General features: G+C 42.8%; 5 protein-coding genes across 7 annotated transcripts in view; 2 read left to right on the top strand and 3 right to left on the bottom strand.

The window, feature by feature from the left end:
- The window catches only part of UBAP2 (ubiquitin associated protein 2), a 144589-nt gene extending 130156 nt beyond the window's left edge, over window positions 1-14433 (bottom strand). For all 3 annotated transcript variants that reach the window (XM_080362085.1, XM_080362086.1, XM_080362087.1), the window contains exons 1-2: window positions 14428-14433; window positions 11186-11251 (exon numbers count right to left, since the gene is read on the bottom strand). The gene's annotated coding sequence lies outside the window, so the exon portion shown is untranslated. The remainder of the gene's footprint in view (window positions 1-11185; window positions 11252-14427) is intronic.
- A 14375-nt stretch (window positions 14434-28808) lies between these two features.
- Window positions 28809-58115, bottom strand: DCAF12 (DDB1 and CUL4 associated factor 12). The gene is made up of 9 exons (XM_080363027.1): window positions 57485-58115; window positions 56542-56796; window positions 46004-46210; window positions 44710-44770; window positions 41502-41695; window positions 40350-40415; window positions 39482-39644; window positions 34260-34444; window positions 28809-33498 (listed from the first exon to the last, which is right to left on the bottom strand). The coding sequence occupies exons 1-9, from the start codon at window positions 57566-57568 to the stop codon at window positions 33340-33342; spliced, it is 1374 nt and encodes a 457-aa protein (XP_080219153.1). The 5' UTR covers window positions 57569-58115; the 3' UTR covers window positions 28809-33339.
- A 1589-nt stretch (window positions 58116-59704) lies between these two features.
- UBAP1 (ubiquitin associated protein 1) lies at window positions 59705-97620 on the top strand. The gene is made up of 8 exons (XM_080362800.1): window positions 59705-59849; window positions 79015-79055; window positions 83869-83993; window positions 87787-88716; window positions 91962-91997; window positions 92444-92641; window positions 93979-94080; window positions 95492-97620. The coding sequence occupies exons 2-8, from the start codon at window positions 79022-79024 to the stop codon at window positions 95630-95632; spliced, it is 1566 nt and encodes a 521-aa protein (XP_080218926.1). The 5' UTR covers window positions 59705-59849; window positions 79015-79021; the 3' UTR covers window positions 95633-97620.
- Window positions 97621-100705: 3085 nt separating this feature from the next.
- On the bottom strand, window positions 100706-125063 carry KIF24 (kinesin family member 24; the record flags this gene model as incomplete). Its single annotated transcript, XM_080363130.1, has 12 exons — window positions 100706-100846; window positions 103469-103562; window positions 104482-106917; window positions 107847-107956; window positions 108668-108739; window positions 110806-110911; window positions 112483-112604; window positions 114574-114661; window positions 116228-116443; window positions 118497-118594; window positions 120681-120870; window positions 124450-125063. The coding sequence occupies 12 exons, from the start codon at window positions 125061-125063 to the stop codon at window positions 100706-100708; spliced, it is 4287 nt and encodes a 1428-aa protein (XP_080219256.1).
- A 6021-nt stretch (window positions 125064-131084) lies between these two features.
- NUDT2 (nudix hydrolase 2) lies at window positions 131085-135826 on the top strand. Its single transcript, XM_080362905.1, has 3 exons — window positions 131085-131104; window positions 132458-132603; window positions 134975-135826. Exons 2-3 carry the CDS (start codon window positions 132483-132485, stop codon window positions 135286-135288), a joined length of 435 nt encoding a protein of 144 aa, XP_080219031.1. The 5' UTR covers window positions 131085-131104; window positions 132458-132482; the 3' UTR covers window positions 135289-135826.
- Window positions 135827-144179: the final 8353 nt, after the last annotated feature.

Raw genomic sequence — 144179 nt, 5'->3', positions numbered from 1 at the left:
ACACAGCCAGACAATACCCCTGAAGGGGTAATTTGATTTCAGTGGGGTTTTTGTAAACAAGGTGGCACATGGGAAGCAGCATTTGACATAGGGACAAACATGCTTGGTACTTGTGCTCTTCCTGCCCCCTCCGGCTCCTGCTCCCCGCCACGTCGCCGAACCCCACTCTCCTGGAACAGCTTCCAAAGGAATACTTTGAAACAGATACAAGCAACAGCACTAAAAATAGCCAAGCAAGAGCAGAGACATTTGTGATGTTCTCCCACCGGTGGAAACACACTTACCTGCATTAAAAAAAAAAGGGCACCTGGTTAATTCATACTAGAATTGACAATCAAGAGCAATGTAGAAAGTACCACCATTAAAAAAAGTTTTGGAGGGGAAGATTAGTACAGACTTGAAACACTCAGATCCCATTACAACACTCACAACAAAAAGCAATGGCTAACTTACAAGCCACAAGTGAATATAAAAGCAAACGCACTGAGTAATCAGTAAGGTCATATCTAAAAAGTGTGCTAAAAACCTTACCACATCAGTTTTAATTCTAGCATCAGAGTTTTGGTAGCAACACCAAAGAGTTCATGTATCACTCCCGCACCTGTACAGAGTCCTACTTCTTGAACCAGATGCTGAGAGAAGATCACAGATCACACTGCTTGTGATACACTCAGATATTCAGAAAACCACAGAAAAACAGGAGACTTGCTGAAAAAAACTCTCTTAAATAAAGCCAGATATTCCAGAACATCTTCCTATAATGTTCTCCCAGATGACAACATTTCTCAAGGTTCATATTAAGCAAGAAGAAAATCCACAAAAAACCACAAATTGATTTTTTGCAGAGACATACACAACCCTGAATATAAAGTTCCAGAAGGAAGAAACAATAGTTTCTAAGGCAGTACTAAAGATTTCCCTCCTTCACAATCTTATGCTTTTACTGTGCATAAAATCTTGATGAAAACCCACAGTCATTTCAGTCCATTTAGCTTTCCCAAGTGAAACATGGTGTCATGGTTTAACTCAAGCTAGAAATAAAACTATGATAGCTGCTCACTCATTCCCTCCCCCAGACCCCCAATAGTGGAGAGAATCAAAAGGGAAGGGAGAACCTCGGATCAAGATAAACACAGTTTAATAAAATAACAAAATACTAATACACTACTAGTAAATATATATATAAAATAGAAATAAAAGATACTCAAGGCAATTCCAAACTAACTCCATCCACAACTGAACAGCCAGTCTCAGTCCCTGGTCCTGAACAGCTGATCCCAAAGAGAGAAAAAAGGAAAAAAGCAGAAAAGCCCAAACGAAACGTCCTGCACCAAACTCCCCTGGCTGTGTCCAAGAGCCAGCAAGAGTGAGAGAGAGCGGAAGAGCAGAACCAGAACGTCCCAACTCTCCTTAAATCTGAAGCATGAGACTAATGGGCTGGAATACTCTCATCAATCAGTCTGGATGTCAGTCAAGCTCTGCCCCATCCATGCCACCCTTCCTCGCTGCCTCACACCTGTGGGCAGAGCACTCAGAGTGTCCTTGGCTCTCAGACCAGAGCAATTAAAACATTAACTCTGTGCCGGGGTGCTATCCCTTGTTCTCAAACTAAGTCAAAATAATGACCATGCTAGCTATGAAAAATAAAGGTTTCTAACTGCATGAAGAAAATTAACCCATTTTCAGTCAAATCAGCACACACTGCAAGAAGCTGAGTCCTTTTCCAAACTTACTGTCAGGTGCTCAGAGACGAGCAGCCACAAAAACAGCACTGAAAACTGAAAGCCAAAAAAGATCATTTTTATTTCTCTGCCACCTCTGCATTGCTCTTTATACAGTCATGACCACTGTTAGCATTTTGTCTAGCTTTAAACAAGGTTGGTTTTATTGGTTTCTTTTAATACTAATTCTCATCTTGATCTGCTTCAGTAAGAAAACTTGGGTTTACCCCAAACTTTTCCACTTGATTTTGAGCATTATTTTCCTCATGATCACAACTTCCCTATTTGATGTCTCATGTAAAATCATTTACACTTGTTCTACCACTCTAAAGGTCTACATGAGGTCAGGTCTACCTGATTTGCAACAAAACAACAACAAACTGTCCAGAGAGATGAAAGATTAACAACCTCTACAACCTGCAACATGCTAGAAAGGACAAGGTAAATAAAGTATCCTCTACACAGAACCCAGCTCTAAAAGGAGAAATAAAGTCATATAGGCTGTTCTTGTGTGTTTAATATTAAAAAGGCAAAATAAAATTCATCTCCCACTTCTAAGTTAGTTTTTCAACCTTTTTGAAGACACCAAAGAGACAAGCTGCTCACATATAATGTCAAATTGTCTGAAGTTCTATTGCTCTTAATTGAGTATTTATTTTCTCTCCAACATAAGGATGGGGGGAACCACCCATAGGTTTTTTTCTAATAACCACATTCACTGTTGCAGTCCCCCATCTGTACATTTTTCTACAAGTCTGGACTGACTTAAATGTTCTTCAGCTGCCACACATTTTCTGATCCTGGTAGGAAGATTTCACTCTGCCATTTCTTTCCAAGCCAGACTAGCTTATAATAAAATAGAAGAAAAGTGCAAAGAATTATTTTTTTTAAGTCTGCAAAATCTAAATAAACATCAAAAGTTTTCCTTCAAAACTTCCTATTGATAGACCACTAAGAAATTCCTTTTCAAATAAATTTATTCACTTATTTTCTTAAAGCTCACATTTCCTTTCAAACGTATTTTTGTATTCTGCTGGGTTATTCATTATTAACCTAACAGCCTGTGTTAACCTAAAAGCCACTGATTCCACAGAGGTATGCTAGGTTTATATACTGTGCAAGGCAATATTAAAATGCCCAAGCAGAAATCTGCTTTCTAAAACACCTCAAGATTATATTGGTCATCTGTTTATTTTACCACCAGTCTAGGAAGCACTCTGCTGCAAGATGAAGTTTCTCACTTTTGAAAGAAAAGGGATTTGCACTCTTCAAGTCTTGAGTGTCTAAACCAACTTATTTATATTAATTGCAGCACCTCACCCTCAGTACATATGTGAATTCTGAAACTGAGTCTGGAACACACATTTTGCTAACTACAGTATTAAACTCTAGCAGCAGCATTAAAATATTACAGGTTATCAGCTTTAGAGATGATACTGCACCTATAAAAACTTGACTGAACAAATGGTTTGGTGATGACAATCTTAGACTATTTCAGCAGAAGATGTGTTGTAAACAGCAATTTTCTCCAAGCAATCAAACTGCTGTATCTACACAGCTAGCTATATCTACATAAGCAACACATGAACAAGAGATAACCAATATAAAATATTACAAATTTAAAAAACGGCATTACAAACTTAAGTAACAGCTTTTTAATCACAATAATAATTTTTCAATCATTTACAGAATGTTATTTAAAAATTCTAGCACAACAGGGGACTGATAAGCACACTTGCTGTGAAAGCAAAGATGATACTGTAAATAAATGGAGAAACCAATGGTAGGAAAGTTTAAAATGCAGAACAGTATGATGCTTTAAATGTGTTCTCAATTTAAGACACAAAGATTGTTTCTCAGGTTGAATAAGTACACTGTCCAAAACATCGTTTTTTGAAAACTAGTAAGAACCTGAATCACTAGAATAAGGTGAAAATAAAAAACCTAAAAGGAAAAATGCAACTTGTTGATCTGCATGCCTCCTTTGATAACAGCAAAAAAGTCTAAGATACATATACAGTTCAGAGGGCACCCAAAGGTGTAATCAGCAGAAAGTAAACTGCTAAAAGGCTGCTCAGTGTCTTACCTTTAGGACCCTGAAGGGGTTTAGGGTGTTCTTATTGAAAAATATAAGTGTCATCTAAGTAGGTACCATCCTTTCGGTCCCTCCATCTTCCCATGGCTAAAATTTGAAAAACAATATTCACTAACCCTGTTTCCGTGCTCTTAAAACTCTTAAGGCAGGTGTTAGCGTGACCTTAGTTTTCATATCCCGAAAGAACCTCACGATGAAGTCTGAGTTTTTGAGGTTTGTTGTCATGAAATTACTGTGAGATCACAACTACATAACAGGAATTGCTTCGCAGGATCAAATGCAAGAGACCAACAGAATGGGATAAAACAGCTCTCAATACACTGCATTTAAACATTACCACGTACACATGCAACTGCTGAGAACAGCAACTTTAACAGGCAGAATTTTTACTTCCACTTATTCATGACAGTCTATTTGAAGAGTTACACATACATCCAAGAAAAACATTTTATGCTCTTTTCAGATATTTTTTTTTTGCTAGGGAAAGAAGAAAGAGAAGGAAGAAGCGTGTTTAAACAGATTACGTCATTTCCAAAGCCAGAGACGTAAGTTCCCTTGAAACTATTCTAAGTTTTCAAATGTTATATACACAGTGAATAAAACCCAGAAAGTTTCCAGAACGCAAAGCACTAGGAGTAAGGTCTTTCGTATGAGAGATGATTGGTTAGATTTCAATGTATATTCTAATATACAAGTATACTGGAGAACAAAAAACTTCATTCGTGTGACTTATTATCATTCCTATCAGATTTTTAAAAGGAATAAAACAAAGAGACCAAGGAACACAATAAGTGAGAAGAAAAACTAAGATTAAACCTGGTGGGTCAAAAAAAAAAAAAAAGAAGTCAACCTTACATACAAATGTGAATCCACAAAAGGCTATACTTTAATGTTCAGAGGCAACTAAAAATAAATGTTTTTCTGGAATTTGCCTGTCAGTAGAGATTTTAACATGACTGAATGCATATTGCTGTTTAAGAGTTAGAAGTACACTGATGTCAGCCTATAATTCTCACACTGTAAACCAGTATATTTCTTTGGTCAAATTATTCCAGAGCTTTAATTAGATACCAAATTGCTGCAACAGACTTGAAAGCTGAAGTTCAAGAAACAAATGATAACGTTTTGGTTAACCTTGAGACTCTTGGAGCTGTGATGTTTTGGACTTAAATACAATTGGAAAATATTCACTACATCTTCTTTAAGATTAGCTTTAAGGGAGCTTTTCTTTTTTAGCCTGTCTAAAGCTTAATAAAAACCTTAATTTTGTAAAGTTTTTGGAAAAGTGAATTGAGGGCATCTTTCCACTTTTTCTTTTTTGTTTTTAATTAGAAATTTGGGTCATTTTAAAAACACATACAGCTTCTGAAAGAGAAGGGTAGAAGCTAAATGCTGTAAGCCAGTACTTCAACGAGCTTTGATACATCCCAGAAACTGATCTGCTTGGCAGGCTAATTCACAACAAGTCCTGGAAGAGCTAAGTGTACCACTTCTTCCAAGCAGGTCTTTAAGATTTCAAGAAAGCAGAGCTCCACACCTCTCTAGCCATAAATACCATACTAGTATAAAATACGATAGTCACAATACCAAGACATACATATGGACAAACCAACCCAGTGTAAAGGTCTATTTTCAGTCTCTTGCATGTTGTCTTCAGCTGAATGCTTTCAGGCTTTAACTATAATAAAATAAGTAGATACAGATTTTAGCGAAGTTTAGCACAGTGTTTAAGCTATGCTTATGTGGATCGCTTTATCTGGCAAAGAAACTGTGAAGTCTGAAGCCAAGATTTTTCAAGAAATGTAAGAGAAGGTAGCAGTTTCATTTTATTCAATAGCACTAAATGAATCTCTAAACAGAGCTAACTTTCTCCACCATCAGAGTGCCAGAAGAGATAGCTTATCCTCTTCCAACATTTCTCCCTTAAAAACGAACACAGATTATCTTAAAAAAAAAAAAAAAAAAAACCACAACACAACTGTGGTATTTCAAAGCATGTCTGTTCATATATAAACTCACAGGGAAAAAAAGGCAATTCATCAATGCTGCACTACACGTACCCATAAACACAGAACAAAAACCCATTTATAGGAATACTAGGAGAAGATACAAAACAATCTTGCAACTTTCCAGCTGGCATTACTGAAACCCCAGCCACTACACACTTAACACCAAAGTATGAAACACAGTCACAGCATCAGCTAATTCACCATACAGATCTATCCACCAAAAGTGATGCAGGGACCAGAGACCTCTTCCTCCTTCCCGAGTATTCCACCAGGACTCATCGTTCCTGGTGTTGATTCATTACTCACTTTCAGTGCAGTTCTTCAAAGCAGGAATTTTGTTTGTTTGTCTAGAAAGACACACCTAAGGTTCCCTAGCATTAACTACTTGATTTCTGCTGCTATGTGCCAGATCCTGGATGATTTGAACAAACAAATCAAAGTAGCAACGCATTATATCAGTGATCAAGAATAGCAAACTCTTTCTCCCTCTTTCCCCCATCCCAAACCTGTCTTGTAACTACCTGAAAGCCACATCCTCCTCCTGCTCCTCCACAGGTAACTCATTCTTTCACTCTCCACACTGCATCAGGACCAGTCTTTTGAGTCAAGTAGAGAACATACCATCAAAAAGACATGCTAACAACTGATCCTAACTTTTCTCCAATACCCTGCAAGGGGAAGAAGAGTTGCATGACAGCTTTTCAATCAGGATAAAGGAGACCCACAACCATAAAACAAATTCCTGACCACTCACCATTACTTAAAGTCCTAGTGAGGAAAATTATGCTGACTCCAGTCGCTGCACTCTTTTCACTTGTTCTCTCCTACATTCAGCTCCAATCTCAAACAGCTAATTGTTTTTTGCTAAGTGAAAAAGGTTTTAGCTACCACAGTCTGACTCAGTGTTTCAAACCTGCTTGTTCTGTCCTGTGAGGTAAGATGTATCATTCAATATGTTTTTATGGTCATTTTTTAGATATTAAAATCAACTGAAAAAAGATGGTTCTATGTTTTCTTGCCCTATGTTTTAGCATATTTTGTAACAAATAGGTCATTTCATAACTAGAGAAACATTCAGGATGTCTTCTGTTGATCAGCTATTTTAATGGATTTGTTTATTGGGAAGAAATATAAAAGTTATACATTTTAGCTTGCCTCTCTCCAATGACTGAAGCACTCAAAAGCACTCCCTAGCAATCAACAGAATCAGCAAGGGAGATAAGTAAGTCATATAAATATTTGAGGTAGGTTTCCTAGCAGAAACTAAATCTCACCGATGTTTCATTTCGGAGGACTGTACTAAAAGAGCTGGTCCAGCACTTCACAGATGCAATATCCCTAACTATGAAGTAATTTTAACCACCTAATTTTATTCTAACCTTTGTCTACAGTTGTGAGGGTCCAGGGGATTAAGGGGCAGGAGACTGGATTTGCAAAAACAGGAAAAATAGGCTGATCCAGTTCACTTCTAATTTATCACGACTTGTGTAATTCTGCAAAGTTTTGACTTTACTCTCACTAAAGAGTACTTGAAAAATAATTTTGATGCACATCGTTTCATAAAATGAACTGCTCAATATGCAGGAGTACAATAAGAACTCAGCTGAACCTCTCCTAAATGCTGTATGTACATTAAACCATCATTTACAATCCACACAATTCCTATACAGAACATACACAGGGCAACTTCATCCCTGTTAGACAATCAAATGTTGGACCTGTTTCTTCCCTCACAGAACTGCTGAATTAGAGTCTTCAGTTCAGCTGGAGCCGAGACAGTTAATTACTCTTCATTTACAAGCACAGAAATAATTTGGATTTGCAATATGCATCTTATGGCATTTTCACAGGACTTTCTCTAAACACACATCCCAAACCCACCCACCTCTCCACCTATTAGGAGTCATGAATTGCTGTTAACAACACCCCTACTAAATTCAATCCTTAATCCACCTTCTTCTCAAAAGCATGTAAGAACATACAGCCTTGAGTCTGCCTGAAGGACTTCAGATCTGACTGCGTCAAGTAGTTTAACCTGGAGAAGAGGACAGCTTTGAGGACAATGTCTCATCAATGTACATAAATACCTGAAGGAAAGGTGCACAGAGAAAGTCCAGCTCTTTACACAGTGCCCAGTGAGAGGACCAGAGGTAATGGGCAAAAACAAACACAGAAGGCTCCATCTGAACATCAGTTACAGCTTTTTTACTATGAAGGTGACAAAGCACTGGGACACATTGTCTAATGAGGTGGTGGAGTCTCCATCCTTGGAGTTACTCAAAAGATGTCTAGACATGGTCCTTGTCAACCCATTCCAGGTGGTCCTGTTTGAACAGGGGGGAGACAAGATCACAGAATCACAGAATCGACTGGGTTGGAAAAGACCTCAGAGATCATCGAGTCCAACCCTTGGTCCAACTCTAGTCTGTTTACTAGATCATGGCACTAAGTGCCATGTCCAACCTCACTTTAAAAACCTCCAGGGATGGCGAGTCCACCACCTCCCTGGGCAGGCCGTTCCAATGCCTGACCACTCTCTCTGTAAAGAATTTCTTTCTAATATCCAGCCTAAATTTCCCCTGGCAGAGTTTAAGCCCATGCCCCCTTGTCCTATTGCTGACTGCCTGGGAGAAGAGACCAATCCCCACCTGGCTAGAACTTCTCTTCAGGTAGTTATAGAGAGTGACTAGTTAAGATGACCTCCAGAGGTCCCTTGCCAGCCTCAGCCAGTCTGTGATTAAGTGAAATCAAAGGGGAAGGAAGCCTTGTAACAGAAAAGCTATTACAGACATGTCTTAAGCTTTAGCATTTCTGCTCGGTCACATGAAGAAAATCAAGTGTCTATCCTTAAGTAAATCAGGTAGGGTAAAAGTCAGTGGGACTTGAAATCCAGCAATATATGCTGCTCTGTCAAGAGATAAAATGGTAAACAATGAAAACTGGAATATGGGTACAAGGTTGTGAGGAATTTTATACTTTCAGTCATAACAGAGAACTATTCAAGAAAAATAATAAGCATCTTTTTGTAAGAAAAGTTCCTGGGTATGGCTGCTATCTGGTCATCAAGAAGTAGCAAAGAAACCCAATGGGTTGAGGACATGTGTCAGAAGCCATAAAGGTTTCTCAAATACTAAAAAAAAAAATTGCATTATCATTAACTTGCCTTCACCAAGCCCACAACACTATTTTCAGTCTTTCTCTAAACTGAATTTCAGACAGCTATCCCTTGGCATTTACCCCATGTTCAAAACACTTAGAAATTCATTAAATGGCTAACAAAAGAAAGTGAAGCACAAGACTGGGAAGTGCCATACTGCTCCCCCCCCATCACACTTAGTCACCCAAAGTTAATATCAGTAACTTAGGTCCCTCTTATGTCAGTCTCAAAATGGATCACAAGTCAGTGATCTGAAGAACGCGTGACTGAAAGATGAAATAAACGCCCAGTAACAGAAGACATCTGTCCCTTGGTGAAAAGCCCATCAAAAGCAAGGACCACAACTTCTCAAGTACAATATATTATGTACAGCCTGACAACAGAGCTGGGTTTGGCACAGGAATTCCTTTCAGATTCATGTTGCTAAAACTGCATCTAAGACAATGACAAGCATGTTGAAAATCAAGGAAGAATGTAAATGCAGAAAGAAAATAAACCAAAACAAAATAAAATAAAATCAAGAGCAATAGCCTTCAAATACAGCGAACCATGGACAACATGATAATACGAGATAATGGTCAAGTGTTTACCATAAAACACCCATGATTCAGTTGACATTTAAAACCAAACAGAAAGAGGAAACAAAAAACTTTGGGAAGCCATATGCTTCATTCTATATTATTATATCTACCATCCTCAAACCACTTAACAAAACAAATACAGTAGGAGAAAAAAAAAAGGTTTTTGCTGAAAAGCAATCTCAATATGGTCTGTAAAGCATCGTCCTACTTCCAGGAACAGTATTTTAGTCATACAAAAAACAACTGAAATGTTCTAGATTAAATCTACACCACACAGAGTAAAACTGCAAAAAGTCTTCTTTTCTCTACAGCTGACCATTAAAAATATTTAGGAATACAATCATAGTGACTGCATTCGAATTTTACAACTTCAAACACAAGGCTATTTTTCTTCCCATTATACTAGCTTAAAAAAAAGTGCAACCTGATGATTCAAACCTTGAGGTTAAGAAAGAATCTGTGTTTTCTTCATTTAATTTTGGATTCAAATACTAAATGATTCTGTAAAACAAATTCTATTGAAACAGCATCTTCTGCAGATATGGAATAAACTGTGCTTCCTGTATGATAAAGCAAAAGAACAAAACCATAAAGTTCACCATAGGAGTACTACTATGGGCAAACCTTAAGTCTCAAGAAAGATCAAAGCTCTCTCAATATGGAAAACGTTTCATTGTTTTTAATGCAAAACACTACATACAGCCAGGTCAAGGACTCCCCCAAGCTCAGCTGTTGGAAGACTGATTTAAAAAGCTGAGGACAGAATAGAAAAAAGCTTGACAAGTTTTAACTTCAAAAGAAGCCACAGTATCTTGCAGCTTTCACAAAGACAGCTGGACAACAACAACAAACCCACAAAAACAAGAAAAAAAAATTCAAGAGAACTGAGAGTAGAAACAATTTAATGCAAGAGAATTGCACAAAGTTGCTCCCATAACCTATCTCACAAGTTTTACAATTTAGAGAGAACATAAATAAAACAATATGCTCAGCAAAATAATTATGATGCTGTAAAAGCAAGCTCAGCAAGCCATGAGATCTTAGGCATCAGACTGCACCAGCTCTAATCTGTCTCCAGTCACTGTTTACTCTTCGCAGTTTTGAAAAGAAGCGGAGGGGAAAGGGCTGAAGGTACCACACCTGTGAAATGATTTGCAGGAGCCGCAGGTGGGCAGGGAGTTTCAACAAACTGCCAGTTTAGACAGCCAGGATCAAGCAGCATGCACTTTTATGTTATAGCAAAAAGGAGAAGCCCTCTGTACAATTTCTGTAAAATATGAACCTTAAGTAATTGCAAAGGAGCTACTTTACAACCTTTCATCCCAGCTCTCACTTTAACAAAAGTAACCTGTTTAGGGAAGTCATATGAAAAACAGTACAAGTCCAAACTAGGTCTTCTCTGAAAAGTAAAGAGGATGAAATGGGCTAAAAATGAGCAAATTGTACGAGGGAAAAAAAAAAAATCAATAAAAAGCTCCAGCAGAATAGCAACACTGAAGTGGGTATTACTTGCATTTCCTCTAGCACCTTCCATTCAACAGATCTGAAGTATACAAATACAACATTGAGTTATTTAATCTGTCATCTTATAAACGGGACAAGTCACTTGGCTTCTCTTTTACCGAGGTCATACAAGGCTGTTGCAAACCAGAGCGCAGAACACAGGTCTTTGGAGTCCCACTCATGTGCTTTAACCAAATAAGAGACAAAGATAAATAAGAAGATTAATAAAATATAATATTTGTACCCCTGTTCTTTCTTTATAAAGAACCTATCTGAGTATTGGTACTGGGAATTACTGGCATTTGAGGTAAACATTACTATTGGTAGTAATACTATCAATACTAATTATTAACAGAGTATTAACAGTCTATGATACATTTTTCAAGCACTATTAATCAGCATACTCTTCTGCTATGATCAATATCACTAAAGAGACACCAGCAACAAATATACCAAAAACCAGCATTCTATAAGGAAAGCAATACATTAAATGAAAGTCCATGAAAGAAATATAAAATACCAAAAATCTGCTTCTAAGTTCTAAAATGGTAGCTTAAAAATTGGAAGGACTAAAAAAAAAGCAAAATAACAGCTTCTGGCAACAGACAAGGTTTTTTGTTGGGTTTTCCCTTAGCTTCCTTAGATTTTAGTGGTGAGGCTGTAACTCCAAAGTCCTTGGTCAAATGGTCAAATCCTTTGACACCAGGAATTTTTTTTGAAGAGCAGCCAAAACAATGCAAGTGAAAGAGCCTAAATGTCTGAATTTCCCTGACTTTATTTTTAATGTATTTAAACTCTTTTTTTTTTTTTTTTTTTTTTAACAATACACTGATAAGACTGCAACTAGACCAAAGCAGAAGAGAGCTTGCCCCTTTCCTGCTCCTCCCTCCACGCTTTAAGTTATCAACACTGTTGAGGTTATAAACACAAAAGCTGGATCATTTTCCAGACTATGTATCAAAATTGGTTTACACCAGTTAATCCAGGTTCTCCATGTAACCGTCCAGAAGTCCCAAACATCATTAATGCTGCAAAGTGATCTAGCCTTGCTTGCTTTCAAGTTACCTAGTATAAGGTTAAAAACAAATTCTTTAAACAAGTTAGGTCAAACCACCACAGAGAGATCAGGCCCAGGTATAAATACTGAGTCAGTCAGGTAGGAATCCAAACCCAGATTCCACTAGAGAACGTGACATAACCAAGGGAACTGCTAAAAAGGCCTGGTAAATATTAAAAAAGCAAAGCCTGCTGTTTGTTGTGAAGGGCTCTGTTTCAATGGCAAGCACTGCTCCTCCAGGCCTGCACATCCTCCCCCTCCCTTCCCTTCAGACACATCCAGCTCCAATTTCTCTTCTTGAAAAAAACAGCTGCTCTCACGTCAGGACAGCCCCTCCATTTCACGAGCCACCACGGCCCCAGAGGCTATAGCCTTGATCTGCTGCTGTATTACAAGTATTCAGCATTTACTCATAGAATGGCTTGGGTTGAAAGGGACCTTAAGGATCATCGAGTTCCAACTCCAACTGAGATTACTAGGGACCAACTGGTGCTTGGTAGCTGGAGATGAAGTGGGCTGGCCCTCATGAGCTTCCCGTTACGCAGCTCTACACCAAACCCAACGTTTCTGTTCCACAAGACTGTGTGTTCCTTTGAACGCAACCAAGAGAGCTCTGCACATCCATGCTCCTGACGTTAACACACCTACAAGAGAGAAGCTTCAAACAAGGTTCACCCTGAGCGACTCCCAGGTGGTATTCAACAGCACTGTGCACATTTCAGCACGTATTTTAAAATCTATTTCACATCACAGAGTTCAGATTCTTGCCATCAGGCTCAAAGGTGCACCAGGTCCCTTTCTACATCCAGTTTCTCACAGAAGGGTTTCTACCAGTTCGCTGTCCTGCTGTAATTTCTTCAGCAACAACACCAAACACAGAAGAGCTTTTTTTTTCTGTTTTTAAACAAAACATAAGACAGCCCAGTTGCAAAGCCCTGCCATGACTTCCAATTCTCAGACAGCACACATCATCAGGAGTGAAGAAAGACTAGGCAGAGGTTAGCAGAGAAAATGGTTCATTCATCACCATGTCCTCAAGTAACCTGCTGTTACTGCTAAGATGTTATTGTTAGTGAATTCTGTAGCTGTGACCATGACACGGCTGCCCTACCCCACCCCACCAGCGAGGGAGCACCCGGCAAGGAGATGGGGAAAGACAACATGGAAGAAAAGACCTGCACAAGGCACAAATCAATAGTTATTCACCCACTTGTTTCCTCCCTGTGCTGCCAGCCCTTCTCTGGCCTGACTCGATAATCTCGGAAGGGGCTCAGAGGCACGCCCCCCTGCACCAGCCCCGCTTTTCCTCTGAGGGGTCCAGCTGCAGCCCCTTCCTTCACACTCCCCACCCACACAGCCAGGAGAAGCACGAACCCGCCAGGAGAGAAACCTCCAGCTGTAAGGAGATGAGAAACGAGGAGGATGTGGAGCAGGACCCCCTCTCCAGATCGGAAAAGGGTTGAAAGCCAACCCACCTCTCCCGGCAGCCACCGGGGGTCGGGTCGGCTCCCCCTCCCCACACAAGCCTGGACTGGAGCAAGGCGGGAGCTGCTCACAGCCGCGGCCTGCTCAGCGGCCCCCACCCGCGCCCCTGCGGAGGGGAAGGGGGCCGCAATCTAGGGCAGGGCGAAGCTTCCTCCAGGCAGCCGCCAGGAAAAGTAGGGCAGAGCTGCCCCCCCTCACGCCGCCACCCCCCAACCCCTCCGGGCTGGGAAGGGGCGGCAGGCCCGACGGGGAAGGACACACACCCGCATCGGACAAAAGCTCTCACCGGGACGGGGAACTGGCCACGGGATGGGCCCGTCGCCCCCGTGCCATGTCCTGGTCGGGGGGGAGGGGGCCCGTTCCGCGGCCTCGGGCCGCTGAGGGACCAACGGTCGCCGCGGGCCGTTGGGCATGAGCGGGGCGCGGGGCCTCCGCCGGCCGCGCGGGCCCACCAGCCCCCCACCGCCGCGCGCGGGCCGTGCTGTGACGGGGGGGCTCGCGCCCCCCGCACGCCGCAGGTGCCCCCCCCCCCCTCACCTCACCCCGCAGGTGCGCGCGGCCCCGGCCCCCCCGCGCCGTACCTGCCCAATGTGCTCACAAAGCAGCAGCGGCGCCCACCAGCGTCACGTGACCGCCGCGCGCCTCGCTCCCTCCCTCCTGCTCCCTCCCCCCGCTCCTCCACGCGCGCGCGAAGCCGCTCCCCCGCCACGTGACGCGGCGCCGCGCGCTCGCCTCCTCCCCCCCCACCCCCCGCCCAAAACCCGCACCCGCCTCCCGCGCGCCGCACCCCTCACACACCGACGGCGCGCGCCCACCTACCGGCCCTTCCGCCTCCCCCGGCACCACGTGAGCACGGCGGGGCGAGCCGGCCCTTCCCCCCACACGTGACCGGGGCTCCGCCCCCCGCCCGGGCGCGCGCGGCGGAAGGCGGCGGTTGGTCCCGCCCATGGCCGCGGCTCCGTGACGGGCCGCGGGGGCGCCGCGGTGTCGGTGCCGCTCGTCGCCGCGGGAGGCCCGGGCGGAGGGCACAGCAGCTCCAGGGGTCACTCCGTGGAAGGTCAATGGAACCCGACCGGGAAGGGCTTCAGCGGGGCCAGGTGACGGCGCCTCAGCGCTCCATGTGGCCGCGGGAGGCTGAGGCCCAGCGCCCGCGGGAGAGCCCTGGGCCCGGGCGGGTGGGTTTAGGGACAGAGCGACCGCTCGGAATCGCGGCTCCAGTGCCCGTCTCGCTGACCGAAATATCGGTGGACCCAGCTCTGGTGGATTTTTAGATTTTCTTATTTTAATGTGACTTCTATTTTTTGCCCTGCAGGGTTTTGGCAGGACGGATGATGAGTGGTTCATGCCACTGTTCAGGTTGCCAGGTTCATCACCTTTGGTGCCTCAGTCCCAGTCAGTGTTCAAGCTGAGGTGACACAAGTTCAGGGCTTTCTAGAGCTCACTTGTGTCATTATTAAACAATCTATGACCAGTGAATCAAAAGGCTCCTTCACCTTCTGTCTTCACAGTTGTTGAGACCATTGCCTGAGCGCTCAGGAAATTTGAACAAATTCTGCACTTACATTAATTTAAGTGTTACAGTCTTTTGGCAGGCTGGATGCAGGGAGGTAACACAGTGACAGGAGGCATCCCAGGACAGAGGAGACCTGCACTACAGGAGGAAAAGGATGAGAGTGTGTTGGGGACTAATAAAATGGCAAGGGGATGGAACAGCACAGGTATATCAGAGCACTTAGTGCAGCTTGTGGCAATGCAGACTGAACAGTGACAGTACAAATGGAAGAACTTTTTCCTGCTATACATTTCTCCCATTCTGTACAGCACCTCTAGCTGCCCAAAATGTAGCAGTTGTGCCATCTGTTCTCCCTTCTTCTTAAGGTCTGGCAGTTTAAAGCAGGGCTTGCTTAGCCTATGTGGAAATTAGTCCCTGCTTGGCGCTCTCCTGCGTGGGCAGAGTTGGTGAAGGTGATGGGAGCATCAGGTAGGAGACTCTTTGTTCAGCCCCTGGTACCTCCAGTGATAAAGCCCCATGGCTTTTGACCTTTTCTGTGGTCTTATTTCCTTTACTGCTGTTTGCTCATCAGATCTCATTTTACCCTAAGCATACCTGAAAATTAATCAGTGGTGTTCATGCTTCTGCCTAGCAGACAGATTTGAGTGGCCTGTGTCCTGGACTGACCTTGGTATTTATTACATAGATGGGCCAGAGCTATGACAGTTCCTACTGCTCAGAAGCAGCAAGACGTCACTATTCGCATCTTTTCCTGATAAGACAGAAGGTACTTTAGGGGTAAATGGAAATTCAGACCAAACAGTGCTCAGGTAATGTTGATTTTCTTGAGGCAGCCGTTGATATTTTGCTTCATTACTATTGAGGGGAGGGAATTAATTATAGCTCTAAACAAAGTTTCACAAGCTTTGTGACAAACATGTCTGGGGCTCCATAATCTGTGCAAATTTAATTAGTAGTATTAGCATTCTTTCATCATGACTTGGCAATCCTTTGCTAATCAAGATGGGTATTTGATGTGCAGCATGCAACAAAGGCTGAGAGCTCTTGGGATGCTGTAGTCAGATGGTGTGGTGCCAGCTGGAACGTGTTTGTGAATATCACACAGAATCCAGCCCAGGAGCGTTTGGAATAGGAGAAAATTCCACAAGGATACCGTAGCAAAAGCATTGTAGACTCCTCTCTGTTGTACATGGAGCAAATATAAATGAGAAAGTGGCGTATTTCACTGCCAAAGCTTCCAGGGGAGGGCTAGAGGAATAAGCTGATGGAAGCTCGGAGGCACAGACCCTCGCTGCAGATACGCAGTACGTCAGGCTTGTAGAGGAGACCCTGCACTAGACACAGCAGTTTGACCAGGCCTGGCAGGCAAATTCTACCTACTGCCTGAGTCAGGACCTTTTATCTACTGCTATAAGGATTTGCAACCTTTTCGATTTTTCAGCTACTGAAGAATAATCCAGTGCAGGTACAAATCCCACCAGACTGTATGTGTGAGCTTATTTCAGGCTTGCTTTTCTCAGTCACCTACTGCAGATTTCTTAAATAGCTTCTAGTGCATGTACCACACGCTGGAAACCACCATTCTGGTGCTTGGGCACTCTACTTACCAGTCACATTTGGGAGCCAGGGGGGAACAACTTGTGTTAAGAGTATCACCCTGTTCCTGTCTGCTCTACTTGTGCGTTACAGACATGAAACAAAACTCATCTGTTCTTCCTAGGCTTGGGCTGCAGTGTATCTGTGTATCTTCCCTCCTCTTTCTAACACTCTGTTCTACTTTCCAGACTGCCAACCCTTGCCCTGCAGACTCATCAGACAATCAGTGCAACTGAGCTGATGTTCTGAGCCATTCTTCACAATTTAACTTGAAGTTTATATTTAGTTTGCGCCTGTTTTTTCCCCCAGTTACACCACTTGGTCTAATAAAAATAACTGCTCTGGTGCGCAAACTGTTCTTACACCCTTAACCCATGACACCTGCATCAACAGCACTACCTTTTTCCCAAATACACTCCAGTAGCCTCAGAGACGTCATGTAATCCAGTTGTACTCAGGATTCTCTAAGGGAGAGACTCCACATGAAGAAACCAAGCTTGACTTTCAGGTTTCATTTGAGACCACAGGGAATTAGGAATTCCCTCTACTTACAGTGGAACAATTGAATATCTTGGATGCAAAGTGGGCTTGTCTCGAGTGATGTTATGCTGCATTTAGACGGGGTGAAACTCCTAAAGATGCTGTCTAGAAATGAGATCCAGCGCACTAGATTGTGTTAATATGCATGCAGAGGCAAGGCTTCAGCAACATTTGTACTTGAAAGGGTTGCCATCTCAGTTGTGGAAGCAAGCCCTTCTGGTATAGATGCCATTCATTGATTGAGGGCATTGAAGGCAGAAAGGTAATGATCTCATTGTGTCTAGACGTCATAACAGCCCAGGCTATTCAAATTCCTAACATCCACAGGCGGCATTAGTCTCCCATGTCTCAGCATCATCCTGGAAATTCATGTTGGACTGCTTGATCATCCTTGGGTGTTGGTGTGTGCCTGGAGACAGACCCTCTTCTGTAGGTGCCCCCTGCAGCCCTTCATCCAAGTTTTCTCACCTTATAATTTGTCTGTATGAGAAAGATGATGCATTTTCATGTGACCAGAATCTGAAATTGCTCTGTACAACCACCCATTGTTATTCCTCCAGCCTTTTTCACAAAACATCTTCTGCAGTGACTTTGTACTTATTTCCTTATTGCTGAGACAGTTCAACACATCTGAGCCTGATACTGATCCTATAGAACCTCGCTGTAAACACCTGCTTCGGGGAGCTTGTTGGCAGAGTGTGCTCTGCTAATGGTGAGGGCTGAGTTTGTTCTGTCATACTCCCCAATTTAATTCTGTGACATGCTGACTGTTAACTTTATCAGCCAGACAATCTCTAAGGATTAAATAGGCTTTTGTTAATCAGACTTATATTACCTGTTGCCTGGTAATAACTGTCTATCTAGCCTTGAATTCTCTATTAATCAAGTCCCTTACCAGTTTTCCATTATTGTGCCTGTGACATCAAGGTAAGTAGTCCTCAGGTATCTGGTCACCCCTCTGTGCCTTATTCAAACAGTGGCACGCTTCCAGCTTCTTAAAATTTCTGAAGATTAAAATTATCTCCATGAACCCAGAAGTTTCCCTTGACAGATCTTAACCTGGGGGAGGGGGGTGGACTAGATGATGGTTAAAGGTCCCTTCCATCCCACAGGTCCCTTCTGACTCAAACTGTTCTATGCTTCTATGAACTCTTGGGTCTAAACACCTCAGGGCTGGTGACAGAAAACCATTTCTGTCTGTCAGATGTTACTTTGCCCTTAGTCAAGTCTGTAAGCTAACAAACAGCTACTTTTTTAGTCCCACTGTGACACTACTAGAGCATCCTGCTTAATGGAACAAGAATCAAGTATTTTTGGAACACTCCTACTATTACAATCATCCGTTCGTGCTTCTAAAACTGTCTACAAGTGAGCCAATATGATTGCCAGGAATTGTCTTTTAAGAGGTTGGAAGTTCTTGGACGCAAAAAAATCCTTTTGCTGGTATAGCTTGTACCATCTTATACCAGAATAAATGTAGAGGAATTTGTTTATTTGTTATGGGCAACTCAAAGTTTATCAGCCAGAAACACCAGTTGTTTACATGCAGAGCTAGTTCATTGTGGGATGGCTGATTAGCTCAGCTGCAGGGTCCCATAAATCCAAAGCTAATTCGGTTACTGGGCCACGTCGACATCCTTGTGCACTATTAGGGCCTAGTGGAATCTCAGCCTTCCTTCCCCTTAGATAATGTTAATGTTCCTTTAATTATTTGGTAATAAACTAATAGTCTTAAAGTGGAAGCTGGATGTTGCAGCATTTGCTGTTTTCCCCCAAATTTCATCTTAGGATAAATTACAAGTGCTTTTATCCTGTAATATATTTTAGGAGAATGTTTTCAATAGCATGCCCGAGGATATATGCCAACTCTGGTTAAATGTCAGTCATCTGCTTCAAGTTATAAAATGGCCGTTCGTAGATGCAGCGACTGGCAATGGCAGGAATAAATCAGCGAGCCTGAGAGACCTTGGGGAAGTGCAGGCTGGTCGGCGTCCTCTCTGTCCCTGTGAAGGTCATAGAGCAAACTGCTGAAAGCCATTTCCAAACGTACTGAGGACAAGAATGTGATTTGGAGTCATCACCATGGATGTACACCGGGGAAGTCCTGTCTGACCAACACCATCTTGTGTGATGAAAGGACTGCCTGGGAGAGAAGGACATGTCATTGGTTTTGACTTTAGTGAGGTTTTCAGGAGTCTTTCCTAAAACAGCCTCAGAGACAAGCTGATGATGTACAGACTAGGTATATGGACAGTGAGGTGGACTGAAGACTCGCTGAACTGCTGAGTTCAAGGGGTTGTGATCACTGGCACAAAGTACAGCTGAGGACCAGTCACTGATGGTGTCCTCTGGGGTTTGGCCCTGAGGCCAGTACTGTTGAGTATCTCCAACAATGACTTGGGCAGTGGGGCAGAGTGCTTCCCCAGAACGTTCACAGGTGGCACAAAACCAGGAAGAGCAGCTGATACACAAGATGGTTGTGGTGCCATTCAGAGGGACCTCAACAGGCTGGAAAAATGGCCCAACAGGAATCTCATGCAGTTCAACAAATGGAAATGCAAAGTGATGCGCCTGTGCAGGAATAACTGCATAAGCCAGTGTGGGCTCGGGCCAATCATCTGGAAAGCAGCTTAGCAGAGAGGGACCTGGAAGTCCTGGTGAGCAAGTGGAACACCAGCCAGCCATGTTCTCTTGTAGCAAAGACCACCATCCTGGGCTGCATTAGCAAGAGTGCTGCCAGGAGATCAAGGCAGGTGATTCTTCCCCTCCTTTCACTAGTTCAGCATTGGTGAGACACATCTGGAGTGCTGTGTCCACTTCTAGTCTCTATGATAAAAGAGAGATGTGGGCATAGTAGAGGGAGTCCAGAGAAGTGTGACAGAGATGGTTAAGGACAGAAGCATCTGACATACAGGTACAGGCTGAGAGAGCTGGGATTGTTTAGCCTGAAGAAGATAAGGCTCAGGGGATCGTATCAGTCCCTTATCTGAGGGTGAGGCTGACAGGTCAGTAGTCCCCAGAGTGCTTTCTACCCTTTTTAAAAATGGGTGTTATGTTTTCTTTTTTCCAGTCACCAAGGACTTCACCTGATGGCCATGACTTCTCAGATATCATGGAGAGTGGTTTGGCAAGTACATCAGCCAGTTCCCTCAGAACTCTGCGATATATTTGTCAGGTCCCATAGATTCATGTATGTTCAGGTTCTTCAAGTGGTCACGAACCTGATTTTCTCTTACAGTGGGAAGGACTTTGCTCCCCCAGTCGCCGTCTTGCAGTTCATCCAGTGGAGGGGTATGGAAGGAGAGCTTGCCAGTGAAGACTGAGTCAAAGGAGCTGTTGAATGCCTCAGCCTTCTCCTCATCTGTTGTTACCAGTTTGCCAGTCTTACTCCTTGGGGCTGGGGGTGGCACGCTTCCTTTGACCTTCCTTTTCTGGTTGACATACCTGTAGAAGCCCTTCTTATTACTCTTTGCATCCCTGGCCAAGTTCAGCTCCAGCTGTGCCTTGGCTTTCCTAACCCCACGGTCCTGGGCAGCTTGCCCTAGCTGACTGTGCTTTGAGCAAGGGGTTGGACTTGGTGGTCTCCAAAGGTCTCTTCTAACCTGAGCTATTCTGTCATTGGGAGAGTACAGGAACCCAGTATTTGGGGGAATGACTTGGCCTCTCTGACCATTTCTTATTCCAAGAGTATGTTCATAAACTGAGAAAGGTGACAAAGAAATCCATGTCACATGAGCCAGACTTTCCCTGTAGTCACTTCCTATTGCCCTGTGCAGAATGTTCGAGCTGTGGATGTTTCCTTTCTCCTAAGCGGAATGGAGCAGCCCAGAGTACATGACTAAAAGCTTTCCCCAAAACATAATGTTTTCCAAGTACAACAGCAGCAGCCTGTTGTATATGCACCAAGATAACAGGGTTGGCTGTTTTTGTTTTTGAGTCAAAGCCTGTTTATACAGGTAAAAAGCTAAAGTTGGCTGTCTGTGATGAACAGGAAAGAGATGCTCCTAGAAATACACATGGCAAGTCATCATTACACTCAGATTTTTTTTTTTTCCTTTATGAGAAGAAAGTCTCCATGAAATGGTTTTATCAGAGAGCAAGATCAGAAGTCATTAGAGTTTAATAGCTCTCTCCTGGCATCCTCGGTGGCCCAGCTGCTGGGTGGTGTCCAGCAGCCCCTAGCAGTAGGAATAAAGCTGCTACCATGGTAAATGAGGAACGGATCATGGATTGTGCATTCCCAGGTGTTTCAGTTAGTGCTGACCAACCATTTCTCAACCTCTTGGCTCCAAGACCTCTTCTAGGGCTCTTATCCATGGAGAAACTGTCCAGTATTGCTCCCTGGGTGAATACTTACCCAGAATTCAGTGGCTATATTGGCAAGAGTTTTTCCACAACAGTACTAGTCTGTGTCTCCCTAAAGGCAACCTTAAATCTAGTCACATCTTTTCCAGCCACGTAGAATCTGTGAAATTTCTATTGTAGATGAGTCTGTGTCCTTAACGATCAACACACACCAGACACTGCAGTGCGTCTGTGGAGAGAGGAAACCCCTGGAGCAGGGAGGCTTTTGACAACATGGGAAAAAGCCACAGGCACCAATGACAGTGGCTGCAAACCTTTCTGCTGAGAAAGCAGTATCCCCGGAACATGACCTACACTCCGTTTATGTCTTTGGCACAAGCAGTGCTAGCAGCTCTCCAGCTGACCTTCTGACTGCAGCTCTGCACTTGCAGCCTGTGGCTTCTACCTCTCCCGTCTCGTGATACACCTTAATGAAGAGGGAAAGGTAAAACCCACCATGCAGGGCAGCACTTTGGAGCAGCTGATCAGTAGCTCCCAAACGCCATGCTGGCCACATTGTCCCTTGAGCCTCGCAGGGGGCTGAAGCCACCCTGACATTTGCTGTTCCACAAAGTACAGGGGTTCTTGTTTTCTAATACACTGTGAACTTCCTCAGTTTCAAGCTCTGACAAAATGGGCTCCCCGTGCCCAAAGAACAGTCCAAGAACTGCGTTCCTGGCACCTCTTTATTTATAAACCCATTTACTGGACCTTGCACTGGAAAAGACTACTCCAATCGCCTATTCAAACACAGACAGGGTAAGTATAGCCATGGCTGGGAGGAACGAACAGAACCAGTATGAAACCATTCCCACAGTGCTGTCGTGATTCGGCTTCCTGGTTCTGCAGCAGAGGTGCCACCAGCTGGCAAGAGCTGAGATCCCGAGTCACCAAAACCAGAAGCAAAATATGGATAAGAGGGAAAGTGATGACAGCCAAGCAAAGCTGCAGCAGCTGAGCTGGGAGCTGGAATCAGGCAGGCGGCAGATTGAGTGTTGAAAGGGATAACGTGCAGTGCCACCGTGTTTGTAGTGTACAGTAAAAGCACGGCCAACAGCAGCGCAGACCTGCTGCAGGCTCCAGGCCAAGGAGCGCGATAGATCTCATCTTGGTTTCACAACCAGAAATGGTGGTGGCCACACACGCACATGCCAGGCACAGCCGGTGAGAAAGCGCTGGGGAAACCTGGACTGTTCAGTCTCAGTGAAGACCCTGGCCATGAAAGTTAAAAACCCCTTCCAAAAAAGAGGTGAGCTGCTCCACAGAAGCGAGCAAACTGCTTCATCTGCACAGTGAATGGGAAAGCAAGGGGACCTGCAAGACAGAGGATGGGACAAAACAGGTGAACGCTAGAGTTATTATAGTTGCTGGGCTCTTTATTGCTGAGATTTAAGCTGGACACACATCTAGGAGGAACTCGATAGGTACCAACTGTCTTGGTACCTCCTGAGGTCCTCAGCTGTCCCCGGTCCTTTTTGGTCCCGCACGTCAGCTGACAGGTCCCACACCATCTGGCTGCAGTACTCCATGGGGTATCTGATGCAGCTGGGCAGCCAGTAACCCTCATTGCCAAAGCCCTTCATACAGCTTAAAGTAACCGCCCTTTCACCCTCCTCTCATGTTCTTATGAGGCTTGGGGGCAGAAAAAAAAGCACCAGCATGGCAAGGGACCTGTTCTCTTTTAAGAAGGAGCAGCAGTGTGACCAGAGCACAGCTCACAAGCAGTTCAGCTTCTGCACTGAGAGGCTGGCACAAACTCATCCAAACACACAACTCTGACAGGAGGCAAGCCAAGAGCCTCATACTGGTGCCAACACCTTCTAGCCTCATCTCACCACACATCTAACCCATCATCTCCTGCATATCTCTGGGCCAGAGTTTCTTTTTTGCCATCTCTCAGCTCTCAGTTTGGTATTAGGCTCAATAGGATGACTGTGTAGTATTCACATACCTTTTAAACTCTGTTCTTCTGTTTGCATCCACGAGCATTGGTAACACTTGCTGCAGTACTACAGGGAGCAGAGATGGTGCAGCAGCAAACACAGTCTCCCATAGCTTGCATACAAAACTGCAGTTTGTCCATGAGCATGGAAAATAGCACCTTAGAGTGAGGCCAAGTATAAAGATGGGGATGCAGGAGCTGCTTTTAGGCACAATTTTAGCCTCCAGCATAAAGCTGAGATCCCTTGAGGACACTCTTCCTCTCCCAAAAATAACCTTCCCACTTTTAGGCAGGGAAATAGGACAGCTGGACACAGCCCTCACTGTCCTGTGCAACAATACTGTAGATCTAGTGCTACAGATGCAGTTTCGATATGCAAGGTCTTCCTGAGGTACCAAATTAAAACAGGAAGGAGACATGTGAAGAGCGTAACAGTCCCAACTCTGCCACTCTGTACGTTTCGTATATGAATAAGGAGTGTTACTGCAGCTGTACAGAGGACAGGACTGATGTTAAACCTGTGAAAGACAGGAATAAGCTGAGAACCTGCCCTTGGGGTACGAATCCACTCACTGGTGAAGGAAAAACAACAGTTCACTTTATTTTCCTTGAATAAGTCATGTCAATGCAGAGGCCAGACTGTTACAAGGGAAAGCCATGCCCACTTGCTCTCAAAGTGCCCTGGGTTTACTTGCAGTGAGATGATTAGCAAATAAAGGAAACCATCAGCCAAGCCAACACACTATCAAATACATTTTATTTAGAGATACCCATAGTAAGATGCACAAATACTTTTTGTTCACCAGTTTTCAGATCACACAACTTCAAGTAGTGGGAAAAAAACAAACTGCAGTTAATTACAATTATCTATGTAACAGGGCAGTAGTAAAAGATCAATTTGTCAGACTACAGCATGGTTAACGATACTGAGGTGAGAACGCACAGATCTAGGTATTTAAAAAGTGCATGGGTCATTGCCGCATACACTGACATGCTTTTTCAAAGAGCAACATCTTTCTGGCATGTGAAAACAGTAACCCAGTTAATGCAAGATGGAAATGTAGGCTCCTAATTTGATCTAGAAATGTATCTATTAACAGTTTTTGTCCAAGTGGCAAATTAAGAGTTTTGTTTTTTTGTGACTGACACATGAAAAGCAATCTGTAAAAATCACTGTTACATTGTCCATTGTCTATGTAGTCGAGCAACACACAGACGACCCAAAATTATCAGTTCCAGCCTACAGCTTCACAGCTCTTCTACCACAGTCTTCTTCAGAGGAGTCCAGAGTACTTGATTGCGTTTAGCAAGCTGGCAGAAGGGCTGTAATCTGGGATCCAAACTCTTGCACCCACACCGAGTTCTTTCACAAGAGAAATCTTAGTCCTCGAATTTCAAGAAGCCCATGTTCCACCTGCCAGCATGTCAACTGGATCACATATTGCCGAGTTTCCCGTCTAAATGGAGGGAAAGGTAGGAAATGGCTGATCTAAGAGAATAGTTGCATTCATTTGAAGGTGTATTTAAAACACATGGAACCTGGACTCTTCTCTTCAGTGTCTCTCTCAAACCAAGGAAGCTCAGCAGGTTCTACTGCTCAATGTGATCCCCATTTTGCTTTTAAATAGGGATAGTGCTTGGGAAAGACCAGCAAGGACTTGTGTGGATGATTACATGTAAGAGCGAGAAACAGGTTAAATCAGTCTTCAGTTAAACTACTTTCATTGCAAACAGAGACTGACTTTTGCATTATAGTTCAGAGGCACATTTTGCATTGTTGAATATAAACCCCCAGTTTACAATGCATTTAAAAAAAAAAAAAAAAGCCAAGAAACTGTTACTGTTCTTATATTTAAAATTCTTAGGCTGTTCCCTCACTTATTTGACCCAGAGATACCTTCCCACTTGTGTGCAGCTGCTTTTCCTCCTTAAAACTTGTTTGCATAAGAGATCCTTGTTTCTGTGCATTTTGGAAGTAGACAAATAAAGCTGATGCCTCATAGGGTGGGCCCCTGTACCACATTCAGGAGAGCAGAGCAGGTCAGTAGGATTTCATATATATGTAGTGAATCCCAGAATAAACAAGAAAAATAAATGCCACTAAACTGAAATAGCCAGCAATACATGAATCAGCTCCTTCATGGAGCACGAATGAGTTTGGAGCAAAGCCCTTCAGACTGGAAGGGGGACACCAGAGATACCCAGGGCTGAGCCAAATGAATAGAGAGCCCATCTGCAAGGCCCCAGTTCAGCAGGTTACTGCCTAAGCAAGCGTACAAGTCTTAGACTGCAGTGGGGCTTTAACAGGTGGCCCTGGCTTTGCAGAACTGGTAGCTGAAGTACTAAGCTGTGAGAAAACAGGGAACTCACTGGAGTCCTGAGGAGCAGGGCGTGGCGGGAAGGGGGTGAAGCTGGGACGAGAAGCTAGGAATGGAGACACAACATTTTGAACAAGAGCCACAGAACCCATTTGAAGTTACTTATCCAGACCTTTTCAGCCACTGAAGCTGTAAATCCCAGCTGCCCTGTTAGACCCTTGCGCACACAGCTCGTGTTGGCTCAACAACCAGCCAGGTGGAAGGAGCCGCAGATGAGGCCCTTCGGCTCCGCAGCACGTGGAGGTGGCTGGTGACAGCTGTAACGTACACTGGTCGTACTCAATCTCAAAAACTTCCTGATCTGCTGACATTCGCTGTCCAAGGCGGATGTGAGAGAATTTCAGCTTCTGTAGACTGCACGAGTGGAGACTCCAGTTCCCAGGTAGCCAGACAGCCAATGGAGTTCGTGGTAAAAGCACAGAGTGGGCTACAGGTTTTCTTTTTATTATGATTCAATATTTTTCAGACTAGGTAAGCAGCTTTGAACTGATTATTAAAGGTGAACTAGGAAGAAATTGGAGAAGAGGAAGGTGCTAAAGATTACAAAACAAAGTTAAGCTAATCTGTTCTGGTCTGAAAAGCGACTGTGATAAAAACAGAACCTCATTGAATTTGAAGGAACTTCAAAGTTAGCAAGAACTAAAAAGATCAGATTGAGTCTGCAGTGAGGTACAGGGAGAACAGTGAGCACAGGCAGTATACATACATGGGAGCTCCTTGATCATGTGTTAATATCAATACACTGCTAACTAATTGTGCTGATTCTAAAAACAAAGATAGCCTCATGGATCAACAGAATGCAGTACCATACTTCAGTTAATTATGGATACGTGAGCCCTTTGAAGGCCACAGCAAGTGAAGCAGCATTCCTGTTTCCGTGCTCTTATGATCGTTCCAGCTGCAAAGGGACATCTTGTATTTATCACACCATCCTCTATTGCCGGCATAGGAGATGGCAACTCAGCCCGAATTCCAGATGTCACTTTAAGAACAAAAGTATCCTTTGCCAATTCAGAAAATTAAGCCAAACATGTAAAGCCTTTGTATTGAAAAAAATGAAAACTTTTCAGAGAGGAGAAACAATTTACAAGGTAACTCTGATAACCAAGCTGCACATGCAGACAGGCTGGTTTTGCATACTATCTGCCATCTCCCACTGCTCCATTTGCAAGCTGCATCAATAATTTTGAACAGTTTTACCTTATAGTTAAAAATGTGCACTGTAATATTTGAAGAGAGCTGTTACTGCTTCACTTCACAGCTCCTGTGACCAGGTCAGGATCCAGTGCTGCTTCTGACACAGCTCACAACAGAAACAGCAAGCTGAGAATGGCTCTGTTAAATGTGTGGAATTGCAAGAGTTGTTAACAAACATCAGACCTTGGATCTAGAACAAAAGCCGGTAAGTATCAGCAAGTCCTGATATTTTTTCCCCCCCTCAAGGCTTTGGATCTTATAAAATATATTTGGGGAGAAAGAAAGAAAAAAAAAAGGGGGGGGGGGAGGGGAACAAAATAAAACAAAATTTAAAAAAAATAAAAATAGAAGAAAAAAACCCACCCAAACCACAACATTACACACAGTTAACTGTAGGACATCCTACCCTCAGGTAACAAGTTGCGATCACTGCACATTTTAAAACAACTTGTGTAGTTTGTGCATCATATACAAGTACATCATAGGCAATGGGGAAGATCCAGCATTTGTGTACACATTAAGATACAGGTGAGCACTGATAAATGTCACAGGTAAGACTGATCCCAAGACAAACCAGTGCATTGATTTGTGTCTACACCACATCCTAAAACCAATGGAACAGGTCACAAGTAATGGTACAAACCTGTTGCAACTTCAACATGTACATCTTAGAAAAAGACAATGGATGTACCCAGCCCTAAGACAGTGATGAGTTTGAGATAACTTTACAAAGATCAAGGTACCAGAACAGGAAGGCACATTAACCTCTGGTTGGTCCGTTTCAGTATTATTTGGATGAGTCATAGTGATTTATATACCCTGAGACTGTGGGAGGCCTTGAAAACGAAAGGAGACCAGGCGAATGGGCAAATAAAAAGTACAAGTTTAATGAGATTTTAAGATTCAGCACCTGAATTTTCCCTTTTAATAAGGGCATCTAGAAAAGCAGTTCCTAAGAAAACAATGTATTGACTCCTAGATTTTTGTTCTTAGGCCAAAGAATTAAAATCTAGGACTATAGAGATATCACATTATGTTGCAAGGTTTTTACATACCCTCTCGGTTTCACTCTAATGACCAGAATTTGTACACAATCAAGTGTTTTACTTGGTGGTTTTTTGTGTACAGAAACGGTGAGGCAGCCCATGTTTTTCTCAGCCCTGGCACCCTGTGTTAGATCTGCGTGCACTTCTCAGAGCGTCCAGCTCCCACCAGGGCGCTGGAGGGAAAGGCTGTTAGAAAACGGCACCCAATTTTTAGCTGCGAAGATTCCTTTCTGTCAACAGCGTTCTTTTGATTAGTCAAATACCACATGGTTACGATGAAGAAATGCAGCATCGCAAGCAAAAAGGTACTTCCTAATTTAAATCCTTGAAAATTAGCGTGGAGAAACAAGAATGACAGGGATATCTACTTGATCTCTCTGAAAATGTTTCTGATTAAGCCCTTTCACAAGTACCTCCTGAGCAATCAGGAGCTCTCCCCTCTATGTTTTTAAACTCCTCAGGAGTCCTGAGAGCAATACCAAACACCGTTGGGCTTTCACCTTTTCTCTTGTTCCCCCCTGCCCACCCTCACCGCACCCCAAAGTGCCGGCTTGCAGAGGCAAGGGAGAGATTCATTCAGACAAGATGTGCTGTCTTCTTTCCACTCCCCCTTGTCTGCAACCTGGACAAACTCCTGCTGTCTGTGCTTCAGAGACTTTAAAATAAGTTACTGAAGGCACCGCAACACTCAGAAATGCATTTTGAGTTGAGGTCGCACCGTGGGCTGTGGCTGTGGCGTGGCCGGTGGTGCGTACGGGGATTTTCGCTTGGCTTTAAGCTGGAGAGCATGTGCCTGGCCAGTGTGGGAGCCCAGGGCCAGCATGGGCTGGTGACAGAATCAGTGCTGCCTGCATCACATGCAGCTCTGCAACAGCGCTCCGGGAACGAGCCGCACCCCAGCGCAGACTGCTGCTGTTAGTCACAGCAGCAACTGAGACAGAAGCTAATTATGAACCTCTCAGACACCTTGGAAACGTGGGTTTATGGAAAATACGGGTATCAGACCACCACAAACAGATCTCAGAGCTCCCACCTGGCTGCTTGAAAGATGCTGCTGCTTTGCCCAGATGCAGTAATTCACAGCCCGTCTGCTCTTGGTTTCTTGCAAACAAACAAAACAGGTGACCTCCGTGAAGGGTCTAGGCAAGCCTGCTTTATTTCCCACCTGCACCAGGTGAGGGACATCAGTTCACATGTCAGTAAGCGCCTCTCAGCTGAGGGGCAGAAATTAAGACACCAAACCACCGCTCAGCATAGCTGGATCATAACTTTAATCTGTTAACTCTGCAGCTGCAAAATACATACAAAGCAAGTGCTCAGCTGAAGGAAGAAGATGAAATTCTGGAGAAGAACAAGTGATACATAAGTATCTTAATCCTTAAGATACAAAAAGCTGCCAAGGACTTGAAATGGAGGCAGCAAATATATCCCCATAACAAAGTTCAGGAGTCCCCCTCAATAAAGGGAGTCACAAGAGTCACCCACAACATGAACATAACCTTTGTGGACAGACTAAGTCCAGTAAGATCACTGGGGACTCTTGCAATTCATCTCAAAAACTAATCTATGTGGAAAATTAACAACTGAGACTAGGAACAAACACCTATTAACTATTCTTTGGTAATTTACTCACCCTGGACTAACACCAGCAGCACTGAGGAGGGAACCAAACAAGTGGACTCAGTTTACAACACGAGGAGTGCACCAGCGATTCTCACTGTCTGACTTGACTGTACAAGGGAGAAAACTGGAGGAATTACCAGGAATAAGGTGTTTGGTGAAGAGGGTGAGCACCACCCTCATTGCTGTACTCAAGCTAACACTGCAAAGAAGCTTCTGCTTCCTTAGCAATGTCCATCACATAATACCCAGTTGTTACTGAGGGGCTGCTACCCAGTAATTAACAAGCTGTGTATTACCAAACCCATAATTAAGTCACTAGTTTGATTACGAATACAGAAAATGTAATAACTAAAGATACCCAAATTAACATGGCAGTCTACTGAAAAGAGCTGAGCAGTAACATTAACTGCTTCCTACACTCACCAAAAGATCCCACAAACCTGAAATGTCAATAACAGCAAGAAAAGCCTCAAGGTCTGTTATGACTGAAGTTCTTTTCTCCCCTTCAAGTGCCCAAGGTGAGACAAAACAGAGTCTGTTGTCCCCAGGAACAGACTGTTACTGTGTAATCCCCTATCAGTCAAATATGTGCAAGGACAACTGCCCAGTTCCACAGCCTGAGCCAGTCTCTAAGGTCTACCCAGTTTTAAAATAAAGCAAATTGAAGGTCTCAAGCATGGCTTGACAAAATGCCAGACAGCCCATTTCTGCTTGACAGAGGTCACCTCTCCAAGTACAATAGTGCTGCAGTAAAGACTGGGATGATTTGGGGTGGAGGGGATAAACCCAAACAGAACATTCAGGAGGGCAGGAAAGAGCAAGGGAGAGAAATCAAGAAACATGGGAAAAGATAAAATGGTCTGAAAACATCCCTGCCACCGGGTCTCAGCAGAGCACACCGAGCTGTTCAAGCTACAGAAGTGTAGTCACCAGACCGAATTCCATCCACAATGGGGTTGTATCTCTTATTTGAACAATGGGGTGCACCCAGTTCACCCCTACAGCCCAGAGATTCCCTGCTGCACAGTCATTCCTACCCCTGCCTTTCTCACCCTGATCCTGGATTTCAATTCTGGTGTCTACCCCAGCAGGGCAACAAAGTCAAGTCAGAAAACACAGCTTCTCCTCTTATTTCTCCTATCACTTATATTTGGACAGTTGGAATATCGTGACCTTTCTCTGCCTCAATTTCTAACACTGACTGGACCAAACTGACGTATGACCAACCACAAAATATTCTGAAACTTAACATCTGTATCCCTACAAGTATTTAAAACCACTGGAATAAGCTAGAAATTAAACTCTCTCTGGCTGAATTTGCGTGCTTGCAGCGCTATCTAGTTTGTTCCCATTTTTTTGCAGGGCTTTTCATACAGCAACAAGGATGGCGCCCTCCCCAAGAGAAACTGTCTCTGCAAAAGGGCACCCTGAAAGCAGAACTGATGGAAGCACATGAGGCTTGAGGCATTTTACATCATTTCCCAGATTTTTCTGAAAGCTCTCTAAAGCTTCCTATACAGAAAATAAGGGAAGAAGAGGGGGCTCACACTACCAGGCTTTAGGGCCACACGCCGTGGTGCTCCAGGAGACAAGAATCAGGAGTGGGACACCCTTCCCAGGGGTGACAAGGTGACATCTTCAGTAACCTACAGGCTGCAGAAAAATCAGCCTCTGTGTTTGGAGGCTGAAGCTCAGTCCATAAAAATACCTTTCCTGCCCCCTCACCCAGACATGGAATATGCTTCAATTAATAGCTCAACATCAGGGCTAGGATTTCCAGACGAGGAGCCCTCCTTTGGCACTGGTGATGCTAAGTGTCTAACTAGCAACTGTTGTTTCAGCAGAATTGGAGGATACACGAGTAGACTCAAGTGTCTAGTTTCTTTAAAAAAAGAAGCAGCACCTCAAACCAAGCCTGAATTAAAAAGAACTAAGCTGAACATGTTCCCTGTGACAGGGTGATCTTACGCAGTGGCTGCAGGAGTCATCCTAGAAATACACAGCCTGCCATACTTCGCCTAGTGTTTTTCTTTATACCCTTTATGTCTCAAAACCCCTAGAATGACCAAAGCAGTATGTTGCCACCACAGAACAACACGGGCACCATTACAACATCTTTAAAAAACAATTAACAACTCTAAGATTTTGGAGCTCCTTTGCTAACCCATGGTTTATAACTAGCAGAGGGAGCTGCATTCCTTGCAGGATTTCCATCCAAGTCTCCGCTACCAACTGGAACTCAAGCCTGAGCCTCACTGCTCGGTGTTACTGATGAACGTACTGAGTCCTGGATGAGAGGGGCTGCAGGGACACACGCAGAGCAGGAACTGTGTGCGGGACCAGAGCTCCTCCGCAGTGCTGGTGATCTCCAGCACAGACCCCAGAACAGAGCATGTCCCAGCCTCGTCCTTCTCCTCAGCTTTGGCCAACTGCCCGTGTGGCACCAAAGCAGTGAGGTGCAGGCATGTGCTGCTCCACAGGTGACAGGAGCAGGGAAAGGCATCAATCCCAGCAGAGGACAGAGGCGGCAGTAACAAGCCCAGATTTTGGTGCGTGCCAGAAGGCACCCTGGAGTCCCGCATTTTAGCCTGGCACAAAGAAGGTCCTGGGTTTTAGGCAGTTTATGAAGAACCCGCGAGCTACCGCAGCAGCATACACAGGAACCTTGGCTCATCTGGAAAACAGATTATTTTCTTGTGAATGACAAGCATGCTCATGTCCCTAACCCCTATTTCCTCTCAGCACCCCTGCAGGCCTCAAATGCAATGTCACCCTGCAACAGCCATCCTGCAAAACAGCCTATGCAAAGTCCAGTTGTGCAAGCTGACACCTGGGACAGGCAGAGAAGGAACAGAAGACATATTTAGGTCCTGGCATTGCTGAAAACTACAGTTCAAATACAAATGCACTTCAGACACATCCCGCACTGCTGCAGTTTGGGCTTGATGGGCAATACCCCTGGGGAATCAACCCCTGGGCTCCAATGAGTGCAGCTTAAAATTACCATATTAATCTATGTATAAACTGTGTCATTAGACTTGTACTTTTAAAAAATAACATCAACCCAGGCCAGGGCCAGGCTCTGCAGATAAAGTAGTAGTTTATCTCTTATAAATATTTTTAATATTTTTTAATTACAAGTAGTCCTCACTCCAGGCAATGTAACTGACACAAAGTACCTGCACACACACAGCCCCATGGCTTTCACAGAAAGCCCAGGAGCAACTACTCTATAAGAAAGGAATCCCACCTCACAGCAAAGTAGGGGAGGGGGCACATGGCCAAAATAGCCTAAATGTGGGGGAAGAGTCATTTGGAGTAAGTACAATAAAAAGGTATTTCAAAAACCCTTCATATAGAGGATCAAGGAGGTTAAAGCAAAAAACTGGTTCAAAAAGATGTACAAAAATGTTGGAGACCAACAGAAAACTGCCAAAAAAACCCTTGCATTTAAATCAGAAATCAATGGCATTACACAATTTTGCTGTTACAAAAAAAGGAAAAAGAAAAGTGGAAATCTGTGCAGAGATCACCATTTATAAAGAGTTATCATTAGCTCCAGAGACCAGCATAATTCCCATGAAGTCCTGATGGAAGGGGTCCTCCTGCCACGAAGAGTTTTGTTCCAGACGAGTCGTAGCAGTGGGTGTAAACAGCATTCGGGAAGAAATTTATGTCAGAAAAATAATTCCTCCAGGTTTCATCATGATTCTGTTAAAGCAAAGTTGAAATTGTTACTGCTGCCAAACAAACCCAAAACCTTGTTTCACAACAGCAGAAGGTAACTTCCAGAGCCTAAAAAAGGGATCTTTTCTGCTAATGCTCCCTGAAGCTTCAGACAGATCAACCTGAAGATACCAGCATTGTCCTAAAGCTTTTTCTGAGGACATTTGGGCCAAACATGGGAGGGGGAAAGATGTCAAGTTTCATTAGTTTTTCAAGTTACATCACGATATAAAACATAATGTAGGAAAGTCAGACAAAGCCATTAACTGTCTTATGGTAACACACAGGAAATTGAACTCCAGTGCTTGTCCTGGCATTAGCTCAGGAAGCCACAGTTTCTAAAACAGTTCACAATTAAATTAAATCTTACTTTGAGCACCATGTCAGAGTAGCACAGTTTTAAAGGAAGACTATGTATTTTGTGTTTGAGGTTCTGGAAACTATTAGTTAGATTACATGTACAAAATATGAAGATATAAAATCTAGTTCACTTATCAATCAGTGCATAAGAACAACAGTCAGTATGCCTTACACTCAAGCAACCAACCATTCAATACCCTTTCATAAAGCTTTTGCAGAAAGCAATTCCGCAGCACTTCTTGCTTTTCATTACAGTTATTGGCTACATGATCACTGTTCTTACTAGGATACACCTCAAACTATAGCTCCCATTACCACAAAACGAATGGGTTCGAGCCCTATGGCACTCCTGTGTGAAGAGGCTCCTACAGCTACGAGCTACTCACCAGCCAGCCCTTCCCAGTAGTCAGCTTCAGTATTTCACTTCCTCCTAACTTCTGCTTCTGCCCACAGCAGGCACGTGGCGGCTTTTCATCCAGGAACCTCTGGGCTCTGATGTCGTAAAACAACAAGGAACCTTGCCCCGTCCCCACTGTGATGATGTGCTCGTAGAAGCTCACCGACCGAATACCTGTCAAACAGAGAAGGGACACACAATGTAGTGAGGAAGATGGATGCTTTGGCTCTGCCGTGATGCTGCTTGATGTCTAAAATTTTCTTTAAGAGGAACTACCTACTGGTATTCTCCACAACACATAAGTTTCCCCACTGCTGCGCAGCAATGCAGATAAATCCCATGAGTACTACTGAAACAGCAGCTTCAATTACATACGGTACTTCCCGCTCCTCTGAGGCCACCAGCTACACTGATGGTGCACAGTAAGAAGCTCCATTCTCAGCAGGCCTCAGCTCTGCCAGGTAAGCAAAGATCATAAGCCATTTAGGATCAAGAGCAGCTTTGTTCTGTCCTTCACAAGCCTCTATGTGAACGCACCATGAGTGAGTACACGGCAGCAAAGAACGTCACATTGGTTCCCTCCATGAGCGCACCCCTTATCCAGCTACCCGCCAAACTGCGATAAGTGACCACGTGAGAAAAAGTTACTGTCCCAGCTGCCATGAAATGCATTTTGCTGATCAAGAAGTGAGCTCTAAGAAAATATAACCATAATAATCACTCAGCATTTTGCTGCTAAGATAGATCAGGCTCTTAAATAATTTTCAATCTATCCGCACTCAAATGTCACCACACAAGAACACATTCTTCGTAGCTGGCACTTTCCACACTTCACCTAGCAATGAAAACAAACTAGGAATCCTACAACCTAAGCAATACCATGTGAGACCAGCACATGGGAGAAGCTCCAAGTTTCCAGTCCAAACAAAACATTCTAGCACAATTCAGTTACGCCATTAAATTGGGTAATAGGAATATATTTTGTTTCCACAAAATGTAAATCTAAAGCCTCAGCTAAACAACGATCCATTAAAAATAGTCTTGAGGAGATTCTGCATGTAGGAACTCACAATTTGTATGATGCCCTGTCATCTCATCTCTATTTGTTGTGCAAAAGGTTTGTTCTGTGTAAGCACTTCACTGCACACAACTCTTCTACTGAGCTTAAACCCCACCACATCTAAGCTTTTCCTTCCTGCACAACATGACACCAGGTTATAAACTCTAAGGCTTTTAAAGCCATCTCCAAAGTACCACTGAATTACAGCCTAAACAAGCATTCAAACAGGAGGGGAAAAGAGTGAGTTACGCCAGCTACATCCACATGCCAACTGCTGTCACTGTACCAAGTGGGACTGAACATCACGAAGCTTATACTAGAAAACACCCAGCAGGAAACACAACAGCGACATCAGAGAGGTGTGGATGCACCCAGGGAGCTTCCACGTCCCCTCTGTACAGAAACACAACCTTATCCTTCCGCCTCCACAACCTGACGTGACACCCACAGCCAGCAGTGCCTGTGACACGCACTTGGAACAGGCAAGGCCACATTGTGGTGCCCCAGATGCGAGGTGATGCCTTGGCCGCAGGCATTAACAGGTGAGAAAACACTGTCCCAAGTCTCACACCTGCTGAAGCAGATTTACCAGATCTGTGTAAGAATCTCCACTTTAACTCAGACAACTACAAATGCATCTGAGCAAGCTGGAGACATCTCCGTCACCACCAAGGGCCTGGGTTTGGCAAATACACGCAGAAAGCTTTAAGCTCTCTGCAATCAGCAAGAGCAGTCACGAGAAGGAAGGCACAAGAGGGGACCTCTTCTTGTTTTTGCTCCAAAAGTACTCTTGACAAGCAACCCAGCAGAACACTTATTTAACGGAAATGGGTGATGGAGTATGAAAGCAGGGGGCATATACTTTTCAATGCAATTTATTAATAAAAAGCTGTAAAATGCAGAATGGCTGTGGATCTTTCTCTAATCAAAAAAATTAACTGAAGCAATCCGTGATGTACACACTACTAAGAGGACGTTTAGAACAAGCTTTCAAGGGCAGCACTTCAATGGGTTCCTAAGGGCCTGAAGTACCTCAGATTAATCAATCCCATCAAACTAACAGCATGACCTGTGCCTACAACTGATCACAGTAAACTCTCCAACATATCCAGCGCTCTGCCACCCATGGACCTGGACCACTTGGGTCAGCAATTGAGACTCACTCCTGAGAGGCGAGGAGGCTCCACAAATCCCAGAAGGAAAGATGCAGCAGCGTGTCCTACACAAGGAGTGGAAGCAGATTCTGTGCAAGCTCTGTCCACTACATTAACGTTGCTGCCTTCGGGATGCAAGTCATGGGCACACAACGTTGCACTGTGCACCAGCTGAGAGGAAAGCAGATGTTCACGCAGAGCAAAGGCTGGAGTCCATGGCCTGCATGTCCCTGTGCAGCTGCTAAGAAGAGCAACACTTACAAGATGCACTAAAAAGCATCAGCTACTGTCTCGGGTAGAACAGACAGGGTGACACAGGGTGAAAAGCAGCCCCAGTTCCAGTCTTACTAAGCAAGAATGTTTCTCTCAGCTGGTTTTGTATACAACACTAATGACCTGAAGTTAATGTGGACTTGCCACATTTGGAAGCTGAAAGCACATTCAGGTAACGCTTCAAAGCACTTAAAATCAACCCAGATTTTAGTCTGCAAATCAATAAGCCGCCCACTTTCTAGAGGTGCTGCCTCAGTCCACATCCCAGCGAGATCAACAGAAAATTGAAAAACTCAGTATTTCCGAATTAATGTTATTAAGCGCCTCTACGATGATGGCAAAAAAAGATCTGCATCTGCCAACTGTGCAGAACAGGAAACAGGACTGAACACAGGCTTTCTCCAGACATGAAGTGGAGATGCCCCAGAGATGCCACCTACACATTGATCATCCCCCAGCAGGGACGATCACACACTCAAGGCAGAAGATTTCAGCCCCGACTTGGCACCACAATCCAGTGTCTTGGTGTTGCTGCCTGTTGTGGTTTATCCCCAGCCAGCAACTAAGTACCACGTTGCCACTCCCTCCTCCTCCTGCCCCAGTGGGATAGTGAGAATTGGGGAAAGAAAAAAAGGAAAACTCGTGGGTTGAGATAAAAAAAAAAGTTTAACAGGACAGCAAAATGTTAGAGAATAGACTACCTTAGTTTACTGAATTATTGGGTATTCCGCTTCTTAGGGAATTTGTTTAGAAACTGCTCATATTGAAATTGCTCAGCATTGGTTTGCCTAGCATAACTTTTGCAAGCTGTGAACCTTTGAACTTTCTGCTTTGTTAAGTAAAAAGGGCCTCAGAGTCTCCAAGCTAGAAGATAAGGGGAGCTGCATCCCTGGAGATAAGGAACAGAACTGTGTCTAACAGAAGACTCTTTTTGGCTATTGCCAATAACTTATTTTCTCCAGCTGTACGTGCAAAACAGCAACTAGAAGTCAGGGCTTTGATGGATGGCCCAACTCACAAAAATGAAGAGATAAAATGAAGAACAGGGAGACCTCAGACTCCAATTTTGCAGTTGATCCAGAGTAACATGCAAGAGGTGGGGACTTGGATTGGGGGGGTACAATTGTTCAACTTTTTTTCTGCTTAGGGTGCCTCTTTGGGAAGCACCAAGCTCAAGCTGCTCTATGCTGTACTTTATGAATCAATTATTTATTTTAGAAGAGCTTGTGGAATCCATGCCTGAGTCTTTGTTGCAGGAAACCTTGGGAAAAGGAACTCACCTAAGAGTTTGGCACCCCAGATGGGATCCATGGCCACCACCTTCAGAGCCTGTTGGCAACAGGTGGTTCACCTGGGACCTTGGGAGAGTGCAAGGCGCCAAAGGGTGAGTGTAAAAATTCCTGGAGCAGATTTAGTGAAAGTACTGCTGCAGCTTGTTGGAGAGATAAGCAGTAACAATAATGACAATAAAAGAAAATACAAAGTGAGTGATACACAATGCAGTCACTCACCTCCTGGAAAACTGATGTCTAGCCCTCTTCTGAGCAGTGATTCCCTCCCCTGGCCACCTTCCCCACTTTATATGCTGAGCGTGATGTCATAAGGTACAGAATATCCCTTTGGCTAGTTTGGGTTTAGCTGTGCTGGCTGTGCCTCCTCTCACCTTCCTATGAAAACTAACTGCATCCCAGCAGAACCCAGGACACTTCCCTACAATACTGAAAGGTGACAGTTTCAGGACCTCCACAGAGTCCTCACCAACAGTGGGGCAGGACAAGGGCTGTTGCTGGTAAGTTGTTAAGGTGACACCATGACCTGCTAAAGCACCTTTTCTTATATTATAGAAACTTCTCCCATATCTGAATGAAGCACATCCTGACATTTATCTAGATAATACCACTCAAACTTCAGTAACCACATAAATAAAACTTTCCTAATCCTTGCCTACTTGCATTCCCTTTTGATAAGTTACCCAAAGAAGAGATGGATGCCTAGAGCCAAGCTAAGTAGGACTGCAATTTATTAGTCTGGGATTGACATGGTTTAAAATGGGCAACACAGCACAGTGCCTTCTCATGCTTGAAAATAAAGGGTATAGGAAGAAGCTCATGGAACCATGTACCCTGCAAACCCTCACACTTGGTCCTGGTGTAAGATTCAATTGGACACACTGCATCTACATCATGAAAGGAAAACAGCACTCAACCTACAAACTCCTTCTAAAAAAAGAGTGGAGCTTTTGTATATTTAAATCAAATAAATATACATTGAAAATTAAGAGTCTCACTCATGGCTTTAAAATTACAGAACAAGCATTCACTGACAGGATGGACTCCCAATATAACAGCACAGAGCAGACTACAAGCTTTTTTCTATTTCCAGAGAAAAAGGCAAGAACAGACAGTTTTTCTTTAAGGTGAATTAAAATTTAAAAGAAGTTAAAAGTTCAGTAAACTTCAGTTCATTTTTAAAAGTTCAGTAGTATTTGGATGGTGTATAACTTACTTGATTGTAAAAGCAGTAATGTTCCCTATTCTATTTCAGAGTTTGGTTTGCTGGTTGCTCAAGGAATACCGTCATAAAAGCAAAACCTACATATACTACCAATGATTTTGTCTACCACACAAAATGTCTTTCCTATTCATTAAAAGCCTATCTTACTGCAGTCTTAATAGCTACCTCTGCAAGCAAACCAATTGAAGAACCCTTTGACAAGTTTCTTACCACTGCCTCGTTCTTTGGAGCAGACGGATTTCACGTTGTGAGAAGGCTGCCTGGGATCCAGAAAGGAGACGTGTGCCTGTGATCCTACTGCGTACACTGACCACTCCTGACCATATGCCAAGCACACGTTCTCCCTGCAGTATGGCAACTTTGTGGAAAGCAACTGGAAACAGAAGAAAATAACAATCAACCCGTTATGAGAAATGAGCAAGATATTAATAGAACAATTCTGTAAGTTATGTTCAAGGAAGTTGCAGTGTAAAAAAAAAAACAAAACCTGAAACAGCTGAAAAATAAACCAGAACTTTTAGAGAAAAGCAACAACCTGGCACAGAGGAAATAACCTGAAGGAGATGGGATGCCTTATCTGAACCAAACTGAGATGATAAAGGCTGAAGCCAAGTATTATGGCAAAGAAAACGGGCAGTTTGGTGAATTGTTTTACATCTTTCTAAGCTGCTGTTATTCTTCAGCAGCTGTACACAGACATCAGCTCTCAGCTGAAAAAATCTTACCTCATACACTAGCAAAGATATGTCTAGGTTTGATCTGCAATTACACTTAAATAAGTGCAACTTCCTTTATGAACACTGTTGATCAAGTATCCATCGCACTCTATGCAATGGTTCACTTCAGCTAACCCAGAACTGCAGGAAGTTGAGAGCATTCCCACCCTGCAATATAAGGGGAGGGGTGAGTTTCTCTCCTCAAGTTTTAATTTGTAGGACGTTTCATTTTACATAAAGCTTTTAAGTCTTCTACAACTATCACTGCTCTTTCTTCAAGCAATTAAAGGAGATTAAGAATAGTGAACAGCCTTAACTGCTAGGTAACTTTTGAAACTTGGCACCAACAAACAGAAAAATACCTTTGATAGTGTGTGCTCTGCTTTCCAAAGATGAAAATACCCATCTAGGGACACAGCTCCCAGCTCCTGTTATAAACCAACCAAACAAGAGACTTAGTTTCAGTATCACAGACGTCCTTACAAACTCAAACTCACATTCTCTACTATGCAGGCTGCATCCTCTGGATTGAACTCATCCATAATCCTGTGCATGCTTACCAATATAAATTTTAGTTTTATACTGATCTTGATAGAATGCAATAGAGCACAAGGGTGCCAGGTGGAGTAAGAATTAATAAAACAACAAATAATTAAAAATTACTTTCAAAGGTTTAGATCCTGTTAGATAATCAAATAATGAACTATTAGACAGTACAAGCTAGAGCTGGCAATTTTCTTCAGCAGCTGCCACACTGATTCTGACCCTGAAGCAAACATTTCTTCCCAGGCACTACCCTACTGAAAAGTCTCCAACACAGAGGAGTAATTAACAACTATAGTGAAAAACAAAACCCAGAGGACCACTGTGCTTCTGAGAGCACACCCACCATCGCTTCAGACCCTCTGTGTTCTTTGAGGGCAGAAAGAAATGTAGCGGAGGATGAACTGCTGCTCCCACTAGTAATAACAAGAGATCAGCACGCAGAGGTTTAACATTTACTGTTTGTCAAACGCCGACACAGTAACACCAAAGCAAGCTCTGGTGCCTGCTCCCCCGTGTCAGTCACTTTGCTTGCTGAGCAATCCAGTAACCACTCGGCCATCGAAACAGAACTGCCTGAATGTTGGCTGGTCATCGTGAAAGGATAAGGAAAGCAGCAAGAGCAGCAAGAGTGGGATTCAAGCTGCTAGAGGCATTTTGGTGCTTTATGTGCTTCTTGTAAACACCCCCTGTCACCTCTGCCTTAGGATACAAGTCTAAAATCAAACTCACAGGGAAACATTTCCTTCTGAAAACATGACTTTTTTTTTCCTACTGGACTTCTCCATTCACTTAGTGAAGAAGCAAACATAGCAGATAAAGACAACCATCTCATATAGGAAAGATGAAAAAGGATCAGGGAAAAAATATTAAGTTTCTTCTGCAGTATATTTGACTTGTATTACTTCTTTCCTCTTCTAATAACATGCACAGTTTTAGGACTTGTCAACTGTCTTGCTTATCTTATTCACCTTGTTCTTGTTGTTGAAAGCCAATGCTCGGACTTTGCAGTTGTCTGGATTGGTGTTCTCCTTGGGGATGTCCTTCAGAGCCCTGTGTGTTATGTGGGCATAGACAGGAACTTGAGAGAGATTATGCCTGGCGTCGCTTTTGGACAATACATCCTCTGTAACTTCCCAGAGACCCATCGAACCATCCCGGGAACCTGAATAAACAGTCCATAAATTAATAGCCCATTTCACATATACATAAATCCCCTTTTTAAAAAAAAGTAATAAACAACAAGGTCTGAAAGAAATAAAGGATACTATTAATTTAATCTATCTGAACACATTGGTGGTGCCTGTATATTAATTGTTATTAAAACATGATTTTACTGAGCTGTAAAGTTCTTAACATTGCGAACTCACTGTCGACTGGTTTGTCTACACAGTTTCTAAGCAGCTAGATGACCTCATCTGTTTTCAAACTGATTGGGATGCATCAAAAACCACAATCCTGTACAACAATCACCATTAGAGATTCACATGTTAACTCAGAAGTGACTGAAAAGCCTACATTCAGCCTGGCTTACCAAGGCTGAGACTGACAGTCTGTTAAGCCAACATAAAAACCTCCAAGAAAACTCAGCTGAGTTTATGCCAATTGGAGTTCATTTGATTTCTGCCAGTATGCTTATGGATATGTACACACACATTTGTGAACAGAAACAACTATTTCGAACCACAGTTTGTGCCAATTTCTGTCAGATCTATTTTAAAACTATTTTTCTTAAGCCCATGCAACCTTTTGTTTAAAGAACATAATACAGGAACTGGGGCTGAACAACCAAGAGCTCAGTTTTCTACTCAATCTGAAGATATTAATCAAAAATATGAGTCAATGAGACTAACAATACTGGATGAAAAAGTTAAATGTCTTTGGTCTGCAGACCAACACAGGTTGATCCAAGGCCCTATTCCCATCCCTTCTGGTGTTTAGGCAACTTGCTTCCATCTAAGTCAGCTCTGACAGATTTCACATGTACTTCAGTTTCTTCCCTACACAATGTGAAAAACACATCCCTCCTCCTCTCACAGGGAATGCATAAGAAATATTTCATGTATTGAAGATGCTGGAAAAAAACAAGATACCTACATCAGACTATTACATTTACAGGCTTTTGTACATCAAAGGGAATAAGCTACAAAGGCAGAGAGCTGAGGAAAATATCTTGTTGCAATACAGGTGGTCCAGCACAGCAGAGATGGCTTTGTCCCCTCACAGATTGATTCGGTCATTTGTCACTATCCCCTACTACAGCCAGATACAACAGGAGCTTCATAAAGGCACTTGCACAGCAACAGGCAGCACGTGATGCAACATCCTGCCATTCAATTTACGAGCTGGTGGTTTTTAATGGCACCTAATCTTGTTTGTTATGGAGGCTGAATACTCAGCAGTAGAATTTCTAAAACATCTTGACATAGTTTAGGAGGAAGCTGTCCCTTTTAATAGCCCTGGCAGGGGAAAAAGTCAACATATGTTGTTCAACTGGATAGCCCTGAAGCCAAGGAGAATATAATTTGTTGCCTAGGCTCATGCCATCCTCGCAATTATTATTCATGCCATCTGAAGCTTTTGCCATGGAAAGCTTTTTCTCCAGCCAATACAACTGAGTGGAATGATGCATTCTCCTTGAGCTCTGGCAGTTTAGTCAAGAGTTTAATTTTATACTTTGGGAATACCGAAATACACTGCTGAAGGTTCTACAGGCCTTGTTCTTGTTGAAGTTAACACAAGCAAAAGGAATAATCGAGTCTCTGGTTCTCTTTGTACTCCGCTCAACAGTTCTGACGGCAGTGAGAAAGTACACTGCCAAACCTCAGACTACACAACTGGTGTGATCTGCCATGCGACCAAATGCCCCTTCTCCTTTCTGTGGCATTTAGCTTGCCCCAAGAAAGTCACCAAAAATGCATTTAGTTTCTTATTTCAGGCAAAGATATTTGCTATATCCTCCATGTTTGGAGATCAAATATTTCTGCTCCGCAATTTCAGATACAGATGTAATTGCAATCTGTAAGATTAATCAATATCAGAAATTAGTTGTCTTTGTTTTCTCCTGATTAGGGTCACCAGTGAAGTTCTGAAGAACTCAGTTTAGCAATAAGTCTTGCAAATTGCTTTCAATGAGTCTTCCCTGATGTCTCAGGTCTGGAGACCAGAACCTATATGCTGCTGTAAGCACCATACAACAGAGAGCACAGCAGTCTTCTACTCACACCTCCACCCTTGAGCAAGGATAAAACATCGAGAGCAAAACAGTTCAGTCTCACATTCTGTGCCTCTCTATTCCACTGGGTCCTTATCTTTCCCTTGGACATCTGTAATCCCTCTGCTGTTCAAGCTTACCAGCTGACAGTGGTTTTCAATGCAGATATTTGGGTTGGAGACTTGGAAGAATCAATTTTGATATTAAATTGAAAATAAAATTCCTGGATTAGCTTTTTATTTTCTGAAAATAAAAATCTTACTGAACTAACAATTCAAGTATTTGAGTTTTATATGAGACTCTTACAACCTTCTGTCACCTGCAGTTGGATGCCTCCTTGTACAGAATACTACACTCTGTCTGCACAGACAGTAAACTACTAAACGAATGCAAGAGCATATTCGTATTGCTGCCTTCACCTAAGTAAGTGATACTTTATGAAGTTAACTGATTGTTCAACTAGTTACTAAAAAGTCAAGAACTGACCTTTTCTATTACAGCCTTCTGTATTTACTGCCATAGTGCATATCCACACACAAGTGTACTAACAGCTTGACAAAACAGAGTATTCGTTAATTAGCCGTCATAGGATTTCAGAGAACTGATATTGTTTTGCTCTATTCCAAAGTTACCATCTGATAACCAACACCCCTCTTGAAATTATTATTCTAGTGTGGAAACCTTTCCTGTTACTCTTTGTGTTCAGACACCCTCTCATGGCAACACCTATAGGAAAGAGTAAAATTCCCTGTGATACTAGAAAAATAAAATCTAGACCAGGAACATAAAAATAAAACAAAGTGAAGCACTGTATTAAGACCAAGAAGGGTTCAAATAGTCAAAGTAGTTCCAAGTAGTTTCAAATGTCCTGATAAAGGGTTTTCCCTAAGACCTGTCAAGTATGGTACATCAGTTTAAATTTCTGAAGAGGGGAAAAAAAAATACAGAGAAATAAATTATTTTACCAGAAACAGCCATAGTATCACTGATCCATGCAATTGAAAATATCCAGTCCTTATGTCCATCCTAAAAGAAAAAAAGACAGTTTTCTGTGTCATTATACTCTAGAGTGGTCCCAAAGCAGATAAGTATTCTTCACTATGATTTTTTTAGTACAAACTCAGAGGACAGACCTGCATTAAAAACATGCAGATAAGATTCCAGTATCGAGCTGGAGAAGTTTAAGTATCTAATACTAATTTTAACTTTTCAAAAATTTTGAGTTGTATAATGAATAGAGAGCAATTAAGTGATGAAAAAACAGGTCTCTGACCAAGGACAAACAGAAAGCAATTCTAAGGACTTAGATTTTCTATTTTGAAAGCAACATTCCTTCTGTAAAGTAGCTACTTATTTCCCCAAATGCACATCCCTACTATTAGTAGTAACCAAAGTCTTGTGTTTACAATATATGACCTACAGATTAATTTTTCAAGACCATTACTTCAAGAATCTTTTCTTTAGCAGGTGAGAAACCTATAGGGAAAAATGCTATAAAGCTCTAGTTCTGTATGAAAAGCTGCAGAGTCACAGCAGTACACAAATGAACAGCAAGCCATACAAATACTCAGAGTAGTGCCTTTCTGCAGCTGGTTATTTGCTGCTGCAGAAACTCTGACCTGACCTCTGCTGTTCTAGTTAACATCTATGTGAAGTCCTGATCAAAAAGGAGAAATGAGAGAGAAGTGCTTATGGGACACCACTATGCTAATGTAATCCTTTTCTTTTTAAGACTGGCTATTTTGAAAAGGCCTCATGATACTTCAGAAATATAAGCAGTACCAGAGTGTATCAAACTGCCATAAACCACTGGGTTAGAACTAACCCTTAAAGCCAAGTTCCACCTCTGGAATAATGTATACATAAGATGCACTGGAGAAGGGGAAAAATTTAAGAACTTGTATCATATTTTCAGTTCCTCACAAGAGCTTCTTCATTCAAACCAGTTTCAGAGGTCACCACCACAATTAGACTTCAACATTTAGGATTTTGTTACATCTTCAGTACTTAAAAGTAACCTGAAGTAGACCTGAATGTAGGTGAGGAAGAAGAAATCTGACTCAGAACCCTGAGAACTGTCTCATATGTTTAGGTACTCTCTCTTGTTTCAGGTACTTCATCAAAAAATACAACCTAAGGAAGGATGTTTTCAAGCTTTTAGAAATTCTCTCTCCACTATAAGACTCCCAAATCTTAGCCTTGCTCTGACATTGGGCACTTCAAGGTAGTAATAAACTTTTCCCAAATACTCTGACTTACATCTCCCACACAGACAGGATCGAGTGTAGGCAGACGATAAATCGCAAGGCTGTTGGGGTTGTCGCCACCTGTGGCCAGGAGGGTCCTCGAGGGGTTGAGCTCGATGGCATGAATGCCACATCCCTGCTGGTTCACCATGCCAGGTTCACGATCTTTCAGAATAGGAATCTTGGTAATTTGACCAGTCTGGACATCTACTACAAACAACTGAGGAAAAAAAAAAAAGGAGATGCAAGTCATCATCAAACTGATAAGAAAAACAAGATGGTAAATTATCCTCCGTATTTTGATTTGTCATTCTTTTCAAGTTGGAATCCACAAATGCTGCAAGTATGGCTGAAAATGCATAAATGCCTTCTTAAAACAAGTAAACTAACTTAATTAGTGGGTTTTATTTCAATCATCCCATTTGGTTTTCACTCTAACAGAAGAGAGAGGAGAGAAATTAGTCATGGGAGGTTCCCCATTTAACAAACCCTTTAAATCTAAAACTCTTTCTCTGTTCAATACCATGATTTAAAGAAGTATTGTTTTCAGTTTCCCTGTACAGCAGTGAGAGAGACTCAAAACAGCCAGGAAGTCCCAGGAGGCTCAGCACAAGTCTCTTGCCTCACAGGTAACATCCTCACCATGAATTTTTTGCTTTGGCAAACTGACACTTCATACATTTATATAATTGGAGTTGTTTTTCTGGCGATACTCAAAGAATAATAACTAAATATAGTCCTGTCAGTGCAAACATCTAAAAGGGTCTCTAGCTACCTACCTCATCATGCATAAAGACTGGAAGTTGGACCTCTATATCACTGTCCCCTTGGCAGAAAACTCAGTTATAAAGCCTTATAACTCTTCAAACAGACATTACACACAAAGATGCGCCAGATCAAACATATGCAACCGTAGCATTACAACCTAAACCAGAACAAAGTTTTACATGGTCTGCCAAAGTGCACTTTCATTTGAAAGGCTCTTGCGCCAGATCATTCCCTGTGTGTCCAGGGGGCAGCTGCACCAACAGTCAAGTAGGTACAAAAGGTGGGACAAGGCTTGTGAGGGGGCAGGTGTGACACAAGGAAATGGAGGATCTGAAGCTGACTTGGCACTACGTGATGCAGAATCACAGCCTAGGATTGTAATTAAACTCCATTCCATGCCCCTCCCTAAGTTTGTCCCTTCTATAAACAAAGCCTCTGGAAGTAAACTGAAGATGGAGAAGGCAATAGCAATAGAAAAGAAAACCCATTGTTATTTTAAAAATGCACACCTAAAATAAATTGTTCTGAAATCCTTTGTCAGACATTCCTAGAGGAGGAGAAAGCTACAGGTTCTCAGGGTGAAGTTACAAGTTGCTCACAGACCAAGAAAGTGTAGCTGCATGTTATTCTTGATGTACCGAACTAGCAGATATTAATGTCAAATCAAAACCTGATTAACTATGGCACAGCATGGTAAACTCACTCTACAGAGAGAGCAGAAATTTGTTCATTGCTATTTCTGTGTTGCGTCTAGAATTATGTTTGTGTTGTGTCTACAATTCTGCATCACCTTCAACCCACAATGGCTCTTCCTCGGCAGGCAGCAGTCTTGCACAGATGACTGTTCCCACAGGGACTAAATTCTCCTGTTTAGTTCTTTGTTCTGCACACAGGTGTGGGGTCAGGCAACAGCTGAAGTGCAGGTGGGCAGGAGGAAGGCACTCCTCACTTCTCCCAAAATTTATCACTGTCTGAGACAGCTGGTAAGAGCATGATGTGCACAGCAGTCCCTCTGCCCTAACTGCATCCCTGAAAATTAACACCTGCACTATAGGATCAGTATCAGTAATTCCCTCTCCTCTCATCCTCCCTTGTCCTTTCCCTTCTTCCTTCCAGCAGAAACACGATTCCCTCCCCTATCCTCCTCCAACTACTGAGAAACAAACAAACAAAACACAAAATCAGCATTTAAGTAGCTAAGATTAAGGCCTGCATGTGTCATCTGCAAGTCCTAAAGCTGGCAACAGAAGCGCTAATTAGGAAAACACATCCACAGCTCAGAATGTCCACAGACTCAGGAAAATTGGGCTTCGGCTGTAAGAGACTCAGACTTCAAAGAGCATCTCAACAGGTATGAGGACTGAAATTAAAAACCCTTCGCATTCTCCAGTCTGACAACACTATCATACATCCCTGTTTGATACAAGGTTAATAAAGATCACTCTAATGCAAAATTCCTTTAGGTAAGCTCTAACCTAAGCGGGCTGAAAAGGTAAAGAACTTTGACACGCACAGTGCTGAAGCATCAGACCCTCGCATTTCTGCCCTTGATCTTCAACCTCAACGTCATTCTCCTATAACAGGTTTCAAAACTAAGATTTTCTCAGAAGCAGCAACAAGATGTTTTTTTTGCAGCGCTTTCACCTGCTGTACCCTACTCTAATCTACCCTTAGCCCTTCAATTGCTTTGTCACTTCCTCACATCTCCTCTGGTTGCACAGTATTACCTCAAGCAGAACAGCAACTGCCCTTTGGGCAAGAAAATTCACTCGGTTAAGGGACAGGATTTGTAGTTTCAGATGTACAGTTTTAAGCAGCAACTTCTCCCCTTGCTTGGTAAGGAACTTGGCGCACTGTGGGTAGTTTAAAAACAACCACCACTACCCTAGAATAAAATAAGCAAGCACTGTCTGCGTATGCTAGGACTCTTGCATCACCTGGGGCAGGGCAGGAAGCCAGATGCTCACACTGCACCACTGATTGCCAAGACATTTTCCCTGTAAATACAGAGAACAGAAGCCAAGAGAAGCCAAACAGTAGTTAGACACTTCTAAAGCTGAAAAAGGGAGAAATGTTAAGAAGCAAGATAGGCACCCAGCTAAGAATGCAGAAAATTTAAATACTGCTTTAAGAGTTTTAAAGACACTACAGTAAATGAAGTACAAAATGTCCGACTGCTTTTAACAGAGACAAAACCACAGTACAAAATCATGAATTCAAAGAAAAAAAACCAGAAATTGGCCTACTTCTTCAAACCAAACTGGTACCTTCAATACATCTGCAAATAACTCCAAAGCAGCCTGGCCTCTAAGACTCTTTCCCAAGCCCCCATAGCTGAACTATACTTTTTTTTTCCTTTATCTCAAGCAGGAATAGAACTTCTTTCCCAGCTACTCATCATATAGCAGCTAAAAATCATCCACAAAAACTTCTCCTGGATGCAGTAAACCCCCACTAACCTCCAGACAGTGAACTGTGCATATTTGTCCCTTGTTTTTAAACTTTACACATAATTTAGTTCTTCCTGCTAGTATGTTAGCCATTAGCGTGCCAAATAACTCAACATGCCAAATTTAGTAAGCCAGGATTGCTTGGGCCACCTGCCAGAAGGCCGAGGACCACACTTCATCTGTGAAAAACTCAGCTGTCACGTTCTCTGCAGGACAACCTTGTACTAACAAGGAAATGGGCTGGATGACATGACAGCAAGAAATTCATCTTCACTCTTTCATTTTTAAAGCAGTTCAGAGGTACTGCATACAACAGTGCTATCTCTCGAAGACCAAGGCAAACAGCCATGGCTGGGTACTATAGTTGTCATAGCCGTGAATTATTATGATCTGGCCCTACTTTTCACACCCCGTGAGATTACTTGCTGTATGCTTATTTTTATTTTGGTTTGCAGAAGTGGTGAGAAGTAATCTTCGCAAATGGCTCCCATACAATTTCTATGTGGCTGTCCCCTTTTAAAACTGCTTATGATCTAATTAATAAAAAAACCTGCTTCACTTCATTGACTAGGAAACTTAATTAATCAACTTGCCAAAAGTAAATGCTGTGGGAATCGAGTATCTGAGGACCAGAGCCTGAGCTGCAAAAATCTGCTCTTATCTTACATAGAATACTGACAGCAGAATGGTTTGGGAGGCTCTTCTGTCATGTCTACTTCCACTTCTTGATCTGTCTTTTGGAGACAACAGCTTATGGGGAAAAAAAAAAATAACCAAAGTTATCAATTCATTAAATGTACGACCCCTTTCCACGCATTTTTAATGGAAAGTATTGACTTTATACAGTAAGATTAAAACACGGGCCTACGAAATGCCATTTCAAGACAGCATGTAGAGTCCCTGGTGTCCTCTGCTGCCACCCCTGCACACAGAGCAGATGAACAGGCAGCCTGATCTTTTAGCTGATTGTACAAATCAATTGGAACAAAAGCAAAAGGTGCTACTCTGAACTACTCGTTTTTATTACACAAGCAGGATGGATGTAGATTTGAAACTTGCATGAGAGTGCTTACTCTTCGCACAGGAAGAAGGGCTGACGATATGCACTGCTCTCCAGCTCTTCATATACCGCTCTCAAAACATCACAGGCACATCTTGTCATTCACACTAATGTTTGAAAGAAACCCAAGACAAACACATTGCCTTGCTAAAAGCAGAGCCACTAAGAGAGAATTGATTGTGGTTAAGCTTCGCAATTGGCTTAAGCCAACCTTTGAGAATCCATGTGATTCTTCCTCACCCACCCAGTCTCACCACCCTTGTGACAGCTACTAGTCCTCAGGTAGCCGCAACGTAAGCTGGATAACATCTCTGCATTAGGTGAAAACTGACCCTACAGGAAAACCCATCCAAACACAAAGCAGCAAGCTGATCCAGCTGACTCCCCAGCCACGGGCACGTCAGTGCCAGCAAGAACGAGCAGGTGGGAACATCCCATTCTGGAACAGCACAACTCCAGATCAGCTGAAGCTGGTCATAAAAATTTCACTCTCAGCCAAGCTGGAAAATGACATAGTTGTTCTCCTATAAATTTGGGGGTTTTGCTAACAAAACAAAGGCAAGACAATGGTTACAGTGTCATTACACAAACAGTATTGCTGGTGACACTGGGTGACAATGTTTGATTTTTTCCCAGTTCTCAGTCTTGTCTTTTATTCAGATTGTAAACATCCCTCTTTCTATGTTCATAAAACGCCTGGCATAAGGTTCTTCCGTTCTCTGGCAATACAGATTAACTAATACATGGCAAGCCCCAAAGAAACAGGGACTCTTTAAAGACTAAGCTATCAACTGGTACATCTCCTTTTCAGTGTAGATCTGAACACAGAATCACAGAATAGTTTGGGTTGAAATAGAACTTCAAAGCTCGTCTAGTCCAACTCCCCTGCAATGAGCAGGGACATCTGCAACTAGATCAGGTTGCTCAGGGCCCCGTCCAGCCTGGCCTGGGATCCACCACCTCTCTGGAAAACCTGGGCCAGTGTTTCACCACCCTCATTGTAAAATATGTCTTCCGCATGTCTAACCCGAATCTCCCCTCCTTTAGTTTAAAACCATCAGCCCTTGTCCTAGCGCAACAGGCCCTGCTAAAAAGTCTGGCCCCATATTTCTTATAGAACCCCTTTACATACTGAACGGCCACAATAAGGTCTCCCTGGAGCCTTCTCTTCTCCAGGCTGAACAACCCCAGCTCTCTCAGCCTGTCCTCACAGCAGAGCTGTTACAGCCCTCGGATCATTTCCGTGGCTCCTCTGGCCCCTCTCCAGCAGGTCCATGTCTGTCCTGTGCTGAGGGCTCCAGAGCTGGACACAGGACTCCAGGTGGGGTCTCATCAGAGCAGAGGGGTAGAATCACCTCTCTCCACCTGCTGGACATGCTCCTTGTGATGCAGCCCAAGATACAATTGGCTTCTGCGCCGTGAGCACACATTGCTGGCTCATGTCCAATCTTTCATCCACCAGCACCCCCAAGTCCTTCTCTGCAGGGCTGCTCTCAATCCCTTCATGCCCCAGTCTGTATTAATACCAGGGCTTGCCCTGACCCAGGTGCAGGACCTTGCACCTGGCCTTGTTGAACCTTATGAGGTTCACAGGGACCCACTTCTCAAGCTTGTCCAGGTCCCCCTGGATGGCATCTTGTCCCTCAGGTGTGTCACCTGCACCACTCAGCTGGGTGTCATCTGCAGACTTTGCTGAGAGTGCACTCAGTCCCACTGTCTATGTCACTGATGAAGATATTAAACAGTAGTGGTCTCAATATGGACCTTGATGGACACCACTTGTTACCAGTGTCCATCCAGACATTGTGCCATTGACCACCACTCTCTGAGTACAACCATCCAACCAGCTTCTCATCCACCGAACAGTCCACCCATCAAATCCATATCTCTCCATTTTAGAAAGAAGGATGTTGTGGGGGACCATGTCAAAGGTTTTACAAAAGTCCAGATAGATGACATCCATAGCCCTGCCTTTTGTCCACTGATGTAGTCACTACATCATAGAAGGCCATTGCGTTGGTCAGGCAGGATTTTCCTTTGGTGAAGCTGCACTGGCTGTCTCAAATCTCTTCCCTGTCCTCCATGTGCCTCAGCAAAGGTTCTAGAAGGATCTGTTCCATGATCTTCCCAGGTGCAGAAGCGAGGCTGACAGGTTGGTAGCTCCCAAGGTCTTTCTTTCTACCCTTTTTAAAAATGGGTGTGATGTTTCCCTTTTTCCAGTCACCAGGGACTTCAGCTGATGGCCACGACTTCTCAGATATGATGGAGAGTGGCTTGGCAAGTACATCAGCCATGCACTAACATGCACTAATCGTAGTACAAAACCTACTCACAGGTTGCACAGTACAGGTGACGCAAGAGGGTAACGGCCTTAAATATCCTCCGTGAAAGAGCACGAAGAGGAATAATCCAGAATATAAAGAATCCATCTAAGAAGTGAGTAGCAGTAAAAGCAGCCAGCGAGTTGACTCACTCTGAATTCACATTTCCAAAGACCATGCAATCAGATACTCCACTTTGCTATGAAACTGAAGCTCTACTAGCTAACAGGCACACACTTTGATGTCATTGAAATTGTTCACTGCCAAAATCATATTTGTCAGTTTTTATGTGTGTCATGCCCTCTATGTTTGATTTCAAGAGGCTGGTAGACAGCTTACACGTGTCAACAGATGGCAATGGATGGAGAAGTGAGAGACTTCAGCTGCTAAAGGGCATCTCTGCCACGCACACCATATCTGGCACAGAAAGCACCAGGCTCCGAAGGCAGACACGGGTATCGCATGCAGTTGACTGAAAACCAAATAATCCTGAGGTAAAAAAGAACACCTGGGTATTTACTCACAAGCCACTGATACAAAGGGTGAATGCAAGCGCCAGGTACAGGCATCAGAGGTTTATTTACACTGAGTTTCGCTCACCGTTCAGTGGACTTTGAGTTACAGACTGTAGGAGCATGACTTCTCATTCCCTCCATGGGATCAGAAATGAGCAGTCTTCTTGATGCAAAGCCAGAAGACACATGAATGTGCAAAGCAAGTGGAAATGATTTTACCCATACAGTCCATATTCCTGGATGGAGGAGTAACTGTGCATTGTATTCTCACCACAACAATCCCAGGTCTAGAAGACTAGGTTACACTTGTACGAGACGTACAGAACACACATGGGATCTCTTGAACAAATTAGAAGTCTCTGAGAGGAAAAAAGAGCTGGTGATTTACAGCAGGGCATCCAAAGCAACAGATGAATCTACCAGAAAAAGGAAAGGTATCAGCTAGCATTCAGAAAGCAACCCTTTCATGCTTTGGAAGAGCCACCTGAGAAACCAGAAAAGAGCATTCACTAAGCAAGTTTATAAATGCAAATATATCCATCAGGCCTGGCCAGGAAAAAAAAAAAAGGCAAAAAAAATATTTGAGGCAATTATATTCTCAAGGAACTGGAAACTAATACAGTTCTTGTATTTAGGGAATGATTTACAGCTCTTGTATTTTTTCATCCTCGCCTTCACAATCAGCAAAAGAAGTATGTCGTGAACACACACACAGAACTAAGGGAAGAAAAAGAAGTCTTTGCCCTTTCCTGAAAACGGTAAAAAAAGTAAAATAAAACAAAACCAACCAAACAAAAAAACAGCCACACCACACCAAACTTCAGCAATCTCCTGTTCACTGGTTTGGTTTGCCGTAACCTTGTCTCCTACATAAGTCTCAACGTTTCTCTGGGAAGTCTGAAAAGAAGGCACTGATTACAGACGGTATCTTCTTCTGAGATCTCTCATCATCAGCCTTTGGCAATTTAGATGCTGAGGTGACACACCCTAAACATCTGCACCTCTCAGAGGTTTTCCTGCTCATTCATTTGAATCTGAAAATACATTAAGTAGCCCATTCCAGTCTAGGAGGTTCTTGCAAACAAGAATCCTGACTCAGTAAAGACCTGGTGATGGTCTTTGAATTTTTAGACACTTGAATGTTTATATAGGTTACATAATTTGAAATCTATCTGAAAAGGCATGCACCTTTAAGAAACTCAAATATTTGATTCATAGCTGACCAACTGGGAGCACCTGGATCCACTGGAGAACAATAAAGTTATTTCACATACACAACCATACCCATGGATATTTTGAAGGATAAAAAGTTACCCCAAATAATTAAACAAGTTATAACCTTCATCAAAAATGAGCAGTTAACAGAGAGCTCCATATTCTATTAAGTGTTTATAGTGACTAGTACTGTCAAGTGACTAAAAGCAAACTTACTTCTCAATGACAGGAGTGTATTTTTGTTTACGTATTAAAAACAGTGAATCCTTCTGGCATGGCATAGCCAAGGGCAATTTATAAATTAAATGCTAAAAGCTCTCAGTGTGACATTCAAGCTTTGATTAAAATGAGTGCTATGGTTTATACTTTTCTGTTGTATTAACTTCAATTATGTGCAACTCCAATGCAGCAAACCCCATTGAAATCAACCAAGCTGTTTTAGATTTACTCCCAACTTAAATGCCACATCTTCAGCATATGAGAATCAGCAAAGAAATTCTCCTTTTTCAGGTTGCTTACTCAGGAGACGAGAGAGAAATCTTATAATTAGAGTGTAGAGTCTAACACTCTACTTGTTCAAACGTGAACACAGAGCAACCAATCTAAAGCTATTACAGTATTTTTAACTCGTACACAGTTTTTCACAATTACTTTTTCCGTAATCGTTACATTTTGCTTAGTAAAAGACAAGGTGCACATTAGGTCTATCTGTGGAAGCACACACTGTGTATGCAGTGGGAACAACAATATGGTTGAATCCCTCTTCAGTTCCATGATTGTTTGGTCCCAAACAATTTTCTGCAAGGTTGCGTTAACAACGCACTTGTCCATTTATCTTCACTGCAGCAGTGCTGGAACTACAGAAGCTACAGAACACAGCAAAATAGTTCCAGCTCTATAAAACACGCAGTGATCTTGCTAGAGTAAGCAAGATTTTCAAGAGCTTGTGTTTCAGCAGGGGTTTGTCTCCTATAAACTGTTCCATGCACAGTGCTGGCTGCTGACTGGCCAAAACGATGAACACAAGTGGAGAAAGAAGGCAGAGAGATCCTATTTTAAGCTTATTCCTGTTAAGAGACTGTTTTGTTTATACAACTAGGCCTTGCTTCTTAAGAGCTACCACAGGAAAGCCTCCTGCTGTGTAACTATGCTTAACAACAGAATATCTGAAATGAAGAAAAGATACCACCGTCCCTTGTGAGTCAGACCACCGAGCATGGCTTCTGTGCAAAAAAAAAATCACGAGGCAAAGAAACAACCACAGCAACTGATATACTTTGAGGTTTACGAGCGGCTTGACCTATACATTCCTCATAATCCCTGACTTATTTCTATGGCACTAAGCAACTTGGAAAGAACAAATGTGGGATTTGGCACTAACTCGATCAGAACTTTGTACATGAAACTGCAACCTCAGCTAATGAAATTGGGCTACTAACTCCAACAGTTCGAATATTTCCTAAGTAGCATGAACTCCTGCATTTATTAATCACATAAGAGATTATTTTAAAGTGATGGTTTGGATTTGAAATATTATAGTGGAATATTAAGAGTCTAAAGAAGCTTCAGTTTTTGCTGAAGCATATAAAGTTACATAAACAAGAGAAATTATTTGAACACTGAAAGCAGACTTAGAGCGAAAAAAATCACTAAGTGAGCAAGCAACAAATAATCCTGAAGGTCTGAAATTAATTTTTCAAGCTTGGAACATTTCTGGCTACTCTGACAAATACCTGGAGTTCAACCACAGCCTTTAGTTTTGTAGCAGCTTTTCAAAATGATCAGCATGGAACCACACATAAAACCAAACCATTTAAGACCCTTCATAATGAAAATCAGTCTTACTAGCAGCTTCTGCCAGCCCTGACAACAACCACTTGGCAAAGCCAGTGACGTTCATTTAACTTTCCATTTGCAGAACAAGAAGGAACATCCAGCCCCACTGCTGCTCCCCATCCCACACACAGATGTGAAGCGCTCTGCGCAGGTCAGGCAGAACCTGTGCCTCGTGTTCAGGTTCACAGCCCTAATTTTCAGATGAGAACGGGTCACCATTAACCATCACCTTCATTCAAAATTAATTATGCGTGATTTTGGCTCTGCTCCTAATTATGTCCTGATATTTTCCTTGGCATTCTACATACTTTGATTACAGTAAGCGCCATTTGGGGTGGGGGTGGAATAATTAACAGAGGGAAAAGAAATAGAGGGGTGGCACTTACTGTGTTGCATTTTGTCCCACATACCACTTGTCGGTGGTTCAGCCACTGGGAGGCAAACACTTTATTGAGGGTTCCGAGGTGGAATTCTCTCTCCTTCAGGAGGCTGGGAAGCTGCTGGGCGGCATATCCGTGTAACAGGTGGTGATAGCTGGACTCATTCTGCATTCGGACCTCTCTACCTTTCAGGTAGTACACCAGAGACCTTTTTACTGGGGAGAGTCTTTTCCTTTTGTGAACTGAGTGATCCCACCCATACTGTGGAGAAAAAGACCCATGAAAATTAGATAGAGCAACTAGAACAAATATAAGACACAACCTTTCAGAGTTCAGAGATACTCTCAGCAAAATATCAAAGTCTTCCAAACTACCCACAGGGCATTGTACACAATGGTTAACTCGGGAATGCTAATAAAGCCTTCAACAACATAAAATTAATCACGTGTATTAACTGAAGAAGTAACAGCGTTAAAAACAGCCCGGAGAGATTGGGCACCCTTGGGACGCCTATAGAACCGAGAGGAACCCGAGCAGCACTTCACAAAGCAGAGGGCAGCCCGAAGGCTGGGGGGCGACACGGCGGGGTCCGCCCGGTACCGACCGCGCAGTTCATCGGCCTCCTCTGGCCCGGCCGGGGGTCGCCCCGCAGCATCGCGCAGCCCGGCGGGCCGGGGGACCCGGCGGTTACGGCCCGAACGGCCGAACCCAACGGGAGCGGCGCCCGGCGGCGGGCGGGGGGACGCACGTACGAGGGGACCCTGTGGGGGAACCGCCGCTGTGCCGCTCCGGGGCCGCTCCCACCGCCCGCCCCAACACCTTCCCGGGCACACCCCCGCCCCCGCCGGGCACCTGGACACCACGCACCTGGCCAGGGCTACACCCAGAAACCGGAAACTACCCCCCGCCCGGGACAAGGGCTTTCCCGACCTGCCCCCCCTCACCCTACCTGCTCCCCCTGGGGTCCCCCGGGCCCCGCCGCGGCGGTGGCGGCCGCCGCTTTCCGCTTCCTGCTAACTGTTTTCCGGGCCATAGTAGCAGAAGGAGGAGGAAGAGGAGGAGGAGGAGAGGCCGTGAGCCCGGCCCGGGCCCCACATGGAGCAGGAGTGGGAAGCGGCCGCCAGAGGACGGGGCATATAAGAGCGGGGGCCGGTCCCGGTCACTCTCCGCCGCAGGCCCCGCCGGCCGCGCTTCACGACATTTTCCCCGGGACTACTTTTTTTTTTTCTCTTTTTTTTTTTTTTACGACGTCGCTCCTTTGCGGCCGCTCCCCGGCCCCGCCCCAGAGCCTCGTTTCCTAGCAACTGAAGAGGGCAGGGTGGCGAGCTGCACCGCCCCGTTCGCGGTTGCCAAGGCAACGGGGCTCCCATTAGAGTGCGGCAGAGCCCCCTAGCGGCGCGGAGGCCTTCCCGCACCCCGCCGGACTCGGCAGCGGCTGGAGCTTTTATTTCTTTATTTTCTTTATTCTTTATTTTCTTTATTCTTTATTTTCGAGCAACCGAGGCTTGGCGGGCGATGCCGAGGGGGGAGAAGCCGTTTGGCCGACAAGAAGCGTCGCGTTGTCACCGACTTCTCTGAGTGGGCACGGGGCTCCGGTGCGCAGTGGGGCGGTTTGGTTACACATTGGGATGCCCCATTCCATGAGGAAACTCCCTTATTAGAGCTGGATGAAAGGGCACATAGACTAATTTTACTTAATTATGCCGCTTTAAAACTATTGTGAGTGGGTGTATGCTTTTCCTTATGTCCACATAGCTCACATGTGCACTTTTTCCTATGCGTAGGGAGGCAAAAATTAGAATAACCCAAACCAAATGCTTGTTGTTTTGCAAGTGACATTGCAGAGAAAAGGAGGATGAGTAGAAGGACAGAAACATCTGACTTGCAGGCTCCAAGAACAGGCAGCTCAGGACTGCTTGAAACTCTCTGGCACCTCAAGTCACATTAAATTGGTAAATGTGTTTTCCTGATAAATAACACATTCCTTTGAAGCTTTTTGTGTGTGTGTGTGTGTGTGTGCTTTCATCTAACAAACCTCAGAGAAAGGAGTGTTGTGAAAAGCCAAACTGAAAAACAAAACAAAACAAAACAAAAAACCCAAACAACAAACCAAACTACTGTAAAAGAACCTCACAGGCTGCCCAGCTTCCTCCGAGGATAAAAAGCCCAAGAGATAGTTCTAGTTCGGCCATTTTCAGCCGTGATTTACCACAGTTTACCCCTCTCCACATCCTCCTCGCACACACACGACTGTCACCTGTGTTTTGGACAAAACCCCTTCATTTTGACCAAGACACTCTCAGAAGGCTGAAGACCCCTTGCCAAAGGTGCACGAGGGGCTGAGCACTGTGATCTGGTGCACCGTGGCGGGCACGTCCCCCAAGAAGGGGAGCAGGATGGGTGTTGAGGAGGTCGAAGCTTCTGAGGGAAGAGGCACATGGGGTGAAATTACAGAATGTCCTGAGTTGGAAGGGACCCACAAGACTCATCGAGTCCAACTCCTGTCCCTGCACATGACAACCCCACAGTTCACACCATGTGTCTGAGGGCATTGTCCAGTCTCTGCTTGAACACTGCCAGGCTTGGGGCCGTGACACCTCCCTGGGGAGACTGTTCCAGTGTCCAGCACCCTCTGGGTGAAGAACCTTTTCCTAATGTCCAACCTGAACCTCCCCTGGCACATCGTCCTGACATTTCCTCGGGTTCTGTCACTGGTCACCAAAGAGAAGAGATCAGCCCCTACCCCTCCTCCCCTTGTGAGGAAGCTGTAACAGTGATGAGGTCTCCCCTGAGCCTCCTCTTCTCCAGGCTGAACGGAAGAAGTGACTTCGGCCGCTCCTCATACTGCTTTCTCTCCAAACCCTTCACCAACTTCGCAGCTCTTTTCTGGACACTCTCTAGCACTTTTATATCACACACGGTGCTCCAGGTGCGAATGGCAGCGCCTCCGTGCAGCCCCCGGAGGACGCCGTGGCTGTGCGGGGCAGCAGGTGCCGAGGAGCCCTGCGGACACACCGGCGACTGCCCCACCGACCCGCCCCTCCGCCGCCTCCCGCCCGTCCGCCCCGCCTCCGGCGGAAAAGGGCGTGGCTCCTAGCCTAGCCCCGCCCCTCTCCTCGCTGAGGTGACGTCACCGCGGCGTGACGCCAGCGCGTCGCCGGGGCGGTGAGGCAGAGGGCAGGTAGACAAGATGGCGTCGCCCCGCCGTGGGTCTGGAGGTGGCGACGCGGCGCGGATTTCATAGGGGCAGGCGGCGGGCAGCGACCGCAAGGACAGCCAGAGCCGCCAGCTGGGGGCCGCCAGGCGCCGCGCAGGTAACGAGCGGGTCGGGAAGGGGCAGGGGTGAGTGTGCTGGTTCCCCCGGTAGCTGGGCCTGGGCAGGGGGGGCGCAGCTGGCCGCTCCATCCGCCGGGCCCAGACTTCGCCGCCGCTTCTCCTGGTCCGGGATGAGGGACCGTGTGCGCCCTGGCTGTGATTCAGCAGATGCGAAGGAGCGGCAGCGGGGCCGTTGGTCCCTCGGGGCGGGGCCGGCGGTCCGGGGGCCGCTGTCCGGGCCCCGAGGGCAGCGGGCCGGGGGCGCTGCCGCGGCATGTGGCGCCGCTCCGGCTGCGCGGCCTCTCGGAACCGCTCCGGAAGGGGCCGTTTAATGGAGGTGAGAGCCCACAGAGCCGGCTCAGAGGGTCAGGGTCCTGGTCCTTTGTCCTGGGCTGGACCCGGGGGCAGTGACACTGCTTTCCCTGCCCTGTCCTGCTTTCCTGCTGGTTTGGGGCCCGCCTGAGTCAAGGGAATACTTTTCTGCTTAATAGCCCTTGATGAATATGCCTTCTAAGAGCTAATTGCTGTTGAAAGCTGAGTGAAGAGTTAGTGTCCATGATATTTGGGAGGAAGTTCCTCTCCACACTAAATCTGTCGAGAACCGATATATCGGGTTTTGTTGTGCATGTGTTTTTTGTCAAGCTTGCCTTCAGGTAATTTGTTGATTTCTGGCTCTTATGTTGTTAAAACTATACTACTCATCTTCCCTATGCTGCTTGTGACTTTAGATTTCTACTGTGTTAAATCTTTGTGACTTCTTGTGGGCTGAAGAACCAAAATCATGTTTACTTAATGGGTTGTAGCCCTCTACATCTCTGTTTGTGCTTAATGTCTGTTTCTGGATCTTTTCCGGTTAGCTATTCTGCTTTTCAGTGGGGAAGAGGATCATATCTTTGTCAGTGTTTGAGATGCAGACATACCATGGATTTAGAAACTGATATAAGAACTTTAGTTTTGTAGTTTTTAACTTCCCGATAGTGCCTTGTGTTCTGTTTGCTCAGTGCTTACTAGATGTAAAACATTTAGCATTTTTATGAAGCTATTTAGTATAATTCAAGAACTGTCTTCCCGAGTTTTGATAGCTCAAAATCTATCATTTTAAAGGGAAAATTAGGATTGCTGTATTTTTTTAATTACTAAAAGAGATCACAATAGATGGAGATGAGTAATCACCTTATCAAGTATTTGTATTCCTCACATAACTTGAAAATTCAGAACAAGTAAATAAAGCAGTCTTGCAGAACTCTTGTGACATTTTTGCTGTCTCATTAGAACAGAGATAAGCGGGTGGACTCTGGCTGCACAACTGATATAGCTGCCATCATGTATTAATGTCAAATTTGAGCACTTTGAAGTGGATATTCCCAAATGACAAGAGAGTATCGCCGAATGAAGGAGCAACTGAGTTGTGCCTGGTGATGTAATTTCAGTGGCTGTGCTGCTGATAGATGGCATCTTGCATCTCACAGCCTATTATGGGGTTTAGAGGCTTTCCTGGGAGCTTGGCTGGGGGAATCTTACTCCAGCTGTGACCTAGTGAGCTCAGGAAAAGGAGGAAGAGATGGTACTGCAACTAGACCTCTTCTTCCCCTTCCTTCTTATGTCATCCTCAGAGAATGGCACTTTTTGCATGTACAGGATGGTGTTAGATTGCAGCGCCATGGCAGTACTGATACTTAATGACTTCAGTTTTCTGTACATGCAAAGCTGTCTTTCCAAAGTGGCAGCAATGCTTTAGATCGCCATTGTAATTGGGTGACTCAAGCCTTTCAGGCAAAACTTCAATTCTAAGGATCGGGGAGAGAAAAAATGTAGTCTTTAATCTTAGTTTTTGCAAGCTTGTGGTTTGAGAAACAAAACTGAAAGTGATTGCCCTTTTCCTGTCTCACCAGCTATGTCTGGCTTGCAAGCCTGATAGTTCTTTTTTTCCTCTGTGAGTGCACTGTGGAGTAAAGGGTCTAGGGAGGAAGTTGCTTCTACCAAGATCAGACACTGGATAAGTCAAGTGAAAGCTGAAACTGTTACCTGAAGCTTCAAAGGGTAAAAAGCAAAAAAATCTCAAGTGTAAGGTATGTGAATGGATAAATGGTATTTTAATCAGTTGAACTTCTGTTTTCAGAATATTTTGAGAATATGCTCATCAGTGTAGAGAATATATTGATCAGGTGGGAGACTTGCTTTATAGTATATGTTGGTGGATAGAAAAATATTAATTATGAAAAATCATCAAACACATGCAAGAGCTCCATCTCCATTGTTCACATGGTGTTTTGCAGTGCCCAGCACTTGTTATCCTGAGACAAAAATCTCTAACAAGCAAACTAAGAGTCCTGTTTCTGGGCCAGCTCAGCAGGCCACCTCATCTGACTTGATCACACTGGCAGCCAGAGCTGTTTTGGCTGGTGCTGGTGGCAAAGTGCTATAATGCCACAGAAAACATCACTTTACTGCCCCTCCTTTTTGATTGTGTAAGCTTATGTTTTTTTGTTGCTACCACAAACTTTAGGGATTGATAATTCAGGACATTCAACATTGTTGTCAATATCTAGTCTCTATAATGTAAGTTTTTGACATCTGTGTGTTCTTGTATTTTACAGTTGGTGCTGGATTTAATATTTTGATAAATTGGTCTGTGAGAAATTTAGTTTTACTTGTTAGACAGAACTCTTATCTGGCATTTTGTTTCTAATGTAATCACACTTGGTCTTTTCAGTCATAAACTCTAGAGCTTCTGCTGTCATTTTACAAGGATCTCTACCTAAAGGCATTACTATCTATTTGAAATTGACCAGTGCAATTCAAATCAATGTCAGTGCAAAGGTCTAAGAGCTGTAATTGAAAAGCTCTGGAAGATGTTTTGGAAACCTGGTGTTTGAAGAAAATGCAAGGAAAGGTTGTTTAAAAATTATAAATAGCTCTCTTGTTTGAAAAAGTAGGTCTTCTAGGCTGCATCAAAGGTTGATTTCTCTTCCCTGTATTGTGTGTGCTTGCCCTTTTAAGTATGAAGGCAATGCTATTGATCTTGCAGCATGTACCACTCTACAGTTGATGGCTCACGGTTTTTCTGTGTTAACTGCTTAGGTAGGTAATCCTCTCTGGTATGCAAGTGCATTGCTTAATGCTTCGACCCTCTGACTTGGTTTTAATAAGCTCATGTTCTGTGTCCCTGATCACCTTTTGCAGTCAGTGTAGTGTCTTGTATTGAGATATCTAAGAGGAACTGAGAATTTGGATTTTTCCCTCTCCTGAATGATCAAATTTATTTCATGTCCTTCATGGTAATTTTGGTATGGCATTTTTGTAGATGTTAGGAAACACTGTCTTTCCTGAGGCTGGGAAAGGTTGGAAGAACAGCTTGTATGTCCAGACTTGGTTGTCTGTGTTGTGGTTTGTTGGTGGTGGTTTTTTTTGTTTGTTTGTTTGTAGTTGTTTTGTTTGGGTTTTTTGTTGTTGTTTTGTTTTTGTTTGGTTGGTTTTTGTTTTGTTTTGTTTTTCCCTCTTTGAAGGCTACCAGGTCTTTTCAGAATCTTTTAAGCTTGCAGTGTACTTGAAACACTGAATTATATCATGACTCTGACTTAGGTTTAAATCTTATTTTCTAGAAGGGAAAGTAGATTAGTTCAAAATACTATGTTGTGTTAGTAGCACTACATTTTCTAGCTAACTGACCAAGTTCAAATGGAAATTCTGAGCTTGTATTTTCTCAGCTGCACTTCGTGTTGGAAACTCTTACACCAGAGTAACATCCTAAGTGGGGAAATCAGAACATGAGTCCTATCTAAGAAGCAGACAGTTCTTCAGCTGGAAGATGGTCTGAATATGAATATACTAAAACGACTAAGCTATTGATAGTATAATGGAAACTAGTAACAGAGTTGTGAGCTTCTAGTTATTCTGGTCTATGTTGCGGGAGATCAGCATTCATGATGACTGTCTGCTAGATTATGAAAGGTCTTAAATTAAATCTTTCATATAATGTACATGTTTGCTTGCACCACTAGACATCTCTGGGTTAGCAGAAGGTGAAGCTGGGGCTGAAATGACTGGTGAGGTTTATTCCCTGAGTTTGTGAGGTTGGATTTCTAAGAGTATGTGTGTTACCAGTTGTGCTATGTCAAATGTTAGCACTGTGCCTAATCTAGACATAGAGATGTGCGTATGTGTTGAACTTGATTTGCCTCACCAGTTCTGAACTCTAGAATATAGCTGGACTCCTTGTTTGTAAGCACTCTGCAAAGTAATTGTTAAAGCATATGTATTTCCTTTTCTGATACAAGAAAACCTCACTGGGTTCCACCCTAATGACTAATACTGTCATGTGGTATCCTTGCACAGTAATGTATAATAATATGAAATAGAAATATCGGAGACATATCTAGTAGGAAAGGGAGTTTTATATGAATAAAATCACAACCATCTGGAAAAAAACTATGTGTGGCAAAAATGGGTAGAAAAGCTTTATGCTGTATACTTTCTGAGCAAAGAATGTGTTCTTAATCTTTTAATGAAGTATTAGGTCACCACAAGCAGTCTGTTTGATATCTTGGTAGAAAAAAAATCTGAAAGATTGAGTTTCATTTTGCTTACTGTGTTCATAACAGTACAAAAAGCAGGTTATTGTGCTTTTCAGAAAGTACCTCTAGGTTTTTTATTGGGAAGAGGGGCGATGAGTAAGTGAATGTATCCCCTTAAATTAAGTGTGAGTTGGAGTTTTGCAAACAAAAATGAATGGAAAAATTGTAGTAGTAAAAAGTAACTTTGCACTTTGGGTGGTCGTGAACCATAAAGAATTGGGGCAACACGTTTCTGTATTATATGCCTCTGAGGTTTACGAGCTCCTTATAAATCTAATCAAGCTGTTATTGGCTGCTAGGGCTCTGTACTGTCAATTGCTTTTACAACTGAGCATGTAACTGCTTGAAGCATCTTCCAGATACTATTCTGAGGAATAACTTAAAGTAAATATTTGGGTAAGAAAATTTTTTTGTCAAGCTATATTCAGCCAAATTATTTGTGTAACTGTTTTAATCCGAAGAACTGTCAGACTTTCAGTTGCGGGGGAGACACATTTTGGGACTCCCACAGCTGGTAAGGAGTCTCATGCTTGCACAAATTCAATTCCTTTAAGCCAGTGAACTCTATGGAAGAACAATTGCTAGATTCTGATTCTGATTAGTGTCTTAGCAAGGAGCAGTTTTCAGAATGCCTGCAGTTACAGATTTCCTTCTTGTTTGTATAAGGGAGTTTGGTACATGATTTTTCTTGACTTACCTGGAAATCTTTCAGTAGCTGCTGAAAAGGTTATAAAGTACTCTTCAACCACTGAATGCCTGTGCTTAGTAGTGTAATTTATTTGCAAGGAAAATGCAAGCAAAGACAATGAAGAGCTTGTTGCTTTTAACTAACACTATTGAATTTTTCTGGATTTATATGCAAATGGAGAGCTAACAGATTCTGGTGTGGATGTAAGTGTGATACTGTTATGTTCTGTAATGTCTTCTACATGAAGATTTTCAGCTGGAAAAGCCTAATAAATATGGCTTAAAGAATCCACAGGTATATTATGAGATGCAAGGTGAATGAAGGTAGATAAAGACGAAGAATTTTAGTGTGGCATGAATGGCTAGGTGGTCTCAGCTGGTGATGGACTCTAGAAATACACATTTTGTTGACAGAATGGCTATCACATCTGTTTGTGTGACATAAAAATGTCATCCTTTTCATACCCGAGCTTCTCTACTGGGTGTTCTGTATGTGTTGTGATACTGGACTGATGAAGAAGTTCTGCCCTCTCCCTATGCCTTCTCTCCCCTCTCCTAAAGCAGTGAACTCTTGAAATACACCAGTATTTAGTGCAGGGATCTAGCTGTACTGTGAATAAATTGAGTCTACTGAATAATGTAAAGGTCTTCTCTCCCACCTTGAAGGGAAAGAGAGAAGTTGTATATCCATTTTACTACAAACCTTCTTCAAGATGTAGTTTTCCCGTAATTTGATGTTACTACAGGAATGTAAATGTGATGCTCCTGTTCTGTCGTTAGGCAGCACTGGTTTGATTTGCTAAAGTAAGCTGGATTTAAGCAAATATATGGATTATAAAAGAGGTGGACGGCATCTGATTTTCAAGTTTCAGAAGAAAATCTGACATCTCAGTTGAGGAATGGTCAACCTCTACTGCTTCTGCTTTGCTTCTTTAAAAAACATATCTTGCTGCTTTGCCACAGCAGTGATAGTCCACTGAGACAGATCCCTATACTGTTTGCGGTCCCGTATTGTTGCCAGTCTGTTAGACGTTTGGAGTGGAAGAGCGGTGGGTATGGCTGCTGGGTAGTCATGGGGCAATCTCATCCAGCAACCTGCTGTTGTCTAGTTATAAAATAGAAGTAAGGCTAGATTGCTGAAGCTGAGTCAGATCTGTCAAAACGTCCAGAGGAAATGAAGCTAATGCATCTCTGAAAGCTGCTTCTGTACATAGAATGAGCTGCTTCTGTTTAGTTATTCATTAAATGTTTCAGGAGTTGCATTCATTACTATAGCTGCTACAGAAGTTTCTTATATGCAGGAAAAAGGGTTATACCACTGATCAAGACTGGATATATAGTATAGAACAAAATAGCAGACTTAAATGAATTTTAAGTAGTAACTTAGAAATAAAGCTTCGACTAAATAAAATTTTGTATTTTCAGTCCAGAAGAATATCCTTAAGGTTTTTATAGTTAGATGGAAAGCAGAATAAGAGTGATTTGATAGAGGAAAAAAAATATATTGGTCCAAACTTGAGAGAAGGTAGTGACGTTCCTGGGGTAGCTGTGGATTTGAGATTCAAGAAATACAAGTTCTGTTTTGGCTTTATTACTGGCTGAGCTGGATGACTGTGGGCAAACTGCTTCAGTTTTGTGCCCTATTCCTCATACCTGCAGAAGAGGGATAGTTTTACTGCTGGTTGAGTGCCTTGACAGCTTTTTTTTGAAGTCTTATGAAAGAACTAGGTGATTCTGATAGTATAAGGAGTATTTTGCAAAATTACTTTCTGCTTAGGGGAAATGGTAATGAATGAAGAGTGTGTCTATAAGAGTGTTCAATTCCTGGCATATGCTGTCACCTTCTATATTGCATCTGAAAGTGGTGTCTTTTTGTGGCTATGGTTTCTTTCACATTTTCCATTCCATTTGAGCATGCAGCTCTAGTTCAGTCGTCATACGCTTTTATCATTGGGAGGCTTGTAATTGTGCACATGTCTGTCACATGTCCGATCACCCAGTACCTTGTGAGTTTCTGGACTTTGCTCTCTATGCTCCTGACAGAAAGATCTTTCTGTGTATGCAGTGAATTGCAGGCTTCCATTCTCTACTAGTCCTTAAATTCATCTGCTCCAAACATTAACTGCAATTGTAGGACTGCACTGCTGGGATGGCAAATTGAGTTGTTGTCTTACACAGAGAGAAAGCAGACATTTTCAGTTTTGTGGGGGTTTTTGTTTGTTTGTTTGTTTGTTTGTTTGTTGGGGTTTTTTTGGTGTGTGTGTTTGGTTTTGTGGGGTTTTTTGAGTGGTTAAACATAGATTTTGAAACTCATTTTATATGGAGACAACTGGAATTAAGATAAGCCGGTGTGGAGGTTATTTTATGATGCTCAAGGATCTACTGAGTACCTTGCTTGAACGTAGCTAGTGACCACTGCATAGGATGGAGGGAGGAATGATGCTTGTGATACCAAAAGGTTTTTTGAAGCAGTTTGTAAAGGTGAATGCAGCAACTGGAGCATCCTTGAAAGTTACGTCAGAGGGATGGTGTAGTTGCTCTGATTTCCTTCTCAGAGGGTGAGGATGTGTGTTTGCGTGTCTAGTAACCTCAGCTGTGGGAGCTGCATACATAGGCACAACCTCACCTAACAATGTACTGACTTTTTTCCCTGTTACTTGTAGCTTCCATTCCTGAACTTTTCAGTCCATTGTTGGACTACGTTTCCACCTAACTGAACCGTATTTCCACTTAATCAGTCCTAAATAGAGTGGCTTTTACTGTTTCAGAACCAAAAATCAGAAGATTGCAAGAAAGATGTTTCTGCTCAGGACTAGAGTGTGCTGCCTTCAGGTGGTGTAGAGCACTGAAGTTTTCTAGTACACAACACTGCAAGCAGCTCTTTTACATACAGTATTCTATTTTTGTAATATATCCACTGTAGCAAAGGGCAACCTCAGTTTGACTTCTCTGCACAAAGGTTGGGTTCTACTTTTTTTTACACTAGATAAGTTTGCTCAAGACAACTTCCTGTGTTCCAGGTGAATTCAAATCGAGAAGTGTACTTGGTGTGGGTACCACTGTTTTGCTGAGCCTAGTCAGGTGTCTACTGCTGTTTTCACATGTCAAAGTTTTGGGGTCTTGTTTTGTTTGATTGGTGTTTTCTTGTTGTTGTTGTTTGTTTTTCTTGTGTTTCATTTTGTTTTGGTTTTGATAGCCAGTAGTGATGACTTCTGTTTCTTTGCTAACAGCTCTGGTCTTCTCTAAAGTTAACAAGCTTTTTCAGTAAATAGTTAAGGTGTAAGTATTGCCTTTAAGACTGTTTTCTGCTCTTCCTGCTCTGTTTTGCACTGGTTCCATGTTTAATTAAAACAAGTTGGTCTTGCTCATTTAAAATATGACTTCTGGTAGTAGGATTTAATTCACTGTTGACTACTGATATTATTTCCCATCTAGGTCATCTTTGTAATGCAGTTATTAAGTCCTGTTTGAACTGGGTAGAAAAACATGAGAACAGGTTTAACTGATACTTTATATGGGGATAAAACAATATTGCTTCTTATTTAGGCATTATTGCAATGGGATGACGTTTTTATTAGCTTGGTTCACTTTTTTATATTTCAATTTGATTCCTTTGTTCTGTTCAGTTAGTCTGGGAATGGGTATGTCCCTACTGAGATGTCAGCTCAGTGAACATATGAAAATAGCTGATGTGAGTGTTCACCTTGGACAGTGATGAGTTGTTTTTCCTTGTATGTAAGTTTTGTCCTTCAGTGCAGCAAAACATGGGATTTTTCGGAGATGTGCTTATTTTCTAGTCTCATCCTTGATAGGAAGGTCTGTATGTGCTTATTTTCTAGTCTCATCCTTGATAGGAACGTCTGTATGTGCTTATTTTCTAGTCTCATCCTTGATAGGAAGGTCTGTATGTGCTTATTTTCTAGTCTCATCCTTGATAGGAAGGGTTGGATGAAGACAGATACCTAGAGGCTTAGTATGAGGGATACATGAATTAAGGATGAAATGCGGTACTATCGAAAGCTGAAGCTGTACCAGTGGCATGTTAGTGGGTGGCAGAATATGTATAAAAAAAACCCAAAGTCAAGTGTGTGAAGAATGTCACAACTGTAGCATCTAAGATGGAATTCACATTTCTTACATTAGCGCTGTCAAAATAAAGGCAAACCAAGCTTATGAGGTATGTTTTGAAAATCAGGAATGCCTGAAATGTTGAGAGTTTGATGTTGTTCCTTTGCAGAAAACACACTTTTCCAGGTGTGCTGTGATCAGCTCTCAGGTGCTTCGGTAGCAGGAAGCTTTTAGAACTTCTGCTTTCATGTATCTCAAAGTGCATATTTGGTGAAAGAGCAACCTGTGGTGAATAGGAGTGTTTCCTGAAAAACAGGCAACACTGAGAGATGGAACTGAAAGAGGGTAGATTAGATATGAGGAAGAAATTCTTCCCCATGAGGGTGGAGGACACTGAACAAGCTGCCCAGGGAAGCTGTTCATGCCCCATCCCTGGAAGTGTTCCAGGCCAGGTTGAACGGGGCTCTGAGCAACCTGGTCTAGTGGAAAGTGTCCCTGCCTATTGCAGGGGATTGGAAATAGGTGATCTTTAAGGTCCTTTCAAACCCAAACCATTCTATGATTGGTGACTTTTAAATTAAGTGAATCTGCAGGGAACTTGCCTTCTCAGAATGTGGTTCCTTTAGTTGAGAGAAATGGATGTCAAAGTACTGGAGAAGTTCAGCAGTTTTAACCACATTATGGGATAGATCTTGTAGGGAGTGGGAGAAGGCTGTTGGTGGCCTTATGTGTATTTAAACTGCTTGGACTGAGGGTGCAATCAGGAGTTGAAGCAGTGGCTCCCATGCTGAGTTGAAGGTTTTAGCCTGCTTGCTGCAGGGCAGGTAGAGTTTTTTGTAGGTGGAATGGTTAATTTAACAAGCTGTATTTTGTCAGTACCATACTGAGTTTTTCTGGGAAAATATTAAGTCTGTGGTGAGAGTGGGTAGCGAATGTGACCCTAGTATAAGAGGACAAAATGATTAATCTGTAGTAATTTAACACTGGTCCCATTATCCTTGTATAGTGCAGTAGACACGTATCTTGGCTGAGTTTAAATATAGGAAATGGCAAGCGATGTTTGACCTGCTGGCAGATTTTATTTTCCATTTAAAAATTTTTGTACGACTTGATTTCTTGCTAGATGTTTTCTGTCTCCTTTTTAAAAATAATTCCATAAGCACTTGTATTTCACCATATTTCTGACCAAAACCATAAATATCAATAAATAGTACTGTCTCTCTTCTGAGCTTTAACAGGGAAAAGGTGACAGTTGTATAGCTTTGTTTGGAATGGGTTTTTTAAGTAGAGTAATTTAATTGCTGTAGTGTGTTTAAAAATTACTTAAATTTGAGTTAACTTATATTTATCAAAAGAATACAAATTGCTTTCTGCAAGAAAATAATCAGAGTTCTTGTGGTGCTGTTGGGAGTACATCCTGGTATGGTCACCAGGAGTTGAACTTAAAATATGCCAGCTACTTGTCCACCTCTCTTGGTCAAAGACTGTAAAAATAAATAGCTTGAAACAGAACAGATTCTGTTATTTTTGAATTAAAAAGGAGATGTTCTGATTAATAGCAAAAGCTGTTCAACTTGTGTGTTGGCAGCATTTTGGGAATGTTTGTCTCTCCTCATTCATAACTGGGGCAAGTCTGAAGTATTAATAATATTCAAGTACTTCAGAGTTAGCTTGTTATATGTTAAAGTATCACAGCAACAAATAGAGCAACATTTTGATTAGCTTATGCTGCTCTGGTTTCCAGACATACATTTTTAAATATGCAGGATATTCTGCTGTTTTTTCATACATCTTTACCAAAAGAAGAGAACAAGTGATCTATTTTGTTGTTGAAACTATTAATAGCAACTTTCTCTAGCTACCAGTGAGAAGGGTTGTATTGAAATATTGGAAATAGAAGTAGAAAATAGAAACAGAAAAATTAATGCACATACCTGTCTCTGGCTAGTACTAAGGTTGCTTTTAGAAGATTTGCCTTGTTTGTAGTAGCATGAAGTCTTGTGCTAATTAAGTTGAGGTAGCAAAAATTGTCAATAGTTGCTAGATATTTTCCATCTGGCTATTTTAAGCTCTCAGAAGTGGTAAGTATTTGCTATTCAAACTTCGTATATATAGAAAAATAGTAGTTAAATGCAGTTGCTCTGTTCATCAAATTTGAGACTTGTTTCGTTTCTGCATTTTGAGATTATGGTAGCCCTCATTGGTAGTACAAGTGCTGGATCATATTTTCTCACTTTTTTTTGTAGAATGTAGGAGTTGGACAGCATATTTATATTTTCTGCTAGGGTTTATCATGCAAATATCTGTCTTGCTTCTGTTGTATCTCAAGGAGGGGAAGATGGTCCTTCTGTTTCTAGTTTACCACCCTTTTCTTGGTCATCTTGTAGCTTCTAAATTAGTGAAGCTGATCTCGAGAGGCAAAAAAAAGAAAGATAAACCCATGTGGTTTTTTCCCTCTGTTTTTCTGTTTAGGTGATCTTTAAATAACTTGGGTAACAATCACTAATAGGAACTACACTCTATAATCCACATCTGTTCTTGGAGTTGACAGAAGTTGGGCTGTCTCCTTGTCTGCTGAGACTGGAAGTCACACCAGCCTTAGATGTTGGTTATAGATGGTTTTGTCTTGTGACAGGATTCCTTTTTCGGAAAGAGTCCATTTTAAAAAAAGTCACTCATTTGCTGCAACAGTTAAATGTGAATTTGGGGTATGTACATCCTCTATACTCTTGCTTGACATGTCAGTCTCTGGCCAAAGGAAGAGCTTGCACTGATTTGCCTCGACCACAGGGCTGTCTGTAATTTTCATTTTTCTTATGCTGTTGCCTGTGAAACTTGTAGTTCTAGAGGCTCATGTGGTCTATAAACTTCAACTTCCTTGGAAGCTTGTATGGCTACTAAGGGATTCAGTGATTTTAAAACTAGTGCATTAGTGTTATGTGTTTCCTCAGCCATTGTAGGGTTTTCCCTTATTTCTGGGTGAAATGCGTGGCAAATTACCTTATGTTCCAAATACACAGTCGGGATCTTAAAGGAGAAGTAGAGCTGTCCATTATCAGTTAACAGCCTTAAATCCTTAACCAGCTCAAATAGTATATGCTTTTAACAAGCGTGGTGCCTTTAATAAACAAAGTGGGATCCAACATGAGGATAGCTGCATAACTACAGGTACCTAATATTAACACAGTGAATCCATACAGAACAACAGCGTGAGAGATGCAAGAGCCTGTGGAAGAGCTGTCTTCTGCTTTAACTTCCCATCAACTGATGTATGCTGAAGCAGGATGTCTAGTTGCCCACTGTGTCACACTAAGCAACAGATTGAAGCAACTGATTGAAGAATCATTTTTTTCCACTAGGAACTTGCTATCCAACATCTGCATGTGCAGCCCTACAATGGATGTTACTGCTGTTGCTAAAGAGCATTGTCTTTTAATCCAATAATGTGATCTGCACACAGGGGCTCTTGCTCCCTATCCGTCCCACTCACGTATCCTGGAAATGTTTTTAAAAGTGCTGGATTATTGTTTTGTGTCCCTCTGCCCCTCAATCATTGGAAATAACATACTGAATTGGTTTGATGCTATGGGCTGTCCTTAAAAATTTGGATCTCTCATCACAGTTGCTTGGATTGTTGATCCATGGGGGGTGTATGCAACGGAGATATCTCATCCCATCCTCCCTCTACCCCCGTTGTCAGTGTTATCCTTACTCTGCTTTTGATTTAATTTAGGGTGACCACTTGTACTTATATCCCATGAGATGAAGACGTATTGTTAGATTTGATTTAAGCAGTGCCCATTGAAAACTGAATGGAAACTCCACGCCTGTATTTGCTTCAAAAAGTGTGTGGTTTATTCTTATTTATTTTAAAATAGACCAAGAATCTTAATATACCTTATCTCCTGATTGCAGTAGCACTTAAAGAATTACTGTAGATATACTTAAAACTTTATTTTTCTGTTAAGACTAGTGAAAGTGATGCTTTTTTTTTTTTTAAATTTATTGTTGCGCATAGTTGCAACATGTCAAATCTAGTTTTACAGTGTCATTATCCAAAGAGCTGTTATCAGTGGCTCAATGTGTTTATGCTTAATGAAAGGGAAATAACTCCATGCAGCTGACACCTCATTGTTCACAGGACTGTTAGAGGTACAAAGCAGAAGCATTTGCTGCAGTTTTTGGGGGGATGTCATCTGTTTGGAGACTACAGTAAGTGAAAAAAAAAATCTGGTTTGTAGCTGTAGCAAACTTCTGTGGTCAGATTTACTGTCAGTTGACGTAAGAGATTTCAGTTGCGCAGCAATGATTGAACACTTGCATAGGTGGGAAGCTTTGATATGAGAATCTTAACCTCTGTTTTATCTTACCAACAGGCACTGTCTGATTCTATTTTTGTTGTATGAGGCTATACGCAGAATTCTGATGTTGGTTATAGCCTTTCACTTGCACTGAAACAAGTAATTAGAGTAAAAATTTAAGCCACTGTCTAAATCTGGAAACCTGTGACGCATTAGAAGTCAATCACTTGAAAGAAATGACTTTTCATTGTTTCTTGGTGTAAAATTGATAGTAGTTCATGGATGTAATACGGGCAGCAAAAAAGTGATCTTTTCTTTCTGAAGCTTTTTTGTCTTTTGTAGTTTCCCAGATGAATGGATGCATCCTTGGTTCTGGATCCTTAGATTACGCAATGTGTATTAGCAGGCAAAATGGAAGTTGCAAGATCAGGTCTTTATTCTCTGAAAAATCACAGATGTGCTGAATTGATTGTGGTTGATAACTCAAGGCATTTTGGTTTCCTCTGACCCATAAAAAGTACATTTCTCATTTATCTGAATCTTAGATGGAAATTACTTCATAGAATTCATGTGGTCTGGAATCTAGACATACTTGCACCGCAAAATGAGGGCTATAGCAAGAAGAGACCAGTTCTTGAGAAAGAGTTAAATTGGCTTGAGATATCACTGAGAAAGCTGTTCCAGGTACCACGAATGGTAGGATGCTTCCAACTTGACCAGTCAGAGCTCTTTCAAAAGAAAAGGCACATAGATATAAACTTCAGGAAAAACACCAATAGAAGGAACATGGAAATAATAATTAAAAACTACCACAACTTCCCAGCAGCTCCCCATGAGTCACTCTTGGTAATAATTGTTTTTTCTGGTCTGTTGATGAGCCTGTCCCTCTGGAATTGCTTGAATGCACCAAGTCATACTTCTCTGCATTCTCCTTGTCTGGCAGCACAGCTAAGTAGTCATTCAGGTTTAAATGGTGACATGCCAGGTGGACTGTCTTGCTCATTTCTATGCTGTCTCTTCAAGCCTCTCCAGCTTTTGTTTTTTGTGTGCGTGTTTTTGTTGGGTTTGTTTTGTTTTGTGTCTTCTTGTTGTTGTGATTCTTTTCTTGTCCCCCCATCCCCTTCTGTCATCCCTCTGAAGTTGTCTCTCGTGGTCCTGGGCTCTACTCTGCGGTATTCCTCCAGGGCTGGTTTTAAGAACGTTGCCATATTGTTACTAAGTGAAAAATGAATCTAATAGACAGGAAGGGAAGAGCTCACATCAGATTGTGTCAGTGGCTGCTAACATTCCAGTTGCTTATGACTTCGAAGCACGTAGAGCTGTGATCTTCAGAGGGTTAGCCAGAACCAAGAATGAGGGAATGGGGCTAAGGAGGTCTACATTTGTACAGGAGAGCTTGTAGGTGGCTATAAGAAAACCTTGTAATATTATCTAAGTAAATTGTTTCCCTAGCTGAGGAGAGGTGTTGAAAAACTTCACATGCAGTATTGTCTTTGTCAATTTAAGATGTACAGTAAAGCATCAGACCAAAATTTGTGCCCTATCTGCTGTTTTCATTGATGCTGAAGCATCCCATTCTGGAGTCTGGAGATCAAAGGCAACAGAGATAGGGCTGCAATCATCCATTAGATGGTTTGGAGTAAGGCTTTGGGAGAAAATCCTTGAAATTTCTAGCAGACCGGTAACAAAGGTGAGCAGATCTTTACTGTGCTGTGTAAGGGCTTTGACTAAGCAAATACACTTCAGGCCCAGAAGCATAGTAACAACATCAGTAACCTGCTAAATGGCTGCAAATATTGTTTTTCCCAAACATCAGGACAGAGCAACAGCAAGATGCCTGTAACAGTGGTCCCTGAATAGTCTATCAAATCTGATTAGTCAGAAGACACTATTTTAATTAAACCCTCTTTGGAAAGGAGGCAATGAAATGTGGCTGGCAGCCTGTTCTAGTGTTACTGTGTGCAGTGCGTAACAATTCTGTTTGCTGACAGTGCCTTCTGCAGTAATGGTGTGTTAATAAGTGCGTGGTCATTGTGCATTAGTAAGAGGTAGTGTGATATAAACTCAAATGTTACCTGAATCTAAACTGTGACTGTTCCTCTGGAAGCGCTATTTGCTATTGATGTGCCTTAGCTTCTGTAGTTAAAAGAAGGTGTCACATAAAGCAAAGGAATCATGTTTCCCACTGCACCCTGAAGTTAATGCAGGTGCCTGGCCTCTACTAGGATTTTACTACAGGATCACCAACAAAAGCAAGATGCTTTCTGCTTATGTGGGGTATTCTGCTGATTTAACTGAAATAGACTTAATTTTCTTCATGCAGTTAGGCACTCTTGTTTTTCATAGCTAGCATAGTTGTTGTTTGGATTTAGTTTGAGAACACGAAGATGACACCCTGGGATAGAATTAATGTTTTTCTTCAATAACCTTCCAGTGTGTTTGAGTTAGAATGAAGAGAATGTAAGAACTTGCATATATCTTAGCTGTTGTGTGGGAGCCAAGGTCTTTCTGGGACTTCTGTTGGCAGGTGTGAGTCAGCAAGGAAGGGGGGGGCCATGGATGGGGCAGATCCTGACTGACAGACAGACTGATCAATGAGAATATTCTGTGCCATTGGTGTCCTGCTTTGTATTTAACAGGAGCAGGGAATTCTGGCTCATCAGATTTGTTCCTGTTCATCTCCATTCTTGGTGATTTCTGTTCAGGAGTTCTTTTAGTTTGGCCTTTTGCTGTTTTACCATTTTGCAGTTGGCCACTGGGCCGTTCTGCCTTTTTGGCCTTTTCACTCTCTCCCCAGCACTGGCTGCTTGGGACCAGGGTGATCTCCCTCTTCCCAGGGCTGGCTGGTCAGGTTTTGTCTCTAATCCATTAGTTTCTCCTTTCCCATTTGATTCTCTCTTTTATTTGGGGGTGGAGATGCGGGGGAAGTGGGTGAGCAGCTATAGTGGTTTTGATTGCTATCTGGGGTTAAATTGCAAGAGGAATTTTGACACTGAGGACACATCAAAGGCTTTAGGCAACTCCAGATTGATATGCCACTGCAAAACTCTCTGGATGTTAGACATGCACGTCTTAGGTTCTGTGGGATTCATACACATTGCTACTAATGTCTCTGGAGCAAACTAATTATGTCACCACAATTTAGTGTTCAGTTACTTGTGATAGATGTGTGAGATGGTAAACTTAGTGTGTCCTCACAACTGGGGAGGGGATATAAATTACCATTCTAAAAATGATATATTTTGAATTGTCTTTGCCCTTGTTGTAGGTAAGTCTGGAGTAAGCTGTTTCTGGTAAATGAGGTAGACAGCATAATCTGTATTGCCTGTAGGGAACTGGTGCTGTATTGAAAGAAATCTTCCTTGTTGGTTGAGCTGCCAAAGCGAAGAGGTTATTTCCTCCCATTAGAAATTGTAAAATTCTTTAAAAATGTAGTACTTGCTTTTCAGTCTGAGGTAGTAACTAGAAGAAAAAGGAACTCTGAGAACTCAAAGGAAGTGTGTAGAGGCCTTGTCCCTAGCGCAGCTTTGCTGTAACGGTAGTGGATGATAGGCAGCCATAGTACGTGTTTGCAGGTGGTGCCTCACAGTATCCAGTGACATACAGAGGACTGGTGAGATATGCGAAGGCTGTATGATTTCACACGTGGCCTGGCTTTTTCAATAATAACAAATCAAGCGGTCATCTTAATTGCTACTCTCATACAGAAGAACTAGCAATGTAGCAGCTGTGGTCTGGGTCTGAAAGGTGTAACCTATTTGATATGCTGTAGTCTGCAGTCTAGTCTTCTCCTCTGTGGTGCTGGGACCAGTAAAGCCTAATCCACTCTAAAAGTTGATGTGCAACTGTACTGGGTGATCTTCTGGCTTTGCCCTTGACAGCCTTCCTGAGATAGCAGGTTTGGCACTGTTTTACCTGCTCTTTAGGCCATCTTTGGAGCTGCAGTGTTATGTTCGCTTCTGAGAAGCAGTTGCCAGCTAGTGCCAAAATCAGTTCTCTGTCTTAGTGGAGTGGTATTGGACGTAATACCAGTGTTGAGTGAGATGGTGAGATGTGCTGAGAAGAACCTGACAAACGCTGAGCAGTATGACACATGGGTTTTATGGAGAAGGTATACCTGGAATTGCCCAGCGTGACTCATTTCCTTGTAGCCTGGCATCTGCTCGCTGTGTGTCCTGAAGTCTGGTTGCACCTGGATAGTGTTCTTCCCTCAGCTTCAGCTTTAGCTGTGTGTTGAATTCCTGTTAGCCAATAGAGTTTGTTCACCTATTGATTTCAATGTAATGTTGAAAGGGACATTTGCACAGAAAAAGATACTTTCCTAAAGTACCTGAAACTGACTGTTCCTGACCCCAGTCATGTTAGCAGCTGCTGGAAGGAATAGCTAAGCTGTCTGTGTAATCCTCACCTCACCTTACCTTTAAGGTAGTGTTTGCAGTTGGAATCCCCAATGGAAAGATCTCAGTTGGGGAACGGTGGGTGTGAATGTTAGATCTGCTCCAAGCTGTGCTTTCAACACTGCTGCTGGTGGGGGTGTACTGGATAACTTCATGTTTGTGAAGGATGGCTGTTGGGCATTTCAGGCCATGAGCCGAAGGACTTCAAAAACAAAGGCAACTCTCATTCTTTGTTATGCATAATGTCAAAGGAGGATTTACAAATTCAGTTATTTGAAGAATTATGCTGTTGTGTCATGAGAAAGATCTTGTGATGTACTTCTAATCTAGGAAAAGAACCAGTTATGTTATTGAACACACAATAAGCATCCTGGAACAGGGTTTTTGCTGACAACTAATGAGACAGCTAATTCTACCTTAAACAACTCTTTCTTAGGACAAGGCTCCTCTCTGTTAAAAGCTGGCTATGCACTTGTGTGTTTAACAGCCATGTACATCTTACTTCCAAATTTTGTAAGTAGTTAGTAAAATTCTGTGAGCAGTGGATGAGGACTATTGTTAGCATTTTTTTCTTGAGCATTTATCCCAAGATACCTTCCTAATGGGACGATTTGTTGTGTACTTGTATTGTTATCTGTGCATTACCCAGTGTGTCTAGAAAACTGCCATGTTGGCTGACTGCATAGTGAGTATCATAGTATCCCTTTTTAGAGCAGCATGGATTAAACTGAAGAGGATCAGTGTGGGATTTCCAGTAGGAAGGTCTATTCTTAATACCGCAGGAAGCAGGGTGTGCTCCATGGGGCAGGGATGGAGCTGCCTGTGAGTGCTGTGATCTGGAGCTCTCTGCTTTCCTGAGCAACCTGGCTGCTTCTAGGCTGGTTTTTGTGGTTTTGTGTTTGATTTTTTTCTGTCTTTATATTGCCATTTAGATTGTCAGACTCTGTGCTAAGTTACTTGTCTGCTCAGTCATTTCTCAGTGCTGTAAAATAAGTTTGCTTATCTATCTTGGTAACATGATAAACAGCAATTGTCTGCAACATATCCCATAATCTAGAGGCAAGAATGTAGAATTTCATAGACTTATGCTGTGCTACACATACAAAGTTGTTAAATGTGTTTTAAAATGTTTTTCAGGTTCTAAATGGCTTCTAAGAAGTTGGGATCCGACTCTCATGGTAAGTGAAATTTGGAATCCTTGTCTTTTGAACAGAATGAATCCTATCATTGCTGCTGACTAATGTCCCAGTGGAGAGAGTCCACAGAAACTTTTTTGTTAAGAATGTAAGTGCCGTGGTTTTCTTCTTGCATAGTTGCCTGCTGATGCTGTGCCTGTTCTCTGGTTAAACTGAAATTCAGGCTGTTACTGTTCCCCCTCTTTCATGGCAGAATAACACCTTCTCCTTCCTCCATCTCCACCTTTAAAATCAAAACTGAACTGCACTTGTGATACTCATCTGATGTTTGCTGCAGCAAACACTGTGTCTATAGCTCCTTTCTATGGAAGTCAAGTGAGAAGTTTGATTGAAAGTAAAGTTTTGAATGTATCATTGAGCCATTCTTTTTTTTTTTCCCAACAGTGATTTTTTTTTTTTTTCCTGAATTGGACTAATCACTAATCTTGTTTTTGGTTAATATTTTGGTTAGGCAAGTAAAGAAGAGGATATTTTCTTCTGCATTTGAGATGTGTAGTGTCATACAGGTGATTGGTATTGTAAAAAGCATTTGCCTGTGTATGTGCTTATGTTTCAGAAAATGGGGTGTAATTTGGGAGGATTAGTGTTTCTGTGGAATATTAAAGTTCAAGGTTTTTTAATGGAAAGTAGCTTCTTAAAATCAGTAATCATTCAAGACAGTATTAAGAGATTCATATGAAATATCTAACATGATTTTTCATGAAATAGAAACTTTTGCTTTTAGAAACTCAGCCTTGATCTTCTTGGGTAAACATTCAGATGAGAGGGTCCTGGGGAATTCAGTTTGTCCTTGAGCTTTTTATTCAGTCTTTCAAGTATAAAGCTGAACTACAGAATAAGAAATGTCTCGCTTAAATACGTGGTTAGAGATTAATAAAAATGGCCTATCAAAACTTAATTTTTGGATGGTCTCCCTTGCTGTGGCCCAGTGGTCCTGCTGCAGGACAATTTCTTTATCACAACAGATAGCTGCCAGCCCTTCACCAGTTCTTTCATGTCTGTGAGTGGTGTCTATGAACACTATGAACTGCTTGTCTTTTGGGTCTGTTTTTGTTTCTCTCTTCTGCTCCCTGAACCAGACTAGTAAAGACACTACTCAGAGTTCAACCTGTCTTAAATATTTCTCAAAATAGTATTGTGTGGTGGAATGTGCTTCTGGCTTCAAAATAACAGGATCAAAAGAAACAGTGCTGTAAGCTGGCTAGTTAACTTGTCTACTCTTTTGTGTACCCTCTGTTCCTAATGATAGCAGCATCAGTGTCACGGTACTGTTTCTAAGGGGTAGTGGAGCAACTTCCTTGGCTTATTATGTCTTAAGAAATCAGTAGGGCAATTGTGCCATTACTCACCAGAATTCTTAAGAATTAATCCCACTAAGTGAATTTTGGCTTACCGTAAAGCATCTAGCCCAACAGCTACCTTGAACTCTGTCTCTGGGAGGCTGACTAAATTGGTTAACAGAGTTGATGCATCTCTTGTACTTATTGTTGACCTGCTTATTGGAGGTCAGAGGACTGTTGTTGAATCACAGAATGGCTCAGGTTGGGAGGGACCTCTGGACATCATCATGTCCAAAGCCTCTGCTCCAGCAGAGCCACCTAGAGTAGGTTGCTCAGGACCATCTTCAGATGGAGATGAAGAGGGGAACATAAGGTATGGATGGAGAGAAAGGAACCAATTTCTTGTCTTGAAGGAACTGTGCCTGAGCACGTAACTTCAAATGCTCTCTTGTCATTTAAATAATTGGAAGTTCAAGTGTAAGTTCTAGTGATTAGTGGAATCTAGAAATGCAGCTCTTATCTGTTGCACAAAAAGGATGGGTTACACAAAGTGCGGTACATGAATATTTCCATTGTTTTGTCACTGTCACTATATAACTTGAAAGCTTTTCACTCCAATTTCTGAAAATTACGTAAGTGTGGTTTGCGTTACCACAAAAACTAAGTACCACTTGGTTTCAAAACTTTCCCCTGTTCATAACCAGTAACTGATTTTATCTGAAATATTTCCGTTTTGCTACCAAACTGAAGGACGCTTTTGTGAGTTGGTCAGTGGTTTCCACATTAGTCTAAAGTGGAGAGAAATCTTACTCTCATAGTAGTTTCTTGGGCTAGGAATATCATATGGTATGTGGTGTCACAGATCAAACCGACAGGTACACTTTTGCCAGGGCTATTCTCAGAACTTTCTCAATATGCTTTTAACTGCTAAAAGGATGAAGTGGCTAACAGCCATATTAAATAACAGTTCAAAAAACCTCTTAATTGCTTCACTTGAACATGTGACTGTTGAAACAGTGGCTTGCATAATACTTTCAATATGTGGGTTTTGCTTATCGCTTTAGAATTTGCTGTATAAAAGAATTTGCTCCCTTACCCATTAGCGTGTTCAGGCAGAAGGGTCATCTGTGTACAAAAGGAAAAGGATTGTTGGCTTCATTGATAAGGCTGTAACTTCACTAGACTAGTACTGTTCTTGGGCTGGAACAAAGTGAATATGGTGCATTAGCGTTTTGGTTCAGAATGAGTTTTGTTACCATCAAATGTCATAAAACACGTGGTATGTTTCTTAGCATGTACTTGTGGGTTTTGTAGCAGAGTTATATTCAATATGAGGTTATAGCAGTGGTTGTTATTAAAAAAAAAAAAGTACACTGGATAGAAACTAGATGGTTTTTATCCTTAGTCTAGCTGCTGAAGTTAAACTGGCAGCTGTCACTGCAGCCCATCTAGTCTTGATGTGTGTAGGTTTTTTCACTGCACCAGAACAAAGAGTGTTGCTGTGTAAATACCACAATGTGTACTTGCATCCTCTGTGTCTAGTACCTATTTCAGACAAACAAGAAGGCTGTGCAAGGGGAGGTGTCTGTCAATTACTGTGTCAATAGGTCTAATAAGTATTCGCACACTGAGCAATTTGAGCTGTGAGATCTGTGCAGAGAGGTGATTCTGCTTTGCTTGTATCATCCTGCATGGAGTAGGACTTGTGCCAGAGGGACTAAGCAGGCCATAGTAGCAGCAGTTGAGAGATCTGTCTCTGACCTGGCCATGATTTACCACTCTCAGCACCACAGTTGCTATTTTTGCATAAGCAAACACTTTGGCACATGCAGGTTCTCAAACTGCCAGCTCAAATACAATTTGGATGCCGTGTTGCACATACTGGTGGCGTTGGCCAGTGAGGTGCCATCTGGATGCTGTGCTGTGTAATGCTTGAATGTGTACTTCTCAGGACAAATCAGTGAAAATACAACTCTATTCTGCCTGGAGCACTTTTTCATCCTGGTGGTGCAGATGGGATGTAAGTTATTGAGCCTGATGGTTTCAAAGCTGGAGGAAATACCATCAGTGTCCTAACAGGACTCTGGGACCAGCCAGCACAGTGCATAGTATGAGAGCTCAACTGATGACAGCACATCAACATTTAACTCCAAATTAATAGGATGTTCCTGTTTTTGAAAGCGGCTCATCCTTGTGGAGCCTGTGACTGCTTTGTTGTAGATGAGTCAACAGCGAAGGAACACAAACAGTGCTTAAACTGTCATCTGAGTATGAAAATGGGTCAGATAAAAATGGCAAGTTACAGCTCACTGAGCAAGAAGTCAGTCACTGAACACCATCTTTGATATCTCCACTAATGTCTTCTTCTTGGATCTGCAGCAGTCAAAGCGAAATTACAAATAAGTGCTAGAGGAACACTTTAGCTTGTTATACACAACCAGAAAGTTTGCCTGTAATTCCAGAAGTTTAGACGCCTTTCAGTTAATTGGGAAACTGAGTGCAATTTGTGTTGTGGGTTTCCTAATACTTCTTCGCAGCACTTCAAGGAAACCAAACTTCTAGTCTGGCTTCTTGGATGTAGTTGAACTCCAGGTGATTCTGCCTCATGAGTTTGCAGGATGCCCGGAGAAAAAGTTTAGTCCTAAACCACTTTTAAAATGATACATGTCAGTGATAGATATGGAGGACCATGAAATAAGTCTCAAGGCTCTCATTGGAGTAATAAGAAGCCGGACAGCTGATTAGGTTAGATTGCTTGTTTCAAAAATCAGAATTGTTATGGCAAATAGTCTTGAGCTATTTCACTGTGTTTTGGTTAAAGTGGAGTGTCTAGCTTTGTGCCACTTTGCCTTTGGATCACTACTGTCCAAATGTTACTTCCAGTTGTATGCCAGAGCCTGGATTTTATTTGTTTTAGGTGCTCTAAAGAAGCGCCATTTAAAGGCCTGTTTTGAATAGGACAAAAAGTGATGGATCTTTTTATAGAGACATGACAGAATACAGTGTTCAGGAGAGCTTCACCTTCCAGTTGTGTAGGCATAGTCTTGTCACCAGGAAAGCCAAGATGTTGGGTATAGTGACTTCAAAATCTATTCAATTGTTGGATTGTTATTTTGTGGTTTGTGGTGTTGTTTATTTGTTTGGGTTTTGTAACAGCCATGGGCTAGAACATTAAATGCTCTCTCTCCCCAAAAAAAACCCTAAACAAACAAAAAACCCCCAAAAACAAAACAAAAACCCCCAAAGCACCAAAAAATACCAAAACCAAAACACGAACCAAACAAATGCCAAACCAACCAACAAACAAAAAAAAACCCCACCCAAAAGAAACTGAGACAGTGAAGTCTGAACATACTCATTATGTTTCTGATCAAGGATCTTCCTTCATATTGAGTCACCTGATGTAGTTGCGGCAGCAGAGATAAAATAGCCCCCAAATGCAGAAATGTGAGTCTTGATTGAATGCATTAAACTTGTAAGGTTTTTTCCAATAAAATTTCTGGTTTTGTTCTTAGGGCCTTTCAGTTATCTTGATGATGTCCCCTTTAAGATAGGAGACAAATTCAGAACCCCAGCAAAGGTTGGATTACCCATTGGTTTCTGCCTACCTGATTCTTCTCAGCTCGTCAGAGAAGCCCAGGTAAGTGACATGTTTTATCTTTCTGCTCTCTTCCCTGAACATGTGGTGCTGTAAATTGTGAGTAGTCACAGTTTGAACACACATTCATAAGTTAGTTTTGTTGATCCTGTGTTGTCATTTTGTATGCCAGGCAGCAGTTGCAGATGATCTGTTAAAATCTAGAGAAAGTTTATGATAGGCTAGGGAAAAAGGCTTCTACTTCTTATTGCTTTAAAAAGCCTGATAGCAAGCGTAAGGTCTTGTACTTCAGAAAACATAATCCTGGAGTGCAGCAGTGACTAGGATTTGTCTGGCTGGGGAGCAGCTCCATGGAAAGGGACCTTGGGGTCCTGGTGGGCAACAAGCTCAATATGAGTGACCAGTAAGCTGCTGTGGCAAAGGCAGACAGCATGATGCTGGGTTGCATCAACAAGGGCATCACCAGCTGAGGCAAGAAAGTCATTATCTCGCTTTACTCGGTGCTTGTCAGGCGACACCTGGAATACTGTGTTCAGTTTTGGTACCTGCTGTACAAAAAGATGTGGACAGCCTGGAGAGGGTTCAGAGAAGGGACACAGAGATGATCAAAGGACTGGGAAGTTGCAGTGTGAGGAAAGGCTGAGAGAACTGGGCTTGCTCAGTGTTGAGAAAAGAAGACTTAAGGGGATCTCAGCACCATGTTCCAGTATTTAAAGGGTGGCTACAAAGAAGATGGAGACTCCCTTTTTACAAGGAGTCACATGGAAAAGATGAGGAGTAATGTGCACAAGCTACTCCTGGGGAGACTCCGATTGGACACGAGGGAAATTTTATACTATGAGAACAATCAGCCATTGGGAAGTGGTGGATTCCTCAACATTGGACACTTTTAAGATTCAGCTATACAGGATGCTGGGCCATCTTGTCTAGACTGTGCTTTTGCCAAGAAAGATTGGACTAGATAATCCTTCTGGTCTCTTCCAACCTGGTATTCTATTTCTATGATTTATTTTAGTGTATCTATTTCAAAAAAGCACAGCATTTCTGCGTAATAGTTACAGGTCTAAATGCTACCCTGACCAAATTTAAGTAGCCTTTTAAAGAACAATGCTATGAACTGATACACCCATGCTATGGCGTTCTTGCAGGATCTCGTTTGAGGGTAACAGGTGTTTCTATGACTGTATTTTACGGGTTATCACAATAGTGTGATGAAGAAATAGATTTCCAGTTCCTACTTTCTGTGTGAGAATTCTTCTCCAGCTGTAGGACAGACAGGTTACAGCTTTGTACAGATGACTTCCATGTCTTTGAGGAGTATGCCTCTGTTACCGTAAGCTCTTGGTAGCATAAAATTGGTTGCTTTAGCATAACTGTTGAAAATCTAATCTACAAATTCACATTGTGATACAGGAAATATAACTGAACTGTATTTTCTCATTTGGATCCGATTTTCTTTGATCAGTCCAGACTGATGATTGTTTTCCCTTCAGGTGTTGCTGTAAATGTTTATGCCTTCCCCCCTGCCCCGCATAATGGATTTTTTCATTATAGCCATTAAACTATTACCTTATGGCCTCAATACACATATTTCTACTCAGATAAATTGGTATGGGAGAGATAAAGGAGACTCAGCATCCTGTTGCTGGCTTCATTGTGCTGTGTCTCCATTTTCCTGCCAAGTTGAGGCTCAAATATAGCATACTTGCCTTGCATAACATGATGTGACTGGGTGGACTATACATCTTGCAGTGCAATTTGTTGTCTTTTTTTTTTTAATCCTACAGCTGTAGCGAGAGCTCTTTAAAAAAAAAGGGGGGGGGGGGGAGGGGAGGTGTAGGGAAGCAAAATTGACCCAAGCCTTTCATTTCTATATAAATACTCCCCATTTTTTGTTATTAAAAAATACATGGCTTGGGTCAATTTGGGCCATAGATGGCCATATGCACGCATACACACAGAACTATGATAGCTCTGCTCAGATAGTGAGCAATGTGTGGTGGGTCATGCGCAGCACCTCTGCCAGCAAAGTCACCTTGTTGGTAAACTGTGTATAACACCTCTGAAGTCTCAGAGCTAAGGGAGGGGAAGACTGTTACACAGTTGAGACAACATTTCTCCAGGATGTCACTGGATCCTGCTTGTTAGGGAATGTTCTTATCCTTAGGTTTCCTGCAACAGAGACTCAGGCATGGATTCCAGAAATTCTTCTAAAATAAACAATTCATTCTCAAGGTACAGCATAGACCATCTCAAGCTGGTGCCTCCTGAAGAGGGACCTTGAATAAAGATAATCTTAGGCAATTATACCTCCACACTCCTAGTCTCCCACACACTCATCATTCTGGACCAGTTGCAAAATTAGAGTCTGGAGTCTTCACATTCTTCATTGGATCTCTTTGTTTTCATCAGATAGGGTCATAAATCAAAACCCTGACCTTCGGTTGCTATTTTTCCCTTGGAGAAGATAAGTTCTTGGCAGTAAACAAAACATTCTTCTCTTTTGTTAGACCGTTCTGTTCCTTTACCTATCTCCAGGGACGCAGCTCCCCTTATCTTCTAGCTTGAAGACTCTGAGGCCCTTGTTTACTTAACAAAGCAGAAAGTTCAGAAGTTCACAGCTTGCAGAAGTTATGCTAGGCAAACTTAATTATGCTAAGTGAATTCTATATAAGCAGTTTCTAAACAAGTTCTATAAGAAGCGGTATACCAAATAACTCGGTAAGCTAAGGTGGTTTATTCCCTAACACTGCTATAGGATGGGATGTGGTACAACACATAGAAAGGCCTAGTAGAAGCATAGCAAGTCTTGCTGGCTTGTTGCTCTTTAGAGCTGGGAATTAGTATGACCTAGCAGTCCCATAGCAAAGAGCACTCCTGTTTGGTTATGTGCCACTATCCTATCAAGGACATCTTTTGACTTCTTGTGAGTCACAGGTAGGTTACACCCTGGGTTTAGCTTGTAGGCTGTGTTGTCTGAACATTTTGTGGTTATTTAAAGAGCACTTGAGGCTGCTCCTTCTTTGGAAGACATTAAAGCTTTACATAGATTTAGTCCACAATTTTGTCCTCTCAACCAAGCCACTGGTAGGGAGTAGTTTACAAATGCCTTTCTGTGCTAACCTGACCCTGAAGGAGCTGATGCTAAATGAGAAAAGCCTGTGGGATCCTGTCATGCCAGTAATTCCAGGAAAATCTGCTACTGCAGGTAGTTGTCATCATCAGTGTAGCTAGTATATCCCCTTTGACCAGTGAGCCACTGGCACTGGTGTAAGAATATCGATACCTCTTAAGCCAGTGGGTGTAAAACTCTAATATCAAGTCCCTTTGGAGTCTTCTAGGGGGAATAAAATCACACTGTGTTGGTCTTTAGATGCAAAAAATACACTGCCATAATCTTGAATGACTTGTGCAACCTGTGGACAGGGGTAGTTCCGTGGTGACAGATCTGACTATGAATGTCCGTTTACTAATGCATCAGACTTCTGTTGCTGCACCTGTTGTCCTGAGGGGAGAGGGCGGGAGGGCTGTGACGCTGGTCTTGGGATGATCAGTAGTTCTAAAGCAAAACTAAATGTAGGAAGGAGGCAAAATATGACATTCTAATCCAGACTATAGACAGGTTTTTCTGCTAGAGGCAAAATGAACTACTGGTATCTTCTATCTTTGCTGGTCTGTAGTTTACAAGAGATGCCTGAAAAAAAAATGATGCCTGTCCATGATAATTCATGTAGCGCTTATTCTGTGTTACTTATGTTGCTGTTAGAAGTAGCAGGTATGATCGTTATAACTTGTACTCTTTTTCTTCTTTGCTTTCACTCCCACCCTTGGTCAGTATGACTTCTCACTGGAAAATAAAACAATCACGTGGGCTGAAGATATCAAAAAAATTCAAGCTGCCCAGAGAGAAGCTGAACGCAAGGCAGAAGAAGCGCTAGCGACCTCAAAGGCAGTTCCAGAGGACAGCAGCAAAATGGGGTTCTCGGATGGACCTTGCCCTGAGGCCATGCCTCCTCCTATTAACCCCATCCTTGCTAGCCTGCAGCACAATAATATTCTTACTCCCACGCCGGCCAACAGCAGCGCTGTGAAGCAAAAGGTTCTTAGTCCACCTTGTCCAAAAGCAGACTTCAACCCAGCTGATTTTGAATGTGAAGAAGACCCATTTGACAAACTGGAATTAAAAACTATCAATGATAAGGAGGAGTTAAAAAATATTCTTGAAATTCATGTTGGTACTACTGGGCCAGTCGTTGCCCAGCTGTTAGATAATACTTTGCCCAAAGGAGGGTCTGAGTCTGTATTGCAAGATGAGGAAGTTCTGGCATCCATAGAAAGGGCCACGTTGGACTTCAAGCCCCTTCACAAACCCAATGGCTTTATCACTTTACCGCAGTTGGGAAACTGTGAAAAGATGTCCTTGTCTTCCAAAGTGTCCCTGTCCCCTATCACTTCAGTGAGCAATATCAAATCCCTGTCCTTTCCTAAACTTGACTCCGATGAGAATGATCAAAAATCATCAAAGCTCACGAGCACTTTCCACAGCACTACCTGTCTCCGCAACGGCACTTTGCTCAGCTCTTTGCAGACCTGTGCTCAGAGTAAAGCTAGTGAACTGAACGGACACCATATGGTTGATTTTTCCGCTCTAAATGAGGACAGTGGCATGGAGACATCGACATTATCCTCTTCATCCAGGCTGCCTTCTCTGGCTGTGTCAACAGTTTGTACAGAAGAATCATCATCTCAAAGCACAGCGACTACGGTAAGCGTGTAGTGGGTTAGAACTGGGGTTGCTGGGGAGATGCAGAGGCAAATGTTGCATCCAAAACATCCTGTGGATTTGGTTTTAGTATCATTTAATGGGAGTAATGTGTAGGTCCTCTTAATTTGCACGGCAAATTGATCAGTCCAACAGGTCTTCGTGCTGGCATTTCTGAACCTCAGATTACTACATTGCGGGTTTCCACAAAATCTGATGATATTTTTAGACCAATTGTGATCTTTCAGGTTTTCAGCTCTTGTTATTCATAGTTGCACACCTTTGAGCTAAGTGTCTGCGGCATGTTCTTTGTACGGTCCTGCATTCTGTCTTAGCCAACTGAGAGATAACACATTCTGAAGTGCTATTAGTTTTTGAGTTAAATCTTTTCTAGATTTGTTCCTCAGCTTGTTTATTTATTTGTTGGGAATAATGTGAAATTCAGGCTTTTCAAGAAATAGAAGCAGTAACGAGTTAAAAACCACATGTGCTGTGCCATTCAGAAAATAAAAAAATGCTTGCAGTTGACCTGCAGTGAAAAAAAATTTGTTGTTTTTTTTAAATTTTATTTTCTTCCTGACTGTTCATCCTGGAGAAAAGGAGGGTGAGGGGAGGCCTTACCGCTGTCTGCAGCTGTCTGAAAGGAGGTTGTATCATGGAGGGGGTTGGTCTCTTCTCCCAAGTAAGAAGTGACAGCACAAGAGGAAATGGCCACAAGTTGCAAGAGGGGAGGTTTAGATTGGATATTAGGAAAAAATTCTTCATGAAAAGTGTTGTCAGGCATTGGAACAGGCTGCCCAGGGAAGTGGTGGAGTCACCATCCCTGGAGATGTTTAAAAGATGCGTAGATGAGACTCATAGGGACATGGTTTAGTGGTGGACTTGGCAGTCTTGGGTTAATGGCTGAGCTCGTTCTTAAAGGTCTTTTCCAGCCTAAATAATTCTTACGATTCTCGAGAATGCTATAGGGAAAATAGAAACTGATTAAGAAAAATTGATTTATTAGGAGGACTAATAAAGACCTTCATTTGAAACTGGTTTTGCTTTGGAAGTAGCGAAACAAGCAATATGTATGCTGACAGAACTCGTTGTTTCTGTTTAAATTCCAAGACTGCAAACTGTACTTATTTCATGTTTCCACAATATGGTCCCAGTGGCTGGAAAATGACAGCTGAGCTGCAAGAAACTGAAGTAAAGGCAACAGAAGCATTGAAAAAAATGTAACAGAAATCCTCAGAGTATGAAAACGATAGCACAAAGTCACAGTCATCCCTGCGGCTGGGAGCAGGAGGATCATGTGTGTGTCCGTTTTCTGCAAGGTTACACAGGAGTCAGCCTGCCCTTTTTAGGAAGCCTCAGGATAATTTTATGTCCCAGTGTATTCCACAAGGGTTATATATATATACATATATATGGGGTTTTTTTGTTCTCAAAAGACTAGAAATTTTAACTTTGGTTGTGTAGTTACCACTGGAGTTTATGCTTCACCAGTGAATTGGATGTAGGCATTTTGGATGGAAATAAACTCGTGATTTCTTTGAGGCTGCACTAATTCTCTCCTCAGTGGTCCCTTCTCCTCTGAGTATTTTTTTTTAAGCTCACTGGTTTGCTTTTTGCAGCATTGGCAGGTGGAGAAATGACTAGTGAAGACAACAGGCTGGAATTAAACAAAACTGGTCAGAGACATTATTAGTATGATGCATTTTGTATACAGGATCTCTGGCTGTGGAGCATGGGCCACTCTTGGTAGGCCATTCGGAACATACTGCTGCAGTAGCGTGATGTGCACGGGCAGGGCTGCCAGTCTTTATATGAAGTGCCTAAAAGTAGGCACAGTGTGCACGCACATACCGAAGGCGCTGCACCTCTGCTTCTTGAAGGGCACTGCAATGCAAGTTTGAGATGTTAAGGGAGCATGGCTGCTGGGTGACCAGTCCTGCCTTTGACCCGGGCAACTGCTTCAGGTGTTTCTCCTCTTTGCTGGAAGTCACTGACTGCAAGCAGAGGTTGTCAAGCTCAATTAAATTGAAGAGGTGGAGTTGGTTTTTCTAGACTTTCAAGTCTGTGTTGTCAGTAGCAGTTGTGGTTTTCCGTCCACCTTAATTAAGGTTCACCATCCTTAATGTGATAACCAGCTTGTTTCAGCGCTACTCCAGATCCACATTTCACTGTGTCCCACGTTTTGGTGCTTTTTGCTCTGGGAAAAGTGCCTGGAGAGAGTGTGTGTGAAGCACCTTGAACCCCTCTGCCACCATTAGGAGAAGTTCTTGGGTAAACCAGTCAACCAGACTGAATGTGATTCTCAGGCTTTGTCTTGTAGAAGAGAAAATCTTGCCTTGTAGGTGAAAATGGGCAGAAATGCAGAACAAAACCTCCTTGGTGGAGGTTTGGGGGTTATTTGCAAATACCTGGAATTTGTTAAAATCCTTATAGATCTTCTCAGAATTTATTTTCTACAGGCAGTTTTTTATTCTTTAGTTTGGGTCCAAAGAAAGCCTTCCTGAAAGAAGTGGACAGGCTTTCAAGCAATCGGTGTTGGCATAATAACTATTAAGAAATGTGGAAAAACCGAGGCTCTTGCTCCACATTGATTTTTTGCAGTCTTTTCTCATTCTGTTTAAAATTCAGGAAGGCTTTTAAATGAATGAATTGTAATGTGCAGATTTGGTGGGGCAAAGTTCTACCCCTGCACTGCAGTTATCGTGGATGAGGCTGAATGAAGCAGTGGTTGGTTCTGCAGGAATGGAGAAGGTGCACAGCAGGGAATGTTACCCAGCCTTAGCACTATATGTAGTATAGGTTTCTCTTATTCCTTCTCATGGTCAAAAAGTCAAGAGAAGTCTCTAGGCAATGACTTCAAAATTGTCACTGTCCTTCAGGCCATGTAGCATTGTGTCAAGAGCTGAACAGGAGCCAGTGGGTTGCATTGAACTGTATGAACATGTAGCCGCTACAGGGAAGGAATAAACAGGCTTACAGTTATTATGACAAGACACATCTTTCTTAGAGTGTACTGTTTGTAGAGTGCTGAGACGAGACGTGATCCTTATGATGGCTATTCTATGACTCTATGTAACTGCATCATGTCTGCATCTCACGTGGGGAAGCCTAATCAGACCAGGAGTGTCCCTAGTACAGTAGACTTATTCCCAGATTTGTCCCATAAAACCCTTCTGTCCCAGCTGTAGCAAATTGTAGTCACTATTGCATAATGTTTATAGTTGTCTTATTTGTGTGTTGTCCAACAGGTACACCCAGACTACAAGGAAACAGAAATCCCTGTGGTAAGTTCCCAAATAACTGTGTGCTTGCACTGGATTGTGTTTCTGAAAATCTCCAGAAGTAGCATTCCTTTGAACGTAGAATCATGGGTGACGAGTAAACTCGTGTTGCCATTTCCATGCTTCCTCTGAGGTGCAGGGTTTGGCTATATCATAACGATTTTCACTGTTGCAAAGCTTGGGTGTTGAAAGGGTTTGGTGCCACCAGCAGGAGAGGGTATATTGTGAAGAACCTGCATTGTTGATTGTTGTTTTGTGGGTGACAAGATTATGGTGGGAGTCAGACTATTTGCACTGCTCTGTTTCATCCTAACTGTGACTTCCCAAGGGCAGTCTAGGAAGCCCCTGGGCTTAATTACATGGGGTATCCTAGCCCTGCACTAGCCAGAAACAGGATGTGGGGATGCAGAAGATGACCGTCACCTCAGCCTCCACATTTTGCCCTTTAGGTAATGCACCAAAATTTCCCGGTGTCTAAAGTGCCCAATAACACCAGCTGCACAAAGTGGTCGAGTGGCCCCGCTCCTGAGCTACAGCAGGCCCTCTCTGCTAGTGAAAGGCAGTGCGTAGAGACAGTCGTCAACATGGGGTACTCGCCTGAGAACGTCCTGAAAGCCATGAAGAAGAAGGGACAGAACATAGACCAGGTAAGACCTTGCGCAGTGGGGAAGAAGCCCTTGTCTGCTTTTGTTGTAACAGGGAGCTGCAGCCTGTAGCAGCTGTGATATTAACTGCTGGAGAAGTTGTCACCTGGCAGTGAAGGCTCCCAAAACTGAAGAAAAGTGTCTGCACGTCGTTTTGATGAGGCAGCTTCAATCATGTGGGTGTTGGGCTGCAGCTGCAGTGGTGCTGGGGCTGGTGGCACTAGGTCTTCCCAGGAGCCACAGAACCATCCAAAGGAAGTTTAGTGTGGCCCTGCACCATGCCATGTGCCAAAAAAGCAGCCAGCTTCCCTTGTTCTGAGCACCAGGGGTTGCAATGCTGACGTCTCTCCCTGTGAAGCGGTTGTTCCCTGCAGGCTTACGACAGCCCTGAAAGGCTCTCGCAAGGCACCGCTGACCGACTTTCTTTTGTGCGTGCTGGTCGTGGTGTTTCCTGCCTTATGTGTTGCCTCAAACACTTGTGAAAACCAGGTCACAGAGCGTAAAGCGCTGCAGGGTGACGCATGGCTCTGGGTCTTGGATCCGCTTCAAACAAACATTTTAGAGCAGGGCGAGCGTGGCCAGACTTTGCATGCTGACCTTACGCAGGCTCTGTGCTGCGCAGAGCATCGCCTGGCGGGACCATGCGTGTGGAGCTGCTCTGCTCACCTGCTGCCTGTGCACTGGCAGCAGTTTAAGCTGTGTGCTGGAGTGGACTGTAGCATCAAATGGAAAGAAACATCCCTTAGGAGGACAGTTTTAAATCCTGCTGTATTTGCAGCCTGCATTCTTTCGTTTTCCTAGCATTACCTGACCTTTCCCCATACCTCTCAGAGCTGAGGATGGATAAGAAATTTGGCAGCAGTTTCTGGGCATATGAGCTGAGATTTGCAGCTCACTCACCAGTATGCTGACTTGACCTTAAAAGGCTGACTGCTTTCAGATTGCATCAGCCCTTGCGGCAGTCTGAGAGGAAGCCAAAAGCTGACAAGTCTTGACTGCTGGACCTACAGTTTCATTTTAAAAATTTGTAGTATAAAAAGCAGTTAAACTTCTGCCTTCTTCTCAGTGATCAGACATGGAAGGCTAAAGATAGGCTTCTGAGGGTGTTTTGACTAGAATGGAAGGTGACATTCAGAGCTGGTGGGAGAGCACACGAGGACAGAAGGGCTCGTTTGCTTTTGCTGAACAAGTTCTTACACAGAGCATCTCAACTCTACTAGGAAGGACTTTAGCTCAGTCCCTGGTGAAGGCTAGGGTGGAGTCATGCTCAGCCATGGTATTCAATCGTGTGCTGCAAATACCACTCCGCAAACTTAGCTTATTTTCTTCATTCCCCACAGGTTTTGGATTACCTGTTTGCACATGGACAGCTTTGTGAGAAGGGCTTTGATCCACTTCTTGTTGAAGCTGCTTTGGAAATGCACCAGTGTCCAGAGGAGAAGGTGAGGGCTCAATATGTTAAGGAATAGAGAGTGCTCTAGGATGGGGAATTCCAGCAGCAATTCCTCTGGCTGGTGTAGTTCTGGCTTTTGTGATAATGCTGCCTTGTTTCCAAACTGACTGCTGAAGGACATCCTTTTGTTGGGTGATAAAGCAAATATGTGTTAAAGCATTAGAATTCTTCTGATTGTTTTATTACTCTCACTTGCATGCATTTTTATGGGGACAGGATTTCTTAAAGACCCCACTTAGTCTGCTTGGATGTTTTTAACCTAGAGTTCTCTTGTGAGCGAAGTGTTTGGTACAGAGACAGTTAACTTCAGAAGCAGCAAATTATCTTTCAGACCCTGCCAGCCTGCCATGGCTGTGAATTTCCTCCCTTGTGCAAATGCATCTGCCTGGCTGCTCAGCAAATCGGGTTAGTGCTAGCTTTAGAAGCTGAAAATGTTTTTTGGCCCAGCTTCATTGTCTGGCTGCTGTACCAGCACCAAAGGTACAAAGGCAAGAGCAGGTAGCCAGGGCAGAGGACAGCAGGATCTGTCAAAGTCTGCCAACCTGTTGTGTCCTAAGTTATTACATGAAATCTTCAGAGGTACAGGCCAAGATATATATGCGTTCCTGCCTTTCTTAGACTTTGTGGTGAGCTTGCAAACAGAGAAAAAACAGCGTAAAATGGAAGAAGTGACCGAGTTATGGAAACACATTTGCTACTTTCTTAGCCCCAAAATTAGAAATGTCTGTTCTCTCGATTGCCCATGTCAACCTGCCCTGGGGTTTTTCTTTCCTGTGTAGTGGAGGCACTGGAGATGGCAGAGCATTCATAAAAGTCTCATCAGCTGATTCGCTCCTTGTCACTTTATTATTTCAAAGCTCAGGGAGGATTCATGGCTGATGTTGGCAGTATAATACAGAGTGTGTCCAATAGGGTTTGTGCTAATCCCCCAAGTTTTCCCTAGATCTAAAAGGCCAATTGATAGCAAGGGCTATTGTACTGTTCCCGAAGTCAAAGTAACTTTAAAAACATTCAGTTGCACCAGGGGCTGCTGGATGGGGAGCAGGGTATCATTAATCAGCATTTCTTGGAGCCCGAAGTGGGTCAGGCTGATAGATTTCCTACTGGGAGAGGCACCCCCACAGACTGCGCTTTGGCACGCTTGCTGAAGGTGATTTTGGAAATGCAAGTCTGCAAAAACAGGGGACTGGAGCTGGGGCTCTGTGAGCTACAGCACCCAGAGCGCTGCCGGCTCTGCTGGGGGTGGGCTTTCTCCAAACACCGCTGGAATGGGCTGTACTTGTGGAGGAGGAATCCCCGCCGTGGGGTGCCCAGATGTGGAGCACTGGCTCTGTGCTAAACCTCCACCAAGCACTGATCCTCTGTTCTCTTGCAAATAATGGACTGTCTGTGTCTTTCAGATCACAGAACTTCTTCAACTAATGAGTCAATTCAAAGAAATGGGGTTTGAACTAAAAGACATTAAGGAGGTCTTACTAGTACATAAGAACGACCGACACAACGCTTTGGAAGATCTAATGGCCCGTGCAGGAGCCAGCTGAAAATTCATTCCGGAATTCGCGGTGTGCAACAGAGCAGGACCAGCCCCGCCACCTCCACATCCAGTGTGACTCGCTCTCAGCAGGAAGGAGTCCAGCTTTTCGCATACTGAGTGACTGAGCAAGCCTGCCTGCGTGCATCACTCCAGCATTGCTCTTTCTACTGAGAGCCAACTTTCTTTCTTAAATTAAATTTTTAAAGTGTCCTTTCCTAAGTTTCCTTTTTCCAGCTTGGCCACGGAGTCTAGACTGCCCAGCCTCTACTGGAATTGTACATAGGTCGAGGTGGGAGTGGTTTTCCCCTTCTCACTCTTGCACTGGAGTTGGACAGGAGAATACTAAGTTGGTTCTGAAACTAGGATGCTTTGGTTCTTTGAAGCTGCTTTCATGGTGTCTGCTTGTACTGAATTACTTGACTGTGTCACAGTCCAGATTAACTGGTTCAATTTGACCTTTAGTGCAATGGAGTTTTATTTTTTTGGTTGAAAGTTAGTCTGTAACTTAGTAAAACACTGGTTCAGAAACTGTCGCTATACATAACGAGAGAAGCTGTTCCTTTTGTGGGGATATTTTTGGGTTTTTTTACCCATGCATCAAACACTTCTGCCTGACGTGAGTGTCCAATGCTGAGTGGTGTGTAAGTTCTCTTGAAACAGGTAAGCTGTGAACTCTACCTGGACCTGCAACTTCTCTTGGTTCTTGAACCTGACAGCAGAGAGCTGGGGCTCAGTGCTCTTAATCCCCCAGGCTTGTAGGATATTTAAGACAATGCCCTGCTAGGTAATCAGTTATCTTTTATGTTTTAAATAATACTCAGTGTGATGCAGGAGGTTTCTTTCAAGCACTTTCTTTAAAACAAATATACTCACTGCATTAGTTAAATTTCTCACACTGCTATAGAATTACATAATAACATCTAGTACTAGAAATCAGGTTTGGGGTTGTTTTTGATATTTCAAAGTATTACGTTGTACATTGTTCAAGTTCTAAATACATAAAGTATCAGCAGTTTGGGGGAATCTTTGAAGTAATTTGCTAAATATTTTGATTCTGCAAAAGAACAACTAATAAAACCCTCAAATATAACTCCCAGTGTCATGATTCCCATCTCTCATGCCCTTTGACTTCAGCGGATGAAGAACGTGCTGGATCCTGCCCATCGCATAGGCACGTATGAACAGTCTCTGTTGGGCAGAACACGCAGAGGTCTCTGGGCAGGCAGCTCCAGTGCTGGAACGTGCTGCTTTTTTTGTGTGGCTTATTTCCCCTTCATTGCAAAAACCAAGCCTAGTGATCCAAACTTGTGTTAGAGGATGGAGCTGGGAGCATTTGACATTGGGAGGGGAAATGGCTCAGCTTGTTGCTTCTGTTTGGGTTTTTCAGTAGGTTTTAGCTCATCAGCACCCTAAAGGATATGGCATTTGTCTCCATTATGTTAGCTTTTTATGACCAAAACATCTAATTTGGGTCCAGTGTTAACTCCTGGAATTCTCTGTGAGGTGCTCAACTATATTAATTACATACCTTTACTTAAAATGATGTTGAGGAGAAATGTAGCTGGCAAGTATCTAGCAGATGTGGAGATGGATGATGAGCAGGACTAGGGCAGATTGCTACATGTCGTATCTTGTACCACTGAGCTTCACCAGCTCCTGGTGGTGGGGCTGAAATTAAAAATTGTCAGAGGAGGAGATTCAGCAGCTGTTTACTCTGGAGGTGCGTGTAAAGCCCAGCTTTCCTTCCTAGGTGCGAAATGTGACAGTTTGAAACAAGAAAATGGCATTCCTGATTAATCAGAAGAGTGGGAAAACAAAATTCAGATCTGCTTTACTGCCACTGCTGGGAGCATTCAGTTGTGTCGCTTGTTTCTGTTTGCTCAGAATTAATATCCAAACAAGTCCCTGTCTGGTACTAGACAGTCCTGAAGGGGCAAGAAATCTTGCTAGCAAAGAAACAGCTGTTTTGACCAAACCTCTAAATAAAATCATCTGTTTCTGTTAATGTGTGTTCGGTTTTTTCACAGTCCCCCTGTGGGGCTGGCTCTAACCCCACCATAGTAACCACTCTGCTTGTGGAGTCAGTTGTAATGGTGAGAGCAGAGACATGAAGGTCGGAAGTGGCACTTGTGAAGCTGGTGTTCCCCTTCCAAAGAGATGTACCCGTCTGGTGTTGGCAGTGAGGTTTCTGGGTTTACATCACTGGATGGCTGAAGGCTGGGAACATGTTTCTGGGGCATCTTCTTACAGAAGAAGACCCTGGAGTTGAGGGGATTAGCTGGTGGCTTAGAGGAGAGGCGTTCTGAAGAAATGGGACACAACATGATGAGATTTGAATGTTGTTCTGGGCGCTGTGGGTTGCTGGTTACGCTGGTGCTGTCATTCTCCTGTCACATTACAAAGCTCAGCCTGGATGTGGCGAGGTCCTGCTGGTGCCAGGCTGGGCTCTGTGTCCCTGGTTGCACTTGAGACCGTAGGGCTTTTCCTTAGGTTCTCAGATCAGATTGATTTATGTCCCTGGTTTATGTAATTGCTGCTGCCAGGTACTGAGGTCTAGATGTCTTGGTGGAGAAATGTAGAGACAGAGCCAAAACTGTCAGTTGTGCTTTGAGCCACAGACCCCCTGAGCTGCCTCCTGATAGTTCAGGAGCAGCAGCTGTTCTCATCACGTTTACTTTAAAACAAATTCTACATGACTTCTGCAGTAAATTGAATTTTATTTTAAATAATGTTAATTACTTAAATAAAATATCAAACATTTGCCATGAGCATCAATAGTCTTCGTTGCACCTGAATATGAAAGTGAGCTGATTTTAGTTATGTATTTAGTTGATTGTACATGGCCAGTCTCTCCTAATCTTCTGTAATGACAATTGTAATGACAATTTCACATACATTCCTGAAGTTGAAATGAAAACCATTCATATCAGGTGTCAGTGCACTGTCAAACAGCAGGAAGGGGACGACAATTTTAAAATACTCATTTAGCACATTTTCACGCAAGAATTAAAGCAGCATCTAGGTAACAACCTTAAGAGTGGAGAGAAAAACATGGCTGCTTTTGACAACAGCGTTGGTTGGTTTCCATTGCACACTGGGAGCCTAGATTTGTTATCTCGTGGCCATGCAGCACTTCAAGCATATCTGTAATCCTGTTATTGCCAAGGATGGGTGGATTTTCACAGCCAGGGCTACTTTTTTTCATTTTGCCAAGTCCCCTATTCAGAAAAGAAAATAAAATTCTGAGACTGATCATAAAATCTTATAACAAGGTATAGTCTTAGGGCTTGGCTCATGGATCCAATTTAAAAAAGATTATCAGAGCTTTATCCTTTCAGAAAGTACAAGGACTACCCCACTGCCTTTTCTTGTCCCCTCTGGCAGAGGAAAGCTCTCCCTGGCCCGAAGAGAGGCTTTCTAAGAGTTGCCTGCCTTAAAGGGAGCTCAGTTTAAAGCCTGTCCTCTCTCCGTGGTTTTAACAAGACACTGATTGTCCCACTGCTTCAGAGCTTTCCGGTGACCCTGGAGCACCCCTGCTCTGTGCTGTGCACAAGTTCTGTAATACTGCTGACACTAAGAGTCTTGCTCCTGGAAGCCTCCTTTCTGTGCGTGAGGAAGGATTCTGCTGTAACCTAGGCACGAGAACCATTTTGAGAGCCATGAACTCAGGCCCTGGAGGGACTAATCCAGTCCCAATTGCAAGACAGAAACTAACCAGTGCTAAAAAACAAGCAAACAAACAACACCAAACACATGAAAAAACAAAAGTCAGGGCACTGGTGTAGAACTTCTTTCTTCTGTTAGGAGTCCTTCCCTTCTTCTGTTCCCCAGGGCCATGCTGTGTGACATTCCTGGGAGTGTTTGTACCAAATATGCAACCCAGATAACTGAGTGTAAGGGCGATTCCTGCATCGCTGCTCAGCCAAACCTGGGCTCGGCGGGGTGGCTGTAGGAGCAGGCAGTAAAATTCACAGCTGGTCAGGCAGCAGCGTTGCCTTACCCTTGGCATTTCTGGCTACTGAGCAGCCTTTGATTGAGCTGCTAGAGGCATTACTGAGGAGACATTGAGACGGATGAATGTGCTGCGACAGCCCTAATTTTGGGGAGGGAGCACTCACGCAGAGTGTTGTCAGCTGAGCATGTTTCAAGGTCACTTGTGGCCTCAGCAAGTGGACTTGCTTTGTGGTTCAGAGGTGATGCATGCAGCACCAGCACATTTGCAGCACTCCAGCTGTCCACGCTGTAGTTCTTGATTAAAATAACACCTCACATAACAGCTTCTGCAGCTTCTGAAATCCTGCTGCCTCTAGAAAGACCCTCTTTTGACACATAAAATCAATTCTGTCAGCCTGAATGATGAGCACTCCACAGCTGTGCCATAGCAGAGATCAGACGTGGTTTGCAGCAGGTAAGCTGTTGGCAGCAGTACAAAAACCACATGCTCGTTAACACACTGGATAAACCAAAGTCCCTACTAAACCACTTATCACCCATGACTTAAGCCACCTCTTTCAGGAGCTCTGGAGTGTTCGTCCCAACAAAGAACAAATGTGACAACAACCTTCCTTCTTCTGAAAGCAGCTGCACTTCTTGCACTGCCTTGACTTATGGTGACTTACAGTGTAGTTACGTTGGTGTGCTTCTCAAACAGCGGCATCTCTGTCTTTTCTGGCTTCTCTTTGCAAATGCTTTTCCGGATAGTGTTTGAGCTGTGTCTGGCTTCAAAGTGTTTTTTAATTCTCCTTAATTTTCTTCGCAACACAGAAGTGACTTTAACGTGTGAGAAGCTGCTATGGATACTGTGGACAGGCCTGGCTGCTGCTTGATGAGATACTTAAAGGCTGCTGAATTCTTATTCTTAAGAATGTGGCTTATTGGTATTAAGGAAATACGAAATCTTGTGGTGCCATGTAGTCATTTCTCATTTACTCAGGATTCTCTCCATCTTTATCTAAGGTACACACTAATCACAAACAGCAAACCAAAAGCTATCCCCTACCCACCCACACTGCAGCACCAAGTGTGGTGAAACACTGGCTGTTTCTGTGGCTGGTTTTGTGCATGTGCAAGCAAAGAAGGTCTAGACAGGTGGAGGTGTTTGCAGGGACATGTCAGTGCCAGGAGAGGCTAAGTAGGGCTGGAGATGGGCTCGCACTGTTTGGATACACTTTGACTTCAGTACCAAAACTTCATCCAGCTTGGTCACGAAATTCTGAAAATCCTGGTGAGGAAAGCAGAAGGAAAGTTTAGGGAACAAAAGGAGCAGCAGCTTGGAGAAAATCAGCATTACACACTGGAGCAGTTTTCTATTCTGCAATGTAGTAGATTAAATCAGTGTTTCCTTATTAAAGTCCTGACCCCCAGAGGTCAACGCATCCACATACCAAGGTTAACTTACTCCAGTAGTTTAACGTGGTGGTGAAATTACAGCTAATACAATGGTTTAGAAATAAAAATGTATAATGCACCTGTTCTCACCCTTCTACACCAGTTTTCGCTTTTCAGAGGTTTGGTGTAGGGACTAGTCACCTGACGTGCAGTTTTACAATGTAGTGAACTCTGTTCCTGACACCTCTTGTGTTGGATCTAGCAGTCACAAAATGAATGGTGAGCTGGGCCACTCATTGATCAGACATAATAGCCTGTTCTTGGCAGACAGACAGAATTATTTCACATGAGGTCACAGGGCCAGTTCAATGCCTGCATAGAATCATGGAGTGTCCTGAGCTGGAAGGGACCCACAAGGATCGTCAAGTCCAACTCCTGTCCCTGCACAGGACAACCGCACAGTTCACACCACGTGTCTGAGGACGTTGTCCAGTATCTTCTTGAACACTGTCAGGCTTGGGGCTGTGACACCTCCCTGGGGAGCCTGTTCCAGTGTCCAGCACCCTCTGGGTGAAGAACCTTTTCCTCATGTCCAACCTGAACCTCCCCTGGTACATGTTCCTGCTGTTCCCTTGGGTTCTGTCATTGGTACCAGAGAGAAAAGATCAGCCCCTGCCCTTCCTCCTCCCTTTGTGAGGAAGCTGGAGTCATGAGGAGGTCTCCCCTCAGCCTCCTCCAGGCTGAACAAACCCCGTGACTTTACCCATTCCTCATACAGCTTCCCTGCCTTCATGACCACAGGTCTGCTGGATCTGACATGAGGAATATCACCAGTATGTATAGCCTGGGCTGAGGGGAACTCTGCCTTCCATAGCAACCTGCCACAGGGCTAAAAAGTGATATGAAACTGTGATGAAAACTGAAATGGAGACAGTTATTTTTAAGTAAGGCTTGTATTAATAAAGGAGCACTCAGGCTTGCTCTGCTCTCCAGCTGAGAGCAGAGTTTGGTGCGTCTGTTCACAGGTTGGTGTCTACAGGGAGGTGTCAACATCCTCAGGGCCTGGGGCTTCAACTGCTACCACATGAAAATCATTCATTCAAAAGCTTATTTGGCAGGACTCCAGCTATCTTGTGCGCTGTATCTTTGTCTTGCAAGGACATCAGGACTGCAAAGAAGACCAGCCCAGCTGCCATGCATATTTTTCTTAAGCACTTTAAATAGTGCTTAGTTCAGTATGTGGCCAGTTTTGGCAGGAGTCCCTCCTGCAGCCGCAGTTTCATGGCTGGAGAAGTTGCAACCATGTGAAGGTGGAGGAAGAGAAACTGGTATGGGAAGTTCAAGTGAATATGATTGCTCAAAGATATGTCGTGCTGTGACATAATACTGCAAGATGTAAGTTATTCACACACTGCCAGAAGGCCGGGCAAGCATGTAGTAATTCTGCTAGCCAGAAAGTGATTGCTTGCTGCAGGGGGCAAATAAATGGGGAAGCTGGTGTCCAATTACCAACGGACTCAGGAAGAACAACCTCAAAAGACTGATTAAAAAAAACAAAACAAAACAAGATTGCTTTGTGTCATGGCATTTTCTGCCACAAAATGAATAGAGTTCATTGCTTTTGTGCTGTTTTGTGAACTTGTGTATGTTAACTGGTAACACATCACATGCAGCCGGAAATCACAGCAAATAAACCACATGGTGGCTCCTTCCTGAAATCCCTGAGGCGAGAGTCCCTGTAGCGGTACTTCAGACCTGAACTGTGGTAGGAGCTGAAATGGTTTGGTAATTTAATGCAGCAATGGAGCTTGGCTTTATTGATAAGATGAAGGAACTGGGAAGGCAGGAGGTTCTGTCTGGGAAGTGTTAATAATCTGGGTGAGTGCTCAGACTTGGCACACAGCGGTGACGTGCACTTAACTGGATGCGGGAGAACCAGAGAACTGGGCCTGCCTGGCTAGCAGTGGGGCCATGCAGGTGCCAGTCTTTAGGTCCAGCCTATGCTGTGTCATCTGAGACAAGGATGAGCTAAGAAATACTTGAGTGACAAAAGTCAAGAGCCTGTGAGGGTGCAAGTCATGGTGGTCAGAGCACTGGGGTGAGTGGGGCCAGAGGTTGCCACATCTGCGGTGCAACATCCCAGGGTCATGCTTTAGGGACGTGCTGTTTTCTGGGGTATTGACTTACTTGCTCCAGCCTGTAAGGACAAAAATGTCACACAGAAAGATGACCTGTTTGGTACAGTCAGGGAAGATAGGAAGGCTGTCTTATCAGAGACAAGTGGTTCAGAGTTGGCCCATCAGTCTCCTCCTCCCCCAAGGACCTGGTACTGTGGAGACTGGCAAAGACACAACAGGTACTGAAAATGAGTGACCTTTCCGAGGACTCGGGGAGACATCAGAGAATGAGAGGAACAACTGACGAGGAATGTCCTGTCACTAACTCAGGTTAATAATCTCAAAGATCAATTTATGCAGGTTGAATGGGCACTGAAATCATTATCTGAAACACTTACCATTGCTGACATCTGGTTTATCAAGCACTCTTCCTTGAAGCACAAGGATGCCATTTCATCCAGCTGCTGCCGATGGGCCCAAATTACAGCCTGTCTGATTAACATAAAATATACCACCGGTTACACAGCTTACAGGGCTACCTATAATTACTGTTGGCCCCAATAAACCTTTAAGAAGGAGGAATACCCCAGAGGAACCCTTGCTGTCCTGGCATTCAGAAAGTGCACACCAGTGCTTCTTGAAGTGCACTGGACAGCACTGGTTTGGGGTTAAAGGTGACCTTGGTGATTGCTCAGAGAGGAGCGACCACAGCCTCTCATTGGCATAGGCAGCACTGGGGCACAAAACTGCTTTTTACCATAGAGAAATCTATTCATAGGACCAAAAGAATTGTCTGATCATTTGGTGAAATGGCTTACAGCTGTGAGGCTGCAAGTCATTTCAGTGAAAAACAGGTGGAGCGGGAAGGCAGTGCTGGTGTTCACTCCTCTGAGCAAGTTTCTCTGAACAACAACGTATTTTCAGTCGTGTGAATGCAGACCTGTCCTTGGGAGCTTACAGGGGCAGCTCATGGTACTTTGGAGCTTCACATCTGCACCTTCAGCAACTGCCCACCCACTCTGTTTTTCTTTCCATAGGGATGGAACAGCTGTCACCTGCTTCTTGGTGGGAGGTGTTGGTATGTTTTAGGTACTTTACAGCTTATAGGAAGCCAATTAGCTACTGAGAACTGCAGTTTGTACTATAATTTTAATTCCTCTAGCATTATCATAGGAAGCTCTAATAGAATAATTGGCTTCCTGTAAGATTTTAAAATATAACTATATAACAGGCAATCATATATTTATAAGATAATTACAACAAATTAACGTTAATCTTATTAAATTATTATTTCACAGGTTGATTTCCTGGACGTTTTTAAAGTATATATGATATACAAATAAAGGCAAATGTATCACACATCTAGAATTTCCAAGCTTCATGACAAACTCCAGTGACTAGCAAGACTTACTGTGCCTTTTCCAGGGCTTCCCTCTGCCATTTTCCCACCTCTGATGTAGCACTTGGAGAGCTGCTGTTCGACATGCCCAAGGGGCTCTTTGCATTTGCTAATGGCTTATCTTTGGTTGCAGATCCTGAATCTACAGCAAAAGTCTCTTGCATAAAAGTACTCTGCATTAACTTGTTTTTTAGCAATGCTATTTCTTCATTGCTTAACGATGACTTGGCTGGGTCGTCAGGATGACTGAAATCCTCATTTCTCGGTCCTGACTTGGGCTGCGACAGCAGGCTGCTTTCTTGAGAAGGGGATGGGACTGCGTCATCCATATTTCCCACACTGACAAAGCATGGTACACCTGGAAAATAGCTCTTTTCAGGTATATCAGCATTTATTTCCTGAGCCGTGGGCTCAAGACTAGGTCCTTGATTTGAGTTAGATTTTCCTGAATTACCAGTACTGTTTTTAACGTCAGCATCACACTGCCTGTCAGCTGAGTATTCTTTGCACATTGGGCTGCTGAGAAACAAACCACCCTCTCTCTCTGCCCTGGAGCCCGTGGATTCAGCTGCAGATGTTTCCGTCAGGTCACATCCAACAAATAAACTGTGAGTGGCTCCTTGCTTTGCTGGGCCCGGGCCCAGAAGGCAGCAGCATGGCTTCCCACCGCAGCAGGTGGGTGACAGCCACTTGTCCCCTGACTGTGGGGAACGCAGCCGGGCGCAGTGCCTTCCCCCACGACGCGTTTGCTCCCCCAGGTCCAGCATGCTGTCCGTCAGAGCTCTGCTCCTCGTGCACTGCCAGCCCTCGTCCTCAAACCTGTTCTGGCAGCCGTGTGCGTTCCTGTCCAACATCTGCTTCACGCGAGGGGACTTCTCTGGGTTAGAAGACACTTTCTCTGTATCAATTGTTTCCTCGTAGTCAAGGACTGACACTGGGAGAGGGGCCGTTAGCTCAGAAGTGAATTCTGATGAACAACTGGAAGATCCACAATGGTTAAATCCATCTTTTTGAACTTTCAGTTTTTTGTCTCCTGCAAGAGCAGCCTGTCTGTCCAAAGGGGATTGTTCCTTTTCTTTGTGCTGGAGGTCGACCTCTTTGCAATCCGACATTCCTGATCTCAGTACAGGAGAAACATATGCGTTTGGAGCATCCTTTTCTGGAGTCAAGGTGGCTTCACTGGAGTAAACAAGAGATCTGTGTTTGGATTTGTACTGTTTGTTATCAGCTAGGAAATCTTTGCAATTTTTCCAGTTACAAGCAGGATCTTCTTGCAGGCAGTAAGGTTTTTCAGCAGTATTGCTTGGAGAGGGCTCAGTAGTTAAGTCATAGCTCCATTCTGATGGAGTTTTGCTGCAGCCTGAATTTTTAATAGACTCCTCTCTCTTTGGACTGCCTTCACTATAATCCCAGCTGTCATCTAGTTCATGTTCTTGCATGGGTACTGCATATTTAAAAAATAAATCCTGTCGCTTTTGGCCTTTTTGCTCTTCCTCCGTTTCTATTTCTCTTTGATGAAGGAAAAACGAGTGTTGACTGCACTTGTTGGTGTTTCTGCTTTTCATGCTCTGACTACAGACCGGTGAGAAAGAATCTTCACTGAAATCACTGTCATCCAGATCTTCCAGCTGCATCCCCTCTTTGCTCTGTAGTTCTGTGGGAGTAAGGCTCAGCTCTGGCTTCATTTGAATCTCCTGCGGTTTGTATTCTGTTAAAAACCTCTCAAGGGGTTGATAGTTCAATTTCTGCTGTAGAATAGGTGGCTGCTGAAACTGCTGGTGATAAAGACGTAAATGCTCTTCCCTTTCCTTCTGAAATGGAGGCACATTTGTCCAGGTTTCAACACATTGTTTAGCAAAGGCATTTCCCCATTCCTGTCTGCCATTGGAAGGCAGATTTCCATCTCCAAAGGATATATCATCTCTAGAAACAAGCTGTTTCTGTACAGGTTGCACTGTCTGGACTTTCAGGCACTGGACAGGTGGTCTGTCTTGCATATGCTTGTCTCTCTGGCCACTCTCTTTTGTTTCTGCTGTGGCAGCCGATTTTATTATGAAATCCTTTGCAGTGGGGTTCTTTTCAGACTGGGGGGACGGATCATCGGCTTTCTTCTTCAGGGGATGTGCTACCCACAGGACTCCCTTCACTGGGCTGGTGTGGTGAAACCAGGGTGAGCTGGCATTTCCTTTGTAGGCATGTCCTTTGTTGATTCCCCTGTGGGTAGAGCTAAAAGAGACACTGGGTGGCTGAAGTGCTGCAGGACATGCCTTTGTTTTCGTAGCGCTTGAGGGATGCTGGAGGCCTGGCTTCACTTTCTTTGGAGAGCTCTTTTCCCCAGCTGGCAAAGAATGAGAGTTTTGGACACATTTTGGAGATACATTTCCAGCCGTACGACGCCGGTTTGTGACAGGGGTTGAACATTTAATCCCTTTCTTCAGCTCTTTGACCCTGTAAATGAGGCTGGCTTTAGAAGATGCCATGCTTTCAGATAAATAGCAGTGTCTTCAGAAAAAAACAAATGCTTTTGCACATATTGAGGCTAAACACTGAATTCTATGTAATGATTTCTGTTTTAATTGTCAGTGATCCACCCAGACATCAAAGCACCTCTGCCAAAATCCCTGAACTTCTGGAAAGGTCCACAGCACTGTTTTGAAGTGCTTCCTTGAACAGTGCCTAACAGCTCAAATGAGTGAAGATGGCCTCTGTTTCAGTGTAAGGCGGTTGCATTTCCACACTCTACAATGCAGCATGGTGCAGTGCCAGCTCAACACAAGCTGCTACCCTGCACAGCACATCATAGAGTCCCACAGGACACAAACTGGGTGTTTTGGAGTTGCAATGGAGCTACTTAGGCCAGGTGATATTTGTACAGGGTTACAGTGCTCCTGAATCAGACCCATCACTGTGAAGAGCTGCTTAACTGGTATCACCCTGTTCCCTCAGCTGTCTCCTTTACTCCTGTTCCCCTTAAGCATGTCATCCTCTCAGCCCCAGCATTGCGGTCTGTAATTTACTTCCTCCTGTGTAGGATGGAGGGTAAAGGACTTGCACACATCCTAGACAGAACTACAAAACAGAACTAAAACCTTTTGATTGCTGAGTTCAGTAATCCTGCAGTTATAGGGAGCATCACCACTAAAGTGGGCATTCATCACTAACACCTGTCGTCAGAAAGGGTTTATAAGATCCAGAGAATCTCAAGACCAAAAATAAGAGTTGGAACTGGCAAGGATTTTATTTGCATTGTAAAAATTGCATTTCTTGCCTAAATCAACATTTCAAATGCAACCAAAATAAAATTTAACTACAAACATCATACATTACCATTTTTCTTTGTGTTTTTCACCTTGGCAAGACCGAGTTTCATCACCTACCTGTCAGCATATCGTAAAGTGTTCAGGGTATGCTCTGTAGCTGTGTGGCTGGGTGATACATTGGCTATCATACATGTCTTGGAATTGCCAATGAAGGAATCCTTAAGCACCTGGGGTGGAAAGGCAAAAACAAGATTCTTAGCAACTCATGTATTTATTTTTAAACATGCATTTGCTCTTATTTTATACAAAATATGGGGGAAAGTGATTTAATCAGCTTGGAACTTACGAAAAGTTAGGCTAAATTACCTTTCCTATAAATTAACGATGTGTACAGAAGCAGTTTAACATGAGTCCAGTGATACACAGTTACTGTCTCTTATTTTTTAACATGCATTCCTCTTGTCTCAATTTGTCTTGCAATTGTTTGTTTACAATTTAAAATTACTACGAGTGTTAATCAGAGCTCTGAAAAAGCACTTGCACCAAATGCCACAAAGGTGCCCACGTATTTTGAGGAATAAAGCATATTTTCCAGCTGGAGTGAAGCAATATTGATGAACACTCCCAGGACTGTTACTGCACAAAAGGTGCAGAGTGGTTGGAGATAGGTGGTAACAGAATGAGTCTGGAAGGTAGCGTTTGGGCATTTAGTTCGGGTTTAGGTTTATTTGGTTTTTACCATGCCAGCTCCAGGACTCACTGGTAGAACTGGCAGCTGGCCTTAATTCTGTGATTATCTTTAATACTTTAATGTTTTCAAAAGTTATGCATTTCTGTTTTCTTCAAGAGTCTAATAGCGGTTATTGAATTAAGCCCTTTTTTTTTTTCGGTCGTTCTCATCAGGGAAGTCTCTACTGTTGTTTTTCTGCTCATTTTACCTGAGTTAATTTGCTTTGCCGGAAAGGAGTATGTGCATGCTCCTGATCCAATGCCCGGATGCATTCCTTTAGCTACCAAAGGAGAAAAACAGAGGGGGAGAAACATGTGAATCACATACTGGCAAGGAACTGAACTGTGTTAGAAGGCAGCTGCTCTTAAGCCATTTCCACTCACATCAGTGCAACGCACCAAACCCCACCAAAGGGGAGAGCATGGACCAGCACTAATTAGCTGTGAGGGGAGCTGGATTTGAGCTCAGGTTTGAGCCCATGCGCAGAAGGTGGTGTAGATACAGCCTGTCTGTCCTCAGACAAGCTAAGAACTATACACAAAACACTGAGAAAGAGGCAACAGACAAACCAGGGATGGATATAGAGCTACAGAACTCTCATTAAAACTAACAGAACATGAGCAGCTAGCTACACCTATGGCTTTCACAAAATGCATCCAGTCTTCTTCCTGTTAATAACCGTCAACAGAAGTAGCCTGTAGTCTTGAAGAGACATCCCTTGATTTATTACCAGCCTTGGAAAATGATGTCAAGTTCAAACTCAAAGATGTGCACTTTTTTTGCCATGCTTCCACTGGAATAAGTACAATAGTATGACACTCCATATCAAGCCTGGATGCTCCCCAAAATTGGCAGAAATAGGCTGTAAAGCCATAAGACAAGTCATTTAGAGCAAATATTGAAGGAAAAACAAGCAGATTACAGTATTGTCATGGTGATACTACCATGAAGCAGCCTTTCTCCATTTAAAATCTTTCTACCTTCAACATATACCCACTTAAAATGACACTTATTTCTCACTTTTACTGCATTTTATTAAAAAAAAAAAAACCCACACTTCTAACAACATATCAAACTGTTCTAATTTTCTATTCTGCTTCTTATAATTGCAGTATCTGAATATCTTTTATTTGAAAACAACGTGATTATTCCAATCAGCAGCAAGCTTCAGACTTCATGTGTTTTAAGACCTGAAGAGAGCATTATGATCACTGAGGGCAGTAGGTTTTACAGGCTGCAGATCATGTGGACTTACCTAAAGATGCCTTTTATAGTCAGTTGTCACTACTTGTAGACTGCCTAGGTATTTACCAGGGTTCACACAATAATGAAAACACAGACACTCTGATATGAAGTTCCTCTTAAAAGAGTTTCGTGAGCTTACATTAAGCCTCACTTCTCAGTTAAACTTTCTGTTCAGGTCCTGACTCCCCATGCCACTCAGTTACCCACCAGCAAGTACTCAAGAAAGCATGAAGTAGAGAAACACTTCATTTTACATGCTGTCTCCCAGTATGAACGCCCATGTTCCACGCAGGAAAGCCTTTGTGCAAAAGAACATTCTGCATTCTCTAAGCAGAGCAAGCCACCTCCTATTCACAGCGCACTAAGGGGTACAGTTGCGTGCATTAACTTCAGCACTGTTGACTCATACTCACTGATTGCATTTCACCTTCAGCCTCACTCAGAGAAGCCCTCAGTCATCAGTGAGCTTTGTTCATTTGAATTAAAGGTAATGCAAAAGCCTTCTGCACAGTTTATACATACAGGCACTTCTGCTTTATCTTAGGTGGCATTTCTGTGCTCTTTGTCCCTCTTTACATAACTGTGTACACCTAGAATTTGCATTAAGAGTGCATTTCTTCCTGTTCCTTTTTCCCCACACACGAACTGCTAGTTTCTATGCTCCTGAGTATTAAAGTCCTTTACTCCTGATTTGAAAGAGAAGTCTGAGTTCAAGTGGTGAAAACAAGCAGCAGGAACAGATGTGCTTTTATGAAACAAAACAGGCAATCCCAAGCCAATATTCTCTAGAAATAAAAGAGACAAAACTTTCTATATAAAATAAGGGACGCTCATTATACTATACCTAACATTCTCCATGCTGTGTTTACCTGGCTGGCTGTCAGAATGGATTAAAAAGACTTTGTTTTTATTACAAGGTTGTTTCCCTCTTAATTTGTCTTTCAGGCAAAAGACAAATTAAACTGGACACGCTTCATACTTTGCATGTTTTTTCCCCTCCAAAAGATATACATATGTTATCTGGTTATTCATTTTTATCCTAAAACACATGCTAATAACTGAATACAAAACCTTCCTCAAACATGCTAGTTAGTATCTTACTGCTAAAAGACTTTGGTTTATTTCCGCTCCTTCCATTTTTGTTTGTCGATCTGAGTCTCTGGCATCAGCTGCCCTTTCACTGCCAGCCAAGTCAATGAATGATATCCTAGAAAAGACAAAGTTACATTTATCTCGTGGGATTTTTTTTTTTGTTTTCAAACCAAAGGGCTGCAATACATGACAACAGAAGAGTGGTTAGAAATAACTACCGTTGAACAAAGAGAAATAACCACTGGAAATATCTCAGGCAGCAAATAAGCATGGTAGCAGGAACGTTGTCAGATCATACTGACACTAGCAGAATCATAATAGAAAGTACAATTGCATGTGATGAGAGTGCTCCACATTTTAATGGATAAGCTGTTTAAAGTGTAACACATTCATCTCTCAAGATAATCCCTGCGCTTGTAGTTTCTTAAGAACACAGTTTAAGAAATCGTAAGTTTCTTGATTCTCCTTCCAGGTAAAACAGACAACAGCCCTGTCAGATGGGAATTCAGGGCAATATGAACAGAAATTTCCAGTGTAATTAATTAATACAATGAGCTTTCAGTGTTCCTTTTCCCTTTCTTGCACAAAACTCCATTACTCCCTCTCATGTTCCCTAGCTCTGCGTGCCAGCTGCTGTACTGAGTGATGCACTGTATCTTTGTCTTTGCCCTTCTTTTTATGGAACGGCCCTGAATTCTATTACAGGCCTATCTAGGGATCCTTTCCGCACTCCAGCTCCACTTCGCTTTCAGTAACAAAAAATGGCACATGTGCCACACCTACATAGCCACATGCATTTCTATTTCTAAGCCTGCCTGTTATGCCTTTTCCTCTCTCCACTATTTGTGGCTCTTCCATTTTGCCTTGTATTTAAAATAAGATCCTGGAAAGCAAGACTGTGTGGTAGTTGCTGGAAGGGTGTGTTAGTATGGTTTTTCTGACGCTCAGCAGTAATATAGATGCTTAGACCTCTTTCCTCAGACCTATTTCTTGGGGTTGTTTAGTCTGGAGAAAAGATGACTGACAAGAGGCACAATTACAGTCTTCAAATACATAAAATGGCTGCTACAAGAGCAAGTAAACTGCTCTTATTGTCTGCTGCAGATAGCATCACAGCCACACTCTCAAATTATCGTGGAGGTTTTCGTGAGGTACTATGATTCCTCTGGCCAAAGGCAAACATCTCTGATGGAATCATCTCCACCTGAGCTAGTCATCCCGGGCTCCCTTTGTAGTCAATTAGAGGACAGAGGTGCTTTGAGGGGCCAATCTGCCTGACCTAATATAGGTGGCTCTGCAGAATGGCATAATTGGACCATAGAGGCAACTATTTCCTTCTACTGACTTCAAAGGTGGCGAGCTCATATGTGGATGTGCCCATTGCAGACATCTAGCTTTACCCAGATGAACACCAGACAGAAGCAGTTTTCCAACGCTGAAGGGATGGATTTGATTGCCAAACTCCTTCACTGGACATTTTTACAAACAAGTTTGACAAAGGCCTCACAGATGTGGCTTAAGTGCTCTCTCTGGGAACACAGAAAGGACTGTGAAACTTCTCAAAGTCCCTTTGAACCCTTTCTTCTGATATAACTCACTAACTCAACACCTCCTCTTTCTTTGCCTCCTGGATGTCCTGGGCTCGACTTGCTCATCAACAGTGGGCACTCTCACTTCTAGTTTTACCTTCCAAATGTCCTGTTGGCTGCATCTTTAATTTGTATTTGGATGATAGCATGAGATCGAGAGGAATCCGAGTTGACTCCCGTAGCTCCTGTGCTACGTTCTTTCCCCCCCTTCAAAATCACCTGCAATAGAAGGGGCAAAAAATCTAAGCAAATTATAAATAAGAACACAATCTCGTTCTCCTAAGATCAGGTAACTTTAGGAGGAAAAGTCCATTACAGCCTTAAAATCTGGTGCAAGGCAGATGTTAAGTTAGACTGGATCCCTTCCAATGCTTCTTTCAGAACTTTGTGTATGGACTTGCTTGCAGTGACACTATGGAGCTTAGAGAGCGTGCTGCAGGTGATTAGTTGTTGCATCACACATTTATTCAACTTTGCAAAATATCCAAACTATAAAATTAAAAACAAAAGTATGGCAGAAATGAAAGCAGGTTAGACTGCAGACATAACCCAAGAGACTCATAGCACTGGCTATTTCTTGTGTCCTATAATTTCATTTTCTCATATGACAGATGGGTACTGTTATCCAGAAAGTAACACAAAAAATACAAAGTTCCAAATCCTTTCTCCATTTCCATAATACAAATAAATTATGCCAGAGTAAGAAACAAAATTAAAAGATCAATTATACTCAATGCAACAATAAAATAAGAAAACAAGGAAGAGAGGAAGGGCAGAAGGACAAAGGCTCCTTCAAGATACAAATCTGGATAATTCTATTTTGCAAACTTTTAAGGACTGTCACAGAAAGTCTAGCAGCAACTGCAGCACAGCACCCATAGAACAGTAATTAATTTTGTTTCTGGTTATAAGAACAGATTAAAATACTTTTAGCAAAATCAATGCATTATCAGTTGACAGATGGGCATTATTCATGCATTTCAGTGGCCAGTTCTCCACCAGCAACCTAACCACCTGCTGCAGCTCCCGAGCATTGTATTAGTGCTAAATGCAGATAATTTCTGAACCAAAGCCAACATCAATGAATAGTGAATAACTAGGAATTCATTGAAGACTCTTCCCATATGTCTGTTTCAGACTATTCAGAAGCTCTGAGTCAAGTCAGTGACATTTCTGTGTTCAAAAGGGCCTGTGGACAATTTCAGATTTTTTTTTTTTTTCTGAGATACCTGTAAGAATAAAGTCATTTAATAGCTCTTCTCTGTGTGGAATGTGATAACACAGGGGAATGTATTAATCCACCCTATAGCAAATTCACAGTCTAATTTGCAGAAGCATAACCAGCATGTCCCAAAGCTTGGAGTTAATGGAAGATGAAGAAGAAAATTAAATGGAATATGAGTGGGTAACACCATGCCAATTTTAATGAGTCAGTTACACTATCAGGCACTTATAATTTACACTTCCTTACTGAGAAAAGGAATTAAACTATGCAAAATCAGGCTAAATAGAGAGCAGATTTAACCAGGTTGCTTGCTGTGGGACAACACAGAAAATTTGCCAGTGCCATTTTAGGGCTCAGCCAGGCAGGAAAGGAAAACCGAAGTTTTGGCTTCTGCTGAATGTCAGCTACCATTTAAAGATCCTGATTTTACTTAGCTGTTGTCACCCACATTATGTAAGCCATGTCTTAATCCTAATTCAGATCAATATCTCAGTCTTAAGTATTTTCTAATTCTATTAAATTTCAAATTTAGATATTTTGTCCCACATCAAAGTACCTTTAATCTAGAAAATTTAAGTTCATAGAATCCAAAGAAATTGCAAGAGGAGAAAATACTTAGCCGGCTTCCAGGGTTCCTTGCTGGGACACTATTTAATTTCTGGAATAGTGACAGAAGCCTATTTCTTGGCAAAGATCTTTCCACAAGGAGTGGCAGCAGAAGCGACAGCTGTAAATCAACAGCTTGCATGCTGCTAACAGAAGTCACAGTGACCCAAGAAGCTTACTGAATAAAGGCACTTTAATAGCGCTCCTCAGTGCTCTGCTGGAGTTGCCAATTTCAGAACCTTAAACAGGAACACAAATGTACTACACAACAAATAATAACCTCTGCAAATGACACATCTCACAAATTAGCAAACTGGGCTGTAGAAGACAAAAAGTAATTGCAAACATAGAGGTTACCTCCAACAGCAGATCTACAGAGTCCACCTGAACCTCCCGCAGTCCCACTATTTGAACAATATGCTTGCCATCTTCTCTCGCAAAAAGCCTGAAAGAGTGTAGAAAGGAGATTTCTGAAGTTTTAAACAGCAGCAATGAAAACATATTTCAGTGCTATGACACTGTCAAAAAGCAACCAGGGCTACTGACTGGGGAGAGGTACCACTATAATTAGTTTATTTTCAGAGCTGAAGAGGTATTTTATTTATAATGTGTACCTCTGACATTTCACTGTTAAGGAGACATTAGCAATGCATTTCTGATTGTTAGGGTACATAATAAAGCAGAGAAGTAAAACATCATGTTTACATTTTAGAGTTCTTGTCTCTCTTTAAACTGCATCTCTGCAGTTAACTGCATTTAACTTCTCTAGCAAGGTCATACTGTAAGTTATGCTCTGTTCATGTTCTCAGGATTTTTGCACAGGATTTTAAAGCAGCTCCCATAGCCATAGTGTACGATTTCAGAGCACCTCTGCTATGAATCACACAGAAGCATTGCAGTATACAGGAAGAATACAGACATTCTATACACAGGATAAAGTTTAATCTTCCCCTTCCATGACATGTAAACCAGCAGAAAATAAAACAGCATAAAATACAAGGAGACTCTTTTTTCCATAGTAAATTGGGTCTTTACACGGCAGGTTCCAGTACCTGCTCCTTAAAATTGTTTTAGAGAAAGGGAACACACATGCACTGAAATCGGTGCTTCTTTTGTAAAGAGATGCTCCTTTCCATGGGCAAAACACGTCCCTCTTGAGCCCTCCAGCGTGCTCTAAGGATAGTGTTCTCGAGGCTGATAAAGGCCTCCAGCTGACACGTCATATTCCTTCAAAATCACTCCAAAAAGATTTTGCTGCAGAGATCTTAACTGACTGTTATTTTATTTAGAGATTTCAGACCACAGTGATTATTTTTTTTATATCAAGTATCTACTGAGTTGTCCCGATTGCCATTCTGGATGGAGCTTCTGTAGGATTACACATCCACCTGAACAGCTCTGGGGCCGAGGTGCTGGTGCTGAGGGTGATCAGCACCACCTGCGGAGGCTCGCGGCAGCTGGGACACTGGGCTGCCAGGGAAAGGCACTCGGGGAGAAGGTGAGCAGACTTCACAGTGTGAAACATGACAAGTGGGAGATCAACGGGATCTCCACAGACTTGACTGGCAAGACCCAAAGCCCCACTGGCACAGCAGGAGGGACAGCCAGGGGTTATGTTTGAGCAGGGAAAGACAGGGACTCCACAACAGTTGGTGTAAGAACTTCTGACAAGAAGGTTCTTCCTCTACCTATGGATATTCTGCTATTATATTATTATAGTATAAATAAAACAGCACGAGCTCATATCTCAACCATAAGTCCTTATCCTTACTTACTTCTCCCCCTAAAATAGTAAAAAAACAGTAGTGCCTATCAATGCCACAGCATTTAGTGTCAGATTTTGCCTTCCTCTCCAAGTAGCTTCTGGGAACAACCCTAATTAAATATGTAATATTTACTATAAATGGTAGTATGTTAAAAGTAATTGCGTGGAACACTAACTGATTTATAAACAGTAACCAACTGATTCATCACCATAGGTTTATAGTAAATTGTATTTTTATTTAAATACCTTTTCCTTCCATTTAGCAGGTCATAGAGCTGTCCACAGTAGATCTCATAAAAACTGATCAAAACATGGAGATCTTTCCTTGACTGTGATGCTTCTAGGTGTCCAAAGATGTCCTTGGCAGCCAAGGCGTAGAGTCCTGGGTTCCGGTGAGTACCTATCATAGTGTAAGTCTTCCCAGCACCAGTCTGCCCATACGCGAAGCAGGTTGCATTGCCTCTGTGAAGATAACTTCTAGTGTCACATCTGATTTATTAATATCTATTAAAAAAGATTCTGCAATGTCAATATCTATCTATAATGGCCTCTTAGCAATGAGGTTTGGTTTGCTATCCTATCTGGGAAACTGCAAAACACTTAACAGTGATTCCCAAGCATGTCCTATGGAGATCTGGCATGTCACAGAATGCTGGCTATCTTCCTTTCTTCCAGATGCCGAAAATGCATTTAAGGAAACTCAGAGTTCATAATTATTCTTCCAGCTGTTTAGATGCTGCAGAAGTATCATGGAATTATGAATGGGAATCCTACTGATTATGAATTCACTGAGAAAAATTATTGTGACATGAGATGCAAAACAGCCACAAATCAGGTTCTAACACATTGTTCGTGGTGATGGAAATTAACACCCTAGCACTATAATTTGTTGAGTGAGGCTGCAGTCCTGCAGGCAGCTGAGTCCATCTGAAGGGTTGTTGTTGCCCAGGGGAAGGTCTGGCTCTTCCCTTCCTCTGCTCCCAGCTGTGTGACCTGCCCTGCTGACCCGTCCCTTCCTGCGCTGGCTCTGATGTTTGACTCGACTGCACTAAAACAACACAAAGATTTTGACTGTTTTGCACGCTAATTTTCTGCTGTTTCAGTGAACTGAAGTACCCCACAGAGAATCACAAAATATGGCCAAACTGGCTTCACATAACCTATGGGAATGTGTCTGGTGGAGGGTAAAGAAGAGGATCATCCCCATTCAGTGGCAGAGCTGTTTGGTTCACTCACTCCAGCCACTGAAATCACAGTCTGGGCTTGTTCCAGATTGCTCCTGCTTTGTCATCATATCACCTTAACACTCTAACAGCAATGCACATAAAATGTCAAGGAGGTCTCAGGATATGGCTCCAGTGCCCCTCAAGCCCATGTAAATTGAGGTTACTGAGTGCCTGCTTTTCCTTTCCCCATTCTTGCCTTTAAACAAGCACTGAACCCACAAGTAATATGTGAACAGATTCAAGGAACCAAATCAGACAAAAATAGCTAAAAGGTCTTTTTTTTTTTTTTTTTTAATAATTTGTTCTGTAGTTATCTCAGTACCCAGGCAGAGGAATGAGTAAAAATGTAGGGATGTGGGAACATTTTCTTGCCAGTTTCGATTGGAGAATTACCCTGCTGTGGTGTCAGATTAGACCAATGCCAGTGAAGAGAATGAAGCAGGCGGGACAGAAAAGTTGGGAAAAGCTGAGAAAAAACAGTGGCATCTCATTTAGTGTCATTACGGGATTAGCTGTAACGTGACCTGTGCTTTTAGTGATCATGTAGGCAAGCTACAAGCCTCATTCTCCTTTTTCGCTTTCCATCTCTCAAGAGCAAGACACTTTCTGTCTCTGCTGATCATACTTGCAGATTTTCAGTAACAGAATGCTCCATTTTGCTCATTTTCAGCATGGATATGTAATCTATTCCTTCAAAAACGCAATTATATTCCAACTTGTTACTTAGAGTGAAAATAAGACCACTCATGTAAACCATCATCAATTTCCCATTAATCAGGAAGTATGCAACTATGATTAAACATCTAAGCAAATATAAATCAATAAAATAAAAATAAATTGCAAGACTATTAATTTCTATTGCCCTGTGAACTGTACATATACATGCAAAAATGTCTTACAGCAGTCTCATTAAAGGGATAATGTTATTCCTCTACAGATGAGTGTGCTACTGCACACAGAAGCTTTTGCTAGAGTGGAGAAGAGACTTCAGAAATCCTGATACACATTTTTTTCATTCCAGGTTAGCCATGGTGTCTCTTTATTGCATCTGAGGTTCAATTTTAACTTTTTCTGTGATTTAGATTTCCCACCAATTGTGAAGAAAGTTTTCCCTGATTTATTTTGTCAAAATTGCAACCAAAGACATTCTAAGAGAGGTAAGGTATGTGGCAAAGGTGAAATGAACACATTTTTCAAAACATGAAAAGCATAAAAAGAAAATTAAAACAAATTATGAAAATGGTAAACAAGAAGGCAAAAAATAACAAATGTAAGCACTGATGCCCTACCCGTTAAAAATATGCTGAATGAGAGGATGAGCTGTCTTCATATACACATCCTGATTGGTACATGACTCCCCAAAGACTTCATCAAAATAAAAAACATGCTGAAAAATAAACATGATTTTTAAATGAAAATGAATGTGTTTCACTTCCTCTTCATGCCCATTCAAAGGCAAATTTAAATAACAAAGTCTTTCCAGTGGCTTCCTATAGCTTTGGATCAGGTACAAAGTGATCTAGCACATTTAGCATGCAGCAGGACATATGCAGCAACACATCATTACAACTAATCAAGAGACTGTGGGTAGGGGAAAAAAAAGGAAGGAAAGATGCCTTAATTTCTCATCATTCTGAAACAGAACATGCCACAGCCTTCTGACAAGAAAAAATAAAATAAAAACGCTAATATGCTAATTAGAGAAATCCCTCATCTATTCCTGAAATGAATCAGCCTACAGATGTACAGTAACACTGTAGCAGTAAAATGAACTCAGAGTCAACTCTTGACTCAATCAAAATTAGTCCTCAGTTGTTATTGTTTATGTTCAGCAGACTTTAAAACTTTTTGTGCCAGAGAAGATAGAAACTATTCCTAAGCAAAGGTGGATTGTATTATCTCAGAAGGGGCAAGAAAACCCAAAACTTCCCACGCTCCAGATCTGACCCAAAGTAGCAGGGTCTGTGGAAACACTGCGACAGAAGTCATTATGGGCTCCTTCTAGGGTAAGAATAGTGTTTATACGGACAGTCACAAAAATCGCATTTTCAAAAGGGCCTCCACGGGCTGGTATCTAACATTATACTCTTACACAGGGGAGTCAAACTCATTTTCACCAGCGGCCACGTCAGCCTTGCAGTTGACTTCAAAGGGCTGAACGTAATTTTAGGACTGTATAAATGTAACGACATAATGTAGTTACTGCATTGCATTCAGCCCCTTGAATGCAACCACGAGGCTGACGTGCCCCCTCGTGAAAATGAGTTTGGCACCCCTCTAATAGAGTCACTGCAGTGTACATTCAGTCTCTAGGACTGAATCATTTCAGCGATGCACAAACCAACCACATTAGTGCACAGGCAGGTTAAACCTGGGAGTCTCAGCGGCTACACTGAGCTCAGAGGACAGAAGTGCTCTGTGATGGGCCTGCAGTTTGGGTTCCCTGGCCGTGGAGCTGGAATGTGCCCCACCAACTCCCAGTTGCTCTGTACCCCTTGCTGTCCTTTCCATAGGAACTAGAAGTGGAAGGAGGGTGAGCAGCCAGACTTGGAAGCAGAGAAGGTCTCCCGAGTCCTATAGAACAGACACAGCCTTTGCCATGGCATACTTTTCTTTGGACTGTATTAACTGTCAGCAAAATTTCTTTTGTCTGTACTGACATAACAAAATTAATTGCAGGTTATTTCAGCACTGAGATACTAAAGTGATAAGCACTGCATAAATGCCCAATATAGGTCATAAGACGGAGGGAGTAGGGTGGAACTGCTGCACATGTTGCACCATAAAAGGTGGTACATTAACTGGGCCTGAGAGAGCTGAACTGAATTTTCACTAGATACTCTGAACAGTTGTTCCTATGACCCAGACTGTAAAAATAACACCCAGTAGAGTGAGAATGGCTTGCTGCTCTCTAGAAATCAGTTCTCTTCCTGGTGCTGTCAGTCAAAAATGAGAATTTGAACTATGACAGCACAAGGTATTTGGGATTAAGAAACAAAGACCAAAAGGGAACTTAATTTTCAAAAGCATTTAAGAACAAAAGAAGGGAGGGGATGAGGGTCTATGCGATTCTTTGAAACAGTCCTACAGTGCTGGAATAGCAAAAAAGGAACTCCTCACTGAAGCAGCCTGGAAAGCTATCAGGAGACTCTGCAGCAGGCGATGCTCCTGCAGCAATGGCATGTAGCAGAGGGTTTTATTAATATTTTGCCACATGCAAAGAAAGCTGCAAGAGACGTGCTTTTGAGGCTTAACATCCTGGGCACAGGTTTTCTGCCACAGGCTGGTGTAAGTCAGAAGTAATTCAAATATACTTATGCAGAGCTCATAGAAGAGCCAACCACCTATTTCAGTGAAAGAAATGCCAACAACCCTTTTTTGTTTCCCTTTATCGAAACTCCAAGTACAATTCGTTTTATCCCACCGTGCAAGTGACTGGCCTATAAACACAACATTCACCTGGAGCATGTTACCTGTAAAATATATTGGGTAAGATCAACTGCCTCTTTCTTCTCATGAAGAAGTAGGGTTTCTTTATCTTTCACTGTGATGATATTAACCTCTCCACGTCGCTCCTCTCTCAGGCCTAGAGGACGTTTTCGGACACATACTCTGATTTTTTCACTCTCTGTCCAGGGAGTGTCTTTCTCAGAAGTACTGGGTCTGCAACAACAGTGTAGTTTTGCATTTTAGAATCAAGTTACTGCAGAATCTAGAATATGCATAAATGTGACTTAGTTTATTAGCTTTATCAGAGAAATGTTTCTGTCTTTAATGGCTTATTAAAAAAACCTCCGCCTCACCTCTCATTGTTACATGGTGAGTTTTTTGCTGTTTTTTGCATAGATAGACTCATGACTTTCGTGCACTTGTTGCTGGACTGGCATACATTCTGTTGTCCACAAACATGTGATTGAAGCTGGCGTAATATGCAAGTTAACTTAGTAAAATTTAATCTTGCTGAAATTATTCGCAGTCACGATTAATCACCTAATTACATACAGATAAAAGGATGAACAGATCTTGAAAAGGAGAGCATATAATGCTTAGTTGTTTTTACTCTTATACCAACTTTCACTGAATCACAGAATAGTTTGGGTTGGAAGGGACCCTCAAAGGTCCTCTAGTCCAACCCCCCTGCCATGAGCAGGGACATCTGCAACTAGATCAGGTCGCTCAGAGCCCCATCCAACCTGGCCTTGAATATCTCCAGGGATGGGGCATCCACCACCTCTCTGGGCAACCTAGACCAGTGTTTCACCACATTTGTGGTAGAAAATATCTTCTTTGTATCTAGTCTGAATCTGCCCTCTTTCAGTTTAAAACGATCACCCCTTGTCCTATCGCTACAGGCCCTGCCAAGAAGTCTGTCCCCATCTTTCTTATAGGCCCCTTTTATGTACTGAAAGGCCATGATAAAGTCTGCAGATTTTAATTCCTCCTATTATAGGCTGTCAAAGAGGTTACAAGTAAATGATTCAAAGTGGCTAACAAGGCAGTGTCACCATGCTCCTGTTCAGCCCAAAGGAAAATGGAAATATTTATCTCATCACTGTTTCCCCCTTGGTCTTGTAACCAATTTCTTTCTATTATCATAAAAGACTATGTGGTTTCAGCCAGGTGGCTCTGGTGTTTTGGCAAGCCTACTTCAGTTCCCTTCTAAACACCTCAGAAACATGAGGTCATTTCATGTTTCATTGACTAAAGTGCTAGTAAAGCATTTTGTGATGCAGCATACAGAATATGCTTGAATTCAACCAAAATGTATTCATCCTGCCTTTCCCTTTTTAAAACTGTGTTTGGCCAAATGAGTAATGATTTTCAGCCTGGATTTGAATGTCAATTTGTGAGGGAAAAAGAAGAAATAAATTAATCAAGCTTTGACGTGGTTAAAAGTAGTGTTTCTGCTATGATATCCAAGTGCTCTTCCAAAATCTCTTAATGTAGCAAGTGAAAACTAACATGTACTAGTTGTCTAGTAAACTAAAACTAAACCCACAAGTTACTCAATCTCTCATTACAAGTACAAGCTTGTAGTGTCATTGCTGTTGTGCTGCATGATTCCCCAGAAGCATATGACATGCAGATATAAATCTTAAGAAGTGGTCTTCAAAGACTACACATGAGTAATCTTTACTTGTAACAGGAGTCCCTTTAATTTTAGTACTGGTCCTGCATTTAGATGGAAAATTCTTTCCTCTGAAAAGAAAGGCAATGATACTTGAAATAAGATGCTTCATAAGCTACTGTGAGCTTATGGATATCACTAGGCACCAAATGTTGTCCAACAAATGATCAGAGGCTCTGAAGTCTAATTCTCTTCCCAGAGGCTGGAACTGGTGACCTACAGAAAGCTCCTGTTGTGTTCTAAGAGCCTGAAGGAGGAAAGAATGACTGCAAGACTCGGAGAAAGGAAAAACTGAAGACTTGGACACAGTTTATGAGAGAAAACGCAGAAATTCTTCCTAGCAGAGAGGCACATTGAATATATTCTGTAAGAGAAAAGAATGCATTTTGATTCTATATGCCTAAGTGGAAGTTTAGAGTTTCTGTTAACCTTTTTTAAATAGAAGGTGTATTTTTTATTACTGAAAAAAACCCACAACACAAATCTCTACACAGTCCATTAGAAACTCAATTAGACAATAGGTCACAAGAATCACTATGCACTGCTACTGTCGGAATTAAGCCATTTGCTCTGGGCAAGTGCAAAATATATTTAAACATACCAAGAGAGCAATTTTTCTTTCTGCCACTTGAAATCATGCCACTGTTTTCCAGCATTTCTTATAGATGAGACTAGATTAGCTTTCGCAGTGGTCAAATCACAAGGTGACATGTGAATGGATGGATTCAGTGAAGGAGTTAAGTGCTTGCAAAACAGGAATCACAAACCCAAATATCAGCAGACTGGCCCAAACCTGGAATGCACAACACCTACTGTGCAGTCAAAACAGGAGCCAGAGAAACTTGAATATGTCAGGAGGAGGATGCAGAAAGCCCACAGGATGAACTAATGCCAGGCACAGAGAATGTGCTTAGAAAAAGAAGTGGGGAATAAGGGAAGAAGGTGAGAACAATGGAGAAAATGGCTCTACCACAGGAGCAAAAATCTTAAACTTCTCTAGCTAAGCCATTAGGTTATATTTTATCATTTTTTACTTTCCAGCACTATGAATCCTGCCCTTTTAGTCACACCTTGACTCAGCTTCTCATGGAGATAGGGAATGCACTAAAATACCAATAAATGCAGGAGGTTAGCTTACTTATCTGGAAAGTGATGATTTTTTTTCCAGCAAAGGGGAGTTATAAACGCTGGTCTTTCATTTCACAAGTGAAGTATTCTTACTACTGTCACTTTAGTTCATTTCTACAGCGGCAACAGCATCTATCCCTCTGCACTTCATGCATGCTCAAGGGGAGTTGTAACTCCCATGGACCCTCCCACATGCCAAATCTTTCACCACAGCCTTTCCAGAACAAGGCCCAGCCTCATGCAGCTACCTCTCTTTACAGCATTTTAAAACAAAATTGCCATGACTGCATGGCAACAAGCTAGATGCTGGTAGTATCTGTGCAGAGGGTACGTGCCCTGCCTGCTAAATAGGGAAAAAAATATTTTGTGCTTTAGAAATGTTGCCAGGGTACATTTACCAGTGGATGTGGATAACCATAGCCCCTCTGTTACCAAACACTGGGGAAAGTACAAAAGTTACAGATCATGTGATTGGGAGCAGCTGCAAGGCATCCCTCTCACCACTGCGTCTGTATCCCATCCCAGTTATATTAATTCTGTTTCTTTTTAAAGCTCTAGTTCAGAAATTTCTTTATAAACAGATATGGCCATCATAGCACTTATCCTTTGTAGTGGAAAGAACTTGACAAACTTATCAACAGATGATGCCATAGTTTTGAAAAAAAAAATGTTTTGTAAGATAGTCTCATGGAAACAAAAGGAAAGATTGGCCAAAACACCAAGAGAACAAAGCCTGAAAGACAATAACAACTATTCTTAGACAACCATAGTGAGTACTGGCTGGTGAAATTCAGCTGATTACTTCTACCAGACTTGGAGAGTCAAAAATGCTTATTAATATCTCTCTCGTTTATAAGATCTTGCATTGTTCTGTAGTGGTAGGATTACTTATTTGGAGGTGATGAGGAAGATTCTCTTCCATAATGAAGAAATAATTAATTATTACTAACTTGAAATATAGTAAAATAGAAGTGATGGATTATTACCTGACACAGGAACGAGGTAGTCCATAATTATACCCTGAAATATGAGTTATTCTTTGTATGATGGGAGCTTCAGAATCGCCCAGGAGAGAAGCAATATCATCAGAAACTGTTGGACAGCTCAAGTCCTTTCTTGTGCATGTTGCAGGAGTATTTAGATCTCGTCTAGTTAATCTGATCAGCTCTGAATCATGTGGTTGAATATGTCCCAATATTTCCCCTCCACTGTTCTTTTCTTCATTGGCACTGAAATCAGATGAACCACATGACTGAGATTCGGAGTCTTTAACTGTTGAATCATTTTCTTCAAAGAAGGACTCAAAACGCAGCTGCCTACGGGGACCTGATCTGGTCACCTGAGGCTGAGTGAAAAGGTCACTTGGTTGAAAATCTTGCTTGCTTAAACATGCAACATCATCTTCTTGCATAATTTTGATTATTCTAATGAGCTGAAAGAGTCGTTTGCGGTCATTCATGTCATGGACCCCTAGTTTGGTATAATCTTTCATGGAAACTTTGGCAAGCTCATCAATCTTCTGAAGACCAAAGGTAGCAAAATGAGGATAGTATTTTTCAAGTTCTGCCTCACAAAGGCATTCATAAAGGCACGATGCCATCTTCAAGCTCAAGTCTACAAGATATGAAACAAAATAAATATTAGAATTGTATGAAACATCACATCTGACAAAGTTACTAATGAAGAAACTACACATTTCCAGACGCTATTATCTGCAGTTAGGATAGAAGCTTGTTAAATTCAAAGTTTACAATACGCTAGACTGCCAAACGCTACAGAATATAGCAATAGTCCAAACATGAAACAAGTATTCATCTACGAAACTATATTTTAAAACCATAGACAATATGCAACAATGTGTAAGAAATGCACAAGGCAGTGTTACTTACTGATGCAGTTCCTACACGCCTGATGTCTACTCGATGAATGCCACAGCTACTGAAACCCTGTCCTCAAGCTACAGAATGTAAAATGCCTAATTTTAGACCCTCAGTTTAATATCAGGGCATGTGGTCTAACATGGTTCAGCTATCCCTGGTTAACCAACCAAAGGAGAAGAAATTGCATTTGTCCTCACGTCAAACTGAATAGTTAAGGCCTTTCATCTTATGGGTGAACTACAACAAAGTTGTATTTTTGCTGTGTAACTTTCTCTTGTATGTCATTAATCTTGTGAGCGCTTCTAGATGTCCTTGACAGAATAGCCAAACCATTCTGTGAAATCTGAAACACAGAATTTCTCTATATGTGCTACTGGAACGCCATACTTGCATTCTTGGGAAACCCGAAAAAGCAACATGCATCACTGAAAGGTATGCCAAAAAACCCTCAACTCCTTCATTCATGTCTCCCTGGCAATGCATTGTGCAGCTGTCTGTTTCCAGATGGATTAATATCTGCAGATATTTTTACTTGTTCCATAAAATGGAAAAATGATAGCACTTCAAGTATCTGTTGCCCAGTGCTTTCTTATATCTTTGTTCAGTCTAGGACCTTAGCAAATACAGCTCCTACTCAGGTTTGGAGATGATAATAACATTCCACAAAATCAAGTTATTTAAGACTAAGTTCGTCCCCCTCTAACTCAGGGTTAGTACTTTGAGAGGATTTTCAAGCATCTCTACAACAACATTATATAAGAAAATAAGTTCACCAAATATCACCCCCAAATTTGGTTCCATATAATTAAAATTAATTAAGACATTATGTTGTAATAATAATTAAAAAATATAAAGATTTCAGTGCTGATTGTATAAGATATTACAGAGACCAAAGAGTCCAGCAGAGGAGATCTAAAATTATGTAGAAACTAGAGTCTAAGCTGTAGACAGTAATTAGCCATAACAAAATTACAAGATTCAGCAGTAAAAAGCTTAAAGACTAAAACATTGGTATGTTGGCTAACTTATTCAATGTGTATGTAATGTAGTTCTGAATCAAAGTAACACCAGAGCCACTGCTGTTATTGCTAGATACCGGGAGGGGGAAATCAAAATTAATCGAGATGACAGCAAACCCAAAGATCAGAGAGGCTGACTATGACACATATACGAGGGTTTTCACAAGAATTCATGATTTGCCATCTTCTCTAACAGATAAAATTTCACAGGAGCTACAGACTTCATTTAAAGAAGGTTACAATTTGATAAAATGTCTATTTTACAAAAGGTGGATTAAAATATAAAACCAGCACAGTTCCTGTGTAACTGTCTGTACGCACTGCCGTGGAGAACTTCTGTTTGATGAAATGAGCAGATAGAAGACAGAGCTGAGACACCAGTCTCAAAGTACTGAGAATCTGTTAAAGATTAAAACAATCCAGCAAATTTATGTTATTTATTCTCACTGTTTGTTAAGATTACACCTACATCTTTATATATGCTTAATTTAAATACAGAGTGGCCAAAGACCAGTGCAAGAACTCAGTGTTAACTGCTGTTTGAATTATAATGTTGAACACAGGAGAAAGAAAGCATAAAAATGAAAAAAAAAAAAAAAATGGGCACACTTCCAGAAACAAGAGCAGCAGATAAGGGGAGAGAACTAAGAATTTTAAGGTCAAAGTTCTAATTAAACAAAATATATTTAAATTGCTAGAAATTACTCTACAGATAGTTTTCCATTATCTGGGGTTACAAGGGACTAAGGTTCTCAAAATACAGAAAGTCCGAGTGTACAGGTGTGCAGAACTATGAGAAGGTTAGTACTGAGACGTAAGCAGCTCTGCATGGCTTATTGGCTAAGGCTCTGTGCCATGTGAAAGCAACTAAATGGCTTCTTAATGAGAGCTGGCGTGGGGAAGTAATTAACCGCTTCTGCTTACCCAGATATAATAAGTCTTACTGGATCTATGTGGTTTCAGGACACAACTCCAGTGTCTCTCCACCCATGGAGCAGCAATTCCACAGTGTATCAGAACTGAACATTGACTAGTAAAGCAGTAACAATTTAATTCACTGTGGGAAAAGTTAAGCAATTGTCAGCATCTCTGGTATCTTTAAAACTCAAGAGTAGACAACCCTCTAAAAGATTTGGTCTGGTTCAGGCAAAACTGAACTTGTCAGTGAAACCCTTCTGTCCTTTTAATTGGCGATGCTCTACAAGAAGGAAACACATTTCTTCTAACTAGAAGAATACTTCAATTTGTCCAACACTGTAGAGTTCTTTGTGTCTGAAGACACTGCTTCTAAACCAGATACATAATTCTTCAATATAAATTGGCTTTGTAAAGAAATAAGGGCAGTATTGGTAGGTTTTCAAGAATCCTAAACTGTTAATTATAATGCCATCTTCTGGTAAAAAAAGAGAAGACTTTTAGTCTTTTTACAATAAATAACAGCCAGCATTTCCTCAGCTACTGTCAGGATCTAGTTTTGTTTGTTCATTTGTTACAACACTGTGTCCCTGGGCCAGAAAAGTATCACATTCTTCAGTGTGACAGTTTCATACTAAAGCCCAGGTCTTGTTCCCTGCCAAGTTATAGGTGGCTTCTCTGGAAAGAGGATTGAGATAAAAGTCTATTACTTCTTAAAACAGTCAGATATATATTTTGAGAAAGAAGTGGGTCAGTATGAAGGCATAATTCTCCATGAGCACCTAGTTATAAGGTGAGATAGGCCTAAGAACAGCTTTTCACTCAACCTCTGTTACAACACGGCTTGTAATTCTTCACTGTTCAGTGGTTGTCCTTCTCACTTTAGCTGATGGAAGATTCAGCTTCACAAAATTCTGACTTCCCTCTCACATAAGGGACCTGCTTTTCCTCTGACAGATGCTGGTAATGGATAAATACTTATTGTAGAAAAGCATTAGAATTTTACATAAAGGGACGAACTCGAAGCACAGAGTGAGATAACAGCTCATCATCAGAGAACTCCTCTGTCTCAGTGATAAAGGTTTTTTTGAAGGTCATAAAGCTGGGGAAAAAAGACAAGTCAGGTGTAAATTGTAGAAATGAGTGGTTACATTTCATGTATTCTGAAGAAAATCAGCTTACCACAAAATTATTCTCTAGCAGCTGATCCTCATTTTTAAAATGCTTTTAATTATTAATTACCTTGCACACAGGTAATTACTCAATGCACTTTTCAAAGTAGAGAAAAGGCTGGCCTTCAAAGATACTCAGCAAGCGTGAAGCACTGTGCATTAAATAAATCGCATAAAATCCCTACATAGACTATTTTAAGAATAAAGCAGCCTTAGGCCACTATATCTTGATCCTTATTAACCTCTGATATATTAAAGATCTCAGTGCACTGTTCACTTGAATAACACTCACATGCCCTCTTATCCCACTGTATCTCATTCATATTTACCTGACAATTTTACCTGACCTCCACTGACAGCCCTGAGTGTCACCACCATGACACAAGCATCGCTATATCCATATTTTAAACTAGGAAAATTAACTCATGGTAAAGTGAAAAAACCTTATATGGCATTCCTACAAATGCAAACTAATGCAAATATACATTTAATCCTGAAAATAATCTAAAGATAATAATTCTGAATCATAAACTCTGGTTTGATGATTAAACAGTTTGATTAGGAACAATTTTCAAGGGTGGTCAATAAATGTAGTAATTGTTAATCAGCATACAAAACCTAAACAGCACCTTGTTTTCCTGCCTATCACTTTGTGTTACTTAAATAATTTTGATTTACTTTATCAAAACAAAAGTTAAGAACTTATAAGATTTGTAAACGCATGTAGCAGGTAGGTATGTTTCCTTTCCTGACCACAGCTATAGCAGAGTATTGCATTCATTCCTGGTAACCACGTTACCCCAAACAAGGCTTCAGTACAGGCTCTGTCTGTGCCAAAGTGTTTGCTGGGTTTTGAGGTACAGAAGCAGAACATCACAACAAAGTCAGACTGGCAATCACGTGACAGAGAAAAGGGGAACTTATTCACTCTCATCACCAGCCATCTATCTTTATTTCTCATTCATCTGAACGTTAAGCCCTTTCTAAACTGTGATCCAAAGCCAAATCTGATTTAGCCCTCCAGAAATTAATGGCTAATTTGCTTTCCCGGAGCAACACACATAATATTTTACCTTTAATTATTCTGACCCCATTCCTTGGAAACCAGGGTATTCCTGTGAAGAACAGGTTCAGGGTGCAGTTGCAGTTTTATAAACACAGGCTCCATAGGAAGACATAATCTGTACTGCAAAACAGGTTCATAATTTTAGTTCCATGCAGTAGGTAGGCATCTACAAAACTGATGTTGCAGGAGGTCCCTTTGTGACATCACGGGATTACACTACGCAAACATATACCCAACATAGTATTGAACGTTCTGTTGCTCATTGGAACAGGCTGGTTTTCAAGATATGAGGAACAAAGCCAAATACTAGCAATAGATAATCACTTATAGTTTCTGCACAGTAAAAGTAATTGGAGAGGAGGGAATACTTTTAATGTTAACCGACAAGGCTTTTATGGTTGGACCACAATACAGGTCATCAACACTCCCACTTCCTTTGCCTTTGACATAGCTAATCCTGAGTTGGTTTACTAAAACTACAACTAATTTCATTGTAAAAACAACTAAACTCTGGGGGTTTATTTTGTTTTCTGATAAAGTATTTTTCAATTGGCAAGAGACTGCTGTTTTTTATAATCATCCCTTCATACTAAGTATAGTCTGGTGACCTCAGAAGAAGAGACTCCATCCTACAGCTGATCCCCAACAACTGCTTAAAACAACAGCTGCGTGGAAGTGGGAAGTGTCTAATGTTCAGCCGCACGCTGAGAAGATAACCCACAAGTTATATTGGGATACTGATTATTTGAAAATTGTGCCCCAACTCCTCTTGCCAGCAACATTTACCAAATGGCTTTCAGTATTTATTTTATAATTGTATCAAAACAAACTGCTGTGCATCTGGAATTACACAGTGTGACTGAGGGGGGTGCATAGTTACTGAGTTTAGCCCCATAGGGATTTACAGCTTCCCTCAGTTATTCAGTCCCAGGCTGAGCAACTTTACAGCTTCCCCCGCCCCGCAGGGGCCGCACAGCCGGGCAGCTGCCGGGCCCCTCCCGCCACCATCGCCCCGTCCCGCCCGGTGTTTCCCCTGCACACCTCAGGGCCCGAAGGAGCGGGCGGCCCAGCAGGCAGCTCGGGCCCCGCAGTGGGATGGGGCTCAGAGGAGCCGCGGCGCTGCCCCACCGCCCGGGGAAGGCGATGGCCCCCGGGGAACTCCCCTCGTCCCTTGGCGCGGCCGTTCCCTCCACCTCCACCCGGCCCCCCTCACCCACCACCTGCCGCGGCCTCACCCCCCGCGGCCCCCGCAGCCACTTACCGGCCGCGGCGCCGCCCGCCAGAGGCGATTAGGCCGCGTCTCCATAGCAACAACGCTTTTCCCGCTTCAAACACTCGCGCGCAGCCGCGCACCCCCACAGCTGGCGAATAGGACGAGGGAGAAGAGCGGATGGGGAGTGACCCGGCGGGAATAAGCCAATCCAAGATCTTCTCGGCCGGAGGGGGCGGAGCCTAGAGAAAGGCGGGAGGGGGGGCGAGGATGGAACGAGAAGGCAGGAGCTACCGCCGGCGCTTATGCCTCTGTGATTGGTTGAGCTTGCCATCAGTCTTCTGCCACGCCACGCCTACGCCGCGGACCGGAAGTGAAGGTGAGGGCGGGGGTCGATGGTGGCCGCGGCCTTGGGTGTTTGTGTCCGGTTCCCTCGGTGTCCCGGCGGGCTCGGAGCCTCGCGTTGCCAAGGCAACGGCCAGAGGGGCTCTGCTCTGGGCCGCCAGACCTGGCCTCGCTGGCCCAGCCACTGCCGGGGGGCCCTTCCCGCTGCGAGCGGCCTAGCAGCCCGGAGCGGGCCTCACGGGGCCTGGCAGCGGGGCCGCTTGCTTGGCGGCGCTCGGAAAGGTCTGTCCTGCGGCGCTCCGGGCGCCCGAGCGCGGCGTTTCCCGGGGCGCACGGGAGGGGGTGCTGCTTCCCCGCCGCTCGGCGCCTGCGCTGCCCGAGGCTGCGCGGTGTGGGTTGTGTTTGGCGGGGCTGATCAGAAACCAGGGGGCTAAGGGGAGGTGGACCACCCTGGGGCTTCACCACCGCCTTGGCGATGAGCGGCTCCGTGCTGCTGGGGCCCAGCTTGGAATCTGCAGGTGTCGTGGTGCCTCGCTGGGCGTTCAGGGACAAACAGTGTTGTGTAGATGTATGACTTGCTGAAACGTGCAGTTTTGTCAAAACGCAAAGCTCTGCCTGGAACTGAGAACTGCTGAGTTTTTAAAATGGATTTTTCATATTTATGTCTTCTTTTTTTTTCTGTGTAGGAGTAATTGTCCTGGCTGTGTAGCTTATTGATTACAATATACCTCACTTGAGCTCTATAATGCACTTTGACTAGATGATCTTTTGAGGTCCCTTCCAGTCCCTAACGTTCTGTGATTCTGTGTGTTCCTTTCTGTTTACATCAAATTCGTGCTTAATGTATATGCCAAGAAACTTTTAGTTTTGTATAACAGTTTGAAGTCTCACCCAGACCACAAAGGGCCTGTACTTAGCCATTCAATTTCTCAGCGCTGCCATTGGCATCTTGAGGAGTTATTTGCTGCAAGAGATCTGTCTTGGGCAATTATTTCCTCATGCCGCTTCTGGTAATGCCAAGATATTATCTTCGCACAGAGCCTGTGGATTATTGCAGTGGAAGAGCTTCAGAGTGTTCACTGGTGACTTTCCTTTTGATATGTCATTTTTTTCCTCCCTATGGTTTCTAATGTATCAGCAACGGTGTCATGCAGGTCATATTTCATGCATCTTGATAACTTTTTTTTTAAAGCCCTTATATAGGCTCCTGTTTCCTCTCTTTAAAGGGAAGAACTCATTTTTTTTCACGATTCAAAGATAATAAGATGCGGTTTAATTGTGTAGTAAATGCAAAGGGGCGGATGACTTTTGATACACTTGGAGATTTGTTCCCTGGTCTGTTTGATGCGCATGTTGTTTCTGTTTGATCCCCTGTGCGCTTCCACAGCTCTCGGTGCAGTTAACAGAGGGGCATGGCTGTGAGAGCATGTGGCCTGATCATCTACAGGAGGCTGCAGTCTAAGGTCACTGACGGTATCGAGTACCTCCTCCTGCAGACATCCTACGGGACCCATCACTGGACCCCACCCAAAGGTGATGTTTGTCATGAGAACACACTCGAATGTCGTTTGTGTCGGGAGGGAGTGAGATTACAGACTGAACTTTGGCTGAATGCTTCTAAGGTCAGATTTGGGGGGCAGTTAATCAGTTGACAGTAGCTGCTTATGGGCAGCAGAGTGGGGCTGAAATTCTCCGCAAGTTGTGGCTTTATAAGCTATTGGGCACAACTGGGTCTGGGTGTGAGTCACGCAGTCTTGCTCCTTGGATCTCTGATGATTCTGGCAGACATGGAGCAGCCAGCTGAAATTAGGTAGCCAGAGAAGGTGTTACCTTCTTGCCCAGGTGTGACCCTCTGCCAGGTGCCACTGTTGCCAGCGCACGGTTGTTTGACCCACGTGTAATCAGAAAGGTCACAGTTTGCAGCACAACGTTAGAAGGCAAACTGAAATCGGTGATGATTTACTTTAGAACACCTTTCTTAGGAGATGGAGGAGTTTATTTAGGTTCAGGAGATGGTTGATGCACATACCTAATGCAGCAGAGATAAGAGGGACAGCCATCTTCACCGAAGCCGTCCTCATTCATCAGTGTGATCCCAAAGGAGAAGACAAGCCTGATGCCGAAAGATGTAAAGACGTCTTCTTTGTAAAGACACGTGGTGTTTGGTGGTACATAATTGCAGGGAAAAGTTACTTAGATACTTAGTGGGAAAAGCACAGCACATAAATTCTTCAAATTTCTTGTAGATCTTCTTACTTACTTTTCTTTTTTTAATCCTCTGAGATTTCCTCCTTCTAGTTTTTACTTCTTGTTTTGTAAAATGCATTGTTTTTAAAGTATAGTGCAGAAGCAGTTTGTAAACAGGAATTCGCAAATAGGAAAAAAAGCTTGTAACAGTATCAACTGTGCTCTCCTATTAAGGGAAAGAACAAAACTTTCCAAACCTCCCCCTTGCCCACTTCACCAAAAGCCTAAGGGAGCAGAGTTTGCAGCCTACTGGAAAGCTAAAAAACGTTCTGGAACATGATTAGTTGTTGTGAGAGCAGGGACCCATGTGAAAAGGTTTACTGGGAAGACAGTAATTCTGGACAAGCAATTAAAATTACTTGTAGGCATTTCAGGAGGGAGTGAAATGGCTTGTAGACGTACATCTCTTGCACTCAAAATCACAAAATTATAGAATAGACCTTTAAAGGCCATGTAGTCCAACCCCCCTGCAATGAACATGGATATCTTAAACTAGATCAGGTTCCAGCCCTCAGATCATTTCTGTGGCTCCTCTGGCCCCTCTCCAACAGGTCCATGTCTGTCCTGTGCTGAGGGCTCCAGAGCTGGACACGGGACTCCAGGTGGGGTCTCACCAGAGTGGAGCAGAGGGGCAGAATCACCCCTCTACTCATTAAGCTTCTGATGTGCAGATAAAAGGAGTGAGACCTGTTGGGAAAGCAAGAATGAGCTTCCCGTATATCTCAGTTCTCGTACTAAAGGGTGGCTTTGGGTACCTATGCTCGGAGGAAAGATTAATCTCTGTGATGAAATCATGGCTATTTGCAGCCAGCTGCATAGAAAATAGAGTGACACTAGGGGCAAAATAAAGCTTAACTTTTTTCCTCTTGAAGCTTCTCAACTTCTGCTATGTTGCTTTTCTGAGATCTTACTCGGCTTGTTCTATTTATGTTCTGGTCTGGAGCTTCCATGAGAAAACCAAATCTGACATTTCTCAACAAAATACAAACATCTGGGGATGTGTTATATTTATCCGTTGTTTGTAATGGCACCTCTCGTTCTGAGCAATGTAAAATAAATGATGTGTCCTAGAAGGATTATGCAGCTGGTGAAAGGACTGGCTTTTAGGCTTGCTGCGTTTCAGAGGGGAATATGAGAAATAAAAATACCCCAAGTGCCTAATTGAGACCAACCTTTTAAATGGCATTTGTCGGTGCCTGGTCTCATCATTTCTGGGCTGTCAGCATGAGTAAGCATTTTGCAGAATTGAGCCTTAAGCTTCCCTGAGAGGTAAGGGTTGAGAGAGGACTAAGGCAGATGAGCCATCTCCTCTCTGACTGGCTAAAGGAAAAGCATTCATGAGGCAGTCAGTCCTTGGTATGGTCTAAGGTGGAACATTACAGGTGCGGGGTGCTCCAGAGGAGGACTGAGAAGAAAAGATGTCCAGTGCTGAGAGGCCACTGGGAGTTTCAGAAGACGTGAGAGAAAAGACGATCCTAAAAGCAACGAAAGACAAACCAAGATATAAGAGTTGGAAAAGCAATCTGTTCTCCAATTTCCTTTTGGTTATCAGCTACAGTGTACTGTCATCTGTCTCCCAATGTTTCCTAGTTGTCAACTGAATGAACAAAATCTGAGTTTCCTTCTCAGAGACTTAACTTTTTCACGTTCTCGACAGGCCATGTGGATCCAGGAGAGGATGACCTGCAGACAGCATTCCGGGAAACACAGGAAGAGGCTGGTCTTGAGGCCAGCCAGCTCACCCTCATAGAGGGGTACAAGAAAGAACTGCACTATCCCGTCCATGGCAAACCCAAGACCGTCATTTACTGGCTGGCAGAAATGAAAGACTGTAACGCAGAAATCAAGCTCTCGGAGGAGCACCAAGCTTTCCAATGGCTGAAGCTAGAGGATGCTTGCAAATTTGCGGAATATGAGGACATGCAAGCGACACTGAAGGAAGTACATCAGTTTCTCTGCTCCAAAGAGTGAAATGGAAACTTTAAGAAACATGGCCAGCTTTTTTTTTTTCTTTTAAATCCAGGGGAAGAATTACATTGCTGTAGAAATGTTGATTTCTTTTTTGAATCTATACAAATTCAGTGAAGATACTTGGAGCTTTTAAAGAGCTATGCTTTTTCTCCCCTAGCCAATGCAAAAAAAGTGTGGTCCAATTGAACTGTGAGCCAGAGATGTCTGAATTGAAACCCAGAGCTAACAAAGACTTCTCTGTCCCCTGTTTCTTTTCTCCTTTTTTTTTTTTTTTTAATCAAAGTGCTGAGCAACCAGAGGTCCTTTTGAAAAATCAAACACTTGATATTTCTTGACTTGCTGATGTAGAACTAGAGTTGAGAAAATGAGCAGATGGAGATTTTTAGTAACAGTGTTTACTGCAGAAGTTACACCTTGCATTTCAAATGGAGAAGCAATAGTTCTGTTCCCATCTTTTCCACTGATATGCTGTCATAACTGTTCAAATCATTTCAGGTCATGTTTGTTTGTATCATGAGTTTATGTACATAACTAATGCATCACTATGAAAACATTTGGCATCTGAAGAGTCTTAGTAAATGGTTGATGTACAGTATTTAAATGGTGATCTCGAAGTTTTTTAGCCACTTTATTTTCTTTTTTGCTCTTTAGCAAACACTTCAGACATACATTATTCAGAGGGTTAGGAAAGGGAAATGTATCTGCCTAATATAGTATTTTTTGCACAGAATTATCTAAGCTAATGAGCAATCTTGTGTCCATCTGATAGTGGCTGCAGCCTGCACCAGTGTGTGGGCAGCAGGGCACATGTGCTGCCAGAGCTGTGCTGTAGATGCTCGTGCTGGATGATTGCAGCAGCCTGTGGTGGTACCAATGTGCTCACCTCTGTCGGCGTTCCTGTGGACCTCTCTTTTGTCACTGATGCTGGGACCTGAGATTGTTAGCACTCTGTGGTTACACATATTCAGTTAGTAATGCAACAACAGGTTGACCATGAGCCAGCAATGTGCCCTTGTGGCCAAGAAGGCAAATGGTAGCTGGGGTGCATTAAGAAAAGTGTAACCAGCAGGTTGAGGGAGGTTGTCCTCCCCCTCTACTCTGCTCTGGTGAGGCCACATCTGGAGTTCTGTGTGTGGTTCTGGGCTCCCCAGTTCCAGAACAGCAAAGAACTACTGGAGGGAGTCCAGCAGCGAACTACGGAGATGGTGGGGGGCCTAGAGTGCCTTTCTTATGAGGAACAGCTGAGAGAGCTGGGTCTGTTCAGCCTGGAGAAGAGAAGCTGAGGGGGGATCTCATCAGTGTTTATAAATATCTCAAGGGATTAAACCAGGCTCTTTTCAGTGGTGCCCAGCAATAGGATGAGGGACAACGGGCACAAACTGAAGCACAGGAGGTTCTGTCTGAATATGAGGAGAAACTTCTTTACTCTGAGGGTGCCAGAGCCCTAGAACAGGCTGCCCAGAGAGGCTGTGGAGTCTCCTTCTCTGGAGACATTCAAACCTGCCTGGACACCTTCCTGTGTGATCTGCTCTGGTGAACCTGCTTTAGCAGGTGGGTTGGACTGGATGATCTCCAGAGGTCCCTTCCAAACCCAAACATTCTGTGATTCTGTAATAGTTCGTAGTCTTTTGGATGTTTTGGCACATAAATAGCAAAAAAAGCATGAAGGCATTAAATTTTTTAGGTAAGGAATGAGGTTTTCCAAATTCGAGGGAATTTTGAAGAACAAATCCCTTCCCTACATCTTCTCTAGCATTGCTGCCTAGACACTTGGACCTTCTGAGGCAAATAAGTGTACGTCTCTGCTTCTACCTGGCCTTCCTCCTTGCTGCAGGAGTGAACCAAGGGTCATCAGCATCACATCAGCCCTGGAGAAAACCTGCGATACCAGAGGTGCAGCGTAACTGGGCTGAGAAGCCTGGGTGGCAGTTTAGTACTGTGTTACTCTCCAGTTCTGCGCACTTGTCCTTTGGTGCGGCATACGCCGGTAATGTTAGTACCACTATGACAGTGGTGGTTTGTTCATCACTGGTATCTTTCTGTAGAGTGATGTGTAAAAGCCCTGTTACAGTGCATCCTTTTTCTGTGTATATACATACGCACACAAAAATGGATGCACTGTAAGGAGGCTTTTAATGTATACATGTATGACATATAGTCCTATAAACGATTTCAGTGCTTCTCCACTTTACAGTCAGGTTTTATTTTGATTGTTAACACTGTTTACATGCATTGCATTCAGGTGATGGCAGAGTGAACATCACACAGGTGGTGCGACTGCTCTTGAGTGTTTCTCAGCTGGCTTTAGAAGCAGGGGGTGGAAAGTGTCACCCACTGTCACCTGGTCCAGGCATCAAGGCAGAATCAGCTATTTTGGAGTGTTTCCCGGTGGACATTTGACTAATGTGCTTTTTAAAACCTCTCGTTATGGAGACTTAAACCTGCTGCTCTTCTGCCCATACCTTGGAAAATTTGGTCTCTAGCATCTAATAAAACAGTGAGAAATAACTGAAAAATAACCAGTAGGAGAGAGGGGGAAAAAATAGTTAAAAGCCTGTGCTGCTTCACAGTCTTATTTTTTTCATTATTGTTTGAGCAACCATTTAATCAGTGCTATGTAAACAACCGTGTTAGTGCCTTGTGGTTATAAGCAAAATTAGTAAGATAATAAGTATGAATTACAGAGAGTCATTAGCAAGTCATCTATTCTGCCCATTCAGCAGTAATGAACAAGCACTTACTGCTTTAGGAAGCACAACATTAGCTGAACTCCAAGTAAGTATTTGCATTTCATTAACATAGCATACATCATGTTTCCAAAGTGTGTTGAGGTTTTGGAGGGTAACAAGTGCTATGCACTGTAAGGTGGTGCGCTCCTTGGACAGAATTTCAAAGACAGGCGTCTTAATTGTGGTGGAATTGTGATAACTGGTGAGGCACTGCATGCGCATTTTGATTAATTTATGTACAAAAAGTATCTCCACTTTTTTTTTTTTTTTTTTTGCGCAAAATCATGCATATGCAAACTTGACCCAAAAGTCTTTGGGTATTTTTAGAAGGGAAAACGTTGGAAAGTCAAAATTTGATTCTGACTCTGCATTCACTGCTCACTAGTGAAGAGTGACTTCTTTCTCTGCCCCTGTCTAGTAATAAAATACTTTTCCAAGGAGCATGTGGGAAATCCTCCAGTAAATAATTCTGGAATAATGTGCCTGGGGAAGACATTTCTCTCCAACCTGTGCGATTTTTATGTCACGAGCCAACAAAGTTTGTATTTTCTTTCTTGAGACCAACTAAGTTCTTGGTTGTAATAATATCCTGTGGCAGTTAAGTTTATACCAGGCTGTGGGTCTATGTTTTAAAATAAAAATTAAAAAACAAACAAAACTCAACATATGCTGTAAATTCTCTAGAGACCTCACTTCTGCCTTAGTTTAAATAAAATCAAACCCTAGAGAAATGCAAGCTCCACTGAAATAGCACAACAACTTAATAAAGTGAACGGTGTTTAAATCTGAATAAGGGACAGGTTAGGGTATAGTTTCCCTTGCCCCGCTGAGCAATTATACTGATGCAGCTTCTGCTTGTAGTTTCCTAGTGTTAGTAGTTCTTGCTCCAAAGAATTCCTGATTTATAGCCATGATTATGGTTCACATCATCACAAGATCAGAGAGAAAGCAAGCATAAATTCATGAAATATTAGGAAAGCACTAAGACATTGCAAGTTTCACTGAGAAAAGATGAGGATTCAGTGTGACAGTCACAGGTAATTATGCTCAAACAAGAAGTGTAAAGGCTGATAACTGCCTTACACCTTTCTAGAAAAAAACTGTATTACTGCTCTGGATGGGAGCAGTGTATCTGTTCACTGACTCTTCCATATGCCTATAGGAAATAGGAGGCTGAAGCAGTATAAAAAGGCTGCATAATGCAATATCCCCAACAAATATGACCACAGTTGTGATTCTACATAAAAAAAACAGGATATGCGTTATAATAAGGTCTAATACATTCTAAATATGGAAAACTTGAGAGATGCAAACTCTCTCAGCAGGACTCTTGCAGTGATGCAGTGAGGACGATGGAGTGATAAGTTTTAAGTTAGAAAAATGACTTGCTGTTACTTAATTGATCACTCAGTGGGAGTAGTACTTTGGCAGATATCTGGAGGAGACTCTCTCATCTTCTGAGTCCTGAAGGCTGTGCTTATTAGTTATATTCTTGCATTGACAAAGTAACTGACAGCCTTCTCTGTTGGCAGCTAGTTTTATCTTTAAAAGGATTTAAGAATTGTGAAGACTTCTGTTTTTCACCTTACACCTTGTCTCCAAGAATTTACTTTCTCATATACTTAGTAACTCTAGAATTTCAGGGCAATGAACAGTTGCATCTGATGAGAGTCTTGGCTTCATTTAGCTGAATCTGGGGTCTGTTACGGGTTACATCAGCTCTGAAAGAGCTAAGCAGTGTGTGCCTATACAAACCAAACAATCTGCTCCGCTTGCTTCAACCACGTCCTGTGCAAGGAGGTTGTTCTTGAGCATTAAAACACAAACAAAAACAAAAACCCAACAAACAATGCTTACAACTCCCTGTCAAAACAGCAAAGCTAGGGAGGAGATTGACTATGGTGGCACTCTTCCTGGTGGGAAATGTGACACAGGATGGAACAGCAGCTCTGTTTTATCAGAGCTAGTCCATTTGATAATTGACATTATCGAAAAGAGGAGTGACAGTCCCATCTTTCCACTCAATGAGGATCTCTCCATGCCTCAAGGAAGGAGAGCGAGATGGTGGATGGTACAGCTGGGGACCTCTTCGCAAGGAGGACGGCTCCCGTAAGTCAGCTCTGCTGTTGCTGGCTGGGGAGCTATTCAGGGCAGAGAGGATTTTCTTCTTCCTAGGAGAAGAGAGAAGTGGGTAACACAACTGCATCTGGCTGTCACTTGGTTGCTTTTCCATATCAGGTGGTTCAGCAACCACGTTCGCTAAGCCTTCAGGGATGGTGTGAGGTGTGTGGGAGAGGAGGAGCCAACATTAGCAGCTATGTTTTGATGGGACAGTGAGTGGGAGGGAGAAACAGGGTGTCAGAGAGGAGAACTCATCAAGGATGACATCATGGGTGAGCAGACCCATCTGCTCAGAGCCAGACACATCAGGTGTGGCATAGGGAAGGGTGCTGAGATCAAGAGTTTTGTTTTGAAACACTGGATAGGGAAGCGGCAAACCGAATGAACCTGTATCTCACTTACTTGTTGTAATGGACATTGAGTGTCAGTATTATTAATCCCAGTATGAATGCCAAGGGGCTGAGGACCAGCATGGCTGTCTTCCAGTTGGTTCCTGAAAGGATATAATAGAAAACAATAATGCATTTGCTGTACCCATCTCCATTCTTATGCAATAGCCCTGATTGTCACAAAAAACACCTGTAATGTCCTTGGAGGCTAGCAGGTAACAGGAAAAGTGCTTTGTCCATGAGATCAACATCATACAAGTGCTTTACACTGCACAGCATCCCTCTATTGAAAATGACCACAATAAGGTTTTCTTTCTTGCTAAGAAGACAATAACTATTCGTGCTTCTCTGCAGCTCTCTGATATGAAATCAGAAAGGCTGGGGGAAGGCACCATTGCTAGTGGGTATCTGGTTTTCCTAGTGAGTTGGGACAAAGCATTTGCATATTTCTACTCCACTTTTGTATTCCAGGCCTGTGGAGATTTGTTTAATCTTTGAAAGGAGATTTTCTGACAGCTAAATTGGTGCCCTCATTCCCTGCTGAGCATCCTAAATTGTACCCAGGGGGATGTAACTCTCTATTAATGGGAATGTCAGAGGCACTGGTGAACCTTCATCCACCTGGTCTCTTCCTCCTCTGGCTGTTCACTGGACCTACCTGCAAGCCTGGCCCCAGCATTTTTCCCTCGATTTCCATGGTGCTTTTTAGAGTGATTGTGGGACACATCTAGGGGAAGAAGCAGAGAAACTCAGGTTAGCAGCTTCCACTGTTGGACCAGAGGAAGCTCCAGCTCCCTCCTGGGGCTGCACTGTAACCACAAGTCCATTTTGTGTGGAGCTGAAAGGGGAAAGGAAACTTTCTTGTTCCTCAGTGACAGACATTTTTTACTCCTAGAGCATCTGATAGCTGTGCCTCCAGGTTAAGGCTCTGACTGTATCATTGAACCACTTGCCAAGGCAAACATCTCTACATGTTGTGCAAGACCAAAGCCTCAAACCACTCAGTGGTACACACGGAAGTTCTTTGGAAGTACTCAGGTACTTACCACCACTGAAAATACTCGGGTGATCCCTAGACACCACCCACACTTTCCTTCCGGCATTCAAAAAGAAAAGTGCTCACCCTCGTTTGCTGGGAGGTATGCCTGCTTGGTCTTTGATGGAGACACAGTGCTGTTGAATTTGGTAGCCAAAGGTGGGTCACTCAGGCTCACAGAAAATTCTCTGTCCACAGCATCGATCTTTGATGAATCGATGGTTTTAGCTTGGAAGGAAATAAAGCAAAGATAATGTGTGATTACAATGTATTTTCTGTAGAGAAACCAGGATACACTCAGTGCCCAGCTAGGGAAGGGCACTCAGCCCTGCTGTGTTAGTCCTCTACCCTGCAAGACACATAGGACATGGTGCAATAGAGATCACCTCCTCCTGTGTGTTGGGGGCCTTCAGTTCTCACAGATTTCAAAGATGAAATTAATCGCTCAAGATTGAATTTGCAGCCAAAGCAAAGCTTGTTTTCTGGTGGTAAATAAGGTCATTGCTCTAAAAAGTATGAGTGCAACACCAGCTGTTAAAAGTGAGGTGTGAGGAAGATGCAACTGGAAGCATCACAGGTCCTACCAACACAGCAGATGAAGAAATGGGATCAAAAGGGTGGTAAATAGTCCATACCTCTTGCAAGGCTCAACAACATCCTTTGGTTTGCCAGTCTTACTGCAGAAGTAGGGTGTGTGAGATGGCAACTACTACTAGATGAGAGGTTGTGGGAAATCTTTTGGCAGCAATAGTCATCCCTCTCCTGCGCTGATACATGTGGCAAGATCAAGAAATCCATGTCTGCAGGACTCCCCACTGCTTCTCCCAACCCCATCCCTTCCTGTGGAACCGGAACCCATGGGTACGCAGGTGTAATTTATTGAGCAAATAACCTGCTGAAGTAAAAGCTGTCTGTTCGTGGTCAACTGAAACTTGGATAAGAAATGTCTAAACAAACACACAGGACTTTAATGTTGTTGCTGAGTAGTCAGAGGTTCCCTCCAGTAGACTATGAACCATGGGACTGAGAGGAATGTTATCAGTTTGCACAAGACACACTAACTGGCACAATCTGATTCAAAGCCTGCTCTATGTTTACCCTCCAGCCTTATTTGGGGAGCCTGGCTCCAAGGCAGCCCTGCACTGCCAGGAACATTGCCTTGGGGAATGCAAATGCCCTTTTCACATGCCTTTTTCCCATATATTAGATGTTCCATGCATTTCCTAGCCTATATTTAACTATGTTATTATGGTATCTAATTTGTGTTGGCTATATTTACCTTTGTGTTAAACAAACACTAATACTTGTGACTACTGTGATAATTGCATGTTAACAATCTACTTGGCTAATTAAAAACCTTGGTAGAAAGGCCATCTTATCTGCACATGACAGCCAAAAAAGCTATTGTATCTCTTTTTATTTCAAATTAGATATAGCCTCTTTGTGTCAAAAGGTTATATTCATAATCAATTGGCTTATACCAACCAGACTCATCACATTCTCATTACTCATTTCTGCAAAGCTGAAAGTCTCACTGGGGCCATCTAGACTTAAGGTAAGGAATAGCCTTGTGTAAGGGAAATAATTTACCCTGTGGAAGGCTGGGAACCTCATCACCTACAGAGGGGACAAACACAGAAAAGCCATTATGAACACTAGCTCTTTTCTGGTCCCTGGAGTGGAAGAAGGGGGAGGATGAGGGAATGAATTGACCGTGATTTTCAGGTCTCAGTTCTGCACACAACTTCACAAGAAAAGTCCTGAAACCACCTTCCTTTGCATAAGGAAGAGGGGAACAGGCTGGACCATGAGTTATCCGTGGTCAGCAATGGGCTTCAGTGGCCATCTGACAAATTATGACAGTCGCATCTTGGTGCAGTGACCATGCCTGATGTCTGTTAGCCTGGTGTCCAACACCTAAAACTATGACAGAACCAGGCTTTCTGCCCTTTTTGTGTCCAGTCTAGACAGAGTATAGTGAACACTCAAGAAGGCAGAAATTAGGTTATTTTAAGGAGAGGCCAAGGACATAACACCTATAATATAATATAAACCATTTTTTAAAAAATAATTTTTGATGTCACGTCCTGGGTTTTCTTAATGCAAAGGGAGGGCAGCACTTTAACTACCTCCCCTTATGTGCTGTGTTCACTAGTCTCTTTATGGTTACCTCAGCAGGAGTGAGGTTCACTTTTGGGGATGATGACAGCATGGGATGAAGGTTAAAACCATGGTTTCATTAGTGATAGTTATGCTGTTGGGCTCTAGAAGGAGATAACTGTAACGTGTTGCTTAGGAACTGAAGTAAAAATTTCTCATTTCATATATAGCTGTTTCTCAATAATTTATACAAGTCTAAAAGAGGTTTTCAGCTGCCTCCAGTGTTTTTGTTACCAAAAATGACATCCCAAAGTACAAAGTACAAAAAGCCCCTTCAAAGTCTTAAGCTCCTGACTTTATGGGATGTCCTTGGTTGTTTTGGACTTGGGAGGCTCAAGCCATTCCAGCTATTCTTAGCTCCGGGCATTGATTCAGATGAACTTTCCAAAATACTTGACTGTTGCCTGTCATCAGAAATGCTGCTGTGGTTTAGAGACCTGATCCTGTAAGGTGTTA

Source organism: Nesoenas mayeri, assembly GCF_963082525.1.
Source record: "Nesoenas mayeri genome assembly, chromosome: Z".
In the NCBI taxonomy this organism is placed as follows: domain Eukaryota; kingdom Metazoa; phylum Chordata; class Aves; order Columbiformes; family Columbidae; genus Nesoenas; species Nesoenas mayeri.
This window is presented reverse-complemented; position numbering and strand designations above follow the sequence as displayed.

Bases quoted from the DNA above. Each gene is read 5' to 3' on its own strand.
- DCAF12 (XM_080363027.1), bottom strand. From the start codon at position 57,568: ATGGCCCGGAAAACAGTTAGCAGGAAGCGGAAAGCGGCGGCCGCCACC. The intron at 44,771-46,003 runs GTAAGTCAGAGT...TTTTTCTTTTAG, and splicing joins ATCCTGTCTGTGTGGGAGAT to GATGGACATAAGGACTGGAT. The intron at 33,499-34,259 runs GTGAGTAGCTCG...TTGCTTTAACAG, and splicing joins CTACTGGGAAGGGCTGGCTG to AATCATGATGAAACCTGGAG.
- UBAP1 (XM_080362800.1), top strand. From the start codon at position 79,022: ATGGCTTCTAAGAAGTTGGGATCCGACTCTCATG. The intron at 91,998-92,443 runs GTAAGTTCCCAA...TTTGCCCTTTAG, and splicing joins AGGAAACAGAAATCCCTGTG to GTAATGCACCAAAATTTCCC. The intron at 92,642-93,978 runs GTAAGACCTTGC...CATTCCCCACAG, and splicing joins AGGGACAGAACATAGACCAG to GTTTTGGATTACCTGTTTGC.
- NUDT2 (XM_080362905.1), top strand. From the start codon at position 132,483: ATGGCTGTGAGAGCATGTGGCCTGATCATCTACAGGAGGCTGCAGTCT. The intron at 132,604-134,974 runs GTGATGTTTGTC...CGTTCTCGACAG, and splicing joins TCACTGGACCCCACCCAAAG to GCCATGTGGATCCAGGAGAG.